The sequence below is a fragment of the Melanaphis sacchari genome, unplaced genomic scaffold, assembly GCF_002803265.2.
Source record: "Melanaphis sacchari strain LSU unplaced genomic scaffold, SCAv2.0 Contig132_pilon_pilon, whole genome shotgun sequence".
Classification (NCBI taxonomy): Eukaryota; Metazoa; Arthropoda; class Insecta; order Hemiptera; family Aphididae; genus Melanaphis; species Melanaphis sacchari.
Window position 1 is genome coordinate 1 of NW_020270545.1, and position 124,785 is coordinate 124,785.

A 124,785-nucleotide genomic window follows, 5' to 3' on the forward strand; every position below is an offset into this window, starting at 1 on the left:
TTGATGTACTTCAGTTCAGTTGTGTGTAAACATTAAGTAGATTATCTAGAGAGAAGTGTTGGTAAATCATTTAGTGTTGGTTTGAAACGATCCAAGACATTGAATGTGTTATTCGAAAACAAGATTTTCATTTGTAAATGCCTATAATACAAGTACATTTAGATGATTGATAAATATTTATATGACTTAAAAAAAAAACAAAATTAACATTAAAAAAAAACAATTCTAGATTAAATAAGTGATGACAAATAATTTGGTGTAGGTTTCAAGAAGATCCAATGAGTATTGAGTGTGTTATTCAACAATCAGAAAATTATATGTAAAAATCACTATTATACTAGCATATTAAGAATGAAAACGTTATTTTTATTTTAAAATATTAAAAAGAAAAACAATATGACCATTCAATAGATAATTTTTGTATATAAAGTGATGACAAATATTTTGATGTAGGTTTTAATAATATCTAATGATTATTGAATATAGTATTCAAGAAACTGTTTTTTACATTACATAATATCACTTGGATATACTAGCACTAATGATTTTGTATTACTTTTCTTGTTAAAAGAACGTAATACATGTTTGTGTGTTCTCTGTCTTATAAATAAATAGATGTGTGTATATTTTTAAAATACTTATGGCTAGCTACCAACTTTAAATGAAGTTGAAAGCCCATTAGGTCGTCGAAATAATATTATTTTGAAACGGAGCAAAATGTGATCTGCTGAGCGTAAACTTCGATATGTTATTCATATATTTTATGTGGGAATAGACAACACATGTGTGTATCACTTTCTCTTAATGAGTTTGATAGGAGTAATGGTTTTACTTTAGGTATTACTATTGTTTGAAGGCATTTAATGAGCTTTTCGATATCAGTAGACAGTAATTACCTACATGCTTGGCCTTCAGATAAGAAGCCTTCTCTTTTTACCGGTCAAACAGAAGTTGTATTATTAACTTTAATATTATTAAAAGCTTTTACACTCATATGCTATATTTAAGAATAATAACTAAAAAATTGTAAATATTTTTATGATATGTACATGAAAAGAAAAAAATAAAGTAGAATACGTGAGCAACAATTCGAAACTGAAAATGTCTTAAGTATACCTAAGTAATAACTTGTAATGTGGTAGGTATTGTAACCCAACATTGGCATTATGTTTAGACTCAAAAATTGTCAATATATTTTTTAAACTATGGTGAAATAGAACCTTTTGCTATAGCTTATTATTCTGATTGCAGTAGTATCAAATCTGAAAATAAATTTATTTCAAAAATAAGTAATACTTCTATAAAAATCTTATTACAATTTTACAGTTTTTTAAAAGTTTTTAAAATTGCATTTTCTGAGATGTATATATTGTGTAGTATATTAATTACAATTTCATTTTTATTAGTGGCTTATAAACGCACATTTTTATCTGTTCAGAAATGTAGGAACACTAAGAACAATAAACCATATTATTTCAGTCTTTACAAAAGAATAAAATAACATTTTATAAACAATAAATAGTATCAAACATTATCATACTTATCAGGCTGTTTTATTATTTTGGAAAGTTTTGAATAAGGGGAATTACTAATTTTATTATGTATCGAATGCTATCTATATTCTTCATCATATAACTAATACAGGAGTATTTAAGTTAAATGACCTCAATTATAATAATTTTCACTTATTTGTTTCAGTGATATTAACATAAATTGCGATATTATGTTTACAGTAGCTAACATTTATTTCACTGAAATTATTATTACAATAATTACTGTATCTAATTATTGCATGTACCTATACTATTAACTATAGTTTAAAACTTAAATACAAAATAATATAAAAATATTAAAAATGTTAAAACATTTGTGTTAAAATCTTTATCATATTAAAACAATGTACTAACAAATTCACTTAAATTTTCATTCAATGGTGGAGGGAGTAATTGTACAGCGGACAATAATCAGAATTATAATTAAAAACCGGGCAAGTGCGAGTTGGACTCGCGCACCGAGGGTTCCGTACAAACCTGTAGGTATATAAGTAAAAGTTTTTTTTATTTTTATTGCAAAATGAAATTTATAACATAAAAATATGGAAAGCTGGAGGATCATAAATTAATGACAAAGGTATCTTTATCGTTCCAGTAATCCTTCATTTTATATTAACATCTATCATTTATTTTATAATATAACAAGGGCAAGCTTGACAAGACTACTTGCCCTCGCAAGTAGTCGCGAGTTTGAAAATATGCGGCTTAAATTGTTATTATTTCTTTCGATTGCGTTGACATAAAATTTTGATTTTGTTACAGTTTAAAGGTATTATAGACTTAAGTATTTAGTATGAATTTTAATTTAATACCTCATCGCGTTCATAAGATAAGGAGTAGTAACTTTGAAATTTTCAAAATTGTCAAAAATATTTTTCAAAAATATTTTTTTTTTATATGATGAAACTAAAAATTTACGGTTTTCGTAATTTTTCCTATATCTGTACTATAAGACGTGACTTCGTACGAAACTTCAAGATTCTAAGTTCACAGGAAGTACCCTGTAGGTTTTGATTCCCGTGCGAGTTTCGAAAATTTGCGGAAATTTGCGGCCTAAATGGCTGTATCTTTTGATTGCGTTGGCTTAGAAGGTTGATTTTTCTACAGCTTCCAGGGACAGTAGACCTGAGTATCATATACAAATTTCAGTTTGATACCTCCACGCGTTCCTGAGAAAAACGCTCTTGACAGACGGACGGACGGACGGACAACAAAGTGATGTTATAAGGGTTCCGTTTTTTTCTTTTGAAGTACGGAACCCTAAAAATTATCATAAATAATTAAAATAATAGAATTAGACAATTTATGAAAATATTGTTGTCTCCTATATTAGCTAAAGGCTATTGTGACAAATAAATTCATTGATAATAAATGGACAATATTAAATACTATATATCATAAACAAATAAACTCAAATTTCAACTTTTTAATTTTAATTTTTGTTTTGTAATTAAATTTTTAAACTAAGATTTATTATATTATATTATATTTTAATAATAATAATAATTGTAGCAATATAAACTTAATTACAATTGTAACATTGAAATTATTGCAATTATCACTTTAAAAAAAAGTAGTTAAAAATAATGAAAACCAATCCCAATAACTTTGTACTCGTATATTGTTTTTACGATGAATAATATATAGGTAGCGCTCCATAAACTATTGCTTTTTTCCCCACTGTTCAAGACTCAATAAAAAATTAGGCAGCCTGGTAATAGGATTTCTTATCCAATTCAATATTTCTTAGCCATTGGTGATCGCTTAACGACCGTTAACTCAACTAGAGCTCTTGCAGTTTTACACCGCTGATTTTAACATTACTGTGTGAAACCTTTCGGACTTATTTTCAAATTACTCTCTCGTTTGTTCGAATAACAGTATTTTTTTATTTTTTCGACCATCTGTTTACGTAAAAAAAAACGAGATGAAAATTGCATACGAAGTTTTCTTTGTCATTATATACATCCACTTCGGTAAGTACCTCTGAATATTTAGTAAAAATAAAAATTAAACTAATCACTAATACGGTTATTTGTGAGGGTAAAAGAATTTTTTACTTTATAACAACATATTTCTGTATACGTGCTTACTGTATAGGATTGCAGCAAGAATTATGAATATATTTATTTGTGATTGCTAGTAGAAAATCTTTCTTATTAACTTTATATATTTGTTCGTGTTAATTTAAGTTATAACTTATTAACTTATAATATTTATATAAATGTATTAATAAAATTATCATATAATCAAAATACATTTTTATACTAAAACAAAACAGAAAACATATTTACTTCATATCTAAAGTTAAATTAAAAATTAACAATAAAATATAAAAATAAAATAAACTTCATCAAGAAAATCAACATTTGGAAATATTTTAAGAAATCTTTTTCCTATAAAATGCATAAAAAATTTAAATGTTGATTTTCTTTGTGTAGTTCTGGAAACGAATTCTTTAAAAATTAACTGTAAATCAACTTTCGCTGTCATAGACTTATAAACATGTGAAATCTCAAATCATCATATAGGTTTATCTCTTTTGGGTCATCGTAGACCTCAAATATGTTCTTATTAGAATTTTCAGTACACTACAATAACTCTCAGCAAAATGTGTCCAATTTTGAGTATGCAAACGTTTAAATTAAACGTAATTTATTATAGTAGGTATATGTTATAATTTTATTGTAGTTTGGAGGACAACATTATATTTTTGCTCTTTCTTGGATTTTATCTAAAGGGGCTAATTGCCCCCTCTGCCCCTTCACGATACCACTGAATACTGATATAAAATGGTATATTGAATAAAAAAAACTTTACGGACAGCACTTATAAAACTATGATTTCCCGATAGGTATAGGTAAATAATGATCACGAATTTCATGAGTTGAAATTTAACAATAAATAATTATATATAATGTGTTATTTTAGGTATAAGTATTTTATACATACCTTTTTAATTGTAGCACTCGAGTGGTAAAATTGTAAAAACGTCGCAGTTCTTAATGATTAAAAACGTATTATTAATTTTTATGGGAACTAATGAAAACAGCTAGTCATTGAGAAAACATAATGTGGAAGGTATCATTAGAAAAATGTTTTAACAAAATACTTGATTTTAATCCTATTTAATGTTTCTAAATTAAAAAAACCATAATATTTACTAAGTTGGTATAATTAGTCGCATTAGTCGATTGTAATATGTGCCCACGATGTAGGAAAGGCAGTAAGAAGAGTTAGTAATTACTAATTAGTAATTAGCGCCCGGAATTTTTCTATCTCCGTTTTAGGTATAGTAATTTCCACCCATAGTATCCAAGAGGCCTTGAATTAATTATTATTGATTTTATACGCTATTGTACATTATACTGGTGTAGAAACTGATGTTTTATCGTTTACAATCAATATAAGGTTAATTATATTAATATAATAGGTATAACGAAATAATTGTTCGAGCTTACATTACATTGATCAAGCTCAGTAATGTGTTAAATTGATCGTATTTTAAAGTAGTAATGAAAAATTATTTATGATAAATAAAAATGAAAATTGACTTTTTATATTTTAATTAGCTTCTTATTTAATTTTATTCACTTTTTTTTCAAGTTAAATTATTTTATAAAAAAATATTTTCAGAGGATAGTGATAGCCGCTTCCTCGAGGATATCTGCTAAATTAGCATTGAAATATATATATTTTTACCAATGTCATTTTAACCATGAATTCTGTGGTTCTTTATATGAATGTGTACACAAACCATTTATAATAGGTACTTAAAATTATACATAGGTACTACAAAACGACAGTATCTTTTTCCTACCAGACATGCTAAGTTTATGAAAAATCGAGTGATTTAGCTATAATTTTATAACAAATATTAATACTATATTAAGTACTTATACTAAAATAAATTATAAATTCTGATGTTGAAAATCAAATTTTAAATTGTCATACATTTATTTCAATTTCAGCCCATTCTCAGAATATACAAACAGCCGTAAAAGATGTCGGTGGAGCTGTTGAAATGAAATGTTCAGTTTTCAATGCTAGCGGAGTTCCTGTCGCATGGATAAAATTTGATAAAGAAGAGCCCACTAAAACCTCTGTACTATCGATCGGAAAAAAACTTATTGTTCGAAATCCAAGATTTTCAGTAGAAGTTGGAGTCGGAAATAGTAGTTATACATATAAAGTATGTAATTTCATAAATGTTGTTAAAAATCTTATCAAAACTTTTTTTTCAAACTCCATATAGCCATACTTAATTTTTTTTAATGAAATCGTTATAAATTTATTTTTCAGATTCAGAATATACGTGACACAGATGTAGCATCCTATCGTTGTGTAGTGATGTGTGATGTCGACGACGGTATCAATACGTCTGCAGATATTGAGTTGGAAGTGAATCGGTCTCCAAGCATTTTAAAACTTTCTTCGTCTCCGGCCACATTAATCGCGAGGGAAGGTCGACCGTCGAAACTAGAATGTTATGCCGACGGATACCCTGAACCAAAGGTTACATGGAGCCGACAATTTAATGGTTTTTTAACGACAGGAGGAAAGTTTTATAGGTATCAACAGAGAAAAATAAGCAAAATAAAATTTTATAATTGGATGTATGTACAGATTAATTATGTTTATAAATAAATACAACTTTTTTTCAGAGGTAATGTCTTACTCTTTCCTAATGTAATAAAAGATGACCGCGGAACTTATTTTTGTGATGCGGTGAATAGTGATGGCAAAGGTGTGCGGCACATGGTTGATTTCCGTGTAACATTTGCCCCAGTGATAAAAGTTTCGAATATTATGTATACTCATAGAGAACTTTCAAAACCAAACATGGATGTCCAATGCCTAGTAGAAGCTTATCCTGCTCCGAAAATTGATTGGCTCTATAACGGTGTTGTACTTTTCAACGATAAATACAATAGGTAGGTATACCAAACCGTTGAGTACCTACTTAAAAACTTTTGTATTTTTATGTGTGTTATTCTTGAAATTTAGAATTGAGGGAAACACTACTGATCACCAGTTCAGTTTTTCGAGTTTAAGTTTTTTTAAATATAATGACGATCAACACGGGAAATACACATGTAAAGCCCAGAACGAAATTGGTACGGCTGAAGTCACAGTTATTGGTTAGTATTATTTTCATTAACACAAGGAAATGAGTTTAACTTGATTATCTTGTCATAAAATAGTATACAAAACGAACAACTTTTCAATCAAATGTTATGGAATTAACTGTTAGCATACACATTTAAATATTTCTCTATCTAAATTTCAAAATTTATCTTATTTTTAATTTTACAATGAGTTTCAATAATATGATGACATTAGCCAGGTCGTTTTGATTCTATTAATCGGTTGATTCCATACAACATTTTTAATTTTATATAATAATAAGCATAATTAAAATAACATGAAAAAAAATACATTTAAAAAAAAGAAAAGAACTATCAATTTTAGATTAGACTTTTGAATGTCCTTTAATTTGATTTCCATAATTGTGTGAAATCCAAACCTTACACATAGTATAATATTGCTATATTATATTAATTAAAAATATGGAATTTACACAATTATTATGCTACATTTTAATAAGCCTACATTCTTCGAAAATTCTATAAGTTATAATTGATAATTAATTGGCTAATTAATACTTTATCGTGCTAATCGTTTTAATAAAATCTACATGTGTCTATTTGTTTGAAATTTGAAATAAAATATTTTTTACAGTATTTATGTTTAAAAACCATTTATTTTTAAATTTTTAATTACGATTATAATTCAACTACTATTATTCGTTTATTTTACAGAACGACCATGCACACAATCAATTTGTGATCCTAGACGAGTTCATCATAAAAATTTACCAAATTTTTATGGATTAACTCCTTAACAAATAAATTTGCATTAAACATAATATCATTATATACATATATTTAGGTAAATTATTTTTAACGATATTGATTTTTAAAAATTATGAATTTTAATTATGTAATTTCCATGGTATTATTTTTTATAATTAATTCTTGGAAAACAAAACTTACAATAAATAAGGTTATATAAATATAATAATTGTTTGATTTAAACCAACATTTAACTTGCACAAATAAAAGTAAAACAATTTTTATGAAATTATGATGCTATTAAAATTATATTTAGTACAATCAATTGCACCTATAACCAACGATAACGGTCAAACTATGGAGTACCTATTTTCATCTGCTTTGGAGTTCTCCCATTTCACAGGCTCTTCCATGCTTACAATTTATTGTACTTGGTGCATACCCATTATGTTTTATTTGAGTTGTGTTATTAAACTATTAAAATAATTATGCATTAACATCTAGTAAAAATTCAGCGACATAGGTAATATAGTGTAACAGCATTGAGTACAAGGAAAAAAAATTAGCTAAATAAGTTTAGGTAAAAATATTACTGTTGAAATAAACACCACAATATAATTGTAAGTTAGAAGTATATTTTTACTAAATAAATAATTAAAATAAATGAACTATAAATAATTAAGAAAATTTATTCTATTTAACTATAAAATAAAGTTGAAACCATAGATATTACTGGATAAAAGTAAGTAGTACAACCATATAGTATTGTGAAGTTCTTTAAAATTCATCACAAATAAAAATATTTTCATTATAAACGCAAGATTAAATTTTTCAACAAGGATATTGTTATTAAATATTTAAAAGGTAAATAGGATACAACTATAAAAACAAAAAACTTAAAAACAATTTATGTTACTATCTATTGATATATTCTTATGTCCTCTGTAAAGGACATAAGAATATGCAGTCATAAATTTAATAACATCAAAAATTAAATTACATTGACTTAACCTAACACTTTAACTTCAATAATATACAGATCGTTACAAATATCCTTAGTTAACATCCCTGTCAATTTGATGAGCCTCCTAAAGATGACACTGTATCAGCAAACTCATCGAGCGTTCGAAGTTCTATAGCAAAACTCCAATAGCATAGTTTAAAAGCATAAAAATGTTATTTTGATTAAAACAAAACAAAATGATCATTCAATACATAATTCTTGAATAAAAAGTGATGACAAATCTTTTGGTGTAGGTTTCAAGATGATCCAATAAATATTTTGTGAGTTATTCAACAAATACAATTTCACATTTGTATATGACTATTATATTCGTACATTTATAATGAGATATAATTTTAAGATTATAAAAACTAAAAAAAAATAACAATATGAGCATTACATAGACTATTCTAGAAAAAAAGAGATTACAAAACTTTTGATGCAAGTTTCAAGATGATCCAATAATTATTGAATGTCTTATATGTAATCTTACGCAAATTCTTACACAATTATAGTATCTAACGTTATTTTAAAAAATTTCTTAATACCTAAATACTAGTATTGATTAAAAAAAATAAACTGTTGTTTTTTTAATAACGTTTTCTTGTTTCTAAATACACATCAATGTATGCCAATGTATTTCACCAATATACAATAAACAGACATTTCTAAGTACATAATCAACCATCCTTAAGTGAAAAAAAAAATTTAAAACAATAAACATAAATATTTTTATCATAGTATACTTATAATTAATTTAACAATAATCTGATTTTTGACACCAAATTATTGACTGAGACTAGGTAATGAAAACCTCAATGCTCTACATTAGCAAAACTCATAAATGTTACAATAAACATTTAATTGATCGCGAACTGGCACACACATGATTCTTGACGCATTCACATTCAGCTCATAGAAGTGTAGTATTCAAGATCTGCCTCCAATAGATTTTACATTTGGTTGTTAACATAAACATAACAACAGATTATCTCACATCAAACTTGAAATTTATAGCTTCAACTATTATCTTTCAATGAATATTTTACACTGTTTTAATTTTTATACACTTTATGACTATTTGAAAGTAACAGATTTCAACAATCTCTTATTTCATCATAAAATTAAAATATCATATATGGCACATGCATGAACACAAAAAGGGCTTACCTTCAAACTCGGTTATAAATCATCTCCTTTCAACATGAACTTAAACTCAACAAAATCATGCGTCTTGAAAAAATTATGAGTACAAAGTACAATACATTATACGTTTAAAATGGTGTTAGAATTACATGCGTTTTTCTAAATATTATAGATAAGAGAAGAACATTTACTATGATAACATAGATTTATATATTAAAAAAACAAATTAACAATGAGTAGACTTTTCTAGGAAAGAACTAATTACAAATTATTTGGGTTTGGTTTCATTTCGCCATATTAAACTTAGTTAAAACACTTTCCCCATAACTCCATCAACTAACTGCTTTTATTAATATTGGTGTAGAAAATATGTTAGGTAGGTACCAAGAGTCTTAGTCAACTATCTTTTGTATGATTTTGTTTGATGGCAGAAATAGGTTTTAACCATTAGTCTACATAAGCAGAATTGGTGTGTTGTTTTGATGAACAGAATAAAGTATAAATTATTTTATAAAAAGATATAGAAGTTTTCTTAAGCTTTTAAACATACCCTTATTCATTTTATATGATTCAACTAAGTATGAAAATTTTTGTTTAAAATTAGTATTTATTATTTTTTTAAATTTTAATTTTAATAAGTTTAAATAATATTATATAAATGATTTTGTACAAAAAATTATTTAATATTGAAGTGCAATCTGAAATAGAATGTTAATTAATTTAACATATGGAGATTTGTTTAATATTGAATATATTAGAATTTCTAATGTTTGAATTGATTGTTGTTCCTATCAAAATCTATCAAGAACCACTTATTTTACTATTAGATTTTTTTATAGTAACAGAAGTATTTTTTTAAAACATTTAAAATGATTCAAAAATTAGTAAGTATTTTAGATATTAAATTGATTAACAATTCGTTAAAAATTACATTTATATAGGCGATTCATTTAATTGGGACAACATATTAACAAATATTTCTGACCATTGATTCCACAAATTGTTTCTTACAAAGAATTAGAGTATGATTATCAAAAAAAAAATCACTAATTTTGAATTAAATAAAGATGATTTAGTAGATGTAGTTCAAGTTTTTGGCCAGTCCCAATTAACTGTTTTTAAAGCATTAGAAGAAGCAGAATTTTGAAATGCTGTTTTAAATCACTGTTTTTCCTGAAATGATTTTTGCTATTAATGTAATAAAAATAGTTTTAAATCATATTATAATGTATTTAAATAATTTTTATGAGAATTAATTTGATTTATAGAGAATGTTTTCTAACATTATTGAAGGAGGAAAAGAAGTATTAAAAAAATATTAGTTAACATTAAAGCTGGAGAAAACTGAAATTTATTTCAAATATGTTTTAAATTTTTACAATCTTGGGTAATTATTCAAAATACCTAGAAATATTTTTATACTTTTAACACAAAATTGTTATTTTTTTTTTTTTAGGAGAATTTTATTTTGTAGAATCTGAATTTAAAAGTTGTATTTTAATAAATGAATGAGCATTAAATGTTTCAAAATATTTATTGGTTGATGATAAACAAATTGAATTGAAAAATGTTATTGATTTATTAAAAAAGGGTATGTTACTTTTTCAATTTATAAATTATTTTATTGGTTATGTATTGGGAAGTTTTAATAGTCTTTAAAAATATTGTTTAGGTATTTACTTTATTCATCATTTCATAGAGTTCTGCCAATAGATTGTGATCTTTACATACACAACACATTGTTGATTTATTTACTTTTTTCTTTTTATAATACAATATATACTTAATATATGTAATATCTATTCTATATTTGTATTTATAAATAGTGATTGGAAATTATTTAAGAAATCAATTCAAATGACAGAAAAATTGTGTTCTCATATATATCAAACTTTTTATAAAACATAATTTTACTTAAAACAACTGGAAAAAATAAAATTTAATAAAGAAACATCTGATACTTATAGACTTTCTCTAAGGGTATATATTACTTAAGTAATGTTATATTTAAATATGATAATGAATAATTAAGTCTAAATGTTTTTAAAATTAATATTTAGCCAACTTTTTTTTTTTAATAGATTGGACAGTATTTAATTACACTTCCTCAGCACATTGAACCATTTTTAGTAAAGGATAATGAAGCATTAACTGTAGTTTTAAATATATCTGAAAGATGATACAGTGATGCTTCTCTGGAAGAAAGTTTTACAAATATCTTATTAAGGAAATTAGCAAGAAATTTATGTGATGTATATGTAGAACAGATATAGTTACTTAGAAAAATAAATAATTTGGCTGCTCAACAACTAGCTGCAGATATTGGTAAATTTTTTATGAATGAATTTTATTCAGTATTGAACAACACCTAAATAATAGAATAAGGATGTGGTTAAATTACTAAAAATTTATTTTTATTTAATTCATTCAAACATATATTTCAGAATACTTGGGATATGTATTAGAAGAACTAGGAGTCAAACTCAATGAGACTACTGTACAAATTATGGATTTATTAAGACTAGAAAGTGATGAATACATAATAAAATCATCGTCAATTGCAGTTCCAAAAGTAACGGCTGTAATAGCAAAAATTAGAAATATAAGATAAAAAAAAACCATTTATTTGAAATCTATTATTATTTTTACAAGTATAAAATAACATATTTAATAAGCTCATCTCAAAATTATGTTGAGTATTCGGGAGCCCATAATTTAAATGTTCTATCATATGATGAAGATGCTATATATTTTGAATCTGAAGATATGTCAACTCCCATTATTTTGTTGTCATGTCCAGATAGCGTTTTTAACATTTGCCATGTTTTATTTGCCCAAATCTACAGTAATTAAAAGTTTTTATTAAACAGAACAACACAATTTACTTAATTATTATTAGTACCTTGATTGTTTTGTCATATGAAGAAGTGACAATAAAATGACCTTCAGGTTGGTATCTTAGTCCTGAAACAAGACTCATGTGCGCTGGAATAGTATATAGACATGATCTTTTTCTAACATCCCAGATATGACATGTGTTATCTTCACTACCAGTAGCTATTTGATAACTTAAAATTAAAGTTATTTTAGTGTTAAATTGTGTTATAATCTTTAGTTAAATAAAAAATTACCCATTGGGAGAAAGTCTATACTATATATAGATTTTAAATGACCTTCCATAAACATAATACATCTTCCTGTACGTAAATCCCAAACACGTCCAAAAGCATCCAAGCCCCTGTTAACATATAAAAATTAATTAATTTAAAGTATTTAGATATATTTTTATTAGTAACTTATGATTTCAAAATCTATTAATTTTTAAGTTTTTTACTTTTATGAAGACAACATACATTTTTAATTTCATGTTTTGAAACAAAACATTTTTTAGAATAATTTTGTACACAAAAATTGATATTGGGACAAGTAGTTTATGAGTTATAAAGTTTTAAAGTTAAGGTGAGCATTAAAAATAATGTTTGTGGCTTGGTATGATGTGTTGGCTGCTACCAGTCTTGGAATGCAACTGGGAGTAAGTAACGGCTACAACTACTAACTCCTGGATAGGTGACCATCCGGGTTCATAGTGGTTAAAAACCTTGTCTTACATACACATGTTTGCTATCAATCGTGAAAACAATCTACTGTACAAACCTTACCCCTACAACAGCTAATAGCCCTAGCTGCTGGGCTTAAGTTCAATAAAAAAAAAAGTTTCATTTGGATTGAAAACTATGTGAAATAAATATTTACAAAAACGTTAGTAAATTTTGAAAAAATGAGTGTTTTTTGATAAAAGAATTGCCCAGTACATACTATTAATACTAATAAAAAATATACTATTAAAAATTAATAAAAAGAAATTGTACTTACCCAGTTGCAATAATTGAACCATCACACTGAAACGACATACAATAAACTGGTTTACAATGTCCTTCCTGATGGAGAACTTCTTCCCCTTGTTCTAAATCCCATAGTCGCCAAGAATTATCAAAACAGCAAGTTCCTAAAAATCGACCAGATGGATGAAAATCTGTTCTTGACACTCTAAATGGTGCATGACCTTCCAGGTCTGCTATTGGTTCTTCTTTGTCACTAGTGACAAACATTTTTATAAAGTTGTGTGCTATTATGACATATTTCACACAAACAAGCAGAAAAATAGCATACCTATTCATTGACCATAGCTTAACAGAACCATCACTAGCACATGACACAAGATCACAGACATTTACATTAGAGCCTGCATATGGATTAAATGTGATGGAGCAGACATTACAATTATGTCCTCTAAATGTTTTGACTAATGAACAATCAGGAACTGACCATAATTTACACAAACCACTCCTGAAAAGTGTTTATACATATAACAATATTTAAAAGAAAAATAAGCACAGCAGAAATTTACCAAGATGATGTAGCTATAAACTTAGAGTCAGGACTAAATCGGCAGTATGATATTGGTCTAGTATCACCAACTTGACTACAATAAATAGAGAGAGATGTTGTATATTTGTGTAAATCTTGTAAACGAGCTGTAAGTGTTGATTCAGGTATACTAGCTTCTTCTTTGAGCATTTTTAAACGAAAATGTGATCTCAACAATGAATATTCTAAAAGAATTATTATTTTTTCAAAATAAAAATTGAATGTTTTTTTTTTTTAATGATAAATTATAATGTTATTTATATATATTACATAATTTATAATACAAACCTGCCATATATAAGCGTGCATCTAGTAGTGAAGGGGGTCCTTCATGGTACCAAGTTGTATCTTGATCTTTAATTTGCTGTCGTTTTTCTTTTTCTTCTTCTGGTTTTTTCACTAAAACATCTTCTCCCACTCTAAAACAAATTTTAAATATGTATGTTAATCTTAAATCTTAATGTTATTAAAATAATAATTTATCAACTAACTCCATTTTAAATACCTTGAAAGCAGTTCTCGCAATCTATTTCTCCTTTCTGCCGGTCCTTCCCCAAACAAGCATATGGCTTGTCCTAGCTTCCTGAGATTTTTTTTTACTTCATCATCATCAGTAGAAACTTGCATATGCCGGGCTTTCTTTTTACGTTCAAATTCTTCAAGTAATGCTTGTTTACCTTTAGATATTGCATCCTCCAAATCAAAATATTCTGTAAACAACAATGCAATTAATAATTTAATAAAAATACTAAACAAATTGATTTAGTTGAATTTATTATAGTTTATTTTATATTATTACCATTGGATACGTTTATATTTCCTCCAATAACTTTTGGTTCACCTTCGCTGTCAATGACAGCTGAAGATAAACGGATGCGTTCTTGGTTTTCTAATGAACCGTAGTGTATTGTTTTTTGTTTTTTTACGTAAGTAATTTCTTCGTCGTCAAACATCTTGTCAAGATAATTTGTGTTTTTAAAATTATACTATACGTACACTTCAAATTATTAAAACAGTATATCGTAGACGTTTCTTAAATGTATTTTATGTAAAAAATGTTATCAAATTTGGTCATCTTTGCTTGTCAGTACCATAGAGTAGTACGGTCACAGAATATGAAAATTCAAAATAGTCAAAAAACGGTATAGTATGGTCAGTGTATTCAGTAAACAAAAAAAAATCGGTTTATGATATTTGCTACAACGGATGTTAGAAACGAGATATCTGATTCTTTAAATCATAAACTACTCAAAAAAATAATAACCAATAACAATACTGTATACTGTATAGTTATTTTTTTTATGTTATTATGTTATGTTATTATTTTTATACATATTTTAATTCGAGTTATTTTCAATATTTTTATTTTAATATCTAAATATCTAATTATAATGTTAACATATTATTATTGATGTTTGTTTTTTTTTAACACGGACTTCGCATTTTAATAAAATCACAGAACATTGTACAATTGAGTAAGAGCATTCAAACATTTACGAAATTAAAAATAAAGTACCTATTCATTGTATCAACCAATAAAATACAATAAAGTGAGGGGAATTTATTAAAAGACGCATTGACAATTATCTGCTGTTAATGTCAAATACACCGGAATAAAAACAAAAGTAGTCAAACTGTATTATATCGAGATAAATTGATGATTGATATCATTTACAAGAATACTGTTTAAAATACCATAAAACGGTCTCGGTGTACAAAGAAAAACACAATATACACAATAATCGATGACCTAATGCTAAAAGGTAAAACGAAAGAAAAATTAAAACTAGTTAATTTTCTCCGTGACAATCTGAGGAATATTGAATGATTTATTCAAAATGTTATAGATAAGAGAAGAAGGTTTATTATGATAACATCGATTTAGAAAAACAAATTAACAAAGATTAGACTTTTCTAGTTAACATCTAATGAAAAATAATTTGGGTTTGGTTTCAAGAAGATTCAATGAATAAAGAGTGTGCTATTCAACAAAAACACCTATACATTCAAATTTGACTATAAAACTGGTACATTAAGGAATAAACTTTTTATAATTCTAAAAAACTGTAAAAACGTCAAAATGAGCATTATATAGAATTTTCTGGAAAAAGAATTGGTGAAAAATATTTTGGTGTAGGATTCAAAATGATATAACGAACATTGAGTGTGTTATTCAACAATCCGTTTTTAACATTACAAATCACTTGTATCTTAAGCATGAAAATGTTATTTTGATTTTCAAAAACTAAAAAGAAAAACAATATGACCATTCAATAGATAATTCTTGAATAAAAAGTGATGACAAATCTTTTGTTGTAGGTTTCAAGAAGATCCATTGAGTATTGAGTGTGTTAAAAAAAAACAAAAATTAACATTAGTATATGACAATTATATGTGAATATTTGAAAATGCTATAACACATTAAGTATTATTAAAAACACAATAATTTCAAAATGAACATTAAATAGACTATTCTAGATTAAATAAGTGATGATAAATCTTTTGGTGTAGGTTACAAGTTGATACATTGAATATTGAACGTTTTATAAGTGATCTAACGTAAATTCTTAACACGTCATTTATAGTAACATTATTGTAATACAGTTGCTTAATATTTAAAACTTAAATTTTTATAAAAATAATCAGTTGTTCATTTAAAAAACGTTGTCTTCTGGTTTAAAAAAACATCAATGTAAGCTATTGCATTTCCACAAATATACGATATACGGACATTCCTATATACATAGCCAACCATCCTAAAATAAAAAAATAATTTATAATAAAAAAACTAAGTGATTATATCAAAGAATACTTACAATTAATTTAACAAAAATCTCGTGTTTTGAGTTTTGACACCAAATTACTGACTGAGATTAGGCAATGAAGACCTCAATGCTCTACATTGGCAAAACACAATATAAATCTTACGATAAACATTTAATTGATAGCAAACTGGCACACACATGAATTTTGACGCATTCACATTCAGCTCATAGAAGTGTAGTATTCAAAATCCGCCTCCAATAGATTTTACATTTGGTTGTTAACCTAAACATAACAACAGATTACCTCACATCAAACTTAAAATTTATAGCTTCAACTATTATCTGTCAATCAATATTTTACACTGTTCTAATTTTTATAAACTTTATGACTATTTGAAAGTAACAGATTTCAACAATTTCTTATTTCATCATAAAATTATAATATCATATACGACACATGCATGAACACAAAAGACTTACCTTCAAATTCGGTTATAAAATATAAATCATATCCTTTCAATATGAAGTTTAACACATCAAAATCGCGGGTTTTGAAAAAACGATGTGTACATTACACGTATATAATGCGTATTGCGTAAGATTAACACGCGTTTGATGCTTCTGCTAAAACAAAAAAATAAAAACAATTGATAATAACAAGTGAATAAACCACTAAATGAAAAATTTTTAAACTAAAATATAAGTATAGATGATAAGAGTAGGCGGCCAGCAATGACTGAATTTATTATACAGTTGAGTAAGAACATTCAAACATTAACGAATTTAAAAATATAATATTTATTGTATCGACATATAACAGACATTGTAGATGCACTACTGTCTACTATTGATTTATGAGGATGTAGATTTTAAGTTTTTCAGTATGCTAGTAATCCATATTGAATCACTTTCATCTTGTTCTATTAAAAAATAATAATATTTTAATATTATATATTTGTTTATCTTATGAGTTACTTAATACACCTTCAAAATTCACTGTTGTGAATTGTTCTTCGCTTTCGTATCCTCTATTTATTTTTCATAGTGTCAGTTTCCTTCACTTCATCCACACCGCCGGAATCAAAAATTGCTTTCTCACCAGTCATTTTAGTTTGTAACATTTCTTTTACTGACACAGCAATTGATGATTCAGTAAATAATTTTGTTGGTTATCCTTTAATGCTCAGACAGAATATTTTTTACTTACTGGTTTTTAGTAGTACGTTTAATGTTTTTATATTTATTTTTCATTACTAAGCTGTGCGAGAATTATGAATGGACTGGCAGATATATTCTTTCTAAACGATGGTCTATACATTCTTTTTAATTCTATTTAACATTTAAATAAAATTATTTTATTTTTTAATAACAGTTTCAATATTATTTAATAATTAAATTGAAATATTGAAAGATAAATACAACAAAGTAGTGTTTTAGTAAATAAATGTATTCTTATACTTAGAATTTACAGTATCTGTTTTTATCCATTCTATTATTAAATTGTTCTTCTTTACTAGTGACACTAATAAATCAAATTCATCTGCCCAGAAGTAAGTTGAACGTTTCTGTTTCATTGAAGAATCCATTTGATTAATCATTGGAAATTTATGTTTCATTGTAGTTTTAGTGTTGATAATTACATGTGTAATCATTAAAATTTAAAACACGCATTATATTTTGTGCAAGAAAAAAACACTATACATAGGTCATCTTTATTTAATGTACAGGGTACTCTTTTAAATTTATTTTTAAGCAGATAGTACATCATATTTTTATCAATTGAATATTATAGCCTAATAATTGATGTTACTTTTTGATTCACCTTGTTTTTCCATTTTCTATTGATTTGCTCGAAGAAGTTTTAGCTTATTGCTATCTTTAAAACGTAATTTTTTTTTTAAATCATTTTTTTCATTATTAAATATTTTTCCAAATAGCACAAACAATCGTACATGCTTTTGGCTTTTGCCTACACATTATTTTTCGTTTAAGTTCATACTTGTATTCATAGACCTTATACTCGTATAAGGTCTATGCTTGTATTACAACCAGTGTTCTGCCTACAAAAATTAACCTAAAACTGTTGATTGTTGATTTTGGCAATAATACATGAAAAAATAATCTAAAAGATATTGATGAATGATGATTGTCAATTGTCATCATTGTTTAAAAATTAAAACAACAGCAAATATATTGTATGAAAGGAATAATGATAACAACAATCGTACAATATTATTGATATGGATTTTTATCGTGCGTTGCTTTTTAGTGCTCTTGTGCTGTATTCTTCGGTGGTTTGCGAGACCCAGCATGGCAGCATATCGTCAATATGTCGAGTAACTACCACAGAATATTCTGTATAACTAATACAATAATATGTTCTGTCCATGAGTATAAAGCATTTTATTGATGATTACTTTTTTTTTCTTAATTTTTTATTTTGGACAAGTTTTTACGCCATGCTTTGTGTAAAATAATGCATGTTTCGCAGCACCCATTATTTTAATCCAACTGTTAAAATATGAACTCTGTATAATATCTGATATAATTGTTTTTGGTGATATAGTATTCAGTTGTTGTTCTAAGTTCTTATTACCACAGCCTATTTGGTATTATTAGTGTTATTACCACTTCATCGTTTCTATTGGTCAGTAAAAATGCAACTGGGTACTGGGTAGCCTTCAGAGTCTATATCTATTACTATATAACAATGCATGTAAAATAAAATGATTTGGATTTGTTCCATGCGTAACATCAAAACAAATTGTTTTGTGACCATAGCGTTTCAAATTACGCTATTGATTTTCATCCATGCATTTAAATGCAAAATTGTCTACGAATCCAGGTTTCTTGAAAAATCATTTTTTTTCTTTCATGGTTTCGGGAAAAGTGTCTGATGCACTAAATATTATCCACCACCCTAGTACACCATTAGAACTAGATCTTGATTGGTTGTTGTACCACCAACAGACATTTTGATTTTTTATTCTATGTTTTGAATAATTATTTTGCAGAATCATTTTTCAATGTAAGTCTGTATGTTTTCAAGTCACATTTTCTTAATTTATGAAAAAGTCGTGTGATATCTACACGTGAGTCGACTTTTGGGCGTTTCAAAAGCTTTTTATTGCTATTCAGGTGAGTTAAACAATATACAACATAGAAATAATTAATATACGTACCTAAGATAATGTTATTATTTAATATTTATCACACTTAATCAGTACCTATGTTGAACATTTTTTATTATCTGATCACTAAACGCAAATCTTTATTTTTAACTCGTCATTGTCCAATTTACATATATTTGTGTTGCTCAAAATTGTCAGGATATGTTATCGTGCAGTTTGAACTTAAAATACAATTATACGATTTATTTCAAGTGTCAGATATATTTACGTTGTTTGAGTTATGAACTTATGATTAGTATTTATTATATCTATTACCTATGCTATGCAGTGCTAAATTAATACTAGCTTATGTCAATTAACTGATAAATAGGTCGCGTATTTTTATGTAATAAAATAGTTAAAATATGTAAATATTTATATTTTTGTTAACGTATGTATTAAAAAATATGAAATATTTAAAAACAAAAAAGTATAATTTATTACATACATTTTTTTAAATTTTATTAATTTAATTCATTATCACTGTTGTCTTCTTGTAGTGGCTAAAAAAGTGTTCAATGTCGACTGAGGATAATGAGCCATATATATCATCAAATGGTGTTAATTTAATATTCATTAATGTGTTTTCTTTTTAATTTAAAAAAATATCTCTAATATTTTTATTTTTTTTTTGGAAATCAGCATTTTTAGCGATTGCATAATTTAATTTATTTTTATTATTACTCCAGATTCTTCTTGAGCTTTATTTAATTTGTTTGCTTCATTTTCCATTATTGAAAGACTTTCAATAATTGTTAGATTTGAAGTTTTATGCTGAGTTATTAAAAAACGTTTTAAACAAAAACAGATTTTCTTCAACTTACACAAAATAATATATGGCCGTCAATCTTAAAAGTTTAGTTAAGAAATTCTAAAAGGTAATGAGTCACTTAAGATTTTTTTGTTCATGGTATTTTTGGCATGATTATAATTGAAAAAATTGCACTAATGAAACCAACTGTACATAATATAATGTATGCTGTATAGGTACCTACTAGAAACTAGACTGTTTAGACTAATCAATATTATGGCACTATTGTATCATCATAAATCGTTATGTAACTTATCCTATTTATTATGCTACCTATTAATGTTTACATAGAACAAAATTTTCAACATAATAATGGTTATTATCAACATTTTTTTCAATTTTAGAAATACCTATGTATAAAAATACCAAATATGTCCCTCATTGGTAAAGTATTTAAAAATATGTATTTATATCAAAATATGTGAAAATACATAAAATGAAAAGAGTTATATTATTTTAGGTGTTATGAAACATACTTATTACTTCTGTTTATCAAAATTAAGAAAATTGTATTCAAAAAAATTATGTATTTAAATACAAATCTAAGCCCTTCTGATTAATTAAAGGCACCAGAGAAATAAACACATAAAAGTTGATTTTCTTAAATTTTTCAGGAGACAAAAAGAACTTCTTATGAATCAAACATAAAAATGTTGTGTCATTATATGTGTAAAAATAACACATACCAAATAAATTAATTTTCTACAGTAATTATTATTTATTTAATGAAATAATTGATAAAAACTAAAAAAAAATGTTGATAAATACATTTTCAATAGTTGCATTTACAAGTGATGTCAAATTATGATTTTGAATATACCCGATTATTGCAAAGATTATTAACCAGTAAGCAAATAATCTGGTAATTATCCATACAATAATAATACATATTATTTTTTAAAAGTATGTATTATATATAATAATATATTATTTCAACATAAAATTTTAATGTATAAATAGGTTTTTAATATTATGAATTAATTTTAATCTTGCCAAACAATTATTTATTTTTACAAACAAAATAAATAACTATTTATCACTCATTTTGTACTATGAAAATAACTTAATTGTGATCATAACTATTAATTACTTACCGCTGACCTATAAATTTGAAGATACTTTTTCAATTATTTTAAAGTTATAAGTAATTTTTTTTGGAGTACTATTCAAAATGAGAATTGTAGTATATGCATAGTACTTAAAAATACATTGCTGTATATCAGTAATTCTCATATTATTTAATCCTTCAATTTTAATTTTTAAAATCATGTTTATTCTTTCACATTTTGTTTTCTATTCTGCTATAAATACCAAAAATTTCCCATAAGTACTTAAATTTATTATGTAATTAATGTATTTATATTTTTATATGTAAAATTTGAATGATATACACCATTTAAACAAATCAAATTAAATAGGATTTATTCTTTATATCCCCTTGTAATTATGGTCTTACTACAAAAATCCATTGTCTTTAGTATTATTTAGATTTCTAGTCAAATATAATTTAAAGATGCTTAATAAATCATTTAGAAAGTTCTATTACTTTAAAATGTTTTAATGGTAATTAAATTTTTTTTAAACAAGTTTTTAGTTTTAAATTATAATTGATAATCAATCATAAAAATAGTATATATTAGGTATATAATTTATAGTAAGTATTATTATAATAAATTAGAAAAAAATATATTGTCTAAGAAAATTACCCAATAAATAATTTCACTCACTTTTAGAAACATACCACATACTGAGAGCTAAATTTTTGTACAAGTTATTGTATGATATTATTTAGTGATCGATACTAAGTACAAAAAAAAAAAAAAAACTTATACTTTTACTTATAAAAGTTATTTACTTTTAAGTAAATAACTTATAAAAGCTACTTTAAGGCACTTAAAATTTTGTACATATCACATATGTAATATTATTAAACACTTTATAGAGTAAGAAAGACATGACAAATCTTTGGTTTTAAGATGGAATCATCTTAGGTGTGTTATTCAACTTTTAGTTTTGTAAATATATATTACATAAAATCTATTTTAAATAAATTAAGAGTTTTTTAAAATCAAAAACCAATTTAACATGCAACAAACATTGATAGTTTCTAAAATTATAACATTAAATTATTAATTAAACATTCAATATAGTAAGTTGATGTATTATTTTGTGGTAAAATTATTATTTTTATTAATATTTTATTGGTCTCAGTATATCATTAGTCTCTTATCAAATTTGTATGCTTTTGCTTTATCAAATTGCTTAATTAAGTATTTTATTATTCAATATTTATCAGTTTTTCTGTTGAAAAATGATTGAATAGGTTCCAGTTTTGAATATTTTATTGTAAACTAATCAAAAAGTTTGGTATTTAATTTATAGTAAATACTAAGTTGTTTATGTAATATATATTGTGTATTGTAAATAATTATTAAAAAATGATTGAACATTTTTTTTAATTTTTGTACCTATTTTTAATAATAGTTTATTTTATTTTAGATGCTGAGAACAGTAATAATTTACAATATGCATCATTTAGAATGACATTAAGACTTACCAACACGGGTAATAATCAATTTAAGAGTTTGTTTGTTCGACAGGGTGAGAAAAACATGAAAATAGCTGAGGAACAGAACGCCAGCATGATGAATGATTTGTAAGTATTATACTCAAAACAAATATGTATTTTTTTGTTTTTATCATACACAACATAATACAACATATTGTACAATAAATCTTTTAACTTATAGAAAAACTGTCGAAACTGAAGAAAACCCAGAAACACCCAGTCAGTTGATTTCTCAATCAACTGCAAATGTATTAACTAGTGCACCAGCAGAGAGTGCATCAGTTAGTACTTCTAAAGAAACTGAATCCAAAGATGGTGGCTTAAGTGAAGCAACAGATACTGTAAATAGCTTATTAAACGAATCAACTGTAAAGCCATTAAAAGAAGCAGATAATTTAAAACGACCTCTAGTTGAAGAAGACAAAGAAATTAAACAAAAAAAATGTAAAGAAAATAGCCAAAGTTCTACAGGTGACTTTATATGTTTATAGTTACTATCAATTAGTTTAAAACGATACTTTAATATTCAACTTTTAATCTCTCAAAATTATCAAACAATATTTTGTTAAATAGAAAATCAGTAAATTTCTTATAATAATTAGAACTTAAAGATTCATTATTGTACTAAAAACTAGTACTAGAATCAGTCAGTTGAGTGTACTTCTATGTATAAACATTAAGCCTAAAATTGTATATGTCATAATATTTTATTCTAATTTAAATTAAATGTAATTTTATGCTACATTGATGTATAATGTATATGTTTCAAACAATTTTTTTTAAATTGATTTATAAATGGCTATAGAAAACATAATGATAAATTACATTATGTTGTTTAAAATTGTATCAATTCAATTTTTTACAGTAGACAAATTTTGAATAAATTAAAAAAAATACTTAAGTTTATTTTTGTTTATTAAAATGCATCCTTGCATATTATTGTGAACGCATAGTTAAATCAAATGATTATAGGAATTTTGAGCTTTAGAAAAAAAATCAAATGCAAATCTGATCTTTTGTAACTAGCAATAATATATTTTCCATACTAAAATAAATAATACTTTGAACATAATATAGTACTTTAAATCAAAATAATGAATAAGTATAAAATACTGTGTAGTATTTATTGATTTTTAAAATGTATTTAGAACTGTAAAAAGATATATCAGGTACCTAGAAATATATTGCTATTTTGATTTGACTATTTATAATATAATATATAACATAGGTGGCCAACTTGCGGCTCGCGAGTCACATGTGGTTCTTGTCATTGTCAGATGCGGCTTGCGTCTTATTTATAAAATTATAAATTTAAATTTTTTTTGGTATTAGATTATAAAAAGTTATCAAATTATGTAAAATGTGTCTATAAACATTTTGGCTCTTAGTATTACTGTATTTGTCTATGTGGCCCGGGAACTTATTCATGTTGGACATCTCTGGTACATAATATGTGGTTTATTATGTAATTGTTATATTAGACTAAGCTATTTATTTTTTGAACCCAAAATTAAAAATACAGTAATAATTTAACTTAACTTGGATCTCTATTAGATGAAAATTAATAAAAGATATTAATTTTTAAATTTTTTTTAGTTAAAAATGAAGCTTCTAGTCCTAAACCACCTGATAGTGATAAGGAAAAATCTGGTGGTTCCGGACCTTCTAATGTTAACAGTTGTGGAGGTGACCTTAAAGTACCCCCATTAAAAATTGTGATACCTACTACTGATGCGGATACGGGCATTAGAACATATGGCAAGAACAGTAATCGATCACATTATCATTCAGCATTACCATATGTAGTATTATCAGAAGAGTCACCACCAGTATCTAATCAGCCTAACTCACCAAAATCTCTGCAGAAAGCGACTTCCGATACAATAGTTGTAGAAGAGCAAAAGTCTCCACAAACCAGAGTATTACGGTCATCTAACAGATGTGGCAGTAACAGTAGTGGTACACCAAGTCGTGACACTTCTCCAATTGTCCCTGATGAACAATTGGCTCAAACTACAACACCAGCTGATGTGACAGTAGATGCAAGATTAAGTAACTCTTCATTGTCTGCTACACATTCAGAAAAGACTAAAAATGTATCAGCAATCGTTTCTGGAGATGGCAAACAGACAACTACTAATGCTGCAGTTACTACAACTATAACGTCTGAATCTACTCCAACTGCTGAACTGTCAGGCATTGAGCTACATCCTAAACGACATAAATTAAAAGTTAGTCATATTGAATCCAATACTAATGATACTTCATCTTCTGCTAATGTTACTACTATAGAAACTAATCCGTCCGGCACAACTAGTGAACCTGCTCCAGTTACCAATTGTTATCAAATGTTTTTAAACATTAGAAAACAAGTAAGTTGGTTAAATAATAATATTCTCAATTGCTGTTTTTATTTTTATACTTTATTTATTTTTGTAGATTGATAAGAGACGTAAGAATTTATTTCCTGTACAACCTAAACCACCATGTGGATTTAAAGATTATCTAATGAATAGACGCACATATGTTTTGGCCGGTAATTCTAAGAGCCACATAGTAAATATACTAACCCCATCACCAGCCAATTTACACAAACAGTTAAAAAAGCTGTTTGTTGAACAAGAAAAGGAAAGACAAAGACTTCATGTACAGGTTTGTTCAGTTGGCTTAATTAAAAAAAAAAATATATAATTATAATATTTATAATATAATAACTACCATAATTTTATGATTTGTTTAGCACATAGTAGAAAAAGAAAAATTGGTGCTGAGTGTTGAACAAGAGATACTTAGGGTTCATGGACGTGCAGCTCGTGCATTAGCTAATCAGTTTTTACCATTTTCTGTATGTACTATACTCAAGGATAATGAAGTATACAACATAATGACATCTGAGCAAGAAGAAGAGAAAAATAGACATACAAGATCTCGTTACAATGGTCGTCTTTTCTTGTCATGGCTACAAGATGTAGATGACAAATGGGAAAAAATTAAAGTAATAATTTTATAAATTATAACTGTCTATAAAATGATTTTATAACTATATTTTGTGTTCACTAAAGGAATCAATGTTACTAAGACATCACAATGAAGCAGAAAGTTTACACGCTGTACAAAAAATGGACTGGGGATGGAAGTTAAAGGAATTGCAATTATGTACCTATAGTTCAGAACCCAATATTGATGAAGAGCATGTACCAATGGTTCAAGTCAGTGACAATTTTGATCTCTTGGATGCCTAGTTTTGTTACTCATTAATATATTGGTACGATGTCAAATTTCAAGTCGTATTAATTTGTTCGACTAAGTTATGGTTAATATTATTATTGTTATGGATAAATATTTTACTTGACAACTTTTGAATGTTTTTCATTTGTATTCGTACCATTTTATCAATAATAAATTAATAACTATATTGGCCAATGGCCATGTATTGTTTGTAACATCTTTGTTTTAATATAAATTTATAATTTTTTGACAAATATTATTATGGTGATAATAAATGTTTTCTTAAAGCAATTGTTTACTTTTATTTATTTATTTTTTTTACACCAGAAAATATTATATTATTTTAACAACAAACGCTCTTTATTTAAAAAAATTTAAAAGGGGCCCTAATATTTTTTTTCCTGTCAGAAAAAATACAGCTAGATACTATTTACCTTGACGATTAAGATTAGGTTAGGATATGATGTTTGTGTTACTGAAATTCCCAGATGGTCTTTTTGATCTGGGAATTAGCTCTAAAATTTTGTACTTTTTAATTTTTCACTTTTAAGTTTGTTTTTAAATTTTATAAACTTGATTTTTAAATGTTTACATTAAATATTTTTTATTTATAAGTATTAAGGTTAAATTAGTGGGAAAATGCTCCACAAATACGATGATGGTACCACTTAAATCTTGTGTTAAGTCTAAATACTTAAAAGTTTAAAATAAAAAGTTATTTTGGTTATCTTGGATGGTTTATCGATATATTATTGTAATAGTGTACTATTAAAATATTTCATTTATAATTAATTTATGTATCTTAATAACAAAGTTTTCATCAAAACATTTACCTTTTTTTAAAAACAGGAAAATACACTCTTTTAGGGGTTTAATACAATCAATTTTAATAGCATTTAAGAAAAATTTAAATTTAAAAAGATGCCTTACCTCCTGTAATTTATCCAAAAATATAGTCTTCTATAGAACATCAAAATAGTGATCAAAATAGTCTTAATAATTTATGTCATACATACTCATCTAATAGAAATGTATACATGTAGTATTTTCATTTTTTTGTTATCTTAAAACAATTATAATTATTCATTAATTTTATTTCTCTTCTACAAATATGTAGTATAATAAATATTTAGCAAATCTTCTATAAATAATGTACTCATAAGTTGTTCTATGTGGAACCTCTTTTTATATAACCTCCTTAAATCATAAAAAGTAACAACTATTTATAGAACTGACATAGGAGTCATAGGACCACTTTTAAAATACTTAGAATATTAGTGTTTACATTTTTATATTTAAAATTAAATTTTGTATTTTTTCTCAAAATGTCATTAAAATTACCTATACTAAGCCTCTTAAATAGAGGATAATTAGCAGCTATTTGGTGTTCTACCTACATCAGCTGTGGTATGGTAAACATTGTTTTTTGAAGACGATGTCAACCAATATCGTTGGTCAGATCCCTGGTGATCGGATTCATAAGACAGATTAATTATGACTAAGTGGGGTTTTAAACTAATAAGTAATAACTTAAAAAAATGTATTACATTTAATTTATCGTAAAATTTATATTCTATAAATAGATACTATTTTTGCCATGACCCATAACATAAATAAAGTGTGATTTCTATTGTTTCTAAGTTGAAGCCTCTAGAAACAGTTACTTATATTAAATTTAATATCTATACCTACTATTATACTGAATGAGAGAAATTAAGAAGAGAGTATCAAAACAAGAAATGAAAAATAATTGTATTAATAGGTATTCTATTAGCTAGCAACAATCATCTATCAACTATGCAATTATCAAAATATTTTAACTAATTTTAAGCTTTTATTACTATGAAATATGAATCCATTCATACCAAAATATTATACGTTAGCTGTTAGTATTACGACTTTGTAAGTGAATATTTATCATAAAATATTATGTAGCATGATAATTAATATTTACCAAAGCTTGGCAAAAATCAATTCAACATTTTTAATAATAGATAAATGAATTATTTATTCTAACACATAAGTAGGTACTTCATAAGCGTGTGTATGGGTGTAACGAATAGTGTTTTCGCTAAACTTGATATGGTTTCGATTTTTTAATAATTTTATGCTAAAAAATAGCTACATTAATATGAGTATCTAATTATAAAAATATTGAATTTAAAATAAGAATGTTTAATGTTGATCGAATGATAAATAATTTTAATGCGAAAGTCACTTAATATATAATTAGTGGCATAGTGACAGTGGACACAAAATATTATGTTTATCTCTAAAACAATAGAAATTATACACTTCTTGTTATTAAAACAGTGCAGTGAGCTCCTAAAAATTTGTTTATTCTCCGAGACAAAATTCTCTGTTAATCCTGCGGTAACTATGCAATTGTGTACCTATAACTTGTCCTATTTATATACACATGTATGCTTTTACACAATCACATGTATATTAATAATTTCAGTAATATAATACATTACTTGCTATAATTATTATTAAATAAAAAGCAATTAAAAAAAAAAATAAAATACATTACATATTAATAATAGACGTCAGACGCCATTAAAATCGATAAATTTATAGATTCGCATGATACGAGTACATTATTTTGATTTTTTTTTTAATAACTTAATTTATAATAGATTATACTTGTAAAAACTAGTTACTTCCAGCGCCGGATTAGCAAGGCGTCGGTCAGTCGGTCTATCGAGTTTTAAAACTTTTAATGTTTGGTTACAACTACAATTATCGTATGGTTTAGGTATCTTTACGGTTAAATTTGATTCACTTATATTTTCTACCAAAATTTGAACTAATTTATCATTATTATATAAGAAAAAAAAATTACGACTAACACTCATTACCAGCTCATATTTTAAGAAGCCCACTGAATTTTACTCGTTAACTCGTCGAGCTAGTCCGATCCTGGTTGCTTCCACTATATGCTGCTTATATTATAATTATCTAAAATTCTAAAAAGACAATGTGATAACGTGTTATGTGTTAATGATAATAATTGTAAAAAAAAAAATCGATGAAATTTTATGAGTAATATAATTAATAAGTAATAACTATACATTATTATTCATTCGTAGTTGAATACATGCGGTTAGCTCTGTTCGTACTCCGTAGACCTAATTCCTATAGGAGGAAGAGATGTTAGAAACTTTCAGTTTCGAATAAAATATAAGCACACGCACAATATTATAACAATATTACAAAATTATTATTTATTCCATATAATCGATTATTGTTATTAATTTTATATAATCAATAATAATTTATTAAATTCTAAGCAGAGCTTTTAATATTTAATTTATTGATTATACAATGATGTAAATTTAAAAATTTAGAATTTCTTAGTTTTGATTACGTCAGTACTTACCTGAAAAACGTATTTCTGTTACCAGTATCATAATATACTGTCATCGACATGTATTTTATAATTGCCGGTAAAGGTCAGGTATTATTATTATTTCTTACTATTGGGTATTTGTATGTTGGCTATAAATATAGTACCTAGGTATAAAACGAAAACTATTTATTCATATTTTTTATCATAATTTGCAATAAAATATGCTGGTTGATTAACATTAGTTAGGTATCTATTCAATTAATAAACTGTTTGTTTCTTATTATTGTTTCAATTTAGTTTAAAAGATATTTCTATAATATACATCAGTTTTTATTTTCATAAATAATACCTATTTATGTATTTTTTCGGTTACTGTTCTTATTTGTAATTTCTAAAAGTTATCTGCAATTATTTTTAACTTTCTTTGTTTATTTTTATTCTTTTTATTTCAAATATAAATTTTAACACCGTTTTAGCTTCATATATAAATGCATATATCAACAATGAATACAGTTTTAAGTCATCAACGACAATGGTTCCTATTCATTAGAATTTTAGAACACCGATTCGAAATAGTTTCAGACGTTTCAGTAGTATGTTCCTACCTCAATGTTACAATATAACAGTTAATCGTACACTATAGAAAAGTTATTGTAATGGGTTCACGTAACGGTAAGAAATTATTCTTATGTAAGTTTAAACAATACAGCTAAGCTAAGTTAAAGTTTAAACTAGGGAGGTATATAATCCAAGTAAGATAGTTTTAATGTTTTATATTTAAGTAAAGGTACCTACGTATAGTTTGTCCAGCGAGAGAACGTGCCGTTTTTGCGCATGTAAACTGACAACCACTGCAGGAACCGATCTTTGACTTTTAGATACTAAGACCATGTACGAGACAATGGTCTCGACTGGGTACGCGTGGGGATGCGCAAAAACGTAGCGATTTTGGTCGGCGCGCGGCGTGTTCTCTCGCTGGACAGACTTTTTTTATATATTGACTTATTAAATTATTTTTAGTATTTATTGTAATTGTAAAGTAGGCAAGGTATAATATATAAGCTTTACACGTATTTAGTAAAATTATGGGTAGAAGATCACCTGTGGTTGTGCCACAATCATTTTGACAGATGATAATATTCAGTAGCTAAAGAATTTCGGCGATTTAATAGATTGGAATAAAAATTGTTCGTAGCGCGTATATCTATAAAATTATTATTTTATTTAGTTTTCTTCCCCTTACGCATCGCCACTCACCACTTTACCGTCTAAAATTTTGATTATCGCCGGTCGGTAACACTCCTGTTTTTTTCGATATTTGTGCTGAAATTTGTAAAACAGCACAAATCGTATTTTTATTTCTAGGTTTTTATATTAGTGAAATAAATTATATTATATTATTGGTAGGTACATAGTCATATAGATATAGTTATTGTATGTATATATTATATTGTACGTGTGTTTTTTTTTATATTGTATAGCTTTAGGATCAGCTGTTCAGTCTGTGTTCCGTAAAACATTTATACATTATTTGTTAGTAATATTTATTTTAATTGTTATAGGTACTATTACAGGCTAAAAACCCTCAAGTTTTGTAATTTTAATAGTTCAGCTCCAATAGCCTACATGTCTAACCTCAATATTTACAATTTGATATGATTGTATCATAGACAACTAGATTTATTATTAATTTATACATTATAGAGCAGCGGTTCCCAATTTTTTTAGTTGTGCGGACTAGAGCCGTACTGTAATAATTTGGTGCCTAAAGAAAAATTAAAAATATTTGCCTTCTCTATTAATTTATAATTTAATCTTTTTCTTTCTTTTTTTTTTTAATATTATCATATTGATATTTTATTATGCTTTTTTAAACATTTTTGTAAAAATAATATAGTAATTTAAATATTAGTAAATGGTACAATACTGTAATTAAATAATAATATAAATTACTATTTGTTATTTAAGTAGGTATGATTATAATATACATTTAAAAATATAATCTTCCTTGACTTGATTGAAGCAAAATCTTCTATAACGTCTTCAAAATTGATATTGTTATTTTATTTTCAATTGATAATATTGTCAAATTAGTTAATCTTTCTTGATACATGGTTGATTGTAAGTATGTTTCAATTAATTTTAATTTACTAGAGGAATGTTCTCCGAATGCGACAGCCGACAGTAACAGGCATAGTAATAGATACAATCTATATGCAATTACGTAAACTTTTTACAGATAAAATGTAACTTTATTGTAATAAGATAGCTTAAAACTTTTAAAACTAGTTTCAAATAAATATAATGAGTAGTTCACTATTCACTTATATTATCCAGTTAACAATACATCAATATAGGCTACAGTAGTACTACCAAAATTTAACATACAGAAACTCCTATGCATAAAGTGGACCATCCTAAAATGAAAAAAAAAAGATTGTAACAATGTGCAAAAGTAGTTATACAAAAGGTTACTTGTAATAAAAATTAACAAAGATCTTGAATTTTGACACTAACTTATTGGCTGTGATGATCAAAAAACACCTAAATTCTGTTAATTGAGATAAGATATAATTAAATCTTAAAATAAAATTTTTAGAAAAATTGTACAGACACATGTCATATGTAGTTTGACACATATTACATCCGGCTCACAGAAGTATAGATTACCAACTTCGTCTTCAATAGAATCCATTTTTTGTTGTTAACCTTAACATAAGAACGATTGCCTTTCACCAAACTTAATAGTAATAACCTGAAATTTTATGAGTCAACAGATTTTTTACAATAATTTAATTTTTAAACACTTTATGATTATTTGAAAGTAATAGATTTCAACAATCTCTTATTTCATCATAAAATTAAAATATCATATACGACACATGCATGAACACAAAAAGAACTTACCTTTAATTTCGGTTATAAATTATCTCCTTTCAACATTAACACAACAAAATCGCGTGTCTTGAAAAAATGATGTGTACATTATACGTTTAAAATGCTTAAGAATAATATGCGTTTGATGCTTCTGCTAAAACAAAAAAGTATAAATAATTTGTTAATAACAAGTGAAGAAACGACTAAAAGGCAAATTTTTAAATTAAAATATAAGTATAGATGATAATGGTATGCGGCCAGCAATGACTGAATTTATTGTACAGTTGAGTAAGAGCATTTAAACATTTAAAAAATTAAAAATAAAGTATTCATTGTATCAACGAATAAAACATATCATATTCATAATAATGAATCTAATTTTGTAATTTATACTATTTTAGCCACGTGTAATTAAGATAGACATCAGAACAAAATTAGGTACAACTGAGATTCGAGAAATCGGTCCTATACGCTGTATCATAAAATAATTTGAGTCATCAGGATTTCATACATATAAAGATTACACGAAGTAATTAAAAACTCAGTTTATACTAAATACTAGAACTCATTTATTATTGGTCTCAAGATTTACCCATTAAAATTAATAAAACTCTTTCCAAATCCAATTTAACGGGTTGTTCAAATACAAATATTTTTAACTGGTTTAATCCGTGTAAAGACATACGTTGTTCATTACTTAAAAACGTCGAAAAATGGGAGGACAAAATGTTAGTGGTACTTATAAACTGTAAATTGATGAATCATTATTGAAAAGGAGAAGAAAGTATAATCGATGAAGACAGCTGTTTGGAAAACGGTGATGAATAAGTACATGTAAGATTACTGGACAGTTCAATTCCGATAGTGATCAAGAAAATCAAATAAATCTAGTTAGGTATAAGAATTGTAAAAAAAAAGATCACAATATACGTTAAACTGTTACTAAGTGTCGTCTATTAAGGTAACAATGTTCATGATCACATATATAACTAATTAAAAGTGGAAATTCGTGTTTAACTATTGTAGTAAACCTAAATCCTATGTAATCATTCTAGTTATTATAATATAATATAATAAATTATACATGTAGTATAATTTATACTGACAACTAATGTGGGTATTAATTGTAATTTATGGTGAATAAGTAAAGCTAGATCAAAGGTGAAAACAACTTATTTTCACTATATGCATAAAAATGCATAATAGACACGAACAGGATGTAAAATTAGAATATAGAATAATTACGCCACCATATGTCATTTACAGGACCCATAAATACGGGTAGAGCACCTTGCATTAGTAGAGAAGGTAGTTAACTGTAAACCTACGACAAGTTTACGACAGTGAGTTCTAGATTCTTCTTAATTGTTTTAAAGTTGTACAAATAGAAAATACATTTTTATTTGTAACTTGTAAAGTGTTCTTTTATTTTCAATACACCTACCTTCCTCAATACGTCTCAAGATTACGTCGAACGCGTTACGTCGTTTAAATAATAATCGTCATACCGATCGCAGTGTCCTGTACACTGTACAATGATCACTACACTATAATTTTTTTTTTAATAATGTAAACAGTGTATTTGAATTGAATCCCAGAAATAACAATATTTTTAAATTTTCCAAGTGAGTCCAGAGTTTTATTATCTTTTGTTTGGATTAAATCTTGACTTTTAAAATGAAAAAATAACATTTTTAATCATAACTACTTAAATTTATAAATTTATTTATTTTTATTTAAATGCATAAGTCTGTGTTATTTAATATACAGCTGATTGCTGTAAAAATATAAATGAGATAGAACATATTTTAACATAATTTTAACCAATATCTATAAAAGGGATTTAATAATTGTTATGGTTAGTTTTTTTCGCTTGGACTTAATTCAAATACAACTGATGTAGAGTTGGAAACTTTTTGTATTGAAATAGAAAACTTAATACCTACCAACCTACCGAATACGTTCAGGCAGATGTAAAAATCTTTTCGGTTAGCACAGCTGCTTATGAACACGTTGTATTAACGGACAAAGGATCGTGCAGGAGCAAGACCGACCAATAGCAACCTTAGTTATTTAATAATACACACACATATATATAATATTATTACTATTATTACGGTTACTATACCTATAAATTTTACGTCTTTGTTCAGATTACATACACAATGACATCGTTTTATATTAGAGTGGTATTGTGTATTTCGACGTCTTTGAATTCTTGTACTACAATAGATGGCCACAGCACCAATTCTATTATTGTAAATCACATACATAACCTTGTATGTCTATAGAGATTTCAGGGGTAGCCAAACACGTTTTAAAAATTATCAACTTACCAAGGATAGTATGGTTTTTTTACTTTGTGAAATCTTATGCAAATAAAAAAAAATATTGATTGTTAAATATAAATACCAAGAATTCAAACTATAGAATTTAGTACAGTATTCAAATTTCGTGTAATAATTTTTATGCTAGTTTGCTTGTTAATAATTATGTTACATATTATGTTTGATAATTATAATCGTAAGGTTCTAGTGTTCTACTGATAATATTATTAGTAGGTAGATTATTAATTTTCGTTTAAAAGAAAGTATGAAAATTATATATTAATAAAGCGGAATAAAATAATTTAAGCTGAATTTAAAAAACCTAGAAAATTATACAACTTTAATAATTTAATTTAAGGTTTTGGAGAAAAGTATGAACAATTTCTGAAGAAAAATTATACTTAAAAGTTTAGAAGAATTGAAAGTTTAAATATTTGATACTACTAAAATATTGTAAATAACATTGCGCGTGGATCAGATAGAGAAAACAAATAGTGCGCTGACACATCTCAATATTTTTAATTATTTATATAATATAATTAAGTTTTACCATATTTTCTTTGAATTTAATTACATGTGAAATGTCATCGTGTTCATCACAATAAAATGTTATATGATTTCGTATATAATTGCTTAAATTAAAATAAAATAACTATATTTAATCCACTAGGTTAAAATATTTATAAATGAAAATTAGTGCAAATGATATAAAAATTCAACAACTATAAACCAGTGGAGTTTACACGCGATGTATCGATTTTTTTCCATCATCAGTCTTCCTGTGAGAGTACACAAAATTCAAACACTTAGTTGGAATTTTTAATCGCCCATTTCGATACTCAAATAAATAGAAACCACCTGTAGTCGTTTTAATCCGGTTATTTTTCTTTGTGTAAATACTGATGGTTGGAAAAGGAAGCCATATTATAATACACTGAATATATTCAATATACTAATATGAGTACTTAGTAGAATTTATACGGTAGAAATACATAAAATATCGTTCGATTCAAAATTCTAAAGATAAAAAATAACCGTCACAAAACATAAACAATTTAGTCACATTTTATATTATTAGCAATGGTCAAATTTTTTTAGGGAAAATGTTCAGAGTACCTAGGTAAGAAAACAGCGTTCTAAGAAATTGTAAGAAAATGTAAATACATTATTTTCCTTTCTATTTTATATAGACTTAGGACTTTAGTACTGTAAATAGCAAATTTGAATAAATATTATATTTTGCTAGAAGAAGGTTCAAAATGTTTTTCATTGTTTCATAATTAAATGATGAAAAAACTATTTATTATTTTTTTAAATATTAACTAATAAAAACTTTTAACCATGATTACTTTTAATGTTTTCGTTTAATTAGTTATGTAAATTTATTATATTATTTAACATCTTGGGAATTTTAATTCTATATATACTTTTACTTAATTATGTTAAATCATAACTGGAATTTTGATACGTCATTTAATAATTGAATTTATTATGCAAGTGAATCAGTAAGTATTTCAAATAAATTTAAATAATATTGTAATCAGTAATACAAAATAGTATAAATTACTAATAAGATGAGCCTTTTTAAAGAGAAGTAAAGATTATCGATTATAAATAAGCTATACCTAATTATAGCGTGACCAATGAACTTATTATAGATATAGGATAAGTAAATGTGTTATTACTTTATTATGTTATTTTATTAATATGGGTATTTATGATTATTTGTTAAGCTTATTTTTTTATTAAATCATATTAGTGATATATTAACTACCTATTCTGTTTTTATATATTTTAGATATTATCAATTAAATATTTAACAAAATTATATACAAAAAAAAATTCAAGAATTTCAATTAAGAGTTATTCGTTTAGACCTTAGACATGAATTATCATGCATTCACACAAACTTTTACCAGTTACTTAATTACTTATTTTTAAAAGTATATGTTTTAATCACCAACAACAAAGCTAATATTTTAAACCATATAATTATTAATATAATTATATTACTAATCTTAGGCTTAAGAAATATCTCTTATTGTAATTTACTGATAAATACAAAAATATTTAGGCTGCAAATTACATACGTATAAAATATATTCGAGCAAGTTCTTTAGTTATGAATTTTAAAAAGTACAATGTATAGCAGGTGGACGTGAATCTTTTTAAATGTCTTAGAATTGTATGTAGCTGCAAAGATATACAAAAAGTATATTTTTAAAAATATCAGTTAGTTTCTAAAGATTTCAATTTTGATGATAAATGATTTTTTTCTTTAACAATACTTTGTATTTTTATTAAGCAATATTTTAGCAGCAGGTAGTCCATCTGTATATAACTTATATAGTAGGTTTATGAAAATTCCAAGGACTAGCATTCAACATGACGTCCCTTTAAGTAAAAAAAAAACCGAACATGTGGAACGAATGAAAAAAGCCATTCAAACCAACCCTAAGATTGGTAATAAAAGAGGGTATCTAAACATTATATTTGATCACTGAAAGACTTACATTTCATAAATCAAACCGTCCATTTTAGCCACCCTATTATTCTGCAACCCCTGTGCAATGTAGCAGGTGCATTATATATACACAATTGAACAAAAACCAGTTTCGTTGTTCACACACAGCTGGAAAGGAATAAGGGCTGAAATAAAATCTACCTCAAGACTGTATCCATAATCGATTACAATTCAGTATATCATTGTACGAGCTAACAGAAACACCAGAGCAACAGAGAATCATCATCATGAACATGAAAACTTGCTTTGCATTTTTAGTCTGTGCAATGGGTATTGCCGTGATGAACGCCACAACGGATGTTCCAATACCTCAGCAAACCAAAGTAAGTTGTGACATTTACTAATATGAATTTTTTTCAACATTTATTACACATACCATATCATGTTATGATTATCGATTTAATAATATTTATTACCAATACATTGACGAAACTGATAAATAATAATTATTAATTTTTTTTATTTTAGTTGGATTTGTCAATTTATTACAGTGCTCGCTCTACAGAGAGTATAAAATTCATTTTAACAAAACTTAAGCCACTCTACTGCAAAATACAAAAATATGTGAACTTGAATTTGGTGCCTTTTGGTAAAGGTTATGTGAGTATCTACCTATTTATAATGCAAAAAAGTATTAATATAAATTCTATACCAAGTCGTTAAATTGAACGATCGTTAAATGACTGTAGTCTGTAAGCGGAAAATATGACTCAAACGCAAACCTAAAGCGTAAAAATAAAAATACCTTTTTAACATACCATAAGCGCTAATAAATTTTACAAAATTAAAGTGTATTTTATAAGTTAGACATAAGTTTATATTGTATATATTGTACAGTTATTTTAAATGATTATCAACCTTCATCGTAATTCGTTACAATAAAATACGATACAATAATACTAAACTTCAACTGAACTCAATTACTGTTAATGTATTTTTGAATTATAAAAATACTATATATTTATTTAAAATGGATAATTTAATTTAATAATTAATAATTTTAAATGAAACTTATAGTGTAACGAGTAAAATATTTATTTTTGTGCTTTTATTCTACTATATTATTAAGGTACAAAAGCGCAAAATGAATTTATGCTTTTGGTCTATCGAAAAAAGTCGACAATTTGCTTTTTTAGGTTTCACCGGTTAAAATCATTCATCAGTTTTAATTAAATACAAATTTGTTAAAATCTATTCTTGATTCAATAATAATAATATATATATATATTAGAAACATTTCAATTGTATTTCAAGCTTGAAACATTGATATTTTACCAAATGATGAAAAATAATAGAATTATATTTAAAATTTAAATTTTACTTATTTTTTATGTTTGATATTTTATTTATTTACTTTTAATATTTAGATTTTATACGGGTAGAATAACCTAATCTAGTAAATAATAAATTAGTAGTAACAGACTAACTGTACCAAATATATTTAGTAAGAGTTTGAAACTAAAGCTTGAAGTTGTAATACAAGGTAACTGACATTATTACAATATTGTTATCTACTTGTAAGGTTTATTAATAGACTATTTAATAATTATTAATAATGCTTATTTGAAGTTTATGCTGTGAATTTGTGATGAAATATATTTTCATGGAGCTATTGTTAATAATAATTTTTTGATTTTCCTTGGTTTTAAGTCATTAGATAACCAAACCAAAAATTATATCATAACTTGCAATTTGTTATAGGTACCTTAAGAAACAATTTAAAGTCTCTGTAAAGGATTATTACAATATTTTTCATTATGTGTTAAATCAATTTATAATGTTAATGAACTTGGTACTATAAAATTACAATTTATAAACATACCTTTTAAAATATTTGCATCTTAAAAATATATTACTATGTCAGTATCTACTTCTATAAATTAGCATTAATATTTTATAATCCAATAGTCTATAATTGTATATTTTTAATTTAAATGAATAGGCATTATAATATTTTTAACATTAAAAATTAATTTATAAGTGTACAACGTATAGAATCATTAATTCATTATTTTTGAACTTAGAGCACAAATATGGGATTCTTTTGTCAGAATGGACGTATTGAATGCCTTGCAAACACAGTACATAACTGTGTGTTAAGCAAATTGTCTGGAAATACTACAGCTTATATGGAGTACTTGAGTTGTGCATTGGAACATGTGGATAATACAATACATGTTGAAGAAATGGTAAATATATTCTAATCAATTTTCTGATAGATTTAGTATTAATTAAAAATATAACTTAGCTGGTACTAAATTACTGATAAATAATATAACATTGTCTAAAACCTAATTATTATTTAGAATAATTGGTAAAATAATAAAAATTTTGTTACTGACTGCTGATTGGTTTTAACACAAAATAAATTCTTAGGAGTAAAAGCAAGTAATAAAATTAATTAAAAAAAAAATATTATATCTAGTAAATTACGTTTTTAATAAAAATGATAACACTAAAAGATTGATTTGTATATTTATATGAAAAACATATTTAAAATAAACTAAGAACCATTATTATTGATAATAATTTTAAAATATAATAAGATTAAAAATTTCAACTTATACCTTGTATACTTTAAAGCATTGTAAATATTTATATTTTAAACTTTATCTTTAATGGTATTTAAATAAATGTAATTGATACTAGCAAAGTGACTACTTACTTTCTACATTATATTTAACTATTTATACTCACGTTTCAGTGTGCTGGTCGCATTGGACTTATCATAGATGAAATTAAATCATGTGTTACTAGCCGAGAGGGCTATTTGTTAATGCTGGAAGCTGAAATAGGAACTAAAGATCAAACACATGGACCTCGTTTTGTACCTTCTTTCGTATTTGATGAAGTAACCATTTATTTAATATTTCATAATAATATCGTAATATTAATTGATTAATCTTATTTTTTTTCATTAGTTTTATAACGACCGGGATCAAAGACTCGCAAGCACAGACTTTGAAGCAACTCTTTGTGGAAAATTAATTGACAAACATGGGTTTACAAATGTTTGCAATAACATTAATAATGTTTTGAGAATGAATGAAGTTTGTTAAAAAACTTAAGAGCTATGCAGGTATCAATAGGTATTAATTAATAAAAATAAATTTTATTTTTTTCATGAACTAATAATTATAGATTAAGATTAATTTTAAAGTGATACCTTAAAAATTTACCATTTCATTTTCTAAAAAATGTAGTGAAATACAATAATATTTAAGAAATTAAGATAACGATAACAATTAAGATTGTATTAATTTAATAATGTATAGTTTTGGTATTCTAAAATAGTGATGAATATATTTATACAATATGGACATCCATATCACAAAAATAGATGAGACAAATACATGTATACTTACTATATTTTTTTTAAGTTTTACAACTATATTAATTACAATGTCAATTTTTTCTTTTTTTCCAAAATAATTTTTTAAGAATCTAAAATAAAAAAAAATTACAAGTACATAATATATGACTTTATGCGCTTATTTTTATTGTATGTATTATATACATTATTGTAGAATACAAAAACTTCATATTATAATAAGATAAAATTGATGAAAAAAATACATAATTATTGTACATGTATTTCTTAATTATATTTTAAACTTAATTTAATTTTAAGTAATTTTTAATTTACTATATTAATTTAATGATAAGATTTTAAATATTGTATCATTAAAATTTTTAAATAAATATACTTTTTATCATATACATGAGTTTACATTTGTTTTTAATATTACTATATAGTATTATTAGTATTAATCATACATAACAGCGGTTCCCAACCTTTTTAGTTTCACGGACCATTAATTTTGTAAAAAAATATTTGAGGCCCATCCATAGCATACCTATATACGTTTTTATAAAATTATAATATATAACATAACATATGTCATATATTATATATATATATAGATAGTTATTAGGAATAAAAAATTAAAAAAATTAAAAAAAAACAATTGTTTATTAAAAAAAACTTAATTCAACTTAATCACAAAATAAACAATTTAATGTGATTTTTGACATTGCTTGTTCTTCACAAGAAAGTCAATATCTGGATTAAAACTTGTTACTTGTACACTTATTGTACACTATAGTTAAAATTGATTAAATATTATTATGATCAGAAATATAATAAAAAATATATAATAATATTATTTTAAATATATATAATGTTTAATATTATACCTATGGCTGTGGCCAATGGGTTGGGAACCGCTGATATATAATATGACATAAAGTATAAGCTACAATAATTAACCAATAACTTTATAATTTACATATTAATAGTTTATTCAGAAAATTACAAATTGTATGTAACAATAAAATAAAATACTTATTCAATTATGGTTTATAATTAATTTGAGATAAAATTATATGACAAATTTATACTTATTTAGCATGTTAAGGATTCTATAAAAGAGTTAGTAAATAGGTGATTACTGATTGCTTAAAAAGAAACAGAAGTGAAAGTTAAGGTTATGGATTAGAATAGTAAGTATTTATGTACGCAAGTAATGAGTTAAGAATCATAAATCAGAAGTCAACATGTACTTACTAATAAGTTATTAGTAATAAGTAATAACGTTTGAATTTTTTAACGAATTTAGTTGTACAGTGAAAATGACCAACTAATGAGTAGTTAAATTAAGAAATGGACTTAATTTATACTGAAGGCTAAATAAAATCTATAAATGAGATGTGGTAAAATATAATTCATTTTCTTCTAGAGTATATTATGCTATTGTATGCTAAAAAGTTATATTAATAGTTTTAAACTTGTTTTATTATTTTTTTAACATTAAGAATAAATTAATTTAGATTTGAAGTACCTTATTTCCATATTGATAAAATTCCGAAATTGCAATTTGTATCACTTTTTCATACTAATTATTAGTCTGATGTAAACACAGATATATATATATTAAAATTAACATATATATCTGTGGATGTAAATAAATAAGTTGTTAAGTTTTTCCACAAAATGTACTGCAGTGCTGTGATTTTTGTGGTACACATTGCGATTGTACAATATTGCTGTACATCATAGACGGATATTTTACTGAATTTTAGGGGGGCTTAAATATTTCTTTGCATTGTTGAAAGATAACTTATTTAATACTTTGAAAAATGTTTAATAATTTTGGAAGGCTTTTGATTTTTTTCTCACACCTTAATCCACGCCTATGTTGTATAAGTTACATTAGGTAGGTATACAATTCGCGTTGTGTACAATTATCACTGTAAACATTATAATGTAAAATAAAATACGTATTACTATACTATAATAACAGACAACAATTATATTTTAAAAGTATTTTCTAAATAAATATCAGTATATCATATAAAAATAGATATACCTACGACCTACCTACCTAAGTCTTTATATATTAGTAGGTACTTATACTACAATTATTGACTTTATTGTACAAATCATAATATTTAAAAACATATTTTAAAAACTACAATTTATCACATAAAAAAAGTATTATTATAAAATTACATTTTACTAAAATCAATTATAATTTTTTATAATTTGTCAACATAAAATCACTGTAGGTTCTTACATAGTACATACTAGGTATTGTATCATTATTTATTTTAACAATCAAGTGAGTTATGAAAACGTGAGTTGCTTAATACATTTTTTTTACATATACATTTATTATTATAATTTATAACATTTCCGTATACAAAAAAATTTCAAAAACTTTACCCTTCAAACATTGATTCAGTAGACAGTAGGTATATCATTCATATTTAGTACCTATATTTATTATTTACCCCATCACAAGATGAAAATTGATATATATGATAAAATAGTTGTGCAATAATGCCATTTTTCGTACCAATTTTATACAAGTTATCCGTCGTTACTTCCATTATAACACCTAATAAAATGAAAGTACATATACATAACTTACTAATATATATTATATTATTATATATTATTTACAAATATAAAATAATGTATTAGGTACCTATAATATTTCTTTTTTTTACTTCTATCTACATCTGGTACAGCCGACATGTAATGTTACATCTGTATACATTGAAACGACTAGATATTTTAAGATAGGTACTACAGTGGAACTTCGATAACTCGAAAGAATGTCTTGGCCCCTACTTCATAACATATCATATGTGTAACCTCTGTAACTCGAATTTCCGATAACTCGAATTTTTTTTCGCCCCCAACCAATTCGAGTTATTGAGGTTCCACTGTATTAGTTTTCATTTATTTTGTTTAGTTATGTAATGAACTTACACAGTAGCCAGTAGAACTCCGATTATCCGTATGTCAATCAACTGGACGAAAAAAAAAAACATTGATCTTTTAATAGGGTAATCGTATTTTGTCGTTTCTCATAACCATAATCGTTAATTAGGTACAAAATAGGTATAATTCTTAATAACTCAGTTATTGTCTAATTGTCGTATAGTTTAAATTTTTCTAATTTTATTTTAAAATATATTATATTATTAAATTTATAGCTTATCCTTTTTCAGTTAAATATAATTTGTTTATTGTTACAAATTTTAAATTATATTACATACATATAAATAATAATTAAGTGAATTTGTCTGGAATATCATGCTTTACAGATTTGCTAAAAAAGTTCTCGAAAGGCTTGATTTTTAAGTTTTTTTGATAGGATATTTGCACTCAAAAGTGCAAAACATATATTTTCATGTAAAGGTAATTTTCTGTAATACTTGAAACAAGTTGCTGTTTGTTAATTATTGAAAACAATTTATCTTTGAAATTATTAATACATTTATTTGTAATACTCATAATGTGCTGAAGACGCTGAAGTACTACTAAAACATCAATCATCATTTACTGAAATATTGCACAATGTACAGTACAAAACAATTACATCAGTAGTAAAAAATTTAAATTAAAAATTAAAATTATGTGGTCGTGACAATTTAGAATTTTCCGACATTATGAAATAAATAGGTAAAAACTTTATAATAAACTAGCCGACCCATCACGGCTTCGCTCGTGATTGATTATTTATTTTGCGCCGTTTTGCTCATTTTGGATGATTCGAGTTTTGGTGAAAATAATCGTTGTATGCTATTGATATTAAGAAAAATCTATGGAAAGATAGTGATTACTTGAAAATTAATTCATATAATATTAGTATATTTATGATTATTATTTTTTTAACGTATTAAATGTACTGATGTATAAATATTAAATATAATAGCTTAAAATTTTTTATTTGTATGTATTTATTCAAAACCAAACTATTGTACATTAATATAAATTTTCCTTACTCCTATAAGCACTCTATACATAAATAATATTCTCACAGTGGAGGACATCTTATAGATAACCATAATTGTAATTCTAGACTAATATTTTTAAAATCAGTATTTAAGTTATGTATCTGATTAATATAAATAAGTTTTAGATCAAAATAGTATATAGGATATAAATTTAGAGTACCTAAATAATTAGATTGCCTTATTTAAATAAGTCAAATTTCACAGAGGTGGTGCGATTAGCTATAATCAATTTAACATTATCAATATATATTTTTTTATAGTCAGTGGAGGGTTTGTTAAATAATAGCTGACAGCAATGTATAATCATGATTGAAATTCATTTATTGAACAGTTTTTTTTTATCAAAAATTACATTCATGGGATTTAGTGGTTGGGATAGGTATGATTTAGGTGTTTTACGCCACTAAATATAATATACCTATATTAAGCCATTTATTTTAAACTAATTTAATATTACAAATAAAGTATTAAATACATAAATGGGTAAGAACTTAAAGGTTAGCGTTCAATAAGTTCATTAATACAAAGTAATAAAAACTATGATAATAATAATTTTGTATGGATTTGTTAGCTTACAGTATATTTAAACTAATATTTTGGTGGCAATGTGCCACTACTATTTTAACAAAACTATTATTATTACACTTTTTATAATTTTAAAATATTAAAAGATATCAAAAAAAATAAAATTTAACTGACAGGATGTTTTGTTTATTTCTTAAATGAAAACTGAATAAAAGGTACATGAAAATTGTTCATAAATCAAACTTTACTATTAAAAACTAAATTTAAAAGAAAAGCAAACATAAATTTATTGTCTTTTGTGCAATATACCAAATTAATTAACAATTTGGCTTATAAAATATTTATTAATCTAAAGTACATTGGTGGACCTACACAATTTAAATTAGCCAAGTGTTTGCAAATATTATGGTAAAGTTTTGGGATAAACATTGGTTGTTAGTTAACAGACGTACAAAACATGACATGGTATTTTATAATAAAAAATACATTAGTAAAATGCATAGAATTACAAATATGGTAGAAAATATAATATAAGTTTAACATAATCATAGTATTATTTTTAGACATATTTCTTCTAAAATCAGAGATACAAAATATGTTAACTAATTTCTATAAAAATTGTTTTAAATAATATAAAAAATTATCATAATTTTAAATCTACTATTATATTAATGTAATACATTAAAAACAATAATCTGTTAATTGATTTTATTTTCTAATAGTAAAAATCATAGATCAACATATTATACCCAAACATCAAAATAAAATTAACCTTTATGTATAATTTATTTTTATAAATAATCTACTAAAAAGGTTTTACAATCACGCATATTTGTTATACCAAATACGAAAATATAAAAATATAACTAAATTTAGTAATCCCAGAGTCCCATTTCTTTCATTTTAATCTGGAAAAGTCTTTCCAACTCAACTGCACAATTTGCCCAATACGAATCCTCTGGGTTAAATGTTTTGCAATTACTAAACATTCGTCTCATATCAGCAATAAATAGCTTTCTAGTTACATAGTAGCCTGAAGCCAATCGTTTACCAATTGTACTCAAATCTGTCAATCAAATATAAACTTTAATTAATGGATAAGAAGAAAATATATTTCTTGCATGAAGCAAATAAATAATAGTGATGTGTTATTTCAATAATTAAAATGATTAATTATGTTTAGTATATTTGCATTAGTACATTGAATAGTTCACAAGGGTAATTATTTTGAGTGTAAAATAATTTTGATTTTAGTATATTCTTAGAATAACTGTAAATAATATTCTTTAGCTGTTAATAAAACAATAATTTTAGTATTATCTAAATAACAAACTCTTTATACTTATGTAAAAATTATTGTTTTCATTGATAGTATTACTTATACAAAGAATCAATGTTATATAATTAAATAATTTTAACAATTATCAGAAAAAAATAATAGTTTTTGTAAAAAAAACTTACCCATAGGATACTTTATAAGCTCATAGTAACCAGGAACTTTTTTATCAACTGGATTCAAAAATGGTTCAGACAATGCATTGTTTTTCACCTAAAACAAATTGACACATTTTGTAAGTTAGACTATGAAAGATATTGTTGATATCTACAATAAAAAATATTCATGGATATATGTTTACATAAACTTAGATCTTATAGAATATTTTAAATATTTTATGATTAACAAGTTATTTGTAATATTTAAGAGTTAATTATTTATTTTTTATCATTGACCGATACGCAACACAGAGAAATCGCATACATGCAAAACATTTTTATTTTTAGTAAAATACTTAATATAAAAATTATAGAAAACAATATTTTTGAAGGTTTGATCTATCAGTGTATCTAAATAATGTAATAAAATATTAAGTCAATATTCAAAGACCCCAAAAATATTATTTTTCATAATTTAAGAAATCAAAAATTTCATTCTAAAATTATTCAATAACTATATAAAACAATTTTATAAGAATATATTTTGTATGCTATGAATGGGTTTAAGAAAAAATAATATTTACGCTGATATTGTATTAATAAAATTATTATTTGTTTACTTACAAATTGCAAAACTTTTTTCAGGTGTTTAGCTAAGACATCAATATCAGTTGTTTCTTCTGTGACACGACTATTTCTTGTAGCTCGTGTCGATGGGGTCCAACCAGTATCCATGACACCAGGTATTGATTCAATAGTGACCATGCGTACACCATCTAAGAAACATGTCAGTCCTGGATAGTGTCTTTCTATTTTCATGTGTTTTTCTTCCACCAGACTTTTAACTATCTATTAAAGTATTTGCTTATTAGTTTTTAAAGCAAAAATTACACGACATCACTTACTTCTTTTTGTATGCGTATCACTGATGTTAATTGAGTATAAATAATTTTTGGGTTTAGTTCACAATGCATCAATATAGCACCCTGATAATGTTTAATATACTCTTGATGTATTTTTTTAGATATTCTCACATCTTGACTAAACCCTTGCTTCTTAAAATATTCTATGAAAACAATTTGAATAAGTTATGATAATCAAGTACTATTTATTTCAAGCCATACCAATTGCAAGTTTATCGGCATAAGTAAGAAAATTAAGTATGTTATGTTGAATATGATAATCTTTTAAATGATTCATTAGTTGTGTTCCATATCCATTTTCTTGTTGGTCAACTTTAACTGCACAGAACACTATTTCTGTGAAACCTTGGGAGACAAATGGACAAAAACATATACCACCAATAGGAACACCATCTTTCAATAAAGCTAATGTCTTGTGCTTCCTAATTTAAAAATATAAATATGTTATTAATATATCTAAACTAAATTTTTAACAATGAATAATTATTTCTATATATTACAGAAATTAATTATTTTCTACATATCAATTGAACATATTGGTTACCACTAAATCATGTTTTCTTTTAAAAATAAAATAAATAATATTTATTGTAACACCTCATATTATTAAAAAACATTCTTTGATGGTCTATATAGTCTGTGAATAATGTATTCAGAAAATAAAATTAGCAATGCTTAGCAACTAATTATTAAACTACACATCAATAATAGTAATAACTATTGTATTTAGGAATTTTAATAAATATACTCACGTATCAAATACTAATCGAGTAATGTATCTAACTGGCATTCTTGGCAATTGAGTACGGAACAAATTTCTTAGCTGCATAAGCCACAACATAGTACTTTTTTCAACTCTTGAGTCTAATGAATTACCTATAACCACAAAGCGTATAATTCCATGTTCTTCTTCTGTCCGAGCTTGATGTCCTCGAGGTCCAGTTTCTAATCCAAACTCCTAAATTAATTTTAAATTAGTATCAATAACAAAAATTAAAATAATACTTTAAGACATTTATTATTATTATTATTATTAATAATAAACAATTATTTAACAATAAATTAAATAATTTAAGAAATCTATATTACTGAATGTATTAAGTAAATATTAACATTAAACAGATAATCATTGGTTAGCGGAATTGTAGCTTATATGTTTAAAACACACAAAATATAAATGAAAAAAAAATTAAACAAATTACCTTATTTATGTTAATATTATATAAAAAAAAATAGTTTTGATAGATAGTGAATGAATTTACAGAACTAGATTTATAACTTATAACTAAAAATTAAATGATATACCAAATAAAGTAAAAATTGTTATAATTTGATTAATTTAATTAATGATTAATAATAGTTCTCAATAATAAACTATTAAGAGGTAAGAATAATTTATTGTAATAGTTAAAAATATAAAAAATAAATTTTACCTTAGAATAAGTGATAGGCCCACTTTGAACATTTTTTAGAATGTCTATAATTTTGTCTTCTGATAAAGCGTCTTCAATACTATGTTTTTCATTTGGTTTCATTGACATTTCTCTAAAAAAAAAAAATATTTATTTTTAAAATTAGTAACAACTTTAAAATGGTTATATTTAAATTTTTTACTATGAGGGCAAGGGAAGTGATTTTTTTGGTAAATATGACATGTGTGCCAGAAATGTATAGTATTAGTTTATTATTTTTTAATTAAATTATAAATATTTGTTATTAACTTTTAAGTCTTATACATGATACATACTCATTTGGGTGTTTATCCTTTTTTCTACGATCTTTATGTTCTGCTTCCTTAGTTTCATCTAGCCCAGAGTCCAAAGAATCTTAAGTATTAAGGTTATTAATTCAAATATAGTTGAGACATAATTAAATATATAAAAAAAATAATAATAAAAAAAAAAATAAATAAATAATTTGCTTACCAGTAAGAATAATTTTTTTTAAATCAGAATCTTTAAAATGCAAATCCCATATAGGTGAATGTACAGCATACACTTCTTCTTCTAATAGATTCATATATCTAATATTGAAACAATTTATAGATTATTAAGTATATTTAAAAAAGTTTTATTTGATAAATTAATTATTTACTTGGGTAAATAGCTCATGCAAAAGTGTTTCCTATTAGTTGACCATTTTGGAGCTGATGCATGACACCAGTCTGTTAAATGCATTCTAAATGCTTTTAGTGTATATTTAAGAATATCTTGACCAAATATCAAACTCATTTTAAAACTCGGTGCAATTGAATGAAGATATTTGGGAAGTAAACAAAACACTAAGTATCTAAAACATAAAACCAAAATATTAATAAAAATATTTATTTAACATACAGATAGATTTTACACAAGAAATATTGAAGCTTATTGAATTACCTTTGATAATAGAATTCATAGTTTTTTCTATGTTGAAATGTTTTACAATGTGGTAATTCTTTAGGAGAAATCCATTTCCAAAGATCAAAATGTTTTGTTAAGAATTTACTGATTTTCAAAGCAATTTTGAGTTGCTAAAACATATATTGTTTTATAATTTTAAATTTATTTAAATAATAAGTATGTTTTAAAATGAATACATTTAATGTATACAATAAATTTAATGTTAAACGTACAGAGCTGTCATGGCCAAACTTATACATATTAAAGTTCATTAAAGCTTTAACTATGTTTGGATTTTCAAATGGTGGAGTGCCAAATAATTTTTCGAGTGTGATACAAGATCCAGGGTATACAAAATTTCGTAATTCCTAAAATATAAATAACTAAAATTAATTTTTAGTTCTTAAAAATTATAGAGATTATAAAATATGTTACTTACATGATAAACTGCACCATAAGTGTCTTCTTGCACATAATTTCTCTCAATATTTGGTTTTTTTAAATCTTTATTTACAGTGACTGATAAATTATCGAGATCAAATACTAATCCTAGTAAGGTATTTAACTGTTCATCTTTGGCATTTTCTAAATGTGATACATGAGAAGCTAAAAAATAATAAATAATAGGTAAAATAAATTATTAAAATAAACTAATGTTTATTATTATAATTTTATACATAAACAAAGTCTTATATTCATGAGAATTTAAAATTATTTATTTTGTTTAATTTGAACGTTAAGAAATTGATATTCTATTATATATATTTCATGGTACATAGTTTTATGCATAAAACTTACACCATTGAGACATTAATGATCCTCTATGATTATTTAACCATCAATTATAACTATATTATAAGTAAACAATATATATAATGTTGAATAAAAAATAGTTAATAGTAAAGTATTATTTTACCATTATTAATATCATACAAAAGTAAAATTACTTAAAGCAGTAATTAAGTGGCGTTAAATAATATTATCAAATTAATATCAGTTATTTATAAAATGTTAGGAAGTATTAAATATCCCCTTTTAAGCCATGGAAATTATAGCTACATTTAAGTTAATTAACATTGTCATTGTTTATTACCTAAATGTTTTTAGCATCTAAATTGAAAATTGCAGTAAAACATACTTTAACTATAGTTAACTTTTAAAAAAAATATATGATTTTATACTTACATAGAGGATGACTACAGCCAGATTTCGTACAAGTTGAAGTCATTAGACGATTATCACGCCTACCTCGCCATCCATTACATTGACAAGTTGAAACCTAAAAATAAAGTTAAATGTAATATACAATTACCTACCATTCAAAAACTTAAGGTAACTGATATATTACAATTATATAAACTCAATTTTGATTTTTTCCAACACTAATTAATTTTGATATAGATTATTTTTGAAGTAGGTATTATTGGGAATTATAACAAGGCTGAAGTAAATTTAAATATGCAAATTACTAGTCTATGGATTGCTTCTAATTAAAGTAAAGATGATTAAAAAAGTGTGTTGTTCTCTTTGAAGTTTAGTTAAGTAATTAAAATAGATGGAATAGCTTTAGATGAAAATAATATTAAGAACAGTCTTAACAGACTGGAGTTGACAAATGGTTAGTTATATTACCTGACAGGAGGATTTACTGGATAGCTTCACTAGTTTCTCATGCCTAGACAATTTGTATTCCGATGCCTTGGCCTCAAGAATTGTTTGTATGATTGGATCATTTTCTACGTAGTGGTCGGGCAACAGTATACCAGATGCAGACGACGTCGATGGCAGACATTTCTCGAGTCTCACCGACTTAGGCATGACGGTCACTTCAGATCGTGTCAGACAAAATGTGTTGGCAAGGTATTGACGAGAATCTCAGCACATACGAGCAGGATCTGTCATTACCATAAAAAAAAAGGATTCAATGATACTATCGTTTCAGTTGCGATTCAGTCTAATAACCAGCTTGGGCGTTGTTGAAAACTTATAGGGCAATGCGTCAACGGCGGAAAGAATTTGAGTAAGCCTTTAGACAATCACACCTAGATACTAACGCCGGGGACTGGGGAGAAAATCGCTACGGCACGGCGGCGGCGGATCCGTTCTCGTTGACCGTTATCTCGATAATTCAGTGTAAACGATCCAGAAAGCCATATGACCGACCTGCCGCCTGTACTACGGTTTTACGGTGTGACCCAAGTGTCGCATGGGCGACGCGTCGTTACAGCACATTGCCGTCAGAGCGCGCTGTCGTGGACCGGCTACTACAACAATAAGTCGTCGCGGTGACGCGATACGACACGATCCACGATTGACGGGCCATGGGCCTTGGCTGATAGCACCGTAGAGGACTAAGTAACAATTGATTAACTGATAACTGATAATGCATTCGTCTCCACTCACCAATACTCGAATCTCGAATGTACTTTGTATCGACCTTCCGGCAATCGACACTATTAAGTAATTTCAAAATATTGTCATTTTTAATTCTCTCGATAGCCATTTACATTATAATATGTACTTGTAAATAGTTTAATATTTGATCACCATTTATAAGTCGTATTACAATACAATATTTAGATTAATTTTAATTTATTCAAATGTCCATTAAAGTGAACAACTCAATGATGAAGTAGGTAAATCATATATCTAAATCTTCTGTACAGCGGAGCAGTTACCTACTCGTCGCTTTATTCTATTTTAGCTAAAATTGAATGCTTTTTTAAGAACATTTTTATTCTGGAAAACAAAACTTGTATTAATACGGCCTTGTTAACTTTAAATTTATCTAAATGACTATATATATATTTTATGTACATGCCAATGCCCAAGTATAGGTATACAGATGAATATATATATAGGGCGATTCAAAATTTATTTTATAGCCACTTTATCATGTTAATATTTAATATAGTAAAAAATGTTATGATAAAGAAGTTTTTTAATAGCTATATTGGCTGTAGTCCATAAGTACAAAATATGACCCAAAAGAACAAAAAAAGTAATATCTTTTTAATAAACCATAAATGCAAATAAATTTTACAAGAATAAAGTGTATTTTATTAAAATCATATAGTTATTAAAATTAAGCTTTTAGTAGTTATAAAATGAATTAAAAAATTTTAAATTTGAAGCCCACAGTCAAATACTATTTGATTTAAGTTTATACTGCATATATTGTATAGTTATGAATTTGCGAATTTGGTTTATCAAAAATTAAACGATTTACGCTTTCAGGTTTTACCAATGTATATTACTTACTTCAAAATGGATACTTAAAAAAAAAAAACACTCATAGAATAGGTATAACAGGAGTACTTAGACTATCCATTAAATATCTAATAAATAATATTTGTTAAGTGAGGGCTTATGACAACAAATACCTTTAGTTTATATATCTAAATATTTTTAATTGTTGATTTAGTATTTATTAAATAATTGTATGTTAAAGACATTTTAATTTGTATTATCATTGTTTTTATATGTTTTTATTAATAATGTAATATTGTTTAGAAAAAAAAATTAATTTTTATATTTTTAGTTACAAAATTAATTGGTCTACTAAAATGTATTAAGTATTCATAATGTGTATTGTGTATTTATAATTTGATAGACCATTGGTAATAATAATTAAATTGTGAATATAGATAGAAGGGTAAGATTTTTTTTAATCTGCTCAGTTTACGATTTAGGTTTATAATAATTTTTGAATTGTTCTATTTAATTTTTCTAGATTAACCAGTTTAAGTTTTTGGTAGTATTTTTAATTACTAACTAAAATTAATAACATTATTTTTCTTGTAAAAATGATTTAAAATTTTTATTCATAATTTTACATTACACACATACACACATGCTGTATGCAGGCATTCTGTTTAATTAATATTTTATAGTATCTATGTATTATATTTTTTAGTGGTAGAATCAATTTTATAATATAATATATAATATATGATAGATAAAAATGTTAAAACTATTGCAATAAAATGTAATATATATTTTAAGAAATTACATTTTAAAATAAAAATATGTAATAATTAGTAATAAATAAAATAAGAATCAGAATTTTCAGTCACAATTGCATCTAATTCAGTTTTTTCTTCTTCTTTTGACTTAACATTAATTTCATCTACTGAAGATGGCATATTTACAATACAACTTAGACGGTTCACTGAAATAAAAGTAAAAATTGTTAATTAATATTTCCATTACTGAATGACATTGGTACATTACTAAATTTAAATTATGTAACTATTAAATAGTGTAGAGAAGTAACTTAACTTATGTTATAAGTTACTGTAACAAAATCATTTTTTAAGTATTTGATAGTAATTTATACATAATTTAAGTTACTTTTTTATAGTAAAATTATTAAATTACTCATTATATATTAATAAACTCATCAAAAAACTAAGAAGTAATTTTAAATTATTAATTTAGAAAATGTATTATTATTTAAATAATTAAGATTAATTTAGAAATGTAATTTATAATTCAACACAGTTAGCATCAAAGTAACTTTCCTCATATTGTTATCAAATTATCTAAACAATAATTTTATTCGAATAATGACCTGACTAGAAACTTTATTTAAGGTTTCAAATTATGAATGCTTATTTTTTCTTTCAAGTATATTTATGAAACAATCATGATCAGGGCTATATCAGGAGGGAGAGGGTCAAAAGTTCCAGCAACCCCTCCCCTTAAAATTTCTTAAATAGTTTAAAAATGTGTTTATTTATTTATAATATCCCAACATAAATGGCTAAAATTAAAAATTATTTAATAGGTTATTGACTGTTTCGTATCATAATATTGTATAAAAATATTATTATAATGTCTATAATAAACTGTTATATTGATCGACAACAACTGCTATCGATGCTGGCCAACGCCTTGACAGTCATCTATAATTAATATTAAAAATATTACATTTGTATAAATTTAGAATATTGTTATAAATTATAATTATATGCTTCTGTTCACCAGACAGTGACAAGCACATCAAATTTTTGTATTAAACGAGAGTAAACAAGATAATAAAAATGTATTATTAAATTATTTATCTTAACTTCCAAAGAAACGTTATATTATATGATACATTATGTATATTACTATATTAATAATTTAACATTGTTTTAATTTATACACTTTATTTTTAACCAAAATTAAGTAAATACACAATATACATATATTATACTGGTTTTGAACCCCCTCCAAAAATAATTTCTGAGTACAGTTTAGCATAATACTATGTTTTATTTTAATAATTGAATAGTAATCAATATTCATATTAGTTTTAAACAAAATATAAATACTATAAAACTTACTTGTGAAACAAGTAACATTGAAATCTCCGTTTTCATAAACAAGTTCAGCTTTTTCAAATTTGTCTGAAGGTAAATAATATGAGGTCATATTACACTAAAAATAATATAAGATATTTTATTTCAATGAAATCTGAAATTGGTTATAAATTGAAACAATTACTTTTGTTTTTATTGAAGAAATAATATTTTTTCTGCCAGTAGTAAATCTTAGAAAAGGCAATATGAATAAATGTACACAATTATAAATAGAATCTGAGTCACAGGTATTTATATGTAAAAATACTTCTTTTTTCTCATTGTGATATATTTTACCAAATCCAAATGAAATCCTATAGAATAATTTATATCAATCTTCAAACACTATTTATACTTTTTAAACATATTTTTGTATTTACTTGCGTGTGTTGTTACTAATATGAGTATGTGATTCAAAAACATTACAAAATTCATAAATATTACCACAAATAATAATAACATCATCATAATCAAATACACTTTCAAAAAACTCGGAGAATTTGGTTAAGCTGTTGGAAAAAAAAAACATTGAAATTTAAATTAAGAATTGTACAAAACAATTAAAGATGTAAACTAACTTTTTACATAATGAGTGACTAAATATGTTTCCTTTAAAGTCAGCCAGGTCCAACATATTCTTTAATTTATGAGATATTGCATATGCTGAATTATTATTATACGGTATAATGTGTATTGATGGGCATCTATTCAAAATATTTCAAGTCAAATATATTTATGTATGTACTTAACATTATTTTTATTAAAACTTACTTATACACTTCCACATTTTCACAACCTACAGAGCGTAGCAAAGCTATTTCAAAGGGACCGAGAACAGTTTTCTGATCTAGAAGACGTTGTCCTACTGAGATATCAGAACCAATACTTCTAAAAGAATAAAAATATTCATTATTACATATTCCTAATTTTGAATAGTATATATAAGCATATACTGAGGAAAACTTACCTAATATTTTCAAAGAGTTTAGGTTCTTTTAATATAGCAATAGTCAATTCAACTTTTTCATCAGATGATTTAGATACAATAGATGTATCTTCAACTTGTACTACACAATTGGCTCCGGGTGGTAAAGGTGCACCAGTACTAATACGTGCACATTCTCCTTCTTGTATCTCTTTCTGACAAGCAGGCTATAAAAAGTTATAAATTATAGAAGAATCAAATAAAGCAACATACAATGTTTTAAAAAATATATTATGTTTATTGGTTACATATTACATCAAAAGTGAAATATATACTTACATCTGTACCAGCCACTGACACTTGTACAACATTAAATATATTAGACTTTTGAGACCAATCACCTTTATTAATGTATTTAATAGCATATCCATCTTTTATAGAAGCTGGAAACGGTGGTAAATTTTCAGAAGAATTAACGGGTGAATATAAAACATAACCCATAGCAAGACTGAAAAATATGCCATTTTTTATTGTATTAATCTACATTATAATTGGATTACTAATATTTAATAAAATAAGTAATAATAATAGTAAATTTACTCAGTAGGTATATTTTCAGTTTTAGATACAAATATATTTTCTGTCATTAAATGCAGTACATCGTTTATACATGAAAAATGCGGTTGTTCTTTTTTTATATTGTTGGAAATGGTTTGTTTTTTGAATATCTATAAAAATTATGAAATACTGATAAGTAATTTTAAGAAATGTTTTCTTTTACTATTATTATAAATTGTTAGAGATATAAAAAAATTAATTTCATATATTAATTAATTACGTGTTAATTTTAGTAAAACGGAATAAACCATTATGTTATAAAATATATTATTATTTATAATTTTATTTAACCTACACACTGACCTTATGTTAAATTAAATAAAAAATATCCATAGTCTAATGACTCATCTTGAGTTCAAAAAATTGTTATTGTTAAAAGTTTGTGACCTACATGTAATTCATTTTTAATACTCACTTCAATGCTAATTCATTATTTTTATGGACTTTACTACAATATTTTTGATCAGACATTAAACCATTAACTTAATAGTGATATATATTTTTTAATCAAGACTTAATGTTATTTATGTATGCTCTGATATTCCATATTATATAAAATATAGCTAAACATAACTATGACATAAGTTTATGATACCACAAATTACAGCAATAATAATACAAAATAAACAGAAAGGCTTATAATGAAATATTTCATTACAAGAATATGAAATATCAATAAATTCACTACATAATATGTTATGTATTGTTTTGTTTAATACTATACAATTATAGAACATAAATGATGAGTACATAAACATACCCAGAAATCAACTATATAATGCAGCTGTGCATAATTTTAGATTAAAGGATTTAGATATGAAATGATATAGTAACCAATAAGAATGAAAGTCGTCAGACATACAATGGAAATATGAAAATTTATGTTTTTTAACTAATGGGGAGTAGAGGTAGGATATATTCAGGGAAGTTTGGGATAGACCATTATCAGAACTGTAAATACTTTCATATCAGAGTTTTGAATTAATCATTTGTACTAGAATATTCTTTTATTAAAATAATTAATTGGACCAAACAATTTTCTAAAGAAAAAAAACTAGAAGTATTTCTAATTTACACTAGTTTCAATAAAAAGTTATTTCCTTTTTCTTTAAACAATAATAAGCTATAAAATAATAAATAAATAATAAACCACATATGGGTCATTGGACAAGGAATATGTAATAACATTAATAAATGTTCAGGTTTTTAAATTGTATTATATAATATTATATAATATACTTCAACCAACAAAAAAAGTAAACTGTGTCCTGACTAAAACATGTCCTAGTTGATGCATTACCACACATTTGATATACCAGCAATGTTGATAAGAATCAACATCAGTCACTATCATCAGTCTATAATCAAGGAAAAGTTAACTTGTTTCATGAGGTGGTTATAGTACATTAATTTATATCAGGCAATGTAATTTCTATTACATAGGTAAATTCGTCAAAGTTACACACTATTCTAAACATAGTGCATGAATATTCAAAATATTATGGGCTGTTTTTCTTAAAATTAAAAATATTATTATTATTTGTACGTTGTAAATTTTAGATAACTAATATGATATAAATAATTAAATATTACTATTCATAAAAAATAATGAACTCTTTACCTCGATACATAAGTTCATTTCTTTTAATATGGGTGCAATATATGTATTTTCTATACTTTTAATTAGTGTAACATCCATAATGGTACTTGATTTGATATTTGCTTCTTTTGACGATGAAGGTAAATGGAGTAAACAGTTAGAACCTACAAAACTCATGAGCCTGCTACTTTGTTGATAATCAGCTATAATTCATTAAATAAATAGAAAAAAAAAATAAATATTTTATAAATAATATTATGAATATCATTAAAAGGTTATTTTCAGAGTATGATTAGAAAACATCATCCCATTTGTATGACTATTACCATTCAATAAAATACTTATACTGTATTGATAAATGCATTATTACGTATTAAATTAATTAACTTGTTAACAGCTTTAATCAGCATTATCATACACTTTCAATATATTTGGAATTATAAAAAAAAATCATATAAGTAACAAGTAATGATTGACCTTAAAGAAAATTAAGACAATATAAATATACATAGTTCAATATGAATTTTTTACATCAACATTTATAAATGTTTGTAAATAAATATTTTCCAACATTTTTTAATAAATTATATCATTAAATACTCAGATAAAATAAAATAAAATCTTATATTAATATTCTAAGATTGAGGACAACTAAGTAATGTCTGCTATTATTTAACAAAATATATAATTACTTAAACATGACACGTATAGTTCTCCGTTTTCATACTTAAGTAATGCTCTTCGATATTCTGGTCTAATATCCAATCCATTGATAGAATGTGTTAGCTATAAATAATTCATGTGTTAAGTCTACATAAATTATTATAAAATATGACTATGCAGTATGTACTATTATACTAAATAGTAAATACATATTATTTACCTTTGCTTTTAAAGAATGGACAATCGTTTGTTTTCCAGAAACTGATCTCAAATATGGTAATAAGAATAAATGTGTACATACGCCGGCAGACACAGGATTACCAGGCAAACAAAATACATATTTTTTTTTTTCTTTAAAAAAAAGAGTCACAAAGGTAGTTGGCATTCTGTAATATAAGTATCACAATTTTTTTTGTCTTTATCATAACTAGTTCTAAACCACAGACATGTGTGTGTTGTTAACACAATTACCCAGGTTTCATATTAACTCTTCCGAAATGAATTTGACTTTTAAAGTGTTCTTTGAGCACGTGTTTAATTAAATCTTTTTCGCCCATTGATACACCTCCACTAGTTACTATTATATCAGCATTGTTAAATGCTTCTTCAAAATGTTTGCAAACGTCATCCCAACTTAACAACATAAATTAATTTTATCAATACAAAATTATAGATATATAATATATATTTATAATTACGTACTTGTCTCTTACAATTCCAAAATTGAATACCTGTCCCTTATAGTGGTCTTGTTCCAATATTTGTTTTATCATAACAGAATTAGTGTCTCTGATACAACTGTTACATGAATCTTCAATGCTTTGAAGTTCATCACCAGTAGAAAAAATCGAAACAGTAGGATATCTTTTAAATTTTACCACAAATTATTATTGTTTTACACTTAATTAATACATTATGATGAATATTTAATATAGAAACTAAATTTTAAGAAATATTAATTTATTTATAGAAAAATGTCTATGTAAATTATTGAAAAAAAATTACTTTATTTTATTGTTTTCTGTATACTGTAAGATGGCATGTTCTTTTAAAATATTTAAAGCTGATTTCATAGAAATTTTTGGAAATTGTGATTCTCTGTGTCGGCACGCTATTTTTGTTACAGATTCCTAAATAGATAAAATCAAAAATTTCAAGACAATAACTATTGTTAATAATTATCTATAAAAAAAGTAATTAATACTGAAGACTCCAGTGTTTTGTTTTCATCTAAATACTTATAGAGTTAATGTAATACTAAAAATCAGTTATTTTACATACTGGAATTTTTGATTTGTTATTAGCTGTGAAATCTATTTGCTTATGAAATTGGTTAGAAATTTCTTTTTCATCTTTAATTAGTGAAACAGCATGTGGTATAGCACTAGCAACAACATACAAACACTCTTTACTTGCTTTAGTGCTCCCTGGTAAATTAATAATCAAAGTTTTTTCATATATTCCAGACACTGCTCTAAAATAAAAATTAATTTATAAACATAGTTTTTCCTTAATAATTTTACTAAAATATTATACCTTGAAAGCATTGCCATTGGGGTGAGTTTTAAACTCTCATTCATTATTGCTTGGCTTATACCAGGTGTTAATTTTTGAACAAGTCCAAGGGTTGCTTCAGGAGTTACATCTCTTGAACTAAAACCTGTACCACCTGTACTCAACAAAACATCTACTTTTCTTTCAGAACACCATTCAGACATTTTTGCCTAAAAAAATTATAATGTTAAACATATGTTTACAAATATTAATGAACATTTTTAAATTTAGTAGTATAAATACAATATAAATATTTTATGTAATTACATTTTAATAATATAAATATAGGGTGTTTGATGTAACAAGTAATATGTATTATAAGCAATATATAAATATAACAAATTAAATTCAATATATTTTTGGCTATACAAAATAAAAATGTATATTGTGTGTTATAAATGTTTTAACACATGTATTAATGTGTACTTATATTTTTTAGCATGGGTTATTATCTTTATTAATATTGTTTTGTCTACTGACATATTAGTGAAATATAGTGACAGAGTAAGAATACAAATAATTAATTTTGAAACTTTCAAAATAATTTGAAGACATATTTTAGATGTTTATTAGAATTAATTAAAATACCATACACACAAATGTGTGTGTGTTGTCTCCGTCTTACAAATGTATGACATACCAAATTTGTGTTAAGCAGTTTCAATTTTATGTAGTAACCTAAATTAAACTATTATTAAACTTTAAGGTAAAAATATTATATGTTTTATAAATTGTTTTAATTTTTAAGTGAGTTTTGAGTATGTAAAATATGATATAAAAATGTTCATAATTTATTTAAAGATTAAAATACTACAAAAATATTATAGTGAGAACACAGATAATGTTTTTACCTTTAAGTTTGATGCTAGATTGATTTACTTTATTATTATAGGTCACTAAATAAATTGCAACTGATAAAAATAAACTTATATTTTAATATTTTATATTATTAGTCAGATATTGTATTGTATATATGAAAATGAAAAGATAAAAGTTATTTAAAATAGTTTAGTATTTTAATTTTTAGACTAAACCATAATCAAAACATGTATCGTGAATTGTACATTAATAACCACATTTTCTTTTATAATCCGATTAGTGTAGTCAGAAAAATAATATTTAACACTACCTGAATTTGATCAAAATCATCAATGACGCAATCATACTGAACTACTTTAGCCGATTCAATCACATTCAAATCATTGATCAATTTAATTAAGTTATGGCCACTGGAGTCAAACGAATCAATACTAGATTTTGAAGATGTTCTAGTGTCACTAACTGAAAATGGGCTCAATAATATGAATTTAGTTTGAGTACTAATAATAAAATATCTAAATTAATCTTACTTGTTAATATTCCCACTTTTATAGTTGTTTTTTCAAAATCCATAGTTTTAAATATAATTGAATAAAATACAAATACAGATAAAAATAAATTTTTATTAAATATAGGTAGTCTATAATAGATATTTAATCAATTTTATTTATGAAAAATATACAATTTATTTAGTTCACAATGATACAATTAAATAAATGTGATGCTGTCAATAGTTTTCCATAAAATCCAATCATTTAATGCATTAAATGAATGGAAGAAAAGTCATAAGTACATGAAATAATTAAGTGGTTTGGGTTACACTTTAGTAATAACAAATACCCTATTACGTAATAATGGCTGTCTATGTATTTACGCTTGTTACGTGGCTAAAAAAAATTTAAATAATCATTCATTAAACGTTCAGCGTAATATTATATTAAATTATAGTTAATTAAATATGAAATGTAAATTGGAGAGTATAGTTAGATAGCCGTCAGTCAAAATGTCAAACGTCGAAAACTCGAAAGTAAAATATTAAGTTTTGATAAATAATTTAATACAAATTACAGATAACTAATAGTAATTACTAATTATTGTTATCGAAATCGATAAACTCTCGAGTACTCTAGTCTCGAGTTTTGAAGCCTGTCAAGTGCACAATGCACATTTAGAATAATGAAATATTTGCCGCCACTGCCCACATCCTCATAAGTAATACTGTTATCATAAGCTTGCAATGATGATAATATTGTTGTCTCGGCTACCGGTGTGATAACCAGTAGACAGTGGTGTGATAAAAGTGCGTCTCAACTCGTAAACACGTGACTCGATATGTGTGAACTGTGAAGGAATTCTTCGGTACGACTAAGACACGTCCTGTTCCTGTACGCATTAATACTTAACTGTGAATATTGTGATTTACTTGTTTCGAAACGTATCGTCGTTTTGATTTTCGTTTACTTACAATACGACATCAAGATATCAAACAGATACCGTCCGTCCGTCCCTTTTGATCATACCAAATTTTAATTTCTATGGTGCTGCTGCTATGAATCATACCTGTTTGCTACACTATAAATAAAGGAAATAAAGTCGAGCTATTCATTAATTCAGGTAAATAAATCGTTGTATATAACTCAGAGAGTCAATGTTCCTCAGTAATGGTCATTGTCGATTGTAAAAACATTCGAGCTATTGATCGAAATCTTTCTGTTTTAGTATGTGTAGTGAGCACAAATAGTGCTTTTAATGTAATTTTTACTGATATTAATGTGTCATGATAATAATTTTTTTTTAGTTCAAAATAATTTAAAATGGGTATAACTAAGCAATACTTACGTTATGTTCCATTGAAAAATTTCAATATTGTTTGTCATCCTGACTGTAACATAGTCTTTGTTACACTGAACGGTATTTCTGATAGATATGTAGCTGTTGGTGCTTGTGAAAATGTTATCATTTGGGACTTGCGTTTGGAAAAATTGGTAAACATATTTAAATATAGTTAAACATTTATAGTTAAAACGGTTTCATTAAGAACATAATGTATGTATATTTATTCATGATTAATCAGGTTATGACAATTGAAGATGAAGACACAAAAAATAATACATCAAAAAAAATTTCAGTTGTTAAGTTGGCCACTACTCCGGAAGGTAAAAATCTTGCTGTCGGTTATTCTGATGGTTTAGTGAATACGTTTAATTTGGTGACTGGTGAACTTATTGGAACATTCCAAGGTCATCGTTCTGCCATTTCTGCACTAACTTACGACACTCATGGTCACATGCTTGCTTCAGGTTCCAAAGTATGTTTTTTAGATTTATAGCTACAAAATATACAATATTAAAATATATGGTTTTTTTATTTTATAGGATACTGAAGCAGTAATTTGGGATGTTATAGCAGAAAAAGGATTACATAGATTGTCTGGTCATAAGGGTGTAGTGACAGAAGTCAAATTTATTAATAAACACAATCTTGTGGTCACATCATCGAAAGATACTTACATTAAGTTTTGGGATTTAACAACTGGGCACTGTTTTAAGACATTAGCAGGTCACATAACTGAAGTAAGGGTTTATTTATGAGTATAAAAATATAATTATGTATCTATTATTTTTTTATATTATTATTATTTTTATATTAGTTAATTTGAAAAGATTTTCTAAATAAATACTTAACTTTAGAAATTATTTTTTGTTTTTAATATTTTATTTAGGTATGGACTTTGTCTATTCTGCGCGATGATGATTTTGTTGTTGCCGGCAGCAATGATGCAGAACTACGCACTTGGAAAATATCAAAAATGAATGAAGAAGAATCAGAGATTAAAATGTCTGAGCTTTTGTCTTCAGATAATTTGTTAGATTTTGCTGTTAGTATTTTTTTTCTAGTATAATTAAAATTATACTTAGAATAAAAAAAATAATGAATTTTATAATTTTTAGTCTTCAATAAAATGTGAAAAAAGTGGATCTTTAATGAGAGAAGGTCCTGGTCGTGTTGTTTCTTCAGCTACAGACAGTACAAACCATGTTCTCTGTGTTCATGGACATGGTAAATTGCTAGAGTTATTTATTTTTAGTGGAGATGGTGAAGCATTAGAACGTTTACGTAATCGTCAACGAAAATTCAGGAAAAAAGCTTCTAAGTAAGTTAAATATTACATTTAATAGTATTTATATTATGTTATTGAAATATGTAAATCTTATAATCGACACATTATAACATGTATAAGATATTTTGGGTTTGCAAAATCAAAAACACTAATTTTTACTACCATTGTATATATTTATATTTAACATAGGCCATAGAAATTTTTTTTCTAGTAATTTTTTGTGTTCACTATTATTGGATTAACTTTATTAATTGTCTAATAGACGCGGTGAAAATGATGAAGATATAGCATTTTTAAATGAAAAAAATCCTGCATTACAAGATGTGGTTAGACGTTTACCTCCTATTTTAACTGACTACAAAATTAAATCTGCTGATTTGGTTGTAACTCAAACACATGTTAAAGTAAAGTCAAATGAATTAAAATTTTGAGTTTCATAGTCAAATATTTTATATAATCTCTATGTTTTTAACAGGTTGTTGTGAGTATGGCAGATAACACTTTAGCATTTTATTCTGTGTCATTAGCAGTTGGTAAAGAAGTAAAACTAATTCGAAAGATTTCATTACATGGCCATAGATCTAATGTAAGAGTTTTAGCATTTAGTTCAGACAATTTAGCTATATTTACTGGAGGCTCAGAGTCTGTTAAAATGTGGAACAAAAAATCTCTTAATTGCATTCGAACTGTGGAGACATCTAGCCCTGTTCAATGTTTATGTGTGGTTCCTGGCGACAGACACATTTTAGCTGGTCTTGAAGACGGTAAATTGTTAGTGATTGACATAGCTGCAGGAGATATTATTGAAAGCATTTCTGCTCATCTAAAAGATTTGAAGTCAATTTATATGTTGCCAGATGAGGTAAAAACAAAATAAAATGCATTTTTATTTTTATTATTCTGATATAATTCTTTTTAATAACCATTTTAGTTGGGCTGTGTTACGGGTGGTGGTGATAGCACAGTTAAACTATGGCAATTAGAATTAGTAATTTTGGAAAATTCTGATCGAAAAGTATTATCGTTATTACATTTGAAGACATTAAAGTTAGATGAAAACGTTCAGTGCTCGAGAGTAAGCCCAGATAACAAATTGTTAGCAGTTGCTCTTTTGGATAACACTGTCAAAATATTTTTTATGGATACATTTAAGGTGAGTGTTACTATTTTATTCTTTGAATATATGAAAACAAACTTTTTATAGTTATAGATAATGAAAATAACATTATTTATTTTTTAGCACTTTATTGATCTTTATGGACACACACTTCCGGTTAATGATTTAGACATAAGTTATGATTCATCAATTATTATAACAGCAAGTGCTGATAAGACAATCAGAATTTGGGGCTTGGATTATGGAGACTGTCATAGGCGTTTAACTACAGAGTCTACATTGACCAGTATTAAATTTATTCCCAAGACCCATCAGTTTTTTACGACCGATAAGAATGGAAATGTCAAACATTGGGATGCTGATGTTTTTGAAAGAGTCTTGACACTTCAAGTAAATATATAGAAAATAATTACAATTTATCTTTTGTTGTTATTATGTCATGTATTTAATTTAATTTAGGGTCACAGAGGAGAATGCCATAATATGTCTGTGAGTGGAAATGGTTATTATATTGCTAGTTGTGGCCAAGACAATGTTATACGCTTATATGAGAAAACCGAAGAGCCTCTTGTATTAGAAGATGAACGGGAAGAAGAAAGAACACAAGAAGATGAAAAAGAATTAGCCACAGGTGAAGAAACCAATGTGTATGGAGGACCATCTGTTCTTGCATTACCGACAAAAAAGACCATTTCATCTGAAAAAGCTGTAATAAAATGACAATCCATTGGTATTATTCTTAATTAATTTTAATTATTTTTTTTTCAGGCTGAATTATTGTTGGAGTGTTTAAATGTAATCAAAGAGTATAAAGATAGCATATTAGAAAATGAAAATAAAGGTGTTGACAAACCATCATTACCAATAATAATGACTGCGTTTAATGTTAAAACTACTGACGATTATTTATTAGAAATAATTAAAAGAATACGTTCAAGGCAAGTTTAATTTACTAGAATAATATTTATTTTTCAATAATTATAATTTATACATTTGGTGACTAAAAATTAAATTTATATAATTTATAGTGAGTTGGAAGAAGTTTTATTACTTATGCCTTTTTCAAGTGTATGTTATTTTATGGAATCGTTAATACCACTGTTAAACCATATGCACCATGGGATTGAGCCAGTTGTCCGGTCATTAATATTCTTAATACAAACATTGCACAAACCAATATCATCTGTCAAAGATATGATGCCTATTCTAAGGCAATTAAATGTACTTGCTACAAAGAAAACAAATGAATTTAGAGTAAGCAGTGCTTAATAATTACTTGACTATATTAAAATGAATTTAAATTATTACTTAATTTTAAATTAATTTTATGTTAAATAGGATTTAGTGGGAGAAAATTTACACTCGTTGATGTTTATAAATAATAGTCAAGAAGAAGAAGAATTGGTATTTAACATTACACAAAATGTTCAAAAGAAAAGAAAACGACAAAAGCAAAAACTATTAAAAACTGTTATTGTTAATATTTAATGTGTACTTTTTATCTAAATTATTCAATCTCATTTGTAATATATGTGTTTGAATAAAGACATTTTTGAATAATTTATTGTCAAATAGTTACTAATTTTTACAATATCATTAGTAATGAACTATGCACAATGATCACATTACATTCAATTTGACTATTTTAGAAAGTCAATCATTTTATAGTGATCTTCTTTGATACTATAAGAATAAATTTAACCTGTGTACATAATACATGGTTACTATTGTACTGATAAATATTAATCCTTTATTAACAAATTATCAGTTATGAGGCTTCCTAAATTAAGAATACAATTGTTTTGAAAATAATGAAAAATTCATTAAATTAATATTTATATGACATCACAACCCTAAATAACATAACATTATATAAAATTAAATATACATACTACAAAATATTGGTGTTGTGTAAAAATTTCAATTTTTCTATTTTTTTTTTCATTAGTTTTATTTTTAATCAATACTGAAGAAAGGTTTCTCATTACGCTTATGTATTTATCAATAATGATGACGTATGTTGTTTGAGAGAAGCTCTAGTTCTTTAACTAGAAATTTTAGGATATCTTATAAGTTTAATATGCTGATACTATGGATATACAGTGTTTTAGACTTCTAGCAATTTTAACAAAAATTACAATTCTAGTATATGAGTAAGTCTTGCACAAGAAATTAATGGTACACTAAAAAATGTTTCAATTTTCCTTAAATTTTGGAAATGGACACAGTCCCTAAAGGCTATATTAGTGATTTTAATATAGTAAAGTTTTAAGTGTTAATAATTGATAATAGCAACTACATAGCTTAATTAATCATATTGTTTAACAGTATAAAAATTGCCAGGTGACTAAACTTTTTTTTTTTTAATTATTAAAAAAAGAGCCCTTTACTAAGAGTTAAATATCATAAAATTATAATAATTTATAATACTTCAAAATGATCAAGTATTGAACTGAAATTTCCTGCTTGGTGTATAGTTGATTATTTTTGTAATATATCATTTTTAATATCTTTTATACTTCATTGATATTTTTATTCTTTAAAATTAATATTTACATTTAGACACTATGAAATAGACAATTTTTTACTATTACTTTTTATTTTTAAATATTTCAACATTGGGTAGAAGCAGAAAACAATTATCATTGTTTACATTTTATGCATAAGAAAAGATATAATGAGAAGAGTAGTACACTATGCCACCAGTCCATACAAATATTTAATAAAAATAACCATTTAATAACATAGTAATTTTCAAAATAAATTGGTTGTTTTTGATTGAGATTTAAAATTTAATTTAAAGTTGTAAATTTATAAAGTTGTCAACAATTTTAATGGTTTGAATTTCAAAATTTTACAAGATTTGAATTTATTGTTAATTATCTATTTAAATTACTATGTGTGCATGATTTCTATATTTTATTTCATATTTAATAATTAATGTCAGAAGTAACCTGATGATAGACAACATCCATTAACTAGTAGTAACTATTTTTATTTATAATTTTTGATACTGAACTGATAATAATTTGATATTTTTACTATTTACAAATAAATTACTTGAGTTTCTACCTAAATCTTATTCATAATTTTTGGATGCAATTATAGAATGTCATATGAACTTTGCATAGTATATTTGACTATATTAGAAGTTTATAAGTTAACTAGTTGTCAGAACTATATTAGATATGCTTATATATTTATAATAAGGGTAGGTACTAGCACTAGTTGAATAATCTATAGACAATAACTCTGAGTATTACTATGTTCTAAAAACATACAAAATTGAAAATATGCAAAGTAAATTATTCATTTTTAGAATATTCTTTTGAAATAAGTTTAGTTTAAAGTTTTTTTTACAATTTATTTAATAATTTATTGAAAATTATTTAAAATAATTGTAATATAAGTTTTTATAACGTCCAGTGGCATCTGTTGTTTCATCTATTGACATTCAAATCTTCTCTATCGTCACTTGATTCAAATTTGGGTTCTATATAGCTAATTTTTAAGCAAATAAAATGAAGTATGCAAACTCATACAAATCCTAATTCTACTCTTAGTCTATGACATAAACTTCAAACTTTAAATTATACGAAGAGTTTAGACACGATTAAACGTGTGAGACGGTAATTGTAAATTGTAATACATTATGGTTATTATTTATTTATTGACGTTAAGCATAAAATATTTTTTATCAATGATATTATTCTTTATCGCAATGTGATAAGCAGATGAAGGTAAATACTATAATACCAATTTATTATAATTTATTTAAGTATACTTCTACGGCAGAGTACATCCAGATAATAATGTAGATAATAATAAATGAAAACAATATTATTACCTATTACCGTCTACCGACAATACCGTAGTCTATCGAACTTAGCAATAATTAAAATATCGATGTTTTTTATGTGAAAATTGTTAAAATAACTAATTACTAATTAGTAAGTTGGGTACTATTGGATATCACTTACTACTATCGTTTTTATCTTTGTATAGCATTTTCATACAATATAATATCTGTATATTTTAATTCAAAAAATACCATTATGAGTTTTAGCCGTGTTTCATGTCGATTTCTAAAAAACACTTTTAGAATACAGAACAATATTAGATTTTTTAGCTGCACTAATCACCAAGCAATGAGATTTGTTCAATACAGAGATGGCTGTGATCGAGGTTTGGGTGTTCAGCTGGATGGTGGTGAATCAATAGTGAGCTTAAATAGTACTGATTCAATTATTCCCGTTGATATGGTATCGTTTTTACACAGTGAATACTCAATTGAAAGAATTGAAAAGTTCGTGTAAAATAACAAATTAATACGTTTTGATATCCATTAATTATGTATTGTGTTGTTAAATTGAAGGATAGTTAAAGAAAAAAAGAAAGTCTTGCAGTTGAATCAGGTTGAGTTGTTACCATGTATTACTAAACCAGATAAAGTAAGAATACTATAATCGTTATAATAATTGTATAATGTTTTGCTTATACTTACTTATTATAAAATTTTACAAATGATGTATTCAATATGTTCAAGGTTATATGTGTAGGATTGAATTATAAAGGACACTGTGATGAACAAAATAAACCATATCCCATAGAGCCATTTTTTTTTTCAAAATTCCCAAGTACAATTATTGGCCCAAATGATGCTGTAAAGCATTCATCAAAATCAAAAGTAAATTAATAGTTGTAAAAATTTCCAATTTTATTACATGTATTATTTTTTTTTTTTATTGTAAACGGTTATTAAAATTTTAGGCATTAGATTGGGAAGTAGAAATGGCTGTAGTCATTGGAAATACATGTAAAAATGTTAGTGTTGATGATGCATACAAATATGTATTTGGATACACTATTGCTCAAGATATATCAGCAAGAGATTGGCAGAAAACTAGAAACAATGGACAATGGTTGATTGGTAAATTATTATCATAGTGCTACAATTGTATTGTGTTAATATATATACATTTTTAAATCCACAATATATTTTATAGCAAAAAGTATGGATACATTTTGCCCTTTGGGATCTGTTTTGGTACATAAAAATGAAATTCCTGATCCACATTTATTACAAATAAAATGTTCAATTAATGGTGTCATGAAGCAAAGTGGTTCAACTGAAGAACTAATTCACAGAGTTGATAAATTAGTTTCATTTTTGTCAAAGTAAGTAAATAATATGATAATTTTTGGTTGTGTGTATTATATTTTAATTTAATAAAAGTATTTATTTAATAAATTATCTAATTAAACTTAATATTATTGAAGCGAAATAAAATCATTTAATTGTTATTATTTACTTTTAATTTTTACCCGTGTACCAGAATAAAATAATGGATGTGCCTATATTTATGATATACTTCAAATTATTTTAAATATAGGTATTACTTTATTATTAGATTTTAGTATAGCCATTTATTAAATATACATACAAAAATAATTAATAAATTATCAAGTTAAACTTAAATTAGTTACCATAATTATTTTGTTGTTGTTAAATTAAGCTATTAATGTATACAAAATAGTCTATTAATTAATTGCAAATATTGTATTGAATACAGCTTAATTTATGTAATAAAAACAACTATTAGCTTACAATATTGGTAATTTGTTACAATATCAATATCATGAATGTTTTCTTGATGTTTTAAATATTAAAATAACAGTTTTAATAAGTCATACAATAGAATTCCTAGTTTTAGAACACAAAGTTTTTGAAAATGTACGTTTCAGAGTATAAAAATTTTTGAAATATTTATTTTATTTACTGCATACTTGTTTGTATGTAATGTTATATAATATGTAGAAATTTAAAGTTTCATAGTAACCATTTTATAATGATTGTTTATAACATCAAATACAAGTGTATGATGTACAGTACTAGAATAATGTGAACTACTTTTTGATAATTCTCGTCTTCTCTATCAGATATTAACTAATTGTAGATATTGAACTGTATTATGAGTCTACACTAATATTTGATAATACCACTAAAATAAAATTTGATAATGATTACAATTTAACATAATTTTGAATTTAAAAATTTTGTATTTTGATATTTTCTATTTTCCCGATTACAAAAATGAAATTTTATTATAATTTTACAATAAGAGTTGGTAATAATAATTTATATTCTAAAATTTTTCTAAAGTTTTATGTTCTAAAATACAGATTTTCTAAAACTGATCATTCTATAACTTAATTTTCTAAAATATGCACTAAAATCCTTACTATCATAAAAAAAAAAAAATAATAAATAAATAAATAAATAAAAAATATATCTTTATTAATATTTTTATTAGCTATTTCAAAATCGAAAAAAATGTAAATACTATTATTAAATTAAAATATTCATTGATAAATACTAATAAAAACCAAACAATTTTAGTTTGATCACATTATTGCCAGGAGACATTATTCTTACTGGAACACCTAGTGGAGTTGGCGTATTTCGAGAACCAAAAGAATTTTTAAAAGTATGAATTTATTATAAATAATGTTATAGTAACAATGTGTATTACAATTGTCAAAATAATAATGTTTCAACATGTTTTCAGGTTGGAGATGTCATCGAAAGTGAAATATCAAGTATTGGTAAAATGAAAAATCCAGTAATTGCAGATAAATAATATTTAAAACTATTATTAGTATCTGTTTAAATGTTATAAATATTAAATAATTTAATATTTTTTTAGCCAAATTTTTAAAATTTATTATTAAATGTATACAATTCATAAATTTGAATCATTTGAAAATTTAAATAAAATTATTAAATATTCTATATATATTTTAAGATAACATGTATAGGTAAATTATTTACAATTTATCTAATAAAACCATAAAAAATTATTATAATATATTACTAATTTATTGTTTCAAATAGTTTTGTTATTAGTCATTATCAGAATACGGCTGATTCATTAAAGGATTAAAGGTATTTATTTTGGTTTTATGTCAAAGGACCATAGCAAAACAGTGAACGCAAAGACAAAATTAGTGTAATGGGTTTCTTAATAGTTGGATATTATTGGAACTCAAATAAATTTAAAATTACATCGAAAAGTCTATTTTCATAATTGAATCAATTATTTCAGAAACACGTTAAGTGCAAATTTTAAAATTCCCAGTTTGTTGTTGAAAATCGTCAAATGCCATTTATTAATAGGCTTCTGAACTAAACACATTATTTGACCAAAAATTAAACAGCCATAGAGTTTCAATACTTGATGGGTTTTTGCACCAAACGAAGTGTTTTATTTCATAAAACAATAATCTGAACCTAACACATTTTTCATCATTTTGACGTTTGATGGATTTCTGAAATAATCGCTTCAATTATTTATGAGCTATAATTAATTAATTTATAAGTGTAGTAAAATAAGAATAATGAATGAAATTGAATAATAGGTAAAAGTCAATTGAGTATTGAAAAGTTTTGCTTGGTTTCTAATAGTTAAAAAGTATATTATGTACCTAGATACTATAATTATTATTTTAGGTATTTATCTTTATGATTTTAATGTATTAAGTGTGGATGCATAACATTTTATTGAATATTGAATCTGGTATTATGTCTATTAATTATGGTAGGGAAGAGAGTATCTGTAATCTTCTACATGGTCAAATAATATTAGCATGATATACTTGGTGTACTGTTGACTAATAATTATAATATAGAATAGATATGTACAAGGGAAATGAAAATATGGCCAAAATGTAATAAATTGTAATGAATGCTCTAGGACCTAATCTTTTCAAGTCAATATTAATTTTTCAGAAAAACAAAGACAATAGACCCAGGCGCACTGTGATTTCTTAAGACTTCTTAGGTATTTTAAGTATTATAATCTATTAAGTCTATATATTTATATTTTACCAAGGAAAACATATTACAACTTACAAGCTTTAACTGAACTTTGATAACAATAATTTAGATAGTGTAAAATGAAAATCGTGTTATTACGTTATGTATCCCATTAATTATATTATATAATATATATCTATAGTAGTATCTTATAAAGTAATAAATAAAATAAATTTTACTTTAAATTTCTAGTTAATTGTATAAATAGTAATTATCTATTTTATGTAAAGTATATTTTAATTAATTTAAAAAAATATATATATATATAATATATTGTGGTTCGTCTTGGTATTTTTTTCAAACAATATCAGATTAATTCGATCCAATATTAAAAAAAAAATAAAATAGCCTTGTTAATTTAGTCTTGTACTTTAATTTGTTACGGACTTCCAAGGATGTTCATGCACAAATAATTTTAATAGACACTTTCGAACTACTTATTACTTTCTATATTTAAAATTTATAAAGAAAATTTACAATAAAATTAAAATTGGTTTATTTTATTAAATGGTCGAACAATAGTAATGTGCTGACGATAATAATAACGCTCTGTCTTAGATACTTACTATTCTAAAATTTAACTGTTATGGCTTATGGCTTGTTTATAAGAGCCTGTATCCAGTGCTTGTCTGGAATTGTTGTTACACAAATTTTTCCCAGACAGTCGCTAGTTTACTATAATTGTTAACTATTATGTTATGTACTACCTACGTTAAAAAATATAAAAAAATATAATCATAACAAATTATTATAGGTTTAGTTAGGTTTATAAATTATTTGAAAAAGAAAATGTTTTTGTCCAGTTTTCTCAATATGTTTTACAATAACAATTGATTTGATTTGTTTGAAACTATCAAATCATAATTCAGTCTGGTCAAGTTTCGATAAAAGCTTTAAATAATAGTTTCGGTCTAGTTCATCAAAATACGGACCGTCCAGAACAGTAGAAAGTAGTGATGGGTGTACTTCAATTGGCATTATTGTCAATCAAGGTTTATATAAAACTAAAGAAAGCATAAATCAAAAAATTACGAATGAAGTACTAAATACTACAACTATATTATAATAGCTAATGATTTATTATCCTTGAATAAATAATTTTTAAGTCTTTGAAAAAATATCAGCTAAGTATAAAAAAAAACATTTATTAGGAGTCTGCCAGTTATTTTAGTGTTAACTACGCTACACTTATAAACAACAAACAAAATATTTATTACTTATTGGTTATTACGTACATTATATATTTTTAAATAGGTATCTAATTGAAAAATTTAATAAAATGTGAGTATTCTATAACTTAATTTGTAATGTTATTAAATAAATTCCGATACATTTTTATGTTTAGGTCATTTTATGATTTTGAATCGATTTTAAAAAAGTATCCGCGTGAAAAGAACTCTAAAATAACATTAGCAGTCTTGACTAGTGGGGGAGATTCTCAAGGTAAGATTTTGATAGTGAAAAACTTTGTATTCGTTATATTACACCTATCGATATTAATAAAGTAGGTAATAGTTATAGAAACACTTTATAGTTATTAGTTAGACACTCATGTAATTTTTTAGGAATGAATGCGGCTGTAAGATCAGTTGTTAGAGTATCGATTCAATTAGGTGTGAACGTTTATTTCGTCAAAGAGGGATATTATGGACTTATTGAAGGCAATGAATTTATAACAAAAGCTAATTGGTATGACGTATCTTTTACTCTAAATTTGGTATGGTTTTAAGGCGATGGTTTTAAAATTAAGTGCCTCTTACTTAAAAAATCTTAAACTTAAGGGTGGTACTATTATTGGAACAAAAAGATGTATGGAGTTTATGACTAAAGAAGGTAGGATGAAAGCGACCAAAAATATGATATCACTTGGCATTGCTAATTTGGTGGTAATTGGCGGAGACGGTTCCTTGTCTGGTGCTAATATTTTTCGTGAAGAATGGCCAAGCTATATTGACGAACTTTTAAAAAAAGGTACCTAATTATTGTTTATTTCCTTTGAGTTTTTATAACAAGTTAAAATAACCGTGTAGGGGAGATAGATGAAGAAACATCAAAAGAATTTGACCATTTAAACTTGGTTGGTATTGTTGGATCAATTGACAATGATTTCAGTGGCACTGACATGACCATTGGTGCTGACACAGCACTTCACCGAATACTTGAAGCAATAGACTCTATTGTAAGCACTGCATTTTCTCATCAAAGAACATTTATAATGGAAGTTATGGGTCGCAATTGTGGGTAATGTTAACTTTAATATTAACGATTTAAGACTTAAGTAAATTATAATACATAATATGTGCTCTGTTCTACAGTTATTTAGCTGTTAAAAGTGCGTTGATGTGTGAAGCTGACTACTTATTCATTAGGGAATGGCCGCAAAAATTGGATTGGCCAGATAAATTATGCAAAAATGTACAAAGGGTATGTTAATATTTCTGTATTATATATCTGGAACTTTGATTAAAACAACTAAAAAGTCATTTAAATATAATTATGCTTATAATTTATGTAACATATAGGTACTTACTAAAGTGTAACTTTTATTTTGCACGTTTCATTATTTTTTGATATCAAGTATTTTTTTTAGCACTTGGTTCATTTTACTAATTTATAAATAACGATTTAGTGTCTAAATCAGAAAATTATATTAAATATCGTTAGGTTTAATACATAGCTCACCATTAAACAGGTACCTAGATATAAAATAGTGAAATACAGAAATAAACATAAACTATGTTTTAAATTTGACTATATCTTTAAAATTAATAATATCAAGAAAATACTGTTAAAATAAAAATCATTGTTTATAAATTATTAGTTATTAGCTATTACTTATTATTTCATTAATTCATCTTATGTTTTTTTTATCTAAGAGCCATTAATTAAACTAAATAAAAAATTTAAATAAATATAAAATTCACTGAAAAAAATTTAAGTTAATTTTAAGGGCATTATCTTGGCCAAGAATAATTTTTCGACTATTCTGTAGAGCAGTTAATGATAGCTGTTTGGATGTTTCAATCTGGACACTATAGGTCATCTATCGACCATCACTATTACTATTAAAATTGTTTATTACAAAGTAGAAGACAAGTTTGAATACATTTGTTTGTAAAACAAATTTTTTTAGGCGAGGAAATATGGTAAAAGGCTTAACATTATAATTATCTCGGAAGGAGCTGTTGATATAAATGGTACTGCAATTACATCAGAAATGGTTAAAAATGTTTTAGTAGACAGATTACAACAAGATGCTAGGGTAACCGTTTTGGGGCATGTTCAAAGAGGTGGAAGTCCTTCAGCATTTGATAGAATTTTGGTAGGTATATAACATAAATTATTACTTAATAATTTTGATGTTGTAGCTTATATTTTATAAGTTTTTTATTTTTCTATTTTTATTTTTTATTTTTTTTTTTATTATACTAGGCTTCACGCATGGGCGCACACGCTGTTGTGTGTTTATTAGAAGCCACAAAAACATCTGAACCAAAAGTCGTTTGTCTTAATGCTAATACAATTGAACACCAATCATTGATGAAATGTGTTAAAAATACATTGGAAATATCAAAAGCCATCGAACAGAAAGATTTCGATAAGGCATTGAAACTTCGAGGCCAGTACGTTTAATAATTACTTCTTTGGATAAAATATCATTAAAATAAAAATGTTATTTCTAGTTGCTAGGCACTCATGTTTCTTATTAATAATATGCTTAAAGTATAACCATTAAATTCAATCACGATTAATTAAAATGTATAACTATACTTAAATTAGTACATTATTGTTGAACTTAATATAGGAATAGCTAATAATATTAGCAACACCCGTGTTAGTTCAGGCATGAATCCAAAGTAGGAGGCGTATTTTATATCGTGAACATAATATAATATATAAAATTCAATAATGTTATAATATTATAAGTATAATAAATATTTCTTAAAATTGTAAAGGAATAAACTTTTACTTAAAAATTTAAAAAACTTGGTATGTACATTAAAAAAAATACTCTTTATTTATAAATATTTGGTAAAAACAATTAAAAAATATTCTATATAAATTAAAATATATATTTATTATAAAGCAAAATATAATTTTCTTTTGGTTTTTGAAAACCTGTCAATAACTTTAGTGACGTTCACATCTATATCACGGTGAGTCGGTGAATATTTAAAAGAGTAAGTAGTGACTATTAGGGGTACAAAATAAAATGATACCTAATAAAAATATTTATAACAATAAGCATATAAATTCTGGCGATTACGATATGAGAAATTGGCACGACGCCCGGTAGTCGCATCGTCAGTCGGCGCAATTAAGAATTACTGGATTATAGATAGAACTATCCGCGAAATAATTTATTATTTATTATTATTATTAAATATAAATAAAAATAACAATCTAAACACTCTAAACTATAAAAAAATAAAATTTTTATTATTGCTTGACATATCAATAAAATAATTAATTTTTTTTTTTCGTGACATTTGAGAAAGGGGGCATTACTCTCGTATCCCCTCTTGTATCCGCGCCAGTGTGAGTTTAAAAAAATAACCCGACGGTGAACACCACACATACTTTAAAGTGTAGAGAAGGGTCCACTGGGTTCTGTATACCTTATCATGGATGAAAAGTTATATTCTTTTAAACAAATTAAAACTAAATTAATGTATTTACGAAAATACAAACATAGTATGTAATAAAAATTCATTTATGAAAACTTTAAGAAACGTATTCTTGTTCAATAATTTTACACGTAATTGAACTATTTTCAGAAGTTTTGGTCAAAATTTAGTGACATACAAACAAATGATACACAAAGAAATCATTAATCTAGACGTTTGTATTTTTATTTTCAATACTATTACATATTAATAACAATAAAAGTGAATATTTTAGGGGAAAGTAACTTTAATATTGAATATCGGAGGCTCTAGTAATGGAATAAACGCATTAATGTATTCTATAGTTCGAGCATCAATAGCATCAAAACATCGAGTAATTGGAGCTAAATTCAGTATTGATGGATTCATAAAAGGCGAAGTAAATTTATTTTATTAGTTAGTTAATTAAGTTAAATTATGTCGAAAAAAGAGAGGTTAATATGAATGCATGTGTAGTGTGCACAAATATTAAATCGAGTTGTAAGATACAATTTTTTTTCATGAAAAATAGGTTATCGAACTCCAGTGGTCCAGTGTTATTGGTTGGCTTAATCAAGGTGGTGTTAAATTAGGAATAACAAGAACAGTTCCTGACGAGGAAATGATGAAAAAGGTTGCGATGCAAATGAAAAATTTAAATATTAGCTCGTGTATAATTGCTGGAGGAACAGAAGTATAATAACTCAGAACTTTGAAATATGACAAAAAAGAACAAATGATACTTACCTACTTAATTTAATTTACAGGCTTTAAAGACTGGTATAATGATGTATGATTATCGGAAAAAGTATAAAGAGTTTTGCATACCTTTAGTAGTGGTGCCAGTTACGTATAGCAACAACATACCCGGAACCGATTTCTCATTGGGAGCAGATACAGCTTTAAATCAAATTGTTAAGGTTATTTTCACCATATTAATTTTCAAATAAGAGCGATAATTCACCATGCACGGAGTGTGGTGGTGCGGTATGCTTAGTTAGGTAGGTACCTCTATCTATAGGTACTGGTGTGCGTAACGCTACGACGGCATAAGCTGAAAACTTATTATAAAAGAAACTTTAAAGTTTTTTTTACCAATGATTGTCGCTTTTATAGGGTATAGACTATAGGCATCTAATATTTAAAAAATAGTAAAGTAGGTATTTACTTACCATATAACATATAACATGCAGGAGCAACTTTCCAATAAATGAAATGAGGTTGCTGAGGTCCGTTGTTTTTCTGTTAGACTTATAATCATCGATTACACATCACAAGTGAGTCACTTTGTCTTCATCGCCCCTTACTGATCATTCAATAATCATATACAAATAAATGATAATGGTTTTGTACTATACACATTAACTTATTAATATAAAATAGAACGAAATAGTTATTAAAAAAATTAATTTTCTATCTGCAGATTCATATTTTATATAGTCGAGCACATAAAACTATATCGAGCACATATTTTAGCTAAATTTTTATTTGTTTCACTTTTTAAATAGTAGTTTGATTAAAAAAAAATACTTATACATAGGTACTTATAGTTTAATGTTTAAATTACAGTTGTGTGACATTATTAGACAATCGGCTGAAGGTCATACACCACGAGTTTTTGTGGTTGAAATATTGGGTGGACTATGTGGTTATTTAACGTCTATGACGGGTAAGGTTACAAAGGTTATTATTTAAACTTATTTCATGGAAAACATTTTAATATAGCATTGGCATGTGGTGCAGACGCTTCTTATATTTTTGAAGAAAAGCACAACATCATAGATTTAATGGATTGTATTTATAGAATGGTTGAAAAATTTGACACTAAAAAAATTACTAGAGGACTTGTGTTAAGGTAAAAATACACTTGAGATATTTATATTATGAATAGGTACACGAATATCTTTCTTTTAAAACTATTACACATTTAAATATCTCTAGAAGTGTACTATGTATATTAGGTAATTATAATAGGTAAATGGTTATACCTATATATACATTTATAATTTTAAATTCATATATAATATGAGTTATGTGTTTGTAACTGTATTTATTGTCCATTTAGATAGCTTATACCAATTAATAAAAAAATTCACTGGTTTAGTAGGTAAATTATTATAATACTATTTAATTTTTTATATTATATAATCAAAATAATTATCACTGAATAAAATATTTAAGCACATAATCATTTTCCAATTAAAACTATTTTTTTTTTTTTAAATATAAAAGATCTTATGACATTCTATTATAGATATATTCTTAATTCTATTAGGAACTAATATTTAATTAAACTGAAGGCTATTTACCATAATTATGAGTGTTCCTCTTCGGGCAACATCCTGAGATAACATAACATGGATTGTATCATTTGTATCTATGTATTTCATGGATTTGAATTTTCAGTTTTATTATGCCCGTAGATTTTTGAATGAAAGGATACATCTATGTTGGCTAAGGATTTAAGTTAATCAAAGGGATTATTTGATAGAGTCCACACCGCATAAATAAATAATTTAGTATATTTATTATAGGTATTGGTTTAATTTTTTTTTTAGTATGAAGGCATATTGTAGATTATATATTATTTTTCTTAGCAATTCACTTGATTTTTGTAGATCTGAAAGAGCCAATGAAAATTATACCACAAGTTTTATAAATAAATTACTGACTGAAGAAGGAAAAAAATCATTTGTCACTAGAAGTTCTATTTTAGGTAATTTTATTCTGTGGTGTCTACTAATATTATTTATTTATATTTAATTAAGTTGTTTGTCGATTGCACTTCTGAAATCTGGTATATTCTGATTTTAAAATGTACTTAACCACCCATCCAATTTCCGTAATAATAGTATAAATTAAAAAATACATTTAATCACTGTAAAAAATTCTGTTTGTTATCTAATTGTTAAGTATTTAATATGAGAATAAGCTCAACTTAATAAAGTAACTTTCTAATATTTTTATACACATACATTTTTTGTATTATAAACAACATAATATTTGATTATTACGATATTAATTTTGGCAGTTATATTTTCATAGCATTAATAAAATAATTGAAGCTTGTTCTTGAACAAGTACCTACTTAGAAGTCAAATATTGACAACAATTTAAAAGATTTATTGTATTGTTACTAGATTCTAATTAGGCACTTACTTATAGGAAGCATTGCCACTGGTGGTGTACCTAGTCCATTTGATAGGTCATTTGCTCTAAAAGAAGGGCAACTGGCAGTTGAATGGATAAATAACATAGAAGCTAAACATCCAGAACAGGTGACATTGCCTAATTCAGCTGTTTTATTGGGTTTGATAAGGAGTGATTTCAAATTCACACCACTAGATGAATTCAAATTTATTAACAATGAGTAATATTAGTAATTATTAATTTAAAAATACAAGTTTAATTAGAATTAATTATCATGATTATTTTTTATATTCTATCCATATCATTTGAATTTACAGAAAAAAATCTAACAATCAATCTTGGTGGCTAAATTTCAGACCACTATTAAAAGTGTTGGAAGAGCCAAATTACTGGAAACAATTTACGTAATCAAATCGTAACTGTTAATAGTTGTTTTTATAATCTAGTAAATATAGGGTTTAAAATTAAATTAAATCAACTGTTTTTACAATTTGTCAGACAGTAAATATATTTTATTAGCAATTATGTTTTCTATCATATGAAAATAAACTTTTATACTTTGTTTTTCATGATGAATAAAATTACCAAAAACATTTAAGTAATATCAGAATGTGGTACATTGAATTTCGATGATTAATAGAAATTAAAAGTAATAAATAGTATATATTTTATTTCATATTATTAAATTGGTATTGTTCATATTATAAACAATTCATTTGAGAAAAAATATGTTTGACAAATAATTTTATTTTATGTCAGATAGAACCATACATATAGAATCAATAAAACAAATTTTATAACACAAATTTTGGTAAACATTTACCTATAATAATAAACAAAATACATGACTTAGAAGACAATTTTAATTAGTCGAAGAAAAAAAAATTATTCAACGAGAATTAAATTCGTTCAATAATTTCCAATCTTATTTCTAATTATAAAAAGCAATACAATTAAAAAGGTTTTCTAAAATTGCATTTGATCGTATTTTAATAAATAATTTTTGAATATAGTATTAATACTGTTTTATAAAATATTTTTATGATGGATTAGTGTAAAGTGAAAAATTCTGAAGAATTTGTTGAAGATCAGTGTTGGAATGTTTCAATGATTGCCGTGTATCCTTGACTACTTTGCTAACCATTAGTTTGATAAGTGATGAACTTGACAAATCATGATTGGACTTGTTTGATTCAAAACTTCCCAAACAATCAAGTAGTAATTTCAGCGTCAGTGTATCATAATTATTTCTTACAACTTCTAAAATCTATTAAAAATAATGGTTTTGTAAACAAACATAATGAATTTTTAAATGTATTATAAATAATAGCAGTACAGTTTGTTAGTATAGCATTATTTTTGTTGAAATTATAACAAAATTAATGTTAATATTCTAATATATTTTTTTAAGATATTATGTTCCTTTATAACAAAAACAAATTTCTAATCATTGCATTAGTTAATACAAATGTTACATACAGAAGTTTTTATGATATATTAGAACGTTATTTTTATTTTTAATTATCTAGTAATAAATTTTTTTATTGTTTCATTGTTTTTTTAATTAAAAAGTAATACATTATTACAAAACATTTACAGAAGCATACAGTTATTTAATATATTTTACATAAAACTTTAAAATAAATTATATATATAAAAAAAAAATAATTACTTCTTCTCCAACAGGTGTAGTCACTGAATTCTTTTCTAACCAATTATCAATTTTTGGTATATAATGATTAATTATAGCTCTAAAAATTCAATAGTATTATTTTAGTAATTATGATTTTAATAACATTTCAAACATAATTTACCTGATATTTATTAAACAATTAGATAATTTTGTAGCAGATAACTTGTGTTCACTAATAGTTGAAGAGTTTCTTGATGCTAAAATGTATTAAGACATATTAAAATTAATTTTTTAACAAACAATACCATTTTATTATATTTTCTAAAATTATTAAAATATAAGTATTGAATAGTTACAAGAAGTCAATAATTTTATATTTAAGAATTTTAAAATCAAAATTAAATACATTTAAAAAAGTTAACAGAAGTTCTAAAAAATTTAAAGAAATATATCATTTAATTAATACTTCTGTTACGTTAAAAAAACATAAACTTTGTACACATTTGGTAAACACAATTATTTTAAACTTGGATAGCTACATTACATCTTGTTTTTAAATACAACTTTAAAATATTCAGCTTATGAATGATTATTTTTATTGAATAAATATTTAATTTATCAATGATTAATATAATGATTTATTATTATTTATAAATGATTAACAAGAAGTTATTTCAAAAATGGTATAATTTATAATAATAAAAAAATGTATTATGTGTATTAAATTGTAATTTAATAAGTACTTACATAAGACATATATATTGTCAAAAACGGTATGCATTCTAATAATTTCATAATACAATTCATCATAACTACTTGGTGATGGAAGTAACATATCACCATAGGTAATAAATAAGTTAAATATGTTTACAATCTATTAATCAAAATCATGTATTAAATTTAATGATTTTACAACATATTTTTACTTTTAAGTTTTTAGAATCTATTTAGTAAAATATGCTCACTTGTATTCCTAAATCATAAATATTCATATCTTGTGAAAGTTGATGTTCATATGTCATTAAAAACTTCAATAGTGTAATAAGAGAACTCCATAAATCTTTCCAATTATAACACAAACGTACGCTATTTCGTTTTTGGTAACATATTATGCGATGAATTATGCTTATACATTTCATGTATTGGTCAAGTGGCAATTTTTTCATCATGTGTCCTAACATAAACTCGATCATCAAATCTATAACATGTACATATTTTTTTTTTATAGATGATTATAATGATTTAAGTTATTATTTAATAAGCAAAAATAATAATTTAAACTATAAATAATATAATAAAATAATTATTCTAACAGTAAGTACAGTGTAATACAACCTAATAAAGCAGCAGCCAAAGGTTTTGGTGACTTGTCTGGAACAAACATATATCGTCTGGTAGGTGATCTATATAAATCAACTTTAAATTGTAAATTTACATCATGCATAAGTGAATTGGCAAATTGGTCATCAGTAATGCTAGACAATATTACAAAGCACAGCATTGAATTATTTGCATTTGCTTCAGTTTTTGTGTCCTGCATTACAATTGAACTATTAAAAAAAAAAAAAAAATACAAAAAAGTTGATTAGAATTTAAAAACAAATGGTTTATCAACAATTTAATTTACCAATATTGAAAAAATGTGACTAGAAGATTGGAGAATTGATTATCTGATGGCGGTTTGAGATCAGGATTATTTATAACTGATTGTGTTTGTTGCATAACACTGGGGTGTGACTCATAACTATTGGATGTGTGACAATGTGTTAATGTAGTCATGAAATTTCTGTTGTAATGCACAGCCTCATACAATGCAATTAATATTCCACTCATTGATCTTAAATTTAATTAATTAATGTTATTAATTTAACTATACAACTATTAAATTCATGATGATAAAAGAAAAATGGTTTATGTAAATAAGAATTGACAATTGCATTACTATATCTAGATTTCATACTTTTATTTTTTAACATTCTTAAAATATGAAAAAATAATGAAAATATAGTAATTTAATTTATCAATAAATATTAAACATTTTTCTCTTGAAAAATACTATTATTTTCTAGAACCGGTTAGGGCAGCGTTTCTCAAACTGTGGGCCGCGAGAAGTAGTATTATATTATTATTATAAGTATTTTATTAAAATTATTATTATAAGTATATTATTGCAATTATTATTATTATTATAAAATAGTAAATAAGTAATAAAAAATTTGTTTTTTGAAATTAATTTTTTGATTCTGTAAATGTAAAACTATGGGGGTCACGATAGATTTTTGGAAAAAAATTTGGGTCGCGGTCCTAAAAAGATTGAGAACCACTGGGTTATTTTAAGGAATTCTTATTTCTATTTCTTAATTTATCAAGTAATTCTATTTAGTTTAATTTATTGAATTAAATATAAATATCTTTTTTTTTTTAAATTCATATAAATATATTATACCAATTTAAGCATTAAATATTTACACAAACCTATATATTAACGAATTATTTTGTAATAATTTATAATTTATCAGTATAAAATTTTTTTAATATTTTTTGCATATGTTTTTATTATTGATAAAATAGTAAAGTATCTACAAACTTTTTAATTTATTTAACAATTAGTGTTACAGTAGTTAGTAAGGTTCTACTAAATTAATAACAATTAATAATATTCTCGTTGTTTTGCAAAGAAAGGAGAGTAGAAATACAATAAATAAGAAAAAAATATAATAAATGATACCTGATTTCTTGAGGCAATTCAATATTATGTTCTTCAATAGTATCTGGTACAAATAACATATTGCTAACGACTGATGTAAATGTATTAAACCATGTGTTGTTTGAGTACTGTGCTATTTCTTCTGATCGATATTGTTGACAAATTTCTTCTAATGACCATCTTATAATCTTTAAGGATAATAATTTTATGATAATTCTACCAATAATTCAGTAGAAAATATAACATAATATACACTATTTTATTATGAAATTTTAGCAATAAAAGGTACTGAATGGCAAACACAAATATTTAGTCTTAAATATGTCAACACTCAGATATATATATTTATATATAGATAGAAAGTTAGATAGCATTGATTTTATGAGTATTTTAATATTATAGTAATTAGTATTAAATATTTATATACGTGCATTTTGCATGAAATAATAGAGCCTACAACAGTAGAATTTACAGCAATCTATCAACAATCGTCTGTCACCACAACAAGACAAAGGCATTATGACTGGGTAAATTTATCTAAGGAATAAATGAGAAGAAAGATCAAGCTGATTGGCTAAAACAGTTGGTGCTAAAGGATTCCATCTCTATTTTGTGCCGTGTTATACAAAAGAAACATGTTTAGTTTGTTACACACATAAACATTTGTCAATACAACATCATACCGAAACACAGTTATGAAAAATTATATATTAACATTATTATTAATACCTACATCCACATAATGTGTCATTTTGTTTCTGTATTAAGACCATTACACTGGTATAGTTAGTTTTAAATTTTTTTCTAGAATATTGTTTTGAATATTACAGTTTTATAAAACAACTAGTTTTAATGAGTAATATAATTTATTATTCTTACTTGACTATAACCATTTAAAGTATCTTCTTTGTCTAATAGTGATAACTTGACTACATATGGATTTGTCTTCTTAGCAGTTTCAACATTCATAAGTAATGTTAAGAGCAGAATAGAATCATAGCCATGATATGTTTGGTATATACTATTTGAAAGAACCTAAAAAATTTTATTTTAGTAAGTTGCTTAATTAATAATATTAATTTGTACTTCTGTTAGAGGTTCAAAAACACTGTTTGACATTAAATGGCGTAGAACTGGGTTTTCATTGAGGTTGTCAGTTCCAGTAACAATTGTCAGTAAAAATTGCAGACATAAATCTTTAACAACAACACATTCAGGTTCTTAAAAAAAAAAAAAAATACATACATAATTATTACCTTTTAGATGTCACATTAGAATATTTATAAGTTATAAAATTGATATATTTATTTTGATTTCTACATAGAAAATGATAATTAAAAAAAAAAAAAATTATAACTGTGTATATCAATACGAGAAATAACATTAAAATTTAAGAATTTTTATGAAATTGAAATATGGTTAATTTAATAGACATTTACTAAGAAACTTTATTCTAATAACGATTGATACTTAATAAAGTAATATATCATATTATATTTTTAGATTTTACTAGAATTAAATTTGTTTTAGAATATTTGTAAACCTATGTTTTTTTGATGCATTTTACATTATATTCAATATATATATATATCTAAAATAAATCTTATCACACTTTTAATTGAAAATAAAAGTATGTTCAATGCATATAATTTAGTTAATGCTAATTGCTAGTTGAAAACTCATAAAACTATTAAACATATCTAAAGACTATTAAGATTTATTTAAAAATTTATATATATATGTATTTATTGAATATGATGTAATTACAAAGGAAAAAGTTTATTGCATTACTGTCTTTAGATATGTTTAATAGTTTTACGAGTTTTCAATTAATTAAATAAGAAATAGGTTTAGTAAGTTTTATCATTAATTTTAGAATATACAGATAAGCAGTAAAATGGGAACAATTTCTAGATGTCAGCCGCTACAGGGCGCTGCAGTCAAGTAGACGTCAAGGAATGATGAGGGTACCTTATCATAGGTATGAATGGGGAAAGTGGTTAGATGTCAGTAGTGGGATATATATGTTATATATGTATTTATATTTGTTATACAACAACTACATCTATCAGAAAATAAATATTAGTAGCCAAATATACCTATACCATCGCTTATTTGTATATTCTAAAAATCAATAGATTTATTAAAATATAGTTATAGAATTTAAAAAATAAATTTAATATAAATTAATTATAAGATAGATATTTGTATAAATAAAGTAAAAAAATGATTATGTTCATTACCACGTAACATCATATTGCATTTCCCCAATAAATTCTCAAAAATCATATCAGTGTCTTTTGGTATCACCAAAATAGAAACAAATTCAAATGTTGGATTGATTCTAAATTTTTTGTACAGACTGCTTATTAAACAGGTCAACGTCTAAAAATAAAAATAATTAATATATTTAAAAATACTAAAATAAATTTTAGGTATACAAATTAATAAAATATTTTTTAAATATTATAAAACTTCTTATAAATTAAGGATCACCAAATAACTAAAATATAGTATAGTTTTGTTTGGTATACTTTCTTCCCCACCATCTTAATTATATGAATAATAATATATTATATATAATATAATATTTATTTATTTAAGTATTAGTTAGATTTTACTCATGGTATTATATAATATATCCTACCCAATGACACAAATCACTAGAAAATAAATAGTATTTAACAGATATTTCTTATTTCTGTAAACAATGATTATTTAACACAATTTGTATAAATTAATAGAGCAATTCAAAATGTATTATATAAAATACAAATTTGACGGAAAAAAGCAATACTATCTCTAATTCTAACTGCTAAAGCAGTAGTATTAAACCTTATATTATCATATTAAATAGTTATTGATATTACCTTTAATGAGAATATTATACGCAATTGATGTTGGCATTCAAATGCTGAGATACATTTGATAAATAATAGTCTTATATTATCTTGAAGCATAATCAATTGTTCAATGCTTAATTTTTCCATTTCTGTCTCAATATATGATATCTAGAGTGTTAAACATGTAAATTAGTTAACATTAAACACTGAATTAAATAAATTTATACTTTAGGTTTTAGTAGGAAAAATTCATCCCAGAAATTATCATTGTCTTTTGAGACATCTTCACCCTAAAAAAAAAAAAAAAAAAACGGCATGTATAAATGCTTAATTATAATATAATAATGCATACAAGATTATTAATATTTAAGTATCTACAAACAAAAAGTATGAAAAAAACAAAATGATTCAAAAAAATCAAAATTATAAAAATTAGATTAAATTGGTAATTTTATTATGACAACCCTTTAGGGTTTAGAAATCATTACGTTTTAAATTTTTTGAAAAGTTAAGTAAGTAAAACTGCAAAGTAAAAATTTTAAAAATATGTTATGTTACAATTAATATGAAGCACTTAATGCCTATTTATACTAATATACATTCCATTTAAAAGTAGAGCTGTATAAAAATAATGGTATTAAGAGTTTTACTTACCTTAAAAAATGACTCATAAATTTGTACAACTTTTTCTTTAAGCTGTGGTTTAGACCCAGATGTACTTCGTCTACGAAATGCCATATCTAAAAAAAAAAACAAATTTTTGATTATGTATAATTTTAAATAAATTTTATGAGTAGACGTAATTGAATTTCTTAAATTATGAACTTGGTAGATAGGTATTTTTTAAGACACCTAATGTTATTAATTTTAATAACTTTTAATTTAATGAAATAAAAATAACAAAATTCATATAATCAAGTGACAAGTTTCATATATTTTATTCAATTGTAGTACATTATCCAGTAGTAATACTACAAAACTATCTACTTATATTGAAAAACATATTGGCATTTTTAGAGTATTTAATAGAGGTTTCAATTGAAAATGTGAATTAATGAATATGTAAATACTAAGTCTGTGTATAAGTTAGTGAACAATTTGTATTCATACCTATTACATACAACACATATGAATTTACTATCCATGTTTTAATGTTTACCAGATTTAGTATTATTCGTGGATTTTTATTTACATAAAATATATAATTATTTATGTTAAATTTAATGTGAATTTTATACATTTAAAATTTATTTTATTATTAAATTAAAATTTTGAGCAGTATTATAAACTTCAAAAAAATTTTTTTAGAAACTTAAGTAAATATTAAAAATAAAAATACATGAATACATAAATAATTACACAGTATTATAGATTTATATGTTAATTTTATATGAATATGTGATATGTACACATGAAATAGGAAGTTCTACTATTTATAAGAAAATTATAAAATGTACATATTTATAGGTATGTTTTATATTAAAATATTCATTATTTTATAAAGAACCAACTAATCTTGAACATAGTTATCTGTCACAAATTTAATATCCGTGTATTTACCAAGTGTTAACTTAGTTAAATGTATTTAAGTAGTAGGTACACAGATTTTTAACATACCTAGTCATTGGGTGGTTTTGATAAAATATAAAGCCCAAGTTTAAAATTATATTCTATCATAATAAGTTATTATTAATAACTATTGTATTATCTGTAATCAATTTCAACCTTTTATAAACAAAAAGTATTATTTTTCAAGAACCAGCAAATCCTTGCTTACATCCTTACAATTTCTTTAAAATGCAAGTTTAGGAAAATTCTTTCTCAGTGTACTCTTATATGATAGTATGTAGGCACAAAATGCCTATGCCTAATGTATGAAAATTTAAAATATCTAGCTATGTTTTGGCTGTAGGGTTGATTATACATAAATCAGTCAGTTTTTTTTATATCTACATATACACAGATAAAATATTAGATATTTATGTAGTTAATATAATACTGTTTCGTGCATACCTAGAAGGTAACAAATAAATAGTTAGATGCATATAAATAACACAATATTTTTCATATATGAAATACAAATTACTACCTATCTTAAAAATAAGAAAATATTTTTATGAAACTACACATGTTTCTAAAATAAGTAAGTAATATGTAATATGTTACTTACATAATTATTTTAAGTACAATAATATTTGTAGGTTGTATAAAAAAAATTAAAATGTTCAGTGTAATTTCACCAGCTGCTATATGTTTACTTTATTGACGAATACATAGTATACACGCAATTAAATATCATACTATATGCATATAATATTTAAAAAAAGCTCAACGAGTAACATTGCATGTGAAGCTTTGTATACGGCACGGTTAATAAACGGTTTGGCATAATATATTATCAAATTAAGTTACCTTAAGTTTGAACAAATGTGAATCACCCAAAAATTCTGATAATCTATATTATTATGCACAACGTTCACTAATGCTCAAGTAACGTTCGAATAAAATAGGTAAACCAATTGTGATTAACGAGACATTGTACGCACGACGACATACATCAACGATTCGAAGAAATGATCACAACAATACCGCAGTACTCATTTATTAAAGCCCTTGTAGTTAATAAAATCCACAACTATGAGCTCAGTCGCAGTTTTGACTATCGCGTAATTGATTGGATTAAATGTATCACTGATAATACAAATACGAGGATACAGAAAGACTGATAAGACTATTGTGTTGATAATAAAATAGCTGCCGCCTCCAACTTCGATAGCATAATACAACTATACAACGATATTGTAATAATATATTATACAGTCTCGTACATTATGAATAAACATACAGATGACATACCGCACGACATTGATTATTGTACACCCACGGTTTACCCATATTTCACACCTTTATGTCTTTATAATAATATATTTACATCGTTGTAGACAATGTTTTGAAAATGAATCGATTGTGTATTTATATCATAGAGTACTCTACTCTATGATTTATATTTTAATTAATACTATTATCAGTTATTATATAGGTACCTACTTAGATACTATGTTGGTTAACGTATTATTGTTTAAAATTTAAATAATATCTACCACCGACTTGATAGGTACCTCTACGGGTCTACCTAATTATTAAACGCTGTCTTCTGTAGTTACTAGTTCTGTAAGAATATATTTTCACGTTTCACAAGAAAATAAAAATAAAACATGTTTAAATCGATAGGTATATAAACATATAATAATATAATTAGTAGATTTAATATTTTTTTTTTGTTACCCGACTACTGTTAGTAATAAGTCATTGTCACATATTAGTATCATTACTAGTAAAAATTTTGTTCATTATTTACCTATGTGCATAAATAAGGTAGGTACCCTATCTATAATATTTCATTGATCATTTGGATACCTAGAATAAAACTAAATAAATATCTAGGTAATTTATATATATATATATATATATATATATATACATATATTTATAAAACAGAATTACCTAATTTGTTATTTCGAATTTATGTTTATAAACATATAAATATCATTTATTATCTTACCTATTAATTATTATAATTGTTTTTTAAGTTCATAGATTTACTTGCTGAATTAGTGAAATTATAGTTAAAACTTAAAAGTACCTATTATAGTATAGGTATGCTAGGTATGGATTACGTAGTTTCATAAACATTTTGAAATAATTTTACATGGTTTACAATTTATTTTCACCTCCTGATAGGTATAATTTTAAGCTTATTAATCTCGTGGCCTCATAAATACTCTATTATACATTATTCGTTTCTTTTAATATGTAGGTACTTAGTCGTTATACTTATCTTTCTTTTGTATCATCTATCATTGAGATTATTAATTCATCCTGTCTATCTATATTTTGTTGATATTGTTGATAAATAGGGTTTTACCTATTATAATATATTAAAACACATCCACATTAATTTGATTTTAATATTTTGTCATGATTTATAAATTATGGGTGTAGGTTACCTACTGTATAAGTACCTATCTAATATTTATTTAAATATTTATAGTACGATCAAAAAAGTATAGGTATAACCATTGATTTTAGAATATTTTATTTTAGTTTATTCTAAAATCAATAGTATAACTTAAATTTGGTTATAGACAACTGACTTAATAAAATTACATTCCTATCTATATATTTACCTAGAGTTCTATAAGTGGTATCAATTTCTCTAAATAACAGAAATGTATCTACTTTTGATTATATGTCTATATTAGATATAATATTTATTTATATTATTTCTTTGAAAGTGTATCTAATTAGTATCTATCTATTGCTATACCTGAAGTTTCTATTTAGGTACTTAAATTAATGACATATTACATAGATAGTTGATAAGTATACCTTGTTGGTTTATACTAAACCATTCTACTACACATGAATACTGAACAGTAAAATAAGGTTAGTTGTATAATAAAATCTAACTAAGAATTATAATAAAAAGTCCAACAATAATAATATTTCTATACTTAGGTGCGTAAAGTAGAATTACTAGATAGGTTACTTATACACAATTCACACGATGTTCATTTTTTATATCACTTATATTGCATGTTTAATTAAATATAATAAATTAATTGATAGTTAAATAAAATATTATAATATATTAGATATATACAATTAATTTAAACTTAATTTAATTTAATTTTTGGTTAAGTGTATTCACAGGTATTTATTCGTATTATTACGAGTTATCGCAAAACTAAACTAAAAAAGCCAGCTAGTAGGTATCTGTTTAGTTGTGTGTATAAGTCATAGAAGGGCAGTTACTCCTGTTCGTTTAAGTAGGTGCATTGAGTTTAGATTGTTATTGTGTAGACTGTAGATCAATATAATTTAGATTGTAATGAATACAGAGTTCAATTTGAATTTAATGATAAATCATCGCTTACTAAAAATGTTTCTATATGGAGACAGTCTGTTACTAAATTTCATTATAAATGTATACTGTTATTATTGTAATTTATTTAACTATTAGTAATATAGTAGTTACAATTAATTATTACCAAAAATATTGTATTTATATTTTATTATATTCATGTTGTATAATTGATATATAAACTATAATAGCAATGACAAGTATTCGTATATTATATCATGTAATTTACCTGACTCGTAGCTGTATTATTATTATGCTGTGGTTTAAATGAAGTAATACAAATTAGAAAATTTCTATATACTCAAATCCAAATAAACACAACTTTTATATAATATCTTGTTAGAAACAGAGGCTCATTTGTTGCTCATAAAATCCGGTGTTGCTGATGTTGATGTGGCTGGTGCACAGGTATAGGTTAAAAAGATGACATGGTCAAGTCGATCAGGGTAGCTAAAGGCTTCATTAAAGGCATCTGTGTTTTCAAGAATCTAACTTTCTCTTTGGTGGCAAAGATCCTTATTTCGCCATCCCTTGTTTCCGGTGGCACACGAGAAAATCACACCTCTGTATAATATATTCATTTATAACAATTAAACACAGTATTTGTGTTATCTCATGTGTTGTTTTTAATTTTAAACGAAGTCGCGAGAATTTTTAAATTGTAATATTTTACATACTTACTAAAAATCCATGAGAAAATATAGACAATGTTTCCATTTTTAAGTTTTGCAAATAGATCAATTTATTATTAAAAGTTACTACATCCGAATAGAAATTTTTTTAAAAGTTTTGTAAAACGTTGCAGGATATAGACAAAATACATAATTGGGGAAAGGGTGGCTTTATATTAAGCAGTCTTAAATATTTAAGTGCATTTATTATTTTATTATATTGTTTATTTAATATATTATAAGATGTATATAAAAAAAAATAGTTAAAAGTTGTATTTGAACGCACAACTATCTTAGAAAAAACCAATAGATGGCGCTTAAGTATTGAATTTGAAATTACTTGCAGATTAGCCAGGTACAACAGTGTAGTATATTATAATAGGGTCTGCGGTTAAATAGTTTAATTTAATCAAGGCATTTAATGCCTATAACCTAAATACTTAATAAATCAATATAAAATGTTGGAAAACAATTTTTTAAGTAGCATATATATATAACATCTAAAAGTTTCACGTAGATTTCTATTTTTTGTGGGTTAAAAAGTGAATATTAACTCGAAGATTCAAGATCATTAATTTAAATACTATAATAAACACATTACACATTAAAATTGTAATAAATTTAATAAAGACATTTTTGAAATCAGGATAACATTAGTTTATGAGAATTTACGAAATATACTTCTTCTTTCTTAGTTTGTCAATTCATTGTAAGTCATTGGTGCCATTTTCTATGAATTGTGTTCAATGTTATAAGAAATTACATTCAGCTTGTAAATCTTGAGTTAGCTGTTTTTTAATTTTTTTCTTCATCAATGCTTATTTTATCAATTCCATTAACATCAGTTTTCCATAGGTACATGTCTATATATTATAGAAGTCTTGAATTATAACCTAACTTCGTGTTATAGTTTGGTAAATTACATTTCATAGTTGGTACATTTCTTTCAAAAGTAATTAGTCCTATACTATTTATTTTATTTTTATTTTTCATAATATACCAACATCAGGTATCTACTTGATGCTATTAAAATTACCAGTTTCCTACATACCTTCAATTTTTGTCTATCATTTATATTTTTGATTGCTTCTATAGTGCTCATTAAATATAATGTAGAATGAAAAATGTATGTAGTGATCGCTGTGCAGAAAACTGCAATTTTTATTCATTAATTATTTAACGCATTGTACGTTCATGGTTTGTTTAAGATGGTTGTGAGAAGATAGGTAGTTAATAAATAGAACACTTGAAATATTTTGAAGTAAAGTACTAATAAGTTACAATAATTTATTAATAATTTAAACAATAAATAAAATAAAAATAGTGAAATGCTATGAAAAAGTTACTAGTACTGAGAATAACTAAGTACTTGCGGCGATGTGGCTGTCCACGACGAGCAATAGTCTTATAAAAAGGGTGAATAAGGCAGTCTAGCACTGTGATTATCTTCTGAACATGATTAGGTGCTCAAATTTTATTTATACGAGTCCTATAAATGATATATAGTGATGTAATGGCCAATATTTAATTATGTAAATCAGTAAAAATAACACGTTGTTTCCACCTTTGACCTAGGTTTTCCGTATTTTAGGTTGTGTACATGTCATGTACTAATTATTAATGCCTCATAAAATAAACCGCTTATTTAATTTATCATATATATTACATTTTAAAATAATTATTTTGGTATTTAAAATTACCTCATGTATCTTATGGTCAAAAATCTTACTTCGTCTCGAAAGCTTTTGACATATTAATATATATCTTGCAAGACTCTTTTTCCGTTTTAAAGAATTTTAGTTAATATTATGTAATGTATAATTTAAAATATTTTTTGAATAATAAAAATACTGAAATAGTTTATATGTAGTATTAATACATACAATTTGTTATGTTTAATAATAATGATGTATGTCTATATTGGCTATTGCTATTATTTACTTTAAATGTCTATTTATTTTAAGCATGTTATATATTTCTACAATATAAAGTTTACATAAATATATGTCGAGTGAAATAAGACTTGATGTACTTCCATTATTATCACGCTACACATTTATTATTGATATAATATAGATTTAGAATTTTATTTTTACATAAATGGACGTTTCAATTTTTTTAATATCGGATAACATATAACTTTCGATAAAACGCGTATATCATGAACCGCTCAAAACACATACTTACGTATATTATACCTGGGCAATACATTATTATTGTTATTATTATTATTATTATTATTATTATTATTTTTATTTATTTTAGACATTTTAGCTGCCATAGATTTACTAACATCGAACATTACGTAAAATAATACTTTACGTAACTCAATCGCTATGCAAATAAAAAAAACAATTTACATATACAATTTACTTCGCACCTATACGTTTTTTGTTTCTTTTCGTACAATATTTAGTCGTAGAAGATGGAAGAAATTGTTGTACAGGACTTGGAATTGAAGTCACTGATCGGCTTCGACGGAAATCCGTCGAACGGTTTGATATTGCATCCGGACGGCGTTCACCTGATTTATCCACTCGGCACCAACGTGACCGCGTACAATTGGTCCACCAAGGGGCAGCGGTTCTTCGTGGGGCTGACCAACATCATATCGGCGGTGGCCGTATCCAACACCGGAAAATACGTGGCCGCCGGCCAGGTGAACTACATGGGTTTCAGATCGCCGATTATCATATGGCACTTTCAGACTGGCGACGTGTTGACGAACTACGAGTCGCACATGGTTCGCGTCGAATCGGTGACGTTCTCTTGCTGCGAACAGTACTTGATATCGCTGGGCGGCATCGACGACGGCTCCATCATCGTGTACGAGATCGACAAAAAAGAGGTGCTGTGCGGCTCGTCGTCGGTGAAGTCGACCGCCGGCATATCGACCGTGATCAAGGCGGTGAACTCGCGGAACCGGTGCTTCGTGGTGGCCGGCGACAACATGCTGCGGCTGTGGACGTTGAACAGGGAACAGAGGAACCTGCAGGGGCTGGACACGTCGTTCGCCAAGATCAAGCGGAGGATCTTGTGCACGGCAATCGACCGCCTGGACGAGTACGCGTACTGCGGCACCAGCACCGGGGACGTGCTCAAGGTGAAGCTGAACTTTCCCGCGGACGCGACCGCGCAGAAACCTTCCGCGTCGCCGACTCTGGTCGGCTGCTTCGCCAAGTATCCGGCCGCCGGCAAGAAGCGGCCGGCCGGCGTCACCGTGGAACTGTACAGCAAGGGCGTGACGTCGCTGCAGCTTTACGGGGACGACGGGACCATGATCGTGGGATCGGGCAACGGCGTCGTGGAACTGGTCCGGCAAAAGGCGCAGCAGAAGCGGTGCGGCTACGGCCAGATGGCCGAGAAGCGGCTGGCCTCGCCCACGCACCCGCTGCTGGTGGCCGTGCTGTCGGCGGACGTCGAGTCGACCGTGACCAGCATACAGTCGATGGGCGACCACACCGTGCTGGTGGGCACCATAAACTGCGAGCTGTTCGCCGTCAGCGCGGCCACGTTCGCGGTGACCCGCATGTTCACGTGTCACACGTCCGCCGTCCACGACCTGGCGTTCCCGCGGGACTACAGCAAGGTGTTCGCGACCGCCAGCAGGAACGACGTGCGCGTCTGGTCGGTGGACACGCTCCAGGAACTGCTCCGGGTCACCGTCCGGAACTGCACGTGTTCCGGCGTGGTGTTCTCGCACGACGGCGCGCAGATCATTAGCTCCTGGAACGACGGCCGCATCCGGTCCTTCACGCCCGAGACCGGCCGGCCGCTGTACACCATACACAACTGCCACAACAACGGCGTGTCGGCCATAGCCATGTGCAAGGACGGCGTGAAGCTGATCAGCGGCGGCGGCGACGGACAGGTGCGCGTGTGGCAGTTGAACGGCACCGACGGCATACTGCTCGCGGTGCTCAAGGAGCACAAGGGCGCCGTCACGTCCATCGACCTGCACCAGCTGGGCCACGAGGCGATCACGTCCAGCGCGGACGGCACGTGCATCGTCTGGGACATTGTCCGGTACACGCGGCTGTCGATAATGTTCTCGTCCACAGTGTTCACGAGCGCCATGTACCACCCGAATGCTTCCCAGCTGCTGACGAGTGGCACGAACCGGTACATCGGATTTTGGGAGGCGCTCGACGGGTCGTTAATCCGTGAGATCGAGGGGTCCGCCGTGGCTGCGATCAATTCTCTGGACATCACGCCCACAGGTTCGTTTGCCGTCCGTCAGAGAGGGGAGGGGGGCGATATTGACGAAAAAACAAAAAACGCATAATATGTTATTTTAGCGACGACCTAGTAGTAGTTATACAGTTCGGTGGGTGCAAGCATCGATCGTGGTTTATGGTATACGCGAATATAGGAGACAATTTTTTTTATTAGTTTTCGAGTTTTCAATGGTAAGGGGGAAATTCGTGGAATTTCTTATGGTGTATTGTCATACGTTTTTTATTTTATAGTGATTTTAATTTATTTCAACGAAACAAAACGCTATTACTGCGGATATAAATGGTTTAAAATATAGTAATTAATCGAGAAAAAAACCATTAAGTATAGAATATAGTGATCAGATCGATGTGGATAATTTAAAATTTTTGAATTTAATATTATTTTATGTGTTATAATGTTAGTTAAAAATCAGAATAACCTATGTAAATTAAGTTATTTATTAAATGGTTAAAACTAAGTTTTTTAAAATAATATTAATAAATATTATTATTATATTATGTTGTATTATTTGTATAAAAATATTTTGTTAAATTCAGTTATTCAATTATATTCTTTTTCTGAGTATCATTATTTAGATTTTTCTTCTTTGATTCACTATTTTGTGGCTTTAGTATTTGTTATGGCCGTCGACCGATATAACACGCAATGTATAGAATGTTCCGAAAGTTTCGTATCCATCCTAAAGCTATATTATAGAAAATCAATATAATTTAATTTGATTTTGTGATTAAACCGTTGAAAATATTTCATTTTTTAAGGCGATTTATTTTTTAAATTAAAAAAAAAAAATACTCTGAAAGCTTTCCTAGTAAGTTAATTTAGACTTGCAAATAATTATGTCGAAATCAGTATTATATAAGATAATTAATTTATTTTAATGCAATCCATTTTAGTTTTTTTTGCTTACAAAAATTGTTATTCTCAAGAATAATAAATCTTTAACCTGCTCTTGTAACATGATCAATTTTTACTAAATTTTTTATATTTTTACAACAAATGTGATTAAAATATTAGTTTTCATGAAAGTGTAAAAAATTTGATGTTGCACAAACAATTTTATTTTTTTAAATTTATATCTCCAAATTGGAATTTTCACATGCGTAGATCATTCTTTATAATGTCACATATTTATGTCAGTTGCCCGAGGGCGGCGATACAGGGCTTTTGGGATTTACTTTAGTAGTTATACCTAGAATAATACAATAATTGTGGTGTGCTGTATGCAGGCAAGTACTTCGTGACTGGTAGTTCGGATCAGACGGTTAAGGTTTGGCTGTACAACGAGGGGGTGCCCACACACGTGGGCGTTGGCCACGCGGGTGTTGTGACCAACGTGAGGGTGAGTCCGGATGGCCGGTACTTGGTGAGCACGAGCGTGGACGGCGGCATATTCTTGTGGCGTTTCCCGTACGACCGGGAGGCTGTGCCGCCCAGCAGCCGGTGCTCGACGGCCAGCGGTGTGAGCGCAGGTGAACAGCAGACGGCTCGGTCACGGCAGCTGTCACTTAAGAAGTCGATGCCGGTCCGAAAAGAAAACATTTCCGACATATCGTCGGCGCAGAAGGTGATGTCCGTGTTGGTGAACGGCGGGGCCGTTGGCGACGGTGATGCGGGTGCCCGCGATGGCAGCAGCAGTAAGAAAATTTGCAAACCGTCGACGTCCGTCCAATGATGGGGCCGGTTTTGAGTTTTGTCAACACCACAAGGGACAGTGTTGTTTTTGTTTCCTCATCCGACGTGTCATTTTGCTTTGTGTTTACTCCTCCTCCACCTTCTTGACCGATAAGTGGATCTTCCGGTTCAACTTTTTGCAAAATATTATCACTGCTAATCGCCATGTAGCTTTCATTTCTTAGCAATTGTATTTTTTGTCGTACATTTCTATCACAATCCATAATATTATAATAATATTGTATAAACAACAAACGGAATTAAAATGTTTAATTTTGGTACATAGTGGTTAAATTATTGACCCTATAAAGAAATTAATTGATAGTCGAGAGTTTGAGGGAAAGATCATGGGGCTATTATTATTTTAAAAATATATCATAATATAAGTATACAACTTAGTCCATAAGTATCCATTTAAATTGTGAGGATGAGAGAAGATTAATAACAAAGATAACAATAATTTTAGAAAATAATATAGCATATATTTTGTCTTTATTGTATGTACGGGTATTGGCAATCTATTTTTTAACAATGTTGACATTAGAAAATCTATGACAGGGTGTGAGGTACGCGTAGTCTATGTATAAACATGGCTATATGAGTTGAATATGTGCGTGTGTATAAACTGTATGATATATATATAGTCAAAATAGTGACTTGTATGGATTAGAGGATAATACCTTCTTCAAATACCCACATTAATTGATACTTAACACTTTACGATACAGCTATCGTTAAAACTGTCATTTTTTAAAAATGAATATTTATTTCTAAAAATGAAAATTGCCATTATTACTATTAATCTTAATTTAAGAATATGTTTATCGGTAATTTAACTGTACTATGAAACAAATAATAAGACTTGTGTAATGCAAAATATTTAAAAACATTACATTGCTATAATTATACAATAATACATTTAACCTAAATATTTCTAGCTAATACGATTGAGTATAAGAGTACCTAGTATATAAATTAATGGCCAATACTTAAATAGGAATATATCGTTCATAAATATAGTTTCTGATTTATTATTTTAAGATTTATTTGTAATATAGCTCTATAGCTGTAGTCAAATAATCGATAAAAAGACGTCCTTCTTAAAAATTTATATATTCTTAACTTCAATACTTTGGAAAGTAAGATTTATTTTAAGATAAAGTGTACTTAATTGTGCAAAATTTAAGGAATCTATTATAATGTTATATAATATGTAATGCAATTTAAAAAAAGGTAAGCAAGTGGTACCTACTCTGCTGTAAATTAGGTGCCGATCGGGTCACTTCGTAGGTGTGTTATATTTGAATTAAATGATAGATAAATGTATTTTTGTATACAAAAACGATTTTGAGCGGAGACGGTTTGTCAACTTAAATCATTAAGTATATTTCATAATACTTTCTTTTTTTTTTTGATACCTATAACTAAGGAACGGATTTTATTGTAATAAACAAATCAAAATTTGTAAATATATGTGAATATCGAAAAAATGTATTAGTATTGAAAATTACGAAAAAAAAAAAAAAATAAATATTTTATTAAAAAAGTAATACAAACGTTGTAGATATATAAAATTATGAGTATTATTCCGGAACAAAGTAATAAGAAACCATATATTTTTCAAGGTTTGTAAATGAAAAATTGCGACGGTTTAGTCGGAGAATACTTTTGTATTGATTAAAAGACCGTTCTACGTCAACAAATTTGATAGTGGCGTAATTCATGTTTACTATATCACAAGGAGTGAATTTAATGTCCAGAGATTCTTGTTGATTTTTACCAATTAAAATATCTGTGATGATTTTAATAGTTTGAAATCCAGAACTTTTTAAAATTATATTGGCAAATTTGTTTTTGACTATTTCTCCTATGTGCCCTTGAGTTTTTTCTAATTTATCTGAACATTTTTCTGCGATGTTAATACTTTTTATCAAAGACATGTTTTAGTTTTTAATTGTTTAATTGTCAGAATTAAAAACAAAAAATTGCAGAAATGTGTGTCAAGTTGTATTTCAAATTGATATTTTACATCAGTGAATTTTCTTTTCAATTGCTGCGGTCGATTCAGTATCCCATTTAGATAACATATAATATTTGGTGTTTGTCAAAAATTGCTAATCTTGTTAATTTAGACGAAGCAGATAATGTTTATGATTTTTGAAAATTAATGAAAAAATCGAAAATTACTAAAATGTTTACAAAATATTTACTTATTTTATCAAATATGTAAAAATATGTTTAATAAATTTGGGTTTATTTTAATTAGAATGATCTAAATCGTATACATTTTTTATCGATTTAAAATGTTTCATTCCAATAAAAATATGTATTTAAAATAAGATCCGTTCCCTATCTATAACTATTAAAGTTATTATTTAACTTTTAGTATTATTACGGTAGGTTTACATAATTTTTTCCGTAAATATTGAATTTATTATATTATTAGTATTTAATCATTATAATATTAAATATTTTTACCATATTATAATATGATCCTATAAAACTGAAAATTTTAATAGCATATTTTTGTAAATACCGTAAAACAATAAAAATCGTTCCACTGAAAAAATCGATAATATCTAGAAATAAATAAAAAAAATGTCATTGCTTATAGTAAAATTTATAATAATATAAACGTCAAAGATTTAAGCTCCCACAACTAATGTGCTTGAATTATAAAAAAATTAGTTATTTCGATATTTATTATTTAAATACGTTATTTTGTCCAAATTTGAACTTACAATGTGTATAAAAAATTATCATCTTAATATTTATTTCATTTTTTTTTTTTATTATATGGTTTTAACATAAAATGCTTATAAGGAATATTGTATTAAATTTTTAAAACTTAGATGTAAAAACAAACATTTTTATGAATATCTAACAACAAAATAATTTGTAAATTTTTGAGATTTTGACCTAATTTTCAATGCTTATAAAAAAATAAAAAATAAAGTGATTATGGATTTATAATATTATTTTACTGATTATAATCAATTTATGAGAACATTTGTTAATAAGTTTTCAAATATTTCTTCACTGTGAATAATTTTTAATCAACATTTATGGAAAAAAACTAGAAAAAGTTGGAAATTTCTTAAGCCAATAGTCTATTATAGAGTATACTTGTAGGCTATAAGTAGATAAAAAAATAATTGAAATATTTTGTAATGTTATTGTAAATAGAAAGTGATCTAATAAAAATTTAATGTTTTTATGGTCATTTTCGTGGTTATTAACAATTTTATCATTATATGACTAAATTTTGGTGAAAATTGAAAGTATCTACATATATATATATATATATTTGAGTTAAACATGAAAAAAAATGGATTTTGTTAAAAATTGGATTTGCATAAAAATTCTCGTTTTCCCTTATTATTTTTTTTTCTTAATTATAAAATAATAACTGAGTAATTTTTAATTTTTACTCAAAGTACCGACTAGATTCAAATTGCTATCAGAAACTATCCTTTTTTATGAAAATCATTAAACTTCCCAAACGATCATAAGTTATAACAGACAGAAAAACTTACATTATTGTAATATCAATATATTCACTGCTCAGAATCTAAAAAAAAAAAAAAAATATTTAAAAAATATTTTAATATAAAATAAAAAATATATTTAAAATATTTTAATATCTAAAAGTGATATTAGATACAATTAATATATTTAAATAAGTATAAATTAAAACAAATTTTAGGCTAAATAAACTATTTACAGTAAGAAAATATTAAGACCAACAATTTTTTAAATTTAATATACTGGAGGATCTGCAGTTTACTAATTTTCACCAAATTATAATACATAATGTATTTAATTCCCTGTGTTTATTTATTAAGATTAAAAATTGTAGACAAAGCCATTGTATTGATCATTTCACTTTTTCGATAATTTCAATTTAAGAAAATGCCTTTGAAAATAAATTAATTATACACAGTACGAGTACAATGTACTCAGTACATATTCCTTTTTAACAAAAGCAATGCCTAATTTAATTTACTAGGTTTTTGAAGTACTATTAAAAACTAAACAGATCATTTAATTTTTTTTTTTTGAAACAATTTAACTAGTTTGAAAATTTTTATTATAGAATGAAAAATAAGCACACTTTTTACGCATGCCATATGTTTTTTGTAAATATTATATTCTATAAGTGAACCAGCTGTTGAAAAATGCCTAGAATAATTTTCAGTTGTATTATTTCGATAGTTTTTATTACAAATAAAAAACGCATAGCTCTGCAGCAGCGAATGATGATGAATGTGAACTATTGCATTATTTAGTCCTCGATTTGAAAAAGCGTCGGTAAACACAACTGTATGACTTATAAGTATCATCAACTTCACTGTTGAAATAACATTCATGACAAATTTTATTCCATATAGCTTTACATTTACGTTCCATTAAGTTAAAAAAAAGAAAGAAAAATGTGAAACTTCGTGGGTTGCGCGTTTAAATAAACTTTTTTTCAATAAGCTTACAAAAAATAAAATAAACAAAGAAAATAGTTAGATAGGTATTAAGAAATTGATCATGGATAAATTTATTTTAACTTGAGTTCTATTTTGGAATAACTGAATATATTTTACAATTTATTTAACACTTATAATAATCATAAGTATTAAATATACTATTTATATGTTAGATAGTAAATAACGATTATAAATAAATATTATGAGTACTCGTAAATTATAAACTTTGCCACATATTACAATACGTTTAGTACAACAATGCGGTCACAACGTTACTACTTTCACATGTATCTCGTTGTTTATACTACCTACGTCCTACACAGTACACATAAATATTTATTATGATAAAAAATGTATTTATTTTTATCATATATAATAGGTACCTAACTTTTAAAGTTTCCATTAATTATAATTAATGACTATAATTACAAGATGATAATCTAAGAAGAAAAACATTCAAATTATTTAAAATTTTTATAGAAATATTGTTTATTTTCTCAGTTAAAATAATGCTCTATAATATTTTTTTATATATTTCCTTCATATTATTGGAATTTGTTGAAAATTTGCTGAACTTCAAGTAACGTTTAACAGTACGTAAGTAAGTACTCTTCATATATGCTACATTATACTGATTCTGGTGACTGAATTTTTGATATAAAGTAGCTATACAATAAGCCATACATCAAGTCTTATGACCTATTTGAGTATAATTTAATATATTTTTGTCTCTTATTTTTACGTTGACATTATTTTCCGCCTATTTATTTTACATTAAATTTTGTTTATTTTATGTCTTTATAAAACACGTAAAAAAATACCTAACCTTAAACTTGTTATTATTTTTATGTAGGGTACTATATTTGTAAAATTATTTATGATAAAATTATTATTGTTCATGATTTATTTATTGTTATTACTCTCTTAAAAGAATATCAAGTTTGAAGTTAGTTATTGAAAAAATAATATATCTTTTTAAGTATAAATTTAATAACATAATTAAGTTCAACATAGTTTATATTAAGAAAAATATTTTAAAAGTTCATTCATCAATATATAATATTCTGTTTTGTAATGAATTGGCATTTATAAAAATAATTCTGTGATTAGAAAATTGATAATGATTACAGGTTCAAAGCATTAATATGAGAAGCTTGTATAATTTATACATCATTCTTATCATCTAAAAATCTTGATATATTTTTATACACTAATAATCAATATAATCACAAAGACGTATTTTAATTATATCTAAAATGTTTTTAAAAGTTCTAATAAATGAAAAATGGAACATTGAGACATTTTTTAAATTATTTATTTAGTTAACATAATTTTTAGTTTTTAATAAGTTAAAAGATAAGATTATATCAAATAGTTAATTAACAATGACTTAAAAATAGGTAAGCTTAAAATTCATTTTATAGTAAATTCTAATGAATCCTCTAGAAAATTAGTTTTATTTTTATAGATACCTTTCTAAATTTTAAGTAATCTAAATTAGTGGTTTTTAATATATTAAGCTTACTATTATTTTGCTGTATCATTATTAGTTAATGCAAAATATGTGTCTTTATTAATTAAACTCAAAATAAACGTATTGTTATTACTATTTTTTTTTTTTTTACAACATTTGTTAAACTAAAATCACTTTTAGAAAAAATGATGTAGGTTGAAATTAGAAATTGTATCCAAAGCCATTTATAAATTTCAACTAAATGATATGCTGGTAAACCATTTTGGTTGCTTCATTATCTATAAATTAATGTATTTTATAGAATTGACTATATATTATTGAAAGTTTTAATTTTTGAACATACTGGTGACAATTTATCGCAAACATTGTAAATATAATACATACATATTTACATATATATATTAATAAAAATAATAATTCTAGACTATTAATTAAAGTATATACGTTCAAACAATTTAAACAATTTATTTTATGAACAATTTATGAGAAGATTTTTAAGCTTTGTACAGAGTTTAAGGTATTTTGGCTCATTGTTAGACATAGAAATTATAAACTAGGAACCAAAACATTTTTAAGATTTCAAATTGATAAAAATAAAATTATTTTTTGAGTTAGATAAATGCGTTCTCTGCTTCTTCCTTCGGGTATCACTGGTTAACATTTTCAGGTTTTATTTATTTTAATATTTTTAATTTGAATATTTAAATAAAATTAGTAGAAGTAATTTCATACAAGTTTTAACGCGGAAATTCATAATATTTTTTTTATTGATTTGTTTATATACCTTCAGATTCAATCATTAATTTATAATTTAAAGTTTTACTAATTTTAAATTGCAATAAAAGAGTAAAATTTAGTTATTTAAAAATGGGAATAAAGACCTTTGTATTTCTTCGACTTTTTACGGTAGTTTTTTGTTACGTTTTGTGAAACTGTAATAAAGAAATCAAAAAAATAACTTTTTTAAAGTTCTAACTAGATGAAATTTCCAATCGTTAAATTCTTGAAACTTTTAGTGAACTTTTTTACTAAAAAATGACAAGAGACAAAAATAACTACTATTAAAAACTAAAAAAAAGTGTAAAAATGTTTTAAGAAAATTATTTGGAACAATATATTTTATTATATAAAATTTTTATAGGTAGGCCTTAAATTTGTTGGGATAAAATTATTATTCAACATTTAAGTTTAAGAAAGGTAAAAATTATGCACATCAAATTTGAATTATGAATTAAATTGTTTTTAAATTTCTTGTTCATAAAAGTTCTAATAGAACTTTTTAAGTATTCCTATACTTTCAAAAATGGCCACATTTATAAATCCATTGATCTAATGTAAAAAATATTTTAGAAATTAATATGAGCAATACATTATAGAGTTTGTAATCAAATAACTAATAAGTAAACAAATTTGAAAGATTAAATGTTAAATAACTCAAATATTATATAACATTTAATATGGTATTCAATAGATTTTAATATAATGGAATATATTATATATATGTAAACATTTTAATATTTTACAATTCACTTTTAAAATGATGTCAGTACCTTGTTTACTTTCTACGAACACTTGGTTTTTTGTTTTATATCCATATCATTATATCTATATTTATTATTTGAAAATTCAAACAATGAAAATCAATAAAAATATGTTAAATGGGTTAATTTAAATATATTCTTATAGTATTATTTTGTATTGGCTATAATATTGTTATCAGTTTTTCTATGTATTTAAATTAATGTTTATTTATTGTGGCGCTCATTTTGACTATATATAATATGAATAAAATACGTAACTAATGCATATTATACTAATGAAGATCTAAAAAGAAGAACAAAAAAAAAAAAAAAAATAAGTGAAAATATATTAGCATGACATATCTAAATCATATTAATTCATGATAAAATTTGTTTTCTACAATATTAAGTAGAAAATCTAATCTTGAAGTCATACCATCAAAATTTATAAAGACGTATGTACATTGGCCTAATGGTACATTATATGTTATATTCTCTTAGAAACTTATATGTAATTAATTTTTATCAAGAAATTTTTACCGAAAATAAAATATTATATTTTCTACTGATATTTTTAACAATAACCAGTTCAGTTTACTTGTAAATAAATTGTTATTATTTCATGTATGAGTAAAACAGATTATAAAAAAATTAAATGACGAATAAACATTTTATTACGATTTTTTTAAAGTAAAAATATTAATTTTGTTGGAGGAAAAATGTCAAGCTTGAGCTTATATATTTTTTTAACGCATATTGATATGGATAATAAAATTCCAAAAAAATAATTACGGTCTCACTGATATTGCAGACCAATTTTTTTTTAAACTGCTATCTATATAATGGGAAAAAACTCATCATAACTCATAATTCTATAATGTTTCAAATTGCAATTAGTGATAGAACGGAAAAAGAAAATTCCCAAGGTGAGTTTTGAGCACTATTTTTTAGTCCTTTCATATCCACCCTTGTTTATACAGTAATTATTTATGTACGGTATAGTTTTATAGTTTGTAAAATTAGCTTGTTATTTAGTTTAACGACATTTTTTTTTTGGATAAATGGTATTGTTGTGTTGCAAAAGAAAATTTTAAGATGATAACATAACAAATAGATTTGAATTAAATATAATTAATTGTACACAATAATAATTTATTTAGTACAAAGTTATTCAGTAATCTTATATACTAATAAGTTATTAGTAATAACTAATGCACATATTTTCTAATAAATATCATTAAAACATTTTTTTCAATTATAATTTTGATTGGTGTTTGACTTGTGTAAATAGAAAAGTGGTGTTTTATGTCGACGATGTATGTTATGTATCATTATACCCTTAAGCAAGGATTTTATTTCAGAAATTTACGTAGAATGCAAACAATTTAATCAATAGCTAACCCTATAATTAACCTATAATTAAAATCACTCGAAAAATAAACGTTTTGTAAAATTTAATAACTATTACCAAATATTACAGCGTTTTAGTATTTGATATATTTTTCTTAAAATGCAAATACAAAAACGTAAGTTATGCATAACGTAAAATTATCATTAATCTATTTTTTCAATTAGGTTATAATAAAAAAAAGATAATTCATAAACTGATTATATATTGTTGATAATCGAGTACTTAAATGCCCAATAAATAAATCCATAGTTAAGGATAATGAAAATTTAAAAATCTAATCATTAAAAAATCAAGTGTCTTATTTTGCTAGATATAGTAGTGTGAAGGTAAGTACATCGTCATTAAGTAGGTCACTTTATTGGACGATAATAAAATATTTTATGAGAAGAAATACAATTTTGAGCGATCTGTCTGTCTTTGTTTTTGAGAATATTTTATTATATATTTGAATTCATATAAGTAATTTATTTTCCTAACAGTTTATTATCAATATTTTTCTGACAATTAATCAAATTAATTGAATATACGTATTAAATAATAATTATTATAATTATTACAGTATTATTCATATGGTATTATTTATTATAATTCGTCGTATAAATTGCTGGAAATTAATTTTAAAAATGTTCAAAAATTGTCATGTAAAGTGAGTTATAATATTTATGTTGACAAAATATTTTTACAAATAATATTTTTGGAATAAAAATAAAATTATTTTAATCATTATTTTTTTTATAATTATTCAATTTTATCATAATTTGAATTTGAATTTTTTAGATTTTAATTTTTTTTACTGTAAGTATATTAAAAAAAATTAAGAACAACAAGAAGTAAGAATGAACAACGAGTAATAATAATAATTTTGAAGACCATTTGTTATTATATATTATACTAAAGGTAATAAAAAATGTTTTCCAAAAACATTTTTTTCGTAATAGAATATGTTCATTAACATTTTAGAGTACTTTAATGTTAATTGTGGTTGTTTATTAAAAATGTAGTATCGGCATAAACAAAGTAACAATAATTATTACTTATTGAATACATTTTATTTGTTGAATACAATGATTCCATTGATGATAATGATTTTAATTCATTAAAAACCTTAATATAAAATTTTATTTTACATTCAAACTAATATAATATTACTAACAAATATTTATTCTCCTATAAAAGTTAAATTTAATTGCAATTTCAAAATATTTTATGAACTAACAAAACAAGTTAATAACTTCAATATATTTGTTTGGTAACTTTTGGCGCAAAAAATAAAATTGTACTTAATTATTTGTTGAATTCATTTATACATTTAAAAATTAGACTTATTCAGTTCATATTTAAACAGTTTTTAAAGAAGCAAAAAAGACTGAAGAATAATATATGTATATATATATATAATATTATTATACGTAGTATAGTAAAGTAATTATAAAATTAGAATTTTAGTTTTAAATAAAATTGTAAAGCCTGTATGCTATAATAATTCGTCCAAATAAATTTCCATGTATATATTTATTTTTATCAAACATATTATTTTATGCAATTATTTCTATACATTACAAATTATTATAATGATATTTTTAGAAAATAAATTAACAATAATATTTCACCAAAAGTTATTAGTTAGTTAAATACAATGTATAATATAATATAACACAACTCCATCTAAAATATTTAAATACAGATTTATCACTTTGTGTATAATTTTATCTCAAATAATATAAGCATTATGATTTTAATAAATATAAAATTGAATTTTTTAAAATACTACAACTTATTTTTGAAAAACAAGTTTATAAGCATTTTTGTGAAGGTGGTGGAAGGTTTAGAGAAAATACTAACATTAAAATGTTTTTATACATTGATATTTAGGTATTATTATTATTTTTTTAAATATTAATTTTAATGGAAAAGATATTTTATTTTTATTTTTAAAGGTAAGTATTTCGAATAATAATCATGACTTTATCTATATGATACACCAACTTTTTTTAAATGTTGTGAAATGGAAGGAAAAAATTAATCACAGATAATTACAATGTTATCTATATATTTAACGTATTAATGTATACAATTAATATATAGGTACTATAATAATAATATTCAAAAAGACATTTTTTAAAGTAGTGTTTGAATCCTCTTATTGAGTATTTAGATCCTTTGTTGCTTGTATCCAATCATGTCCATATAGTTATTACTAATAACTTATTAGTGATAAGCACTGATAATCATTAATAATATTAATGATCATGACATGGATGATGATGCCTTAAAATAATTACACAGTTGATAATTTTTCCTTAAAATGTAATAATAATGTAATAACTTAAGAAATGCCTTTACAGTTGTTAAAATTGCTTAATTAATTAATTTGTTTTATAAATTAATAAATACAATTTGTAATATAAATATAAAATTTATGATTAAACTTTAAAATAATTTGTCAACAATTCAAACTTTAAAACTGCTTTTAAAATTGAAATATAAATAACAATGATGAAATATCAAACTCATTTTATTTTTCAATTAGTATAAAACTTTTTAAAAATGATCAAACATTACAAAAATTATGTTTTAAGCATAGAAAAATATGAAATAAAAATTAATAATTTAGATTCGTTTTTGAAACACTTGTAAAGCATTGTTAGGACGTTCTAAAACAAAACAAAAGTCATCAAAGTTCTGGCGTCCAGACCTTATAAATGATTATTAATGTACTGTTATAATACTTTATTTATTCAAAAATTTTATCATAAAGCATATTTTTAGTAAATAATTTAAATAATTTAGTAAATGTTTAGGAAAATAGTGACGAAGTACCTTGATTATTCGATATCAATCTATACTCTATCTAATATTTTCCATATCGTCAATAATTATTCCTGTGCCCATTATATATAAACATAACATTACTATTTTTAAAATTTATAATTCTATACTTGCTATCTATTGTGATTTGTATTTTAATATATTTATATATTTAATTTATCAGTTTACTTTATGACTCAATATCATAAAACATTTAAAATAATTAATATTTAAACTAATCAATAAATTTGTAGCTTAGTGAAATTAATGGAATCATATAGTACAGTAACATAGTTACAGCCGAGTTTTAACAATTATGAATAGGTCATGGCACGAGTAACTTGTCCTAAAATCAATGAAAATAATAGTGAAATTATAACTATATGTGTTAAATAATAAGGTAAAGGAAATATATTTTCACAGAGCCCACGGAAATGTACCTATGCCCCATGAATAATATTTATATCGACTCACATGGTATTAAAAATACTTGGCATCGCATTGTGCATTCACGTCGTTATAAGAATGGCATGCAGAACTCAGTAATTTCGCTGAACGTTGAATAGGAAACCATCGCCATAATTCTTATTCGATTAGGAACAAAAAAAAAAAAAAAAATAAATAAACTAATTATCAGCAATTGCTATTGCTTCTGGTTATTGATTTTGAGTTTATCGGGAGTATGGCAAGTAGGTACTTCTGGTAAAACGTTCTAAAAATTAAACCATTAGCTAATGAGATAATGGAATCTGCTCTCGTAAGTATACGCGTTTATTTGACATGCTACCAAGGATGAATGTTATATTGACGAAATCCAAGAATCAATCTTTCGCGCCAATGTGATTAATCTTAGTTACACACTCCATATTTTATTTGAAAATGATACCATCAGATCACACAATAATTATATATATGTATATATGTAAATTGTTTAATTAATATTACATTGCTAGGTACTTTTCAATTAGTTTGATTATTTTTATGTTATTATTTAGTCTAGAAATATTGAAAGCTACATTTAATGTTGTATATTTTAATGAATTAAAATGTAAAAGATAAATGAAACTGATTTATTAAGAAGCAGCCAATTTAAGTTTTTAAAACTATGGTAGTTTTTTCTGTGGTAAACGTACCAATATTGTGGACTATTTTTGATACATTTACGATAAACATGAATTATTGAAAACTGTCTTCAAGAAATCCATTTGATTTGTTTTATAATAAAATGTGTAAATCCCAGGTTGGTTCCGTATCACACATCGTGGATTTAACTATAAAAATTAAGTCATAAAGATTTATCAAAAAGATGATAAATATTTCCAAATATTATTTGGATTAACCATTTATTGTCGATTCCATTTTTTTCAAGGTTTTTAGTATTCAGTAGAAAAAATTTACTATTGTTGCTGTGAAGTCAAAAATCAAAAAATCGAATAACATCCAAAATTTTAATTCTCAAAACATCAATTATTAAAGATGTAAATTTCGTATGTTGTCGAGAGATAGCTCATATATTAACTCACAGTATGTAGAACGACCACTATCGCAAAGTAATACCTATTGTCTTTCAAACTTGTTATTAATTAAATTGGTATAGCCGTGGTATAATCCATGTGCTATACAATGATCTAAATAATTTTCTTTTGTTACTCGCTTAGCAAGGTTTAGCTTGCAAAACTCCACTACTTGTATTTCGAAATAATGGGCCTTGCGCTCTCGTTTTCAATGATATCTTCAGGCATTCCACTTTCGTAATTAATGTAACGTTTATACATCTACACAAAAGCGATGGTCCCTTTGTCGTAGTTTTTACTTGACAGGGACTTTGTTTTATTCCAATTACGTGAAATGTCAAGATATTTTGTAATTCTGAAGTGTTAAATAAATCATTTGTAATATTTCACATGTTTATTCACTTCCATAAGATGTCTGAAAAAAGAAGATAATGTATTGTAATACTTAAAATAACACAAAAAAATACATATTTTGCATACCTAGTTAGTTATTTTTTAAGACGTGCCAAAACAAGCAGAGGTGAACTTTTACTGGAAAATTGGTGAGTAAAGTACAGTAACGGCGCGTGAATAAAGTTTATAGGGAGACTTAACTGTTGTGTATAACTATTGAGTGAATTTGTGATTTTGACTACATAATGTAATTAATTTAAACTATTAAGAAAATGAATATATTTTATAGTGGATATTCCGTCAAAAGACAAATTATTTCGAAAAAATATTTTAGATGAAACAAAAACGTTTGTTACATTTATCACAATCACTAAGCTAAGTGAATTTATCATACCAATTTCATTGAAATTTACTAGTAAATTTTTCGTTTTTATATTTGATTGATAAATATGGAGTGGGATTTTTGTTTTTTAACTTAAATTTTTCATCATATATTAATGAATGGAAATCGTTGTCCAATAATTAATCTAACGTACAATATTTTGATGCCATAATTTAAATATTCAATCGAAAACGCATCACCTTCATTGAAGTTAGAACTCATTTGATTTAATGTAAAATCAGTACGTGAGATCGATTTAGTAGTATGATGCTCGTATTGAGTAAAAATCGAATATGGTCTAGTTTTGTCCTTAACATCAGGTGACCTGTATCCATTTTGTACCTGAGATTTAAAGTAATGTAGATAGGTAAACTTATTATGAAATGTTGACAGTGTTACTAAAAAATAATAAAAATTTTTTATTACGATTCACATTTTATGGTAATGGATTTTAACCAAAAGAAGAGATGTAACTATTCGTATACAATATGTACTGTATAGTGTTGGCTTTTATTTTTGAAGTTATAATATATAATATGGCCACTTTTATGGTTGGATAAATTATAGGAAATAAATAAAAAGTTCAAGAAGTAATGTTTGAAGTTCAAACATTTTTCTGAAATGTTATGAACTATAAATAAGTTTTTTACGGTTCATTTTTTTCACTAAAGAAGAAACTACCAATAGGTATCAAGTATACAATTTATTGTTGTGATCAATAAAATCAGTTTTGTTTTTAATCAAGAATAAAAAAAATATTATCCTATTAAAATATTTTTATTAAGTATTATATTAAATTATACTTTACAACTTAAATATCTTAAAAATTGTTTTACAGTAAAATTAATATTTTCCTTTATTAGTTGAAGATGTATACGTTTAGGTAATTGATTACCTTAACAATTTACTATAATATTGTATAATTATTATCTGCCCGTATTACTCGCTTCGATTGAATACCATGTCGGTGATTAACTTAATACAAATGTTATTTGTGTACGTTATATATTATAATATGTATTTATCCATGTGGCTTGTAAATGTATTCATGTTGGCCATTTCTGTTGTATAGGATTATATTCCATACCTAAGTACTTAAGTTTTTCACGGAAACAGACGAATTTCTGTAATTATTCTTGGATTATCACGAGGTTTTTGATAGTAACCTTTTAATATTAAGTTGTTATTATTATACATGTATATAATTTATTATTATTCTTTAAATTTCATTATAAAATTAAATGTTCAATTTTGGTTTTGTAAATATTGAAATTTTAAAATATAGGTACCTTATTTTTAAACCTTTGTTATTTACGTATAATTTTTATACATAATTATTATTGAAAACAAATCAAGTAAAGGTTTTAGAAAATACATAATGTGATAAATTTTTAATCAATTATTTTTCATAATATTAACTTAATTTTTACTTATTATTATTTAGTCTAACAATAAATTTTATTAATAAAGAATAAAATAAAATTTTTCTCATATAAATTATTTAATTACAGCAGAAGCCGTTAATTAGAAACACGGATAATTGATACAATCGCGTCATTGAAACAAAATATCTCGGGACGGATCGGATGTATATTAGAACATTCAAAATAAATCAGATTATTGAAACATCACTTCGGTTATTTGAAACAATTAAAACAATTAAGAGAAGGTCAGTTGACATATACACTGATTATCCGGTGATAACCAATGTACTTTAATCTTATCTTTGCTGTCGTTATGTTTATTTTTACTGTACTTATCGTAAGAATACTCTTTCTGTACATATCGATCGTACCGTTTGTAGTTTAGCTTCATCGCACGGACGTAAAGATTCTTAGTGTTTCGTTTTTCTAAAAATCTAAAAATATGTAAACGCTAAGATTTTAGCCAATCGTGGTTTGAAATTCATTAGACCCTCTGATATTTCAAATGCGAACGAGACTGGGTTTTATTTTAGAGCTTTACCTGAACAGACATACGCACTCAAAATAAGTGACAAAGTCAAAGGGGCAATATAACTCATATGAAAATATGGTCATGGAGTTACTTGACGCAAAAAGCAAATTACGATTGATAAATATTTTAAATAATATCGTAAAATATATATATTTGTACATACTTTTTTAAATTATACAATATAGGTACATACATACATACATACATATTTTTTTCATGTACCTATTATTCATTTTTTTTTCAATCGCTTATTAGAAACAATCGGTTAATTGACATATTTCACCTTGGTCCCAAAGTATTTCTTACAAGCGGCTTTTACTGTAGTTATAAAACTAAACGAGATTAAATGCATACTGTTTATAATTTGTTTATGTATATATTGTATAAATCACAAAAGATAAAATCTTATGGTATGTGTAGTTAATTTCACATTAAACTGAAAATTGCAGAATAAGCATTACATACTTGCAATTCATGTAATGAAAAGTATCTCCTTTTGAGCCACCATTTTGATTCCATAAGCTACATTTTTATTTGAATTATAAACAAAAAAAATATAAAATTATAATTAATAATGAATCTATGAACTATATTTTTAACAAGGAATAATGAAAATGAAATCAATATAGCGTTTTTTTTTTTTTTTATATTGGGATAAGGTTTTTGATTCTACGAGCATTTTATGTTTAAGTTTAGTATAGTTTTATTTGTGATATGATTTATGTTAATTGATATACTTGAATATCAGTATCGGATCTATATGTTGTTAAAAGTGGTGGCGGCTTAAAAAATAATTACATGAAAATATATCAGTATATATAATATATTATATTTATAGGGCTTTGTATTATACACAATTCTATTGGTGGAAAATATGTCTAACTTATAATAATATTGTAACCATATTAACAATTATAGAGTACTAAAATTGTGTAAAAAACATCCCTACTCAAAAAAGGATTGCCATATCGTTTCTTTACTATTTAATAGTTACTTCATACTATATGAATAGTAGTAAAACAATTATTTTGTAAGTTCATTGCAGTTTAAAGTAAAATCAATATAGCTTCTTAATTCTAATTACCTATTCAATAATATAAATTCTATACCTATTCATAGTATAGGAGGTGGCTGTATCAAAAAAAAGTGTCAAAGATGTAGTAGATATGCATTATATATTTGTATATATAAATACGTAAGGATATAATATGTTGATGGAGGTAATGTTGAGTATGTGTATGATAGTTCCAGTTTTCCGATATTTTTTCCACAAGCTTTTTCGTGAAAACACCTAGTATTAACTGGAAATATACTATGATTCGTATATGATTGACATTTAAATATTCTTTTATTTAAGTATAATATATTTATTTTATATAACAGGAACTACGACTGGACGACAATTGTAAAACAAACAATTTTTAGTTAAAAATGTATATTATGCATAAATGTTTATAACTCTTTAATTAGTTTATCTGATAAGCAATTTAAAAAAATATATATTATTTTAAAATTTATTTATTCAAAAAAAAAAAAAAAAAAACAAACGTAAATTAGTCACCTAATTTTTGTTTAAATTTTTTCAATATTATATGATATTTAGTAAAATATATTATTTGTATCTTAAGTTAACTATTATAGTTACATTTTCTTTTAGATAATAGTTATCACATACCTACTACTGCATTTTAATTCAAAATAATTGTTTTACGGTAATAAGTAGGTATTGTATCCACTTCCGTTATATATTTATTAAAAATTTTTTTAAAGAAAATGTAGAACTTAAGAATAAGAGTTGTGACTTATAGGTAGGTGTCAATTATTATTAATTAAATAATCATTTCAATAACAATTAAATATAATTTTTTCTATTAAATTCTTGTATTATGTAACAGTAACAAATAATATATATGTTACATACATATATATTATTTATAAGGTTCTTGTTTTGAGCATTTTATTTTATGTATAGTTATATTATGTAATATTGATCACTATAATTTTTCAATTTAAACTCCCAAGTCAAAAAAATAGTATGTTGTAATTTATAATACCTATAGGTTATATTATTATCCGATGCATGTAAATTACGGTAAAAATGTATTTTCTCCTACTGTGCGTTGATTTAATTATGACAAATGTACTATGTACAATGTACATTAAACTTACGCATAAATATTAAATATAATAAATTATTCTATAAAATTATTTGATTTTTTTTTGGAAAATATATAAACTAAAATGTATGCATTACCATGAAAGTTTTTCAGTATTCATATTTTTCCTAAACCAGTAATACACAGCACTGAGTTCATTTTTATTGAAAAAAAATATAGTAAAATTTTATTTTATTTTTTATCTTAAAACCTTAGTATATATTTATAAATAGCAACATTTTGAATTTTGAATACTAAATACTTCTAAAAATGTATTACAAATTAAACAGTTTCAAAAAATGGATAAAAATTGTAATTTTATCAACAAAATATGAAACAAGATTGTTTTATATTGATACTTTTATTGATTTATATACTGATTACCAAAGTACCCAAGTACACCAAGATGCTTCAGAGAGATAAATAGCAGCCTGTAGAGGTTTTGTGGAGTATCATATTTGATCTTAAAATAAATCAGAAACTTAAAATACGGTTTCCTTATTATTGGTCATGCTTTTAATTAGGAAAAGTATTGCGAAAAAATTTTAGTTCAAAAAGGATACAGTGAATAGAAATAGTTTTTAAACATCATGTTAGTGAGTTTAGTTAAAAATTGTATTATAGCGTTGAAGTTTATGGTACCTATTTACTATTAGTTTATTACCAATTTTAGATTCATCAGAGCAAAATATTTATAATTTTTTTATATTTTTTTTCAGAATTCTAACTATATAAGAATTTATTAAATTGAATGATTTATTAGCTTGTGCTAAATTTTTTATTTTGTCATTTATAATTGTTTTAAGCATAATTAACTCGCATGCAACTACTCATATTGATTGGACATTTCATCTGGTCGTCGATAGTTTTAAATTAATTTTTTAAATTTCATTAAGTTTGGTAAGATATTTGATATTTTGATGTTTGATATTTTCTTACTGTATTATATATATATTAATATTTTATTTTATTTATATAGATCTGTATCCAAAAATAATACATTGTTATATATATATATATATATTAATAACAAATCTACAATAAAATAAAAAATAGTTTTCATCAATTTAACAATACAAAAAGTTTAATAAAAAAAATAAATTGTGTGATTCTAAAAGTCAAAATAAATGGATTCTCATTAATCGAGAAATAACAGGAGAGTGGAGCAAAAAGTTGGCAGAAGAAAAAAGGAAATACAATAGGAATTGTATTTGATGAATCGATTAAGGACTATGAAATTGGCCTGAGTCAACAGGGAGGTTAAATGAATTGAATAAAAAAAAAACTAAGCTAGAAAGGATCAGTTAGTGATTCATCTACGATCAGTAAGACAGTCAATTTTTAATTATTGGTGAATATGAGTATATAGTTCATAGCTAGGCATAAGTTATTAAATTTGCAGAAGGTTGAAAAAATGTATTATCATTTTCATAGCATTATAAATATATTTATTGATTTAACGTTGATTTTTGATTGTGATAAGGTATTTGAAATAATTAACTGTTGAACATCTTTATTCAGTATTGATTTAAAAATGTAACTTATTGCAGCTAATAGTAAGAATTAAGTTTTCTTAAAACTGTTATAATCGTTATCATAAAAATGGTGATGAAGTGATTACAATATTTAAATATTTTTAGTAAAAAATGGCTGTACACTCATTTGTGTAAGATATAAGTAATAGCTAAGTTTGTATATATATATTCATAGTAAATTAATAATTACTAATACACTTAAGTTATGAAATGTTGAAAATCATAGCAATTAAGTCTTAGACGGGTACTATAAAATAATTTTTAATTTAAATGAAAATAATTTCTATACTAAGCAGTTTATAAAATTAAAATATTACAAAAGGAACATTATGTATTCAGTTTTTAATGCATTACTAATTTTAGTGACTTTAATAGTAAATAGTATTTATAGAATAAAGTATTATAGTATTTATTTATATTGTTTATATTGGAGTATTTTTTTTATTTTTTTTTTTGAGTATCTACTTATAATACCCTTTTAGATAATTATAATTTATACTAGCTATACATACATTGTTAAAAAATACTGAATATGTATTGACTACTTTATATTTTTATCATCTTTTGTTTAATTAAACAAAAAGCATTCATAATAAATGCCGGGCTAGGTTAAGTATACCTCTTAAATAAGGTTAATATAAAATTCTGGGGTCTCGTAATCTATGAACCACTATAACTAAATGTCCAAATCTCTACAATCTGTTATAAAAGCTGATGGATTTGACTAATTAAGGATTATATCCGGTATTTTATAAAATAAATAAGACGTTCTATTAGGCAATGTTGATACTGACTAGTATTTAAGGTGGTTTTATCTTTATTTTTAAAATTTAACAAAAAAAAAAATCCAATAATATATTTTTGTGACAGAGAATAATTATTATGCAACGGCTAGAAATTATTTAATCGAAATGGTAAATGTATAACGGATAATGGTGTGGTTAAGTTGAGATTCTTGTGTATGAAGACATAATTTGTTCTAATAAAATTTCTAGAGTAGTGTATTTATTTTATATTTTACTACGAGATTATATTTTATTATAATATATATTGAATAAAGATTAAAAATGAAAAATAAACATAGCTGCCTTGCATTATACCTTAAACTTTGATATTTAAATATTTGAAGCTATTTTTTACAAGTGTAGCATTCAGATGTAACTTTTTTTTAAAATAGTTATTGTATTTGTGTATTTTAAATACTTCTCTAGTGAACGTAACTTATTCTTCAATAAAATTTGTTATTTTTAAGAATTAAATTAAATTTTTATGGTTATGTATTATATTAAATATTATGGCTTAATGTTTGTTACGATTAAAATTGTGGTTTTGTCGAAAAACTAATAGGTTATAAACTGATAATCAAGTATTATACAGTTCATAACTGCACGAAGGTAATGTTAAATCTGTTAATTGTACAGGCTTAGTTTATTTATTTTAATTTTGAAAGTTTTGAACTAAACTAGGAATCAAAAATATTGCAAATAATTTGTATTCAGTGCTTTTTTTGTTAATGATGTTTTCATGGTACAGGTAATTACTTAATATCAACGTACTTGCGTTTAAAAAATAAAATGCATAAAACTGTTATAAATATTTACAGAATATAGCAAAAGTTTCATATGTCATTGACATTTTATAGCTTATCGAATTACAAAACGGGTTTTTTTTCAAGTATAATTATTATGTATCAATAAAATTTAATTACTCTTCCAACATGTTGTTTTATAATTTATTTGTTTTGTAAATGTATGAAATCTCCTATTATTATTTTATTTTTCATAGTTAGTTTTACGATGTTTCAGTTAATATCAACAATTTACAAAGTTATTATAAATACATAAAAATTTACAAATATGTGCCAAAATATTGAGGTAAAATTAATATGGTATCATAATAATATCTTGATATTTTATTATTATATACATGACTTTCTGGCAAAGATATAGGTATTATATTCTCAGTTTTATTTTACCTATATATCAATATGACAATATCTAACGGAACAAATACCAACACATCAAAAAGGTCTTTTTAAAGACCAATAATTCGACCGATATAATAAGCGAGTAAAACACACATAATATAGGAAACACACCTATAGAAACATGTTTTAAATAAGGTTATCTCAACGTTATGATGGATGACAAAACACGCCGATTAAGGAGAAGAAACTAGGCAACGGTGTGGTTTATATCCGGTTTTTAACTAGTATAAAATAGCCTGGTGGATTATACCGGTGCACTTCTACAGAATAGTCAGCCCATTTCAATTCTTCAACCTGTCAACATCTATCGCAAAACCAAGCTCAGATCCAGATAATAAAAGACTCGGACAATTCTACTACCTCGCTGCTACACGGCGACCAAGCACCGTCCTGCACGACGATCAATCCACGAGGCTGCCGCACTACGATAGTTTGATTCATGTCGACCAGTAGTTTAACTTCAATATTGTCGCTCCACGGCGACTAAGCAGTATATCGTGAACTCCGAGGCGCTCTAGCAATGTGTTGCCCCATAACCGACCATCGAGACGGTCATATTACGACAACTCGACCCGTAATTATTCACCATCGGTTCCCAACATCGCTGTTTCACGGCGGACTTGACACTCGTATCGACCGACGGACGTATACACGGTCACCGAGGCGTGGTAGCAAGAACCGTGTCGACCGGTAATTAACATTCAACGTAGCCGACGACCGATCAATCATGTCGATCGTACGATTTCATTGGTCCACGTCAACCTTGGAATCACCAAACGCCTGAACAGCGACCAACTATAAACCGTCGATTTAAAGTACTCGAATTAACACTAGTGCTGATCGTGAGGAATAGCCAGAGACAAGTTAAGCAATCGATCGAGGAACGATCAATTCGCGGATCAAGAGCGAATTTACGGTCGAGGATAAACCTACGATCTGGACATCGAACGGCAACCGAGCGCCGTCGCCAAAATGGTTCTTCTTGTCACGACACGACTCCCCCCCCTCCAGTGTGCCTGCCTAGGCCACGCTTTTCTGGTTGAGTTCCACGATCGAATGCCACTTGCTTGAGCGGGCCCGACGTGATAGTACTCGATCCCACCCCTTTAATATTGTATCGATACTGTATAACGACATTCCTAGTATTGTAAGGGGTCCGTAAGTGATACGCGGTCACTTAACCCTATTCCTTATGTAAATATATGTACATATATATATATTAAAATAAAACATTAAGTATTTACAGCATAAATAATTAGTGTACAGACTTCATTCACGATCGACACACGTATTTAGTGTGCCGTATCATATACTTAATACTGTTATAATTTATTTTAATAGTTTTTAACTTCATTTTGATAATTGATATAACATTTTATGAATAAAATGAAAATTAATATTGTGTATGTTTTCAGTAATTCAGTATTTCAAATTTAGTAATTTGTTATTATTTTGACATACTTTAATTATTATCATACGATTATCATGACATGGCGTTATAAATAGTCTATTTAGACACATTACTGTCATGAGTCCATTTACGGTATATTTTTGTGAAATTTTAAAACATTATTATAAAATCATGATATTGTCGTGTAGTATGTAGCTTATTTAGGTAGACCACTGTTATTGGTTTATTTTCCTGGTATTTTATAAGTATGGATTGCTTAAATTGAGTAAATATCTAGCTTAAGTAACTAATTACTCGTATATTGCGTGGATTATTTGTAAATAAATATAAATGCTATTTTAGGTAACTATATACAATAAAATAACTAACTATGATTGTTATTTTTTAGAAAAAATAATATTGTTTAAATACATGATTATTTATAGTTGTATTCAGTGAATAGATATAATGGGAGTTCCTAGAAAAAATTTGGACTTTAAAAAAAATTGCGGAATAATATAATACTTTGTAATATTTTATTATTATTTCTGATTCATTTGGCATATTAATTCTTGATTATTTGATATACAGAAATATAAGTGAGGGAGAGGGACATAAAAAAAGGTTGTACTATTAATTTTTTATTTTTATTTTTTTTAAATATATTACATATTAGTGGCGAGGGACATTTTGTAGAAATCCATTCTAACAAGAAAACCAATGTGTGATTATATAGTTGAATACCTTAACCTCTTATCCCCCAACCAACACCTGTGTGCACCACTTGAAGGTATGGTCCACGACGTAATATAGCAATATTATAAACAACAGGTAAATACTAAACATATATTAAAAATATTTACCCGTCAACAATATTTGCTAATTAGCTGTATGAAAAGTTTACATGGCTTACTGTATAATCGTACAAGTACTAATGTATTTGTCAAATATGTCAGTCACAATAGCACTTGAATTTTTAAATTACTCACCTGCTTGCGAATATATGATTATCGGCATACTTGTCAAATATACCAGTTTTGGGAACCTTCGTAGTTAATAAAAGTAAACAATTATTTTGTGAACTGTAATAGTAAATATGATAAATGAATATAGGAAATATGATATGTTACCGTAATCATAATTTACAGTTTACATTTGTTCTAATTTAATTTACCACACAGTATTATAGTAGTTAATATGACTCAAATTAGCTGTACTTATTATTTTATAAAATTAATTTAAAAACAAGTTATATTTAATCAAGTAATAATTATTTAACACATGTTATTGTACCCCAAAATTTCATTTTTTTATTTTTATAAAACGCCTACTTTGTATTCATCGAAAAGCTTAAAAATGATCTACAAGTTATAATTGTTGTGAGCCATGTATTTCTTAAATTTTATTGGACAGATTTTCATTATCATCCACTATATCATAAATGAAACACAAGAACGAAATTTGTCTGAAAGATATTAAT

The 124,785-nt window shown here is 25.3% G+C and overlaps 11 protein-coding genes and 1 pseudogene across 14 annotated transcripts; 8 read left to right on the forward strand and 4 right to left on the reverse strand.

Moving 5' to 3' along the window:
* Positions 1 to 5,524: 5,524 nt before the first annotated feature.
* LOC112591348 (lachesin-like) lies at positions 5,525 to 7,458 on the forward strand (the record flags this gene model as incomplete). Its single annotated transcript, XM_025335134.1, has 5 exons — positions 5,525 to 5,745; positions 5,856 to 6,124; positions 6,218 to 6,487; positions 6,561 to 6,694; positions 7,376 to 7,458. Coding segments are annotated over 5 exons (977 nt in total), but the record flags the coding sequence as incomplete, so codon positions are not given.
* A 2,757-nt stretch (positions 7,459 to 10,215) lies between these two features.
* On the forward strand, positions 10,216 to 12,168 carry LOC112591388 (annotated as a pseudogene).
* Positions 12,169 to 12,240: 72 nt separating this feature from the next.
* Positions 12,241 to 14,985, reverse strand: LOC112591376 (U4/U6 small nuclear ribonucleoprotein Prp4-like). Its single transcript, XM_025335183.1, has 9 exons — positions 14,785 to 14,985; positions 14,491 to 14,695; positions 14,274 to 14,404; positions 13,966 to 14,170; positions 13,728 to 13,904; positions 13,431 to 13,652; positions 12,689 to 12,795; positions 12,460 to 12,626; positions 12,241 to 12,397 (listed from the first exon to the last, which is right to left on the reverse strand). Exons 1-9 carry the CDS (start codon positions 14,936 to 14,938, stop codon positions 12,245 to 12,247), a joined length of 1,521 nt encoding a protein of 506 aa, XP_025190968.1. The 5' UTR covers positions 14,939 to 14,985; the 3' UTR covers positions 12,241 to 12,244.
* An 8,041-nt stretch (positions 14,986 to 23,026) lies between these two features.
* LOC112591364 (ankyrin repeat domain-containing protein 11-like) lies at positions 23,027 to 26,676 on the forward strand. Its single transcript, XM_025335163.1, has 7 exons — positions 23,027 to 23,093; positions 23,231 to 23,387; positions 23,482 to 23,771; positions 24,897 to 25,672; positions 25,740 to 25,952; positions 26,041 to 26,295; positions 26,363 to 26,676. The coding sequence occupies exons 2-7, from the start codon at positions 23,272 to 23,274 to the stop codon at positions 26,540 to 26,542; spliced, it is 1,830 nt and encodes a 609-aa protein (XP_025190948.1). The 5' UTR covers positions 23,027 to 23,093; positions 23,231 to 23,271; the 3' UTR covers positions 26,543 to 26,676.
* Positions 26,677 to 37,810: 11,134 nt separating this feature from the next.
* On the forward strand, positions 37,811 to 40,689 carry LOC112591384 (GILT-like protein 3). The gene is made up of 5 exons (XM_025335192.1): positions 37,811 to 37,931; positions 38,077 to 38,208; positions 39,633 to 39,797; positions 40,313 to 40,459; positions 40,530 to 40,689. Exons 1-5 carry the CDS (start codon positions 37,836 to 37,838, stop codon positions 40,665 to 40,667), a joined length of 678 nt encoding a protein of 225 aa, XP_025190977.1. The 5' UTR covers positions 37,811 to 37,835; the 3' UTR covers positions 40,668 to 40,689.
* Positions 40,690 to 46,208: 5,519 nt separating this feature from the next.
* On the reverse strand, positions 46,209 to 52,281 carry LOC112591350 (histone acetyltransferase KAT2B). Of its 2 annotated transcripts, XM_025335138.1 has the most exons (16): positions 52,142 to 52,281; positions 51,812 to 52,074; positions 51,365 to 51,458; positions 50,619 to 50,785; positions 50,413 to 50,547; positions 50,177 to 50,310; positions 49,893 to 50,087; positions 49,724 to 49,821; positions 49,546 to 49,624; positions 49,232 to 49,343; positions 48,551 to 48,756; positions 48,000 to 48,220; positions 47,781 to 47,941; positions 47,500 to 47,724; positions 46,903 to 46,990; positions 46,314 to 46,507 (listed from the first exon to the last, which is right to left on the reverse strand). In XM_025335138.1, exons 2-16 carry the CDS (start codon positions 51,995 to 51,997, stop codon positions 46,314 to 46,316), a joined length of 2,295 nt encoding a protein of 764 aa, XP_025190923.1. In that variant the 5' UTR covers positions 51,998 to 52,074; positions 52,142 to 52,281. The 2 variants fall into 2 exon arrangements, with proteins under 2 accessions (XP_025190924.1, XP_025190923.1); XM_025335139.1 differs by lacking the exon at positions 52,142 to 52,281 and having other exon boundaries at positions 46,209 to 46,507; positions 51,812 to 51,997.
* Positions 52,282 to 54,216: 1,935 nt separating this feature from the next.
* Positions 54,217 to 62,317, reverse strand: LOC112591354 (gephyrin). The gene is made up of 19 exons (XM_025335147.1): positions 62,234 to 62,317; positions 62,014 to 62,165; positions 60,867 to 61,054; positions 60,612 to 60,804; positions 60,336 to 60,460; positions 60,033 to 60,194; positions 59,802 to 59,963; positions 59,551 to 59,716; positions 59,360 to 59,453; positions 58,689 to 58,870; positions 57,050 to 57,177; positions 56,789 to 56,957; positions 56,492 to 56,676; positions 56,296 to 56,412; positions 56,103 to 56,228; positions 55,905 to 56,033; positions 55,670 to 55,838; positions 55,510 to 55,603; positions 54,217 to 54,350 (listed from the first exon to the last, which is right to left on the reverse strand). The coding sequence occupies exons 1-19, from the start codon at positions 62,274 to 62,276 to the stop codon at positions 54,217 to 54,219; spliced, it is 2,718 nt and encodes a 905-aa protein (XP_025190932.1). The 5' UTR covers positions 62,277 to 62,317.
* A 681-nt stretch (positions 62,318 to 62,998) lies between these two features.
* Positions 62,999 to 67,429, forward strand: LOC112591363 (WD repeat-containing protein 3). The gene is made up of 14 exons (XM_025335161.1): positions 62,999 to 63,317; positions 63,502 to 63,688; positions 63,778 to 64,011; positions 64,079 to 64,276; positions 64,426 to 64,581; positions 64,655 to 64,857; positions 65,087 to 65,228; positions 65,300 to 65,686; positions 65,756 to 65,977; positions 66,065 to 66,331; positions 66,401 to 66,649; positions 66,710 to 66,879; positions 66,970 to 67,195; positions 67,280 to 67,429. Exons 2-14 carry the CDS (start codon positions 63,518 to 63,520, stop codon positions 67,427 to 67,429), a joined length of 2,775 nt encoding a protein of 924 aa, XP_025190946.1. The 5' UTR covers positions 62,999 to 63,317; positions 63,502 to 63,517.
* A 2,282-nt stretch (positions 67,430 to 69,711) lies between these two features.
* Positions 69,712 to 72,619, forward strand: LOC112591356 (fumarylacetoacetate hydrolase domain-containing protein 2-like). The gene is made up of 7 exons (XM_025335149.1): positions 69,712 to 70,247; positions 70,317 to 70,392; positions 70,488 to 70,628; positions 70,712 to 70,871; positions 70,948 to 71,119; positions 72,342 to 72,429; positions 72,511 to 72,619. The coding sequence occupies exons 1-7, from the start codon at positions 69,997 to 69,999 to the stop codon at positions 72,580 to 72,582; spliced, it is 960 nt and encodes a 319-aa protein (XP_025190934.1). The 5' UTR covers positions 69,712 to 69,996; the 3' UTR covers positions 72,583 to 72,619.
* Positions 72,620 to 75,175: 2,556 nt separating this feature from the next.
* On the forward strand, positions 75,176 to 82,058 carry LOC112591378 (ATP-dependent 6-phosphofructokinase-like; the record flags this gene model as incomplete). Its single annotated transcript, XM_025335187.1, has 16 exons — positions 75,176 to 75,260; positions 75,383 to 75,534; positions 75,599 to 75,788; positions 75,848 to 76,058; positions 76,133 to 76,241; positions 76,951 to 77,139; positions 77,250 to 77,440; positions 78,596 to 78,659; positions 78,720 to 78,863; positions 78,996 to 79,157; positions 79,231 to 79,383; positions 80,033 to 80,132; positions 80,189 to 80,318; positions 81,082 to 81,179; positions 81,629 to 81,833; positions 81,931 to 82,058. Coding segments are annotated over 16 exons (2,274 nt in total), but the record flags the coding sequence as incomplete, so codon positions are not given.
* A 386-nt stretch (positions 82,059 to 82,444) lies between these two features.
* On the reverse strand, positions 82,445 to 91,463 carry LOC112591351 (armadillo-like helical domain-containing protein 3). Of its 3 annotated transcripts, none has more exons than XM_025335140.1 (15): positions 91,209 to 91,463; positions 89,451 to 89,536; positions 89,024 to 89,086; positions 88,824 to 88,964; positions 88,197 to 88,338; positions 87,040 to 87,173; positions 86,833 to 86,988; positions 85,975 to 86,141; positions 84,874 to 85,083; positions 84,582 to 84,796; positions 84,212 to 84,444; positions 83,994 to 84,120; positions 83,428 to 83,503; positions 83,286 to 83,364; positions 82,653 to 82,880 (listed from the first exon to the last, which is right to left on the reverse strand). In XM_025335140.1, exons 2-15 carry the CDS (start codon positions 89,532 to 89,534, stop codon positions 82,653 to 82,655), a joined length of 2,055 nt encoding a protein of 684 aa, XP_025190925.1. In that variant the 5' UTR covers positions 89,535 to 89,536; positions 91,209 to 91,463. The 3 variants fall into 3 exon arrangements, with proteins under 3 accessions (XP_025190927.1, XP_025190925.1, XP_025190926.1); XM_025335141.1 differs by lacking the exon at positions 91,209 to 91,463 and adding an exon at positions 90,967 to 91,184; XM_025335142.1 differs by lacking the exon at positions 91,209 to 91,463 and having other exon boundaries at positions 82,445 to 82,880; positions 89,451 to 89,535.
* A 5,353-nt stretch (positions 91,464 to 96,816) lies between these two features.
* On the forward strand, positions 96,817 to 100,302 carry LOC112591389 (cilia- and flagella-associated protein 52-like). Its single transcript, XM_025335197.1, has 2 exons — positions 96,817 to 98,611; positions 99,857 to 100,302. The coding sequence occupies exons 1-2, from the start codon at positions 96,817 to 96,819 to the stop codon at positions 100,300 to 100,302; spliced, it is 2,241 nt and encodes a 746-aa protein (XP_025190982.1).
* The last annotated feature ends 24,483 nt before the right edge of the window (positions 100,303 to 124,785 follow it).

Coding starts and splice junctions, on each gene's coding strand:
- LOC112591376 (XM_025335183.1), bottom strand. CDS start 14,938: ATGTTTGACGACGAAGAAATTACTTACGTAAAAAAACAAAAAACAATA. Junction 13,653..13,727: donor AAGCTATGGTCAATGAATAG/GTATGCTATTTT, acceptor GTTTGTCACTAG/TGACAAAGAAGAACCAATAG. Junction 12,796..13,430: donor GGTTCAATTATTGCAACTGG/GTAAGTACAATT, acceptor ATATGTTAACAG/GGGCTTGGATGCTTTTGGAC.
- LOC112591364 (XM_025335163.1), top strand. CDS start 23,272: ATGACATTAAGACTTACCAACACGGGTAATAATCAATTTAAGAGTTTG. Junction 25,673..25,739: donor TTTTAAACATTAGAAAACAA/GTAAGTTGGTTA, acceptor TTATTTTTGTAG/ATTGATAAGAGACGTAAGAA. Junction 25,953..26,040: donor GACAAAGACTTCATGTACAG/GTTTGTTCAGTT, acceptor TGATTTGTTTAG/CACATAGTAGAAAAAGAAAA.
- LOC112591384 (XM_025335192.1), top strand. CDS start 37,836: ATGAACATGAAAACTTGCTTTGCATTTTTAGTCTGTGCAATGGGTATT. Junction 38,209..39,632: donor TGCCTTTTGGTAAAGGTTAT/GTGAGTATCTAC, acceptor TTTTGAACTTAG/AGCACAAATATGGGATTCTT. Junction 40,460..40,529: donor CTTCTTTCGTATTTGATGAA/GTAACCATTTAT, acceptor TTTTTTCATTAG/TTTTATAACGACCGGGATCA.
- LOC112591350 (XM_025335139.1), bottom strand. CDS start 51,997: ATGCCTAAGTCGGTGAGACTCGAGAAATGTCTGCCATCGACGTCGTCT. Junction 50,786..51,364: donor TGGCTGTAGTCATCCTCTAT/GTAAGTATAAAA, acceptor ATTATTTTTTAG/CTTCTCATGTATCACATTTA. Junction 49,822..49,892: donor TGCATGAGCTATTTACCCAA/GTAAATAATTAA, acceptor TTTCAATATTAG/ATATATGAATCTATTAGAAG.
- LOC112591354 (XM_025335147.1), bottom strand. CDS start 62,276: ATGGATTTTGAAAAAACAACTATAAAAGTGGGAATATTAACAA. Junction 60,195..60,335: donor ACAGAAAACAATAAAATAAA/GTAATTTTTTTT, acceptor AAAATTTAAAAG/ATATCCTACTGTTTCGATTT. Junction 59,964..60,032: donor TTTGGAATTGTAAGAGACAA/GTACGTAATTAT, acceptor TATGTTGTTAAG/TTGGGATGACGTTTGCAAAC.
- LOC112591363 (XM_025335161.1), top strand. CDS start 63,518: ATGGGTATAACTAAGCAATACTTACGTTATGTTCCATTGAAAAATTTC. Junction 66,332..66,400: donor AAAGAGTCTTGACACTTCAA/GTAAATATATAG, acceptor AATTTAATTTAG/GGTCACAGAGGAGAATGCCA. Junction 67,196..67,279: donor AGAAAACAAATGAATTTAGA/GTAAGCAGTGCT, acceptor TATGTTAAATAG/GATTTAGTGGGAGAAAATTT.
- LOC112591356 (XM_025335149.1), top strand. CDS start 69,997: ATGAGTTTTAGCCGTGTTTCATGTCGATTTCTAAAAAACACTTTTAGA. Junction 70,248..70,316: donor TCAATTGAAAGAATTGAAAA/GTTCGTGTAAAA, acceptor GTTAAATTGAAG/GATAGTTAAAGAAAAAAAGA. Junction 70,872..70,947: donor CAATGGACAATGGTTGATTG/GTAAATTATTAT, acceptor TATATTTTATAG/CAAAAAGTATGGATACATTT.
- LOC112591351 (XM_025335142.1), bottom strand. CDS start 89,534: ATGGCATTTCGTAGACGAAGTACATCTGGGTCTAAACCACAGCTTAAA. Junction 88,965..89,023: donor TTTTCCTACTAAAACCTAAA/GTATAAATTTAT, acceptor TTAACACTCTAG/ATATCATATATTGAGACAGA. Junction 86,142..86,832: donor CTTTAAATGGTTATAGTCAA/GTAAGAATAATA, acceptor TTATCCTTAAAG/ATTATAAGATGGTCATTAGA.
- LOC112591389 (XM_025335197.1), top strand. CDS start 96,817: ATGGAAGAAATTGTTGTACAGGACTTGGAATTGAAGTCACTGATCGGC. Junction 98,612..99,856: donor TCTGGACATCACGCCCACAG/GTTCGTTTGCCG, acceptor TGCTGTATGCAG/GCAAGTACTTCGTGACTGGT.